General features: G+C 36.0%; 8 protein-coding genes, 1 long non-coding RNA gene and 1 pseudogene across 11 annotated transcripts; 4 read left to right on the top strand and 6 right to left on the bottom strand.

Annotated features, from left to right (window-relative positions):
- Positions 1 to 16442: 16442 nt before the first annotated feature.
- Positions 16443 to 58830, top strand: LOC121725657 (homeotic protein proboscipedia-like). Its single transcript, XM_042112690.1, has 3 exons — positions 16443 to 16923; positions 56565 to 56707; positions 57230 to 58830. Exons 1-3 carry the CDS (start codon positions 16443 to 16445, stop codon positions 58604 to 58606), a joined length of 2001 nt encoding a protein of 666 aa, XP_041968624.1. The 3' UTR covers positions 58607 to 58830.
- A 3558-nt stretch (positions 58831 to 62388) lies between these two features.
- On the bottom strand, positions 62389 to 63587 carry LOC121725662 (probable prefoldin subunit 5). The gene is made up of 3 exons (XM_042112697.1): positions 63363 to 63587; positions 62994 to 63203; positions 62389 to 62718 (listed from the first exon to the last, which is right to left on the bottom strand). The coding sequence occupies exons 1-3, from the start codon at positions 63462 to 63464 to the stop codon at positions 62545 to 62547; spliced, it is 486 nt and encodes a 161-aa protein (XP_041968631.1). The 5' UTR covers positions 63465 to 63587; the 3' UTR covers positions 62389 to 62544.
- Positions 63588 to 65038: 1451 nt separating this feature from the next.
- Positions 65039 to 70899, top strand: LOC121725661 (glutaredoxin-3). The gene is made up of 5 exons (XM_042112696.1): positions 65039 to 65084; positions 65188 to 65276; positions 65458 to 65626; positions 69609 to 69880; positions 70659 to 70899. Exons 2-5 carry the CDS (start codon positions 65227 to 65229, stop codon positions 70834 to 70836), a joined length of 669 nt encoding a protein of 222 aa, XP_041968630.1. The 5' UTR covers positions 65039 to 65084; positions 65188 to 65226; the 3' UTR covers positions 70837 to 70899.
- A 1346-nt stretch (positions 70900 to 72245) lies between these two features.
- On the bottom strand, positions 72246 to 74685 carry LOC121725664 (annotated as a pseudogene).
- An 8118-nt stretch (positions 74686 to 82803) lies between these two features.
- Positions 82804 to 85138, top strand: LOC121725659 (golgin-45). 3 transcript variants are annotated; one of them, XM_042112694.1, is made up of 6 exons: positions 82804 to 82908; positions 83054 to 83547; positions 83768 to 83905; positions 83986 to 84047; positions 84265 to 84649; positions 84898 to 85138. In XM_042112694.1, exons 2-6 carry the CDS (start codon positions 83056 to 83058, stop codon positions 85039 to 85041), a joined length of 1221 nt encoding a protein of 406 aa, XP_041968628.1. In that variant the 5' UTR covers positions 82804 to 82908; positions 83054 to 83055; the 3' UTR covers positions 85042 to 85138. The 3 variants fall into 3 exon arrangements, with proteins under 3 accessions (XP_041968628.1, XP_041968626.1, XP_041968627.1); XM_042112692.1 differs by having other exon boundaries at positions 82904 to 82974; XM_042112693.1 differs by lacking the exon at positions 82804 to 82908 and adding an exon at positions 82922 to 82979.
- Positions 85139 to 89390: 4252 nt separating this feature from the next.
- LOC121725660 (protein CREG1) lies at positions 89391 to 93988 on the bottom strand. The gene is made up of 6 exons (XM_042112695.1): positions 93856 to 93988; positions 92410 to 92605; positions 91187 to 91341; positions 90976 to 91095; positions 90662 to 90743; positions 89391 to 89585 (listed from the first exon to the last, which is right to left on the bottom strand). Exons 2-6 carry the CDS (start codon positions 92600 to 92602, stop codon positions 89437 to 89439), a joined length of 699 nt encoding a protein of 232 aa, XP_041968629.1. The 5' UTR covers positions 92603 to 92605; positions 93856 to 93988; the 3' UTR covers positions 89391 to 89436.
- Positions 93989 to 98462: 4474 nt separating this feature from the next.
- LOC121725658 (cleavage stimulation factor subunit 2 tau variant) lies at positions 98463 to 113479 on the bottom strand. The gene is made up of 10 exons (XM_042112691.1): positions 113322 to 113479; positions 112965 to 113233; positions 112612 to 112737; positions 112152 to 112259; positions 111646 to 111733; positions 109671 to 109727; positions 103937 to 104189; positions 102323 to 102423; positions 99417 to 99499; positions 98463 to 98662 (listed from the first exon to the last, which is right to left on the bottom strand). The coding sequence occupies exons 1-10, from the start codon at positions 113383 to 113385 to the stop codon at positions 98540 to 98542; spliced, it is 1272 nt and encodes a 423-aa protein (XP_041968625.1). The 5' UTR covers positions 113386 to 113479; the 3' UTR covers positions 98463 to 98539.
- A 5330-nt stretch (positions 113480 to 118809) lies between these two features.
- On the bottom strand, positions 118810 to 130311 carry LOC121725300. Its single transcript, XR_006035359.1, has 3 exons — positions 130249 to 130311; positions 129875 to 129880; positions 118810 to 118822 (listed from the first exon to the last, which is right to left on the bottom strand). It is a non-coding gene; the product is annotated as an uncharacterized LOC121725300 (long non-coding RNA).
- LOC121725298 (ras-related C3 botulinum toxin substrate 1) lies at positions 121128 to 128228 on the top strand. The gene is made up of 6 exons (XM_042112189.1): positions 121128 to 121278; positions 121384 to 121509; positions 121665 to 121814; positions 122032 to 122114; positions 122430 to 122590; positions 127092 to 128228. The coding sequence occupies exons 2-6, from the start codon at positions 121394 to 121396 to the stop codon at positions 127167 to 127169; spliced, it is 588 nt and encodes a 195-aa protein (XP_041968123.1). The 5' UTR covers positions 121128 to 121278; positions 121384 to 121393; the 3' UTR covers positions 127170 to 128228.
- A 3750-nt stretch (positions 130312 to 134061) lies between the features above and the next one.
- On the bottom strand, positions 134062 to 136134 carry LOC121725307 (leucine-rich repeat protein soc-2 homolog). Its single transcript, XM_042112197.1, has one exon. The coding sequence runs from the start codon at positions 135848 to 135850 to the stop codon at positions 134147 to 134149; it is 1704 nt and encodes a 567-aa protein (XP_041968131.1). The 5' UTR covers positions 135851 to 136134; the 3' UTR covers positions 134062 to 134146.
- Positions 136135 to 140427: the final 4293 nt, after the last annotated feature.

Genomic DNA, 140427 nt, shown 5'->3' on the forward strand with positions numbered 1-140427 from the left:
GTCTCTAGGACTCAGCAACTTGAGTTTACACGGCAAGAGCAAAACAAAGACTAACCACAACACAAAAAGCTTTCTCAACATAAGGAAAATCCAAAAAATCAGGAGTGATGTTATCAGACAGAAAACAAAGGTAACAGATGCCCTTAAACAAGCCTTAAAGCTCAAGTGGCAATGGGCAGGACACATTTCGAGATACACAGACAACAGGTGGACAATCAACACAACAACATGGAAAGGGCCAATAGGCAAAAGAAGACTAGGAAGACCAAAAAGACGTTGGATTGACGATTTAACGGACATGACAGGAAAGGACTGGCAAGAAATTGGCAAGGACAGAAGTGGATGGAAGGAACTGGAGGAGGCCTTTACCCGAGAAGGGGTCCATAATCCATATCCAACCCAGCTAACTAACCCGTTACTAACACGATAATAAGTAAATTATAATAACTGACAAGTACTAAAAATTAAGAATCACAAAATGTAAACCAAGGGTATGGAAATAAAGGCTTTTTTTTATATATATTTATTATCATAAAAATCATTAAGAATTTTTAACAAAGATCCAAAGATAAATTTTCAGGAAGGCCGCATATTCTAGGAAAATATAATAATTGAGCCAGCGTAAAATAAGTTTGGGAAACACTGATGTAGAGTAAGAGATCCTTTTTATGCTAACACTGAAAACTTTAATATCATTAAATAATATCCATGAATCTTTTTAATTAAAAGATTTGCGTTAACTTAAACTTTTTTTTAGTCTTTTATCGTCTTATTTTTTTAAAACAAAAGGATACGAAACACCTCTACAAAAATCTTTACCAAATAAAAAACTGATCGTAATTCCATCAGACGATCTGTTCGATCGTCGTAAAATCGTCTTGGTGGAGTAATTAAGAGAGCCACCGCGACCTAGAGCCCTTGACCGTCCGCCCTAATGAGCGCGCCCGACAATACTATATTTTTTTAAGATCAATATTCCGTTCAATTCAATGTGACTTTGTGTCGTTTTTTCTGCAGTTTGGTGAACGAAAGGATGTAGAGTCAGCAAAAATTGTATATTTTGGATATCGAAAAAAATAAAAGTCTTTATCCTGGATACATTTGAAAATTATGTCACAAGTTTGAGTTAGCACTTCATAATCAATCTGCAGGTTATAAGATTTTCTATGAGTAAGTTTCCACCTGCCTATTACCTAGTTCGACGTAAAATGAGTCCGATGATATTCTCGGAAATAAATACGGTTCTAACGGTAGGATGGCTCGCTATATTCTCTTCTGAGAAACTGCGCCGTAGTAAATTTTATACTTTTTGCTTTGCCCGCGACGCAAGTGGATTGGAACAATTTTTGCTTAGCAACACTGGATTTTATTTGCATATTGCTTTGATATATTGGATTGCTATATCAATGCACATCATGGAATTTATTTTAATATTCCTGGATATCAAATTGTGTAATTTTGTATATGCTCTACTAATGTGGAGTCAGCGTCATCATTTAAAATATGTTTATTATTGACAGTAAAATAGAGTAAATCAACTACCTGAGCTGTGTAGAGAATTGTGTTTATGTTAATTTAGCTTATTCAATCATTTTTTCGTCAATAGAAAGAAGAAGGCAATCACCGTTCTAAATCGTAATTCAATTACCAAAATTGTAATAAAATATCGCTCAAGAAACCTGATTCTAAAATCAGAATTCGTGTTAGGTAAAAACTAAAAAGTTTCGACGTTAAAATCAATATAAGGTATAATTATTTCCTCCACCATATTGTGTCATTGCATTTCTCATGCAATGTCCCGTGTTCGAAACAAAATAAAACAAGAGGAGGAAAATACCGACGAGCCGGCTACTAAACTTTTTTACTTTATTTCAGCGTGACTCGTGCAACACTAACAAAAGGTACTATGTCGCTACCGACGCTAAACTTAAATCCGCCGTACATAAAAGGCTTAACTTTCTGAAAACAGGTTCACTTTAAAGACATTTTGTTTTTCAATATAGAAGCGCCAACACAAACGCTCCGCCTACACTTCATTTAAAATAGAACTCTTGCGTGACAAACGCCGGTAAAATGAAATTATATGCTAAAGAGTTAAACTTTATTCGCAGGCGGTAGAGCACAATATTCCACGATAGTTTATATTTCATAAGGTGGGATGCCCCGTAAACGCCATTGGCCCAATGGCGGGACGCGAACGAGCGAACAGCACGAGAGTAAGCGAGACGGAAACACCAGTGGACAGCGCTGCGTTCTCTGCGACAGATACGTCAAACTTTTCAGAATATTTCCCCAATTTTCCAGCATTCCTGGAAAAATGTAGAGCCAGTCGATAGAAAAATCGAAATAAAACAATTCTCTCGGATATAAAAAATAAAACATTATAAATATTGGATAAGAGGAGGACAGAAAATAAATTTTGTATCGGTAATGTAGAGCAAGATAAAATTAAACGCCTGAGAAGTGAAGCAGTACTATGAACTCTATCGCCATTGCGTAGAGGTCAAAATTATTCTGCAATTCGAAGGGGGATAAGACGTTTTGCTTTGGATATGTTATATAGAAATGGGCATGGCGGCAATCGAGCAGTGACGATTCGTTTAGCAGACAGTTGACAGTCGCCACGCCATGCTGACATAGCGACAGAAACACTGTAACAAGTATCTATTGATAATTTTTTGCTGACTCTCTCGCTCTGTTTTAGGTGTAAGTAAGACAGTGATCGTTTAATTATGGACAAAATTAACGAATATCAGTGAAAAAGTGAAGTGAAGTGAAAAGTTAACGACTCATGTGTTTTGCTGACTGATCGTGTTTTGTTTTAAAGTGATTATTTACGTAAGTTTGCAAATTCATTACGAATAATAATAATTATTAATTTTAAAGTATATTTAGAGAATAGAATGATTAAAGAAATATGTGGTTCCTCAACTAATTGCCAAGATAAGTAAGTATAGATATTATATATAAGTATAGATAGCCTATTTCCTAGGTACTTACCGACTGCTGTTTCTTTTATTAATATTTTACCTATTTGTTATTGAACAAATAGGTGAAATTAAGCTTAGTTACAATTGTGTAACTAAGCTTAATTTCTCTACAAAGGGCTTAAGTAAATTTATATCTGTATTCAGCAATAGTATGAAAACAAATTGATGTACAAAATAAGCAATAAAGGTATGTATGACACCTATGTCATACATACCTTTATTGCTTATTTTGTGTGTGCAGCTAGTAAAAAAAATGTTGATCATTTCTCTTAATCTGGTGCTAACTGATGATGACAACGATATAATTATAAAATAGAGTCTATAGACTAGGTATATGGTTTTTTTTAAATATAACTACGCTACCTACTATTATTATAAGAATAACCAAAAGCAATTATCATTATAAAAATTCTTTATATTTTCATTTAACAAGTCTAACATTTTCTTTACTTAAATTAAAATTGTTTTGTGCACATAATATCAGCTTAATCATTATTGGATTCCTTTGACTACCCGAATGCAGTGACTACTTCTCTACCTAGTTATATGTTTAGGTATCTGACAGACTTTAGCTATCTCATAAGACGAATGTTCTTTGTAAAAAAATCCAGAGACTACCATTACCATTCCTACGAAAACTGCTTTCCACAATAAGAATTTTAACACTGGATACAGCTTCTGCTAAATAACAATTAGACAGGTGTATAATGTATATGTCAGGTACCAAAAACTATATTATTAAAGTACTCAGAGGTACCTAGTCAACATGTGGGTAGTTACACAAAACTTTGAGGAAAGAAAGCACAATAGTTTTACTTTACTTGATTTCTGAGTTTCCTTAATAGGAGTTTATCTATTGAACAGTGTTAATGTTTTGACGCTAGCCAAATCACAAGTAAATTGTTAAAGTAAACAGTATTAAAACCTCGGATACGGAGCTTCAGGAGAGCCATTTACATTACAAAATAATATTCTAAGAGAAATTGCCTATTAAAGGTTATCATTGCTGCCTTATTCTTAATTATTTTTATTTTACATTTCTATTATTAAATCTCGGTATCGAACTTATACAACCAACATTTTCATTACTATGAAAAACTCTTCTTTCTTCCCATAATTTCAACATAAATCTAGTTAGCCATATTTTTGTTGGCTTATGTAGTTTGTAGTTCAAGTTTTAAATAACAAGGCTTGTAATATTTGCGCAAAGGATTATAATATCGTATAACTAATAGTAACTCTTCATTGCATTGATATAAGAATAGCCAGGTACATTTATAAGCAAACCTTTTCCTAAAAATATTATCTAAGTAAATCCCAAAAAATATAGCGGTACTAGGTAACTTTAAGTTACAAAAACGTAGTGTGAAATATTCGTTTACAAATAGAACTAAAAATAAACTTTACTCAGGAGACAAAAATTTCTCACTTGATAATATAAATCACGGAAGCATTTACCTACATAGATTACTTTAACTGTTTTCTTTTCTTATCAACGTTAGCTTTTTAAAGAGTTATGACTATGTTTATGATACCTTATTTTGTAAGTATTATGAGGTTTATGAGTAAATCAGAATCACCCTCACATCTCAACATCTTTAAACTTGTAGTACCTTTACGGCGTTTTTATTAAACATTTTTTACCGTTTACACTTATAATATAAACTAAAATGGGTCTGTCTGTATGTATTCACGTTGAAACCTTTGAACCCAATGTTTGAACCAATTCATACCAAATAAGGTAAAGTTCTAAGTCCTAGACATAAACAGATTTTTATCCCCGCGGAATGGTCAATTCCTGTGCTATAAAGTAAATTCTGGACATATGAAGTTTGAGGCAACATCTAGTAACGTTTATAGATATTTTATTCTTTATCGGTTTTAAAAAGATTTAAATAAGGTAGAGCAACAATTATATTTTTAAGTAAAAGTTTCTTGTTACATAAATTTTCATAAATTTTATATTAGAATATTAAGAATAGAGGTTCTCACGATACTCTACATTTCCAATCAATTTTAGAATATTCAAGCGGGTTATGTAGAGGCCGAGACGGTCCCGCCTTCCGGCGCTGGGCGGCGACACGCCCATCCGTACAATCCCGTACATGCCTGCAATGTATGAAACTCACACCACTATATTGTTTCATATACTGCTTAACATAGAGCTGAAATCTGACGTCTAATAAAATGTAGAATCAAATTTTTATAATGTAACAGATAACAGCCAACAGAATGTTTCATCTACAATTCGGTTCGTAACTTCAGTAAGCTAGTATTATCTATGTATTTTATTGGCTTACTAAAGTTAGCATGAAAAGACTACCTACGAATTTCGATAGATTTAGAATGTCTAATGTTCGTCTTACCGAACATAAGACATACTAAATCTGTATGTGAAATGTAAGCCGATAACTGATAGTGCTAGGAGTAAGGTTTAGAGTTTATGCAGCAAGTTACAACTAAATCCTAAGTACTATGCATCAATAACAACAGATAATAAAATAACATACGTATATTTTATTATGAATTCATTGCATTAATATTTAGTTCTTCAAGCTCCACTTGCGACAGCCTGGGCTAAAGTTGACCCTAGATTACAAATTCGTGGTGTGTTATTTTTTTTAAACGACTGCTATTTCTTTCGTGTTTATTTATAAAAGCAAAAGATATTTTAATATAGAGTCAACTCGAAATGGCGTAAGTGAGCCTGAGACTTTTGCCTAGCTTTTGTACCCGATTTCGAGCACAGGTTACCAATATAATATCTTAGGTTAAATTTCCTTACGAGAAATTTAACCTATCCTACGGAGATGCCGTATTTTACCGTTTTGAGAGCCTTATAACTCATAATTTTAAGGCTACAAAATTATAATAAAAATGCAGCAATAATCTCAAGTATATGAACATTCCTTTTCCCGTTATTAATTTCCTATTTTTGTTTATTAAAACTAGAGATCGCCCAATGGTCGAAATTCGACCTTACGTGCAACGACATTAGGACTACTACCTTTATTTTGTCAAAAATATTGACTTCATCATAGTTTTTTTCAATTCTTGTCTCTGGGACTCAGCTGATCTCAGACTGGCCGTTTAAGCATTGTATAATAGTATCTAAAATTAAATTAAAAAAAACAATAATCCATTTTCAATTTGTCAACTTATTGTCAGCAGACTTCAACCATAAATAAAAGAGTATAATTCGTATGTATAGGCTTGTCACTCAAAAATCTGTCATTTTTCCTAGTAGTAGTGTCGTAGTGTATGTAACGTTTTATTTGTTAAAAATATATATTTGATAAAAGCATAATTTAAAAAAAAATATATAGCTCGATGCACTCCTTCACCATATAAACTATAACTGTGCGAAATTTCATGCACCTACGTTTCCCCATTTTTCGGCAATTTTGAACCAAGATAAGTAAAAAAGACAGGATTTTGGTGCGATCTCGGCGACGCGGCAAATTGACCATACGGTCGTCGTTTGCTCGGGGGATGACCTTAAGAAGATAATAATAATATTATTATTATGTTGCTATCCAAAATCAGGTCGGATTTTCAAGAAACAGGAAAGTTTTAGCGTTAAAAATACTTTTAAGTTATGTTCAGGCAAAAAATACCTGCTAAGATCGTTTTGCAGAGTACATAATATTATAATATTATATAAATACTTTCAATCAGAACGTTGAAAGAAGGTCGATACTCGATAATATTACAAATCATAATTCTTAAAATTTTCATATAAAATACTCTTTCCACTTAATGTTAAAATTGTATGTACATTTAATAGAATACTAACTCATTGTTATCTACTAAAATATTTTTGTACCATAGATAAAAATATTTTAGTCTACATTTAGAATCGGGTCTCAAGTCTCGCTAGTGGACTTGGAACTGCTGTCCAGAACTCTATATTTTTAATTTTTATATCAATTTGCCTTGAAGTAACCAGTCATTTAATTTAGGTGATAAAATAATTGTACCTTCGTAGTACCATCGAAAAAATGTATTCATAGGCAGATGGCGGACCTACGTCGTTTGGTCGGGCTATATCACATCAATATTAGCCATGATCTGTCGCTATGAAATAACCCGACCAAATTACGTAGATAGCCTGTGAACCTTCTCTGATACTACATCATAGGACCCTCCGGCGATCCATCACGAATCACGCCGCCGCCGCTTGTACCGCCGACGTTTACGACCCGAGTCATGGCCCGCACCTTCCGCTCACATATTTGTCATGTGTACCAGCTTATCAAATTTATTACTTTATAAAAGAATGTACCAACTATTTTAAGCGTAGCTTAAGAGAGATCGCAGACGGCACACTTTTTGTGTGATCGAGTCTGCGGCGCACATAAAATCTGCATGGCGCGCGCGGCCATGCCGACTGTTGATGCAATGGGCACTACTATTCCCAACAAGAGTTTGGAATAGTGAGTGCCCTTACAACTCCTTTGTGAGTGGCATAAATAGTGACTTTCAAAAAGTGATCGCAGCATGTCTGCCGTTTTGGTATCATAAAATATTATTGTTTAAGTATCAAAATTAAAGTGCAGACATTTATTTCGGTTCCTACTATCTACACTTTGTATTATAAAGCGGAATAGTTTTTCAGTTTGAACGCGCTAATATTGGGCCGATTTTTATGTATTTTGGCACAGGCGTAAAATCTGCATGGCGCGCGCGGCCATGCCGACTGTATGTGCGCCGCAGACTCGGTCACACAAAAAGTGTGCCGTCTGTGATCTCCGTGATCTGTGATCTGTGTAAAGGTATGAGGACAAACGGGGCGCTGTGTTGCGGGCTGCAATCACTATTTATTTAAAATTAAATTTGAAGACTGAAGCATATATACTAACATAGCCTGTTACCATAATAATAATTAATCAGCTTCAAAAGTTAACAGCCGTTTTGAAAATTAAAGATTTACTTTTTGCTTTAAACTGTTAAAGTTATTCAAAACGTACTAAACATTATCATTTATCAAAGTACTCAATAGAGCCATTAAGTAGGTTATCTACAAAAAATAACCAAATTAATTGTAATTCAAGATTTACTCGTACTACGTAACGTTTGGCTGCTCGCAGTTTAATAGAAATCGATACCTCATACAACCTATTAAAAGAAGTGACACCGACAAAAATAATGTTTCATAATCCCTTTGAAGAGCTGACAAGTGCGTTCTAAGTTCATCAAACCAAAAGAAAACCGCTATCTTCTACAAAAAAAGTGTACTATCAACGTATTATAGAAAAGCCTTTTGTAGGCGATTACGCTTTTATTAGATAAACCTATGATTAAAATTTATATAAAAAGTTATAGGGACCTACGTTTTCCCTTATTTATGTGATAAATTATAATAACATCGCAAGTTTTTGCACCTGGCAAAACATAGATTAGAAAGTTAATTGTAATGCATAAATACAAGTTGCTACGATGACTGCAAGATAATTTCTAATGGAGTTTCCACCGCGGCAGATCTAAACATTTAATCAACAGATAACTATAACCTTTCTTCGCGAGCCTTAATAGCTGGCGTTTTCTTGGGAAAATTGTTACTCCTATTCGATATGAAAAAATAGTTAATTAATATTTTCTGTCAGGTGAAAATAGATGTTAATGGCACTGGCGAGACTTTCAGGCGATTCTAGAAAGACTATAAATACCTTTTTGTGAGGTTTTGTGATAGGTGTTCATAGTCTAAGCGAGTGTTCGGTGGACCTACAGTAAAGTCGCAAACTCCATATTAATGCCAGGTATACTGTTTCATCTGCAGGTTGATGTAATGGGCATTCCCTATTCCCAACGAGGGTTCCTGCGCGGCTCCACCGACCAAGACACAATAGAATTTCTTTTGTGTCTCGACTCTCGGTTACCGGTGACCGTATGGGGCTTGATGAATTAATAAAGAATTTCCCGGGAACCGTACATTTTCCCGTAGAAAATATCCTATGTCTTTCCAGTTTCCTCGTAGTCTATATTCTACTCGTATACCTGTGCCAAATTACATAAAAATCGGCCCAATATTTAATGAGATTAGCGCGTTCAAACTGAAAAACTATTCCGCTTTATAACACAAGTGTAAATAGTAGGTAGGAACCGAAATAAATGTCTGCCATTTAATTTTGATACACAAAACCATAATATTTTATGATACCAAAACGGCAGACATACTGCGATTACTTTTTGAAAGTCACTATTTATGCCACTCACAAAGGAGTTGTAAGGGCACTCACTATTCCAAACTCTCGTTGGGAATAGTGAGTGCCCATTGCATCAACGGCAGATAAAATTAACAGTACCTATACCTGGCATTAATATGGAGTTTGCTACTTTGTTGTAAGTCTGCCGAACACTAGCTCTCAGTCTACTATCTATTCAGAAAAGTTGTTGATTGGTTAACTCGTGAGCTCCTGTTAAAACGTTTGGAAACCGCGAATAATTTTATATAAAGTTGGTTATGATGAAATCTCCTAAATCAAAATCGTATGTATGATTTAAAAGACTTACTCTACCTAATTTTGTTGAGATAAGTATTACGTACACAATATTCTTGACAAAACTGTTTAGAGAAGATGCTGCAACTTGAGACCAGGTAGTAAAGCACAGAACAAAAAACTAATGACTGCGGTTTGCAATTTCAAATCAGTACACTTATATAAGGTTTTTGTTGGATGTTATTGTTGAATATTATTAAGGTCACGCACAGACTGGTCGACAACAGTGAGTAATGTATTAATGAATGTCACGATCTCTTCTACATCTAATATATAAAATTCTCGTGTCACAATGTTAGATAGCGTACTCCTCCGAAACGGCTTTACTGATTTTAACCAAATTTTATATGCATATTCAGTGGGTCTGAGAATCGGCTACTGGGTACTTTTTATATTGATAAGTGCATTTGTTGAATAAATAATAGTAAATTATTACAACTCGAGACTGACGGCGACCATTGTTTGTGCGATGGGATAGCGATGGACGTTGCCATGGTAACATACTTATTTAGTCACTTCAAATAAAATAATACGGGCGAAATACTTTATATGGCAAAGAAACGGGCTAGCTAGTAATATGTATAATGTAGTTTGTAAGGCAACAAAAGATTACATGAGTTGGTTGTTGACCCAATTAGGTATACCTCTACCAGGGACCATACATTTTTCCGGGATAAAAAGTATCCTAGGTCCTTTTCCCGGGGAATTTCAGGAAAACGGTTCAGTGGTTTTGGACGTGAAGAAGTAACAGACAAACAGACACACTTTGGCATTTATAATATTTAGTATGGATGGGCGACATACAGACATCTATAACCAAAAAGGGGAACATCTTAGGACGATCGACGAAGGGATGGAAACTCAGGGCACCTAGAAAGAAAAAAGTAAGAACCTCTGTAGATGCTGATTAAGTTGTGGTATACCTCAAAATTTTTTCATTCTCATAGACGTGCCATGAACACAAATAGTTTGCGGAACATTGATCTAGAATTCATTATCCACTTACCTAATATTATAATATCTAAAATTAATAAGAACTTTAACCTTGCACAAGTTAGAAGCATTTTGGATTTTATATTGTAATCTCAAACGTTTTTGTTTTTAAATAGTCCAGACTACGAATAATAAAATATTATTTTGAGTCCAGACTATAATTACCGTTCCTTGAACTTATAATGACGTCAATGGTTATACTCATAAAAAGAAAACATGTATGTTCTGCCACAGCAAATTCATATCGACTGATGTTCGATACCATACAAATCTATCGCTTGGAATATAGAGCTAAGCTAATAAGGCCCGTATTAATAAACCGCTCTCACGTTCCTACTCAATACCAATCTTGGCTGATACGCTCTCAGCTTAGGATGAGTCTTAAGATGTTAAGAGGGTCTTCAGGCATTTGTTTGATTATTGATATATTTATGACGTGTAGCACTTAGGTAAGTTTAGGTCTGACCACACTTAAGAAACAACTTCTCAAGTAGCAGTTTGATAGCGCAATTGAGCGAGTGTCCTTTATTATAAAAACTGCCCACAATGATATGAATAAGGTGTGTTCTATTGATTCAACAGCTTTGTCCACACTGTGTCTTTTTCTGTTCGTCAAGGGCATGCGTTATAGCGCAGTCAACAGCTAACGTGAGGCATGCCCGCAACGCATGCCCTCTGACCGTATCCAAAAAATAAAAATGACAATGTTGGCGTTGCGTTCGTTGACGCATTAAATTATTGAATGCGCCAAAACGAAAGTTGAATGAAAGAAGATGACGTAAAATTGAAGACGAAAGCGCATAGTGTGGACATAGCTATTCAGCATCTCAAGAATGATCTGAAGCATAATCTCAGCGGTGACATGCACCCAGGCATGTGTTACTTACTTACTTACACTCAAGTGTTACTTAAATTGTAGCGACATAATTCATGTATCTAAGTTGACGTCTGACCTTAGTAAGCATTAGATTGCCTATTACATAAACTGTCAACACATAATGTACTGTAATATAGTAAGTGCTATAAAGTATGACTCACGTCATTTTTGTGAATATCACTATTCACACGTCTTTTATTCTGGGCCTAACCTTTTAGCTATTTATTAGCGCGATCTATAATTTCAATGATGTATTTTCACATAAGGCATCACTACCGATACGTAATTTAGAGACCATATAATAATATTAAGGTCATTTGCGAAGCCTAATGCTAAAATGGGCCTGTTAATTTATAATGATAGAAAACTCAACTTTATAAATCAGATCTTCTCTATTTATTTCAAAAAAATGAAATGGGTTTTTTAGTAAAAACTAACCACTACTTTTTACTAAAAAAATCCATCGCATACTTTTTGCTTGCAGAATATTACTCCTGGAAAAATATTTTTGTATGTGTTCGGCAATTTCTGTAAAAACGAGGGTGAACGTCACGTGATGCAAACTTAGGCTACTGACCAGTGACCAGTGACCACAGGGAGCGCATTGTTTAAAGAAGGTTGGCAAGTCACCATAATAATATTTATGCCTCGCTACGCTTACGCTTATTGTGCTGAATAATAAAAAAATGTTTATTAAATCCAACAACCAATGTAACAAATGACACTTTGCCTTAGGTATAACTCATGAAGATACAATATTAATAAGTCAACAATAGGGATGATGACAAGGTCAAAGATTAGCGAATTTTGTTTTGTGTTGTGTCTTTCAATTACCGATAAGAAAAAAAAATAGTCATCATACCTATTAAAGAGAAGCTCTGCAATTTTAATTCCGAACCTGTAGAAATTAGAATATTTTTATAATTATTATTTCTATCATGTATTTAGCCCAGTAGAGTTAGATTTTTTTGAAATTAATTATAGCCAGAAATCTTTTTTTAGCTATATTTATCTACTTTTTTTTTTTTTTTAAGAAAATGATAAGAATCAAATTTGTCGCAAATTTGATTCTCTATAACTTTGGTTCTCATAATTTTTATTTTAAAATCAATATTTACGGAAATTACTGCAAAAAACAAGTCAAAGTATAATTTCGCCTGTTGTATCTGTATCGCGATTATTATCAAATGCAGAAAAACATGGCATAAAAATTGTAAATTTTCTACATTTTTGATTCTTGTGAATTTTTTCAGTAATAAATATTGAAGTCCCTTTTTTGGCACTAACGCTGGGGTACACCTCGAGGCGCCTTTCTTTTACGTGGTATCCCCAGTTATAGGTCTCAGTAGCGCCTTCTTCATTATCATCGAATAACTCTGGAAGTTCGACAAAACGAGAGTCACCACCATAGTTTTGACAAATAATAGAAACTTTTAAGCCCGCTTTGTAACATTCGCACATTCTTTTACAATTTTCCTTGCATTTACGATTACTACATATAATGATTCAGGTGTAGGTTGTGCCGTAGTTGTCATAGGGTCATGATGATCAGAAATATTCAGTTTTAACCAGTCGCTTGGGTTCCGGTACATTTACAATAGGCGTAGGAGCTTAGATATTGATTTCCGAAAAAAATCATAAGAATTAAATGTGTGGGAAATTTAATGATCTATCATTTACAATTTTGTTTCTACAATTATTTGCGATTAATTTGATAATAATTGAGATACAGGTGAAATTGCACTTTGACTTGTTTCTTGCGCTTATATCCGTAAATATCGATTTTACAATGAAATTTATAGGAATTAAAGTTGTAGAAAATTAAATTCAGGACAAATTTGGTCCTTATCATTTTTGTAAAAAAATAAAGGAGATATGGCTAAAAAAAGATTTGACCTTCAAACCAATTATGGTGACTAACCACTAGTTGGATTTGGTCGAGTTTTTGAATTTAAGCTATTTATGACCCCCCCTCCTAAACATTGCTTGCCAATCTCCTTTCCTTTTGACATTTTGTCGCATACACAAGTGTGTGTAGCTTTAACTACAACATTGATGTGTTGTATTAATATACAGCTGGATTCCTTGACGTTCAATTGTTCTTGTGATATAAGTTATTACTGTAATCACTGTTCCGAGGAACGGTTTATGAGTTAATAACGTAATAAGGACATAGTCTGAGATTCCTTGCTGGGCAAGGTCCTCACTAGCCCACTCTATCTATGTATTATAATCATCTATCTATCTATAATCTAATCGCGTAATAAGCATGTCCACTGATTTGATTCTAAGAGTTTTTTGACAGAAGCTTATTTCTTCAATAGCGTTGTTGATTGGTGAATTGTTTGACATTTAGACCCAATTTTACCAACGTCTGTTATAGTTAATGGTTTGTTAAAATGTCATGTCTTCTCTTTCATTAGTATGAACAACGAAATAGGTAACGAGATACTAATTCGAGCATTATACTTTTATAGAGGTTTATGAAATTGGACCTTAGGCAAGTAAAAGCGTTAGTGAAAATATTAGCGTGATTTTTCTTGCCAAGAAGAAAGTTGTCTCCGCTGATTTCTTTAATTATTTTTTCATCTTATAATATGCTGTTTACATATTATCATCACTTCAACTTACCTGGAGAAAGTATGTAGGTAAGTTAAAAAAAACTTTGTTCTACAGTCTACACCCATAGAAAATATCTATTTACACTTACTAAAAGGTATATGCGGAGTACGGTGGGCGTTCGCCGGACGCACGCCATTCTATTCCTCGAAGAGGAAATCGTTATGGCCGGCAAATTGGGCCCTAACCACTGGTTACTCCGCTCCCGACACGCAGATGTACTTATTTACTTTTTTACTGGATTGTACCTTATGTATGGTTAAAAAAGTTTTCATCACTTGAGGAGGATGGGCGAAATTGCACTGGGATTTTTTCAATGCATGTGCACATTATTTTGTGTTTTGTTTTCGTTTTCCCGCCTACCTCACAAAAATTGCAAATACCATTTATTTTCCAATTCATACCAACCAATCCCTTTCGTCAATAAAGATTTCGCGAATTAAATTACGAAAAAGCCTCAGCATTTGAGTGACACGTCGTTCTCAAAATAGCACCATAAACAAATTCATAAGTAGGCTATGTTCTCCATTTTATGCGTTTTTAAATCGGCTCCCCTTGAGACGCATCCGGGGTAAGCGGTATGAACCCCAGTCCCCACACCGCCACGCGAGGGAAAGGATGCCGGCTTTGACAAAATTTAAATTATCACAACCATTAGGAAAACGTGACGAATATTATATTCTTTCCAACTCGAGCACTGATGACGTTCGCTCTGAATTTCCAAATGTAAACACATCTAAGAATTTGAAAATTAAAAAACAAAATAAAAAATCGGTTTTCTAAGAAATCCTTTTTAAAACTCCTTAAAACACCTAAAGAATATTGGCTTTAGAACCGAATGCAAGTATGCAGATGATTGAAATTAAATCATTTTATTGCATTAGTGGCAGTAGCAGTTCCAAACTAATTTGTCTGATGTTCATAAAAATATTACGTAAAGTGACCTTCACAGCGATTGACGTTTGATCAACGCAGCCCGACCGACAGTCTTGACACAAATAAGCCTTTATTACGCAATATTTACTTATGACTTGTTCAATATTTAAAGAATCCTTTAGAGTTTTGAGGATCTTAACAAATAAGTAGAAGAATAGAGAAATTCAATAAAAGTTAAAAAATAAAAAATGTATAGTCGAAATAAATAAACATAAAATCAAAAACGTACACGAATATCCTTGTTACATCGTAAGGAAATTACATTTCATTGTCCATTCACATACGGAAAACGCAAAAAGAATTTTAATTCGACGTCGAGCAACCCACACACATTAAAATAGGTTTAACCGCCAGCCGCTCCACTTGGAAAATAAAATAAAACAAAAAAAGGCGCGATCACGCCATACCTCCCCGGCGCGCCGCAAATTCCGACGGAAAAAATCGTATTTCGTACGTGGTTTGAATTTTAATTGACATTCAATGGTGAAAGCATCCGTTGCAGGGAACACATTACCCGCTTAAGGGTTACAGGCCAAATCGGGAAATTCCCGAAATATTACTGACAACTGTTGTCTGGTTGCATCAGTATTCTTATTCAGTTTAATGCAAGTATTTTATTTGTATCTAAGGCCAGCCACATATTTTAAACCAATACGCAATAGGTTTAATTAGTCATAAGCTGCGTCATAAGACATCAGTCCTTCCAACGGTAAAAGTACCTACATCAAACAATCTACAACTCACTTGGTCGTAACTCGGAAGCCTTACGCTTACGACCAACTTAATATTCAGAAAGCTATGTATTTATTAAGCTTATATTTTAAAGGACTACAAAATATCGTATGCTATGAATTATGATATAACCTCGATACCAACAAAACGTTTGAATATTTAAAATTTTAATTTGATACGAAACATTTGAATCTCCATCGCAACAATGGAGTCGTAATGTCGTTTTTATTCGGCGGTGTTCATGACAATTTTAATAACTTTATTGTTGGGCCGTTACGTGTTCCAGTCCATGATGGCCGCTAAATTACAATAAACAATTTTGTGCGTTCATTATCCGGACTCATCACGGCTTAAATTATTCGACGCAGAGCCGCGGTAATGTCGAACGGCCTCGAATAATTGAGGAATAACCACGAGACGGCCTCCTACAATTAATTTCGCCACTCTATTTGATGCTATTAGGAGGGTCTATTGTTACATCTTTACAAATGACTACAATTTAATAAAACTAGACTGATAAAGAACGTTCAAAATTAGTTGTTAAAGGCGCTCATGAATTTTGATTATCTTTAAATGTTACTGGAGTTAAAATATGTGATATTTGAAATTTGAAATATCCAATCCGAAATTAAAACTAATTTTACTGTTTCAGATTCTACCATGTCGCAGAATACACGCCACATCAATAAACTTTCCGAAACACATTTATGAAACGAACCGATCAAGATGCTAAAGAACGGCCGAGACACCGAGCGTCCGCATAAATGATCTCGTCGTGATAGCACACCGGCAGCGATGCAAGAGATATGCAACACCGCTGCGCTGCCGCTCGACAGTAATCCTTTGGTCCGTAAGATAAAATGCGAAGATTTTCCCGTCAGGGGTAAGCAGCCCGCGAGACTTGGCATGGGGGTCCGCGATGATATGGAGGAGGAATTCGCGGTGAAGTCGAGGAATACGCCGCCGATGGGGCCCGCGCCGGGGCAGGAGCACCCGCGGATGGAGCACGGCGGGAACGGGTTCTGGCTGGCGGCGGTGACGGCGACGGGGGCGCCGCACATGCTGGAGACGTGTACGGAGACCGGCTTCATCAACAGCCAGCCCTCGATGGCGGAGTTCATGACCGCGCTGCCTCAACTAGGTGCCGGGGAACTGAGCCCGCAGCACACGCCACCCGGCTACGCCCCCGACCTGCCTTCCCCGGGGGGCGGCCTCAATGTCCCCGAGTATCCCTGGATGAAGGAGAAGAAAACGACCAGAAAGAGCAGTCAGCAAGGTAGGCAATTGTATTTTTTTCATTTAAGTTTTATTTTTTGTAGGTCTTCCTCGCCATATGTCACATGATACATCTCGATGCCATTATAAACGTGATCGGGGTATTTCCTGAATCATTACTGATATTAAAATTCCAATCGATGGAGTCACGTGCGATCTATGTATTTAAATTAATTCCCATACAACGCAGACGTATTGCAGGTAGCATCGCATAAACCAGGTAGCTAACCTCTGTTACCTAACGTCCTAACGCCGACTAAACGTCCATCTCAAGCAAAATCATCATTACAGCTTTCAACAGCAGCAAATGGCCATTCAACCATTGTGTTCTGGTTCACGGTCCCGAAGCTTCTTTAATGAACATCAAATTACTTAAAATATTGAATTGTATGGCGCGACGACGTCTCTGTCTGTAACTGTGTGGAGTGTGGGAGTTGTATTATACGAGGCAGCCACCCGCTGTATAACGGAACTCGACATGCACTATAAGCACAAATTATAAGTGAGAACATTTGAGAACATATTGTTTACCGGCCGGCGACCACTCTAGGAGTGGCCAAAAAGTGGAACGGAAGCCGAACATTCTGTCGGTAATATTATAGCAGCTGCTGATTTGGCTGTTTCTAGCCGTTTTCCGTAAATTATCGTACTAGAGAACACCTAGTATTGACCATTTTAGGAAGCCAAGTATTCTATTCTGTATTATTATATCAGCTACTGATTTGACTGTCAGTAAATTATTATTGTAGAGAATACTTCTGATATTATTTAAGTACGCCAAATAAAAACGACAAATTGTTTTTGCATTAGCCGACGCAAGCGCATATCAAGGGCGACTGCTAAAAAAGCTTTATTTGGTGATATTAAAAAGCGATCCGTTTCTTCAATGTTACAATTAGGTATACAATGTCATTGAGCTGGAATTTGTCAGGAGAACAAACGGAACAAAGTGGATGATCCATCATCATAACGTGAGAATCCGGCCTCACCTGGACCCGCTATAGGCGGAGATTTTTAGGGTTCCCTTGATATAGAGCAAATTCGTATTGTTTATTTTTATAGGATAAAAAATAGTACTTTGTAGTGTTTATTGTGATTATCGTCACATCAGTAAACATAAAATTTAAGCTTGGTAGTAATGCGGAAAATCATAGAACTCGCTACTGCAAATTTTAGTCTTTTTATTATTTAATATTTACTTCTATTATTAACCATTACTATTTAATATTTAAATGTTTAATATTTTTTGTATGCTTTACTTTTCTGGTAAACATACTTCCTATGTTTCTAGTCCTAAAAGTGTAAACTCAAACAGTTCTTTTAGCTGTTTTCTTCTCTCTCTCTTCGCTTTATAATTATGTATGTCTGCGAAATAATAGCTAGGTATCTGTTTCAACATTTTGAGGAGAAAAGTAAATCCAAACGGCTCTTTAAAACTTAAAGGGCCAAAAACTTATCCGTCGGCAAAACATGAGAAGACCATTCAACATGATGTAATGTTTATTGGTTCAGATTCTTATGGAAGATAAGTTCGATCATTACACATGTCACTTTTCTGTTATTTACATCATTTGTTTGAATAAAGAATCTGAAAATATTAACTTCAATCAATGGACTAAGAAGCCAATTAAGAAACAATTAACAATATTCAGAGATGACCGCGTTTAAAGTTGTGAGAACTAGAGAGAAGAAGAGAGTAGTATTACTAATATTAAGTTTAACTTTTCTTAGAGAAAAAAACTTTTGGTCTAAAGGGCATAAAAATCTTCGTATTATTAACAAAAAACAACGAAAAGGCAAAACTTAACCTCAAGATAAGTATAGAAAATATAATACCCTTAGCCACATGAAATAGTCGGTGTAAAAACAAAATACAAACTATAAATTATTGGTAAAATTAAGTCAATTCTTCACGCATAAATCAAGTTATTAAAAATATTTATAAATATGATGAATATTGGCGCGAGACTGAACTGAAGAGACCAACAGTAGCCGCCCCCCGCGTCGCGCTGCAGGAGGCAACACATTACGCCTGTAGCTACGTCTCTACGAAAGTGATCCTTATTTTATCGAAATAAAGGTCCTATCGAAGGTAAAGTATCTCAGGACGGTGAGCCTTTATACTGCAGTCTGCAGGTATTCGCGAACAGGTTAATGTGTTCAAGATATGGGTCATTGTATAATTTTGCATTGATTTCAAAATAGGAATAAGGTAGAAGTTAGAACACCTAGTCCTACTTCTTATTTATATGGTAAATGAAATACTGTACATACAAAATGTGACAGGTATAACAGAAATAATGTTATCAATTAAATTATAAAACATCGATTGATTTTATATTAGGTTGTCGTCATTAGAATTTTGACGTTTATTTACGGATAAAAAAGTATTCTTAACCAGTAATTAGACATTCGACGGTTTTATTTCTAGAATCATCCCAACAACCGGCGAAACAAACTGTATTTTTATCCGGGCGTAAGATAGGGATTCGCACAGCAACCCGGCGGGGGTAATCCATCACTGTCACCGCTATCGAGCGATGCACGCCGGCGCTATGCAGCGAACTTACATATTGGATTTACCAAGTTTCGACTGATCCTCGTTACTGTTTCCCTGGTAGTTGTTACATTGGTATAGTTTTAGTACTGAGAAGCGGAATAAAGTTTTTCTGATAGGCGACGATGTCAGTCAAAATCGCTTTTTATTCGATTCTCAAGCGGTCAATTCGTAGTAAGGTTTAATTCTACTCTGCAGTGATTTTTGAACTGTTAACGTTAAGGCTTGGGAGTTTAATGTTGGTCAAAAATAACGTAAAGATGTCTCTATTTTAGAAGTAGAGAAAGAGATTGTAAAGACCCACATACATTTTTTCTGTATTTCTACAAAACATGTGCGTCCACGCACTATCCGACGTCGTAATGAGTGTAATAGTCATTAGCAACAATTAAGAAAATATCTACTTTAAAATCAAAATTCAAAGATCACATCGAGCACATTAAGTCCACATTAAAAACGATGTACAATTAAGTAAATAGATAATATCGAGCAAGGTAAATTAGAGTAGAATCTGGTATCCTGTAGATAGGTATCGAGGGACACGAAACAAATCGTTCCCGGTACCACGCCTCCGGTCCTATCTTGAGAATCGAAATTAAAATGGACGCCCCGACACAATCGATCATTCCGATTCTTTAATACAATGCCGTGTTATTTTTGCACTGTCTCAATTTGTGAGAGTGACGTGTGATACGGGATCAATTTATAAGGTTTATTTCGATTAAAATGATGGATAAAAACGGACATGTAATTTCGTGTGCAGCTGCCGATTGCTCTTTATAATAACCTCCGTACGTGTAATTTTATATTGTGACCATATTTATACGGGCAGTCTAGGGCTTTTTTATGGAGTCAAGAATAAAAAGTAGAATTTTTGTTTAAAAAGAGCTACTAAATATTGATCGCAAAATTATTTGGCACCACCAAAAGTTAATCAATCTTAGTTTTTTAAACACTTAGTAGGTATATTTATTTTAAAAAAATTGGATGGATATAGCCATGCAAGCTCGGCCTACTTCAGAGGAGTCCGTTTCAGGAAATTTCTAATATTGTTAGCACGCAAATTTGAATATATTTGATGATACCAAATTTTGTGTTTTGCGGTCTTTGGTACTACGACCTCAGCTGTAAACCTTCAAAGGGAAAACACTTAAAACCTCAATTCAAATCTTGAATTACATAGAAAGCAACCTCAAAACAGCTCATCTTTTGTGGAAATTGATGCAATTTAGTATGGAATAAATATCAATGTTATAAAATCGCGTGTCACCGGCTTCTCTGTGGCTAAACAACTGAAACGTTTCTCATAACTCGAACACATTACAACTAATGATGATAGCTTGGGAATCATGTCAGTTTACATTAAAACTTTATGAAATGCGACGGTATTAGCATTCGCTTGTTTACCGGCTACAATTTTATTTAGAACATTATTTTTGTCCCTAATAATAGATCGGATTTCATAAAAGTGACTATTTCAAGCGAAATGAGATGTTTTTGGACATATTAAGCATTAATACTTCGATCAGTTTCCAGGAAATGCTATTGTATTCTATTGTTGTCGCGATCACCGGTGCTCTTATGGGGCTTGAAGAATTAAAAAAGTTTTTATAGTTTTTGCTTACTAAACTAATTTGCGCCGCTTGCTCTGTATGTTTTAACAGCAGTTTTAATACTACTACCGTATTTTTTGCCATAAAATCGCAAGTGGCCCATTGTAGTCGAGTATGCAAAATCATTGTGCAAAATTTCATGCGGTCCACCGTCCAACTTTTAATTTCTATGGGTGCAATAAATCTATTTGCGGTCAAATGGTACCGAATAATGTTTGCACTTTCGTTTTCACAATCACAAAGATAACAGGTACATTTTTTTGTTAGCGCCTCGTGGAGCAATAAATCTTGAGGTCGGTTCTCTTTGATTTATGTGAAAAATGATGGTAAATTGGAGGTTAGGCCGGCGGCCGGGGCGGGCGAGTCTCGCTGGCCCGACGTACAGTCCACAGCCATTTCACCTCGAAGTGTCTATGAGATTGGGTCTTATGATGTGGAAATAAGAGTTACTTTAGAGGCAAATAATTCCGAACGGCCCGTAAGTGTCTCCCACCAATTACGCGACGCTGAACGCTGTCAGCAATTTTCGAAATTGCTTTAAACTCCAGGTTTGAGGCGAATGACGATAAAATAATAAGCTACACAAAAAGTATGAAATTACTAGATAAAGGCTCTAAGTTACACTAATAATACGTTGTTAGCGCTATTTACATGCACAAGGATATAGGCAAATTATTCCTAAGATTACTAAATTGTTATTGTTCATTATGTGCTGTGGTGTATGTATTTAAAAACTGGTATTATAATATATTATTTGTACTATGGTCTATAACTATTACATAGTTGCAACTGGCAGTTAATTTGAGCAAAAATCATCCAAACAGAAATTTAAAAGTAAGTGGCGAAATAATTTATGTAAGTACTACACGTAAACCAACCAAATCTCTTCTAGATTTTACCATTATAAGGTATCTCTTGTAAATGAGGTCACTTACAAGACCTATTGATCATAATGACCTCATTATTTTATGTTCCAATTTTTGTTAAAAAGTTCCAATTTTTGTTATAGGTAAGTAAGGCAAACAAAATAAATTATGTTTTATTACGGTCACAATGGTGTTGGTGTCATCGCCTTTACATTTGTCTGTGTGTTGTTACGCTTGTATGTGTAATATATCCACGTGTAGGTGTAAACGCTTGTATAGAATTTCTATGCGTGGGTGTATATGTGTGTATGTGTGTAATCACAGTTATTCATTGGCTGTCAATACACCGGGATATGATTTACGCGTGTAACACTTTCGCCCGTGCGCCCCAATAAATCAATGCCCTTTGTCGCCCTAAACTACCTGACCGCCCTTTACCTATTGACCATTGCTAATTATATTTATTGTATAAATTACTATTATTTTAATCTTATTTAAATGATTTATTGATTCATATAGAATATCCTCAATAGGTACAACGACAGCGATTTGTAGACTTACCGCCATAAAAGATTCATATTATATTCGCAAAACGCAGTACACTACTTAAACATAATTTGGAAAAACACGTAGATCTACGGCGTACGACTGGAAATCTGATTAATAATATTTTTATACGTACATATATGTATTGGAATTTGGCAGCGAGATACAAAAATGTATTTCATAATAATTTGTTTCACGCCGCGCCGGTATTACCTTTATAAAACACTTGTTATACTTACTGTGTAAAATTTATAAATTATAATGCTCCAAGCTGCAATATAGAATCGGGGTCCTAATATTCTCGATTTTGACCTCTATGATATAAAAACTATAGGTAGCTAAGAAACAAACATAATCCGACACGATAAATCACGTCGGGGCGCCGGCATCGAACTTTGTCGGTACCTCGTCCGATTTTTACAGCAATTAGAGACAGTTACCTGCCGATCCGTACTAATCCTATTATACACGTTCTCATTTATTTTGCCTCCAACAGGACCTTTATTGCAATGGCATAAGGACTACTTTGGTTTCGAGGTAGAGCCCAAACGAACAGAGAGCAAGCTGGGCGGTCATGAGTTTCACTCATTACTTTTAAATTACGAATGAAAGTATTCTCTTATAATCCTGTATTAGTAGTATTATCCCTTTATGTTCTTTGTATTTCAGCACCTTTTAGGAGCAAAGGTTTTAGTAGCAGTTAGCACCGATATTATCAACCGATACAAGTAGTGTGTTTGTTCCAATCCAAGATTACATAAGCCATATTTTCTAAACCTTAACCTCCTTACTAATAAACGCTGTATAAGCTTTGAATAGTTATTTAAATTATATTAAAAATGTCACTAGTGTGACAGGAACAAAACACTGTATAACTATTCAAAGCTTATACAACGTTTATTAGTAAGGGGGTTGGTCATTAAACTTATTACGCTGAAAGTTCCATGATTGTGCCAGCTGTCTATGTCCAATATAAACCTATACAAACTTGTAACTGCCTTTATTTGTCCATCATAACCAAGTGGGACTAACCTAACGTAATCCAACGTAGACCACGTAACATTGTAAAACAATATTATTCACATAATCAGCACAACATTTCAATACATCACAAACAATATTTCAATTAGCACACATAAATCACAAGAAACATATTCAATGTAACCACTAAAACCCATTATTTAGTGGAACACCCACCCCACAAGATGTTGTAAACTGATTTATCATATCAGGAGAGTTCTAAACATCAGTAAACCCTCCTATCATCGCCACTGGAACATTCTCCAAACATCAACTACGTATTTCGTGTACAAAATTTCAGCTCTGTTTTATTAACCATGCGCACACCATTCGCGGCCATCTGGCGCTGATGTTAGGGACGGTATCTGCATGCACGATGAGTGTGCGAAGAAGATCGTCTGAGACAAGGGTGCGATGTATCGTAGTGTCCGGTTTCCGGATTAAGCTCGTTATGATGTACACTTGATGTTGGTATCAATATTTGGTTATGGTTGAAAAGACGGACTACGAAATATTATTACAGATATATGTTATTATTATCAATTTAATTTAAAATAATTCGAAATAATAGGTTAAGTGGGTATTAAAAATTCAATATTTTATTCACCGAATACAATTTCCAAGGTAAAAAATCTTTCTGTTTTTTTTTTTTTTTTTTTATGAAATGAGGGGGCAAACGAGCAAACGGGTCACCTGATGGAAAGCAACTTCCGTCGCCCATGGACACTCGCAGCATCAGAAGAGCTGCAGGTGCGTTGCCGGCCTTTTAAGAGGGAATAGGGTAATAGGGTAGGGTAGGGATGGGAAGGGAAGGGAATAGGGGAGAGTAGGGAAGGGATTAGGGTAGGGGATTGGGCCTCCGGTAAACTCACTCACTCGGCGAAACACAGCGCAAGCGCTGTTTCACGCCGGTTTTCTGTGAGAACGTGGTACTTCTCCGGTCGAGCCGGCCCATTCGTGCCGAAGCATGGCTCTCCCACGTGTGAGCGAGCCATGCTTCGGCACGAATGTGAAAGTACTACAAAACAAATGTGTTTCAAAATATTTCAGCATCAAAACGAATGATAAATTAGTTGACATGAAGAAACCACAGAGCATATTAAGTTATAAATCAAAGTACATCAAGGCCGTAGTTATTAATAACTTGAATTAAACAATAAATTTAGGAGCTAATCGCGCCGCTCGGCCGCAAAACCGCTCGCTGAGTCAACATTTATAGAGACAAATTGTTGCACCACTAACAGGGCTACGATGTATTAATCTTGCTACGACGCTACGCCGTAGACACCCCTCTACGCCCACGCGACACTTAACGCTTACGCAAAAATGACTTTGTCTTGGCCGGATTTTTAACGTCTCTTATGTTATACCGATGTTTGCCGGTTTGCAATAATTATGGTAGTAATTAGTCAAGAAATTTCATAATTTTTAACACTATATGATTTGTCTTGTGGTTCGTACCATAATTAAAATAAAACTTTCAGGCTAACGTTCCAAATTAAGAATACAATATCTCACAATGAAATTTAAAAAATTGTGTGTGCTGAAATATTTCATTATAAATTCAGCGATTAAAATCAGAAAGCATTAAAATAAATAATGTATTGTGGATAATTTAAAAGGTAACTTATTTATAACTAATTTTGGTTTCCTCTAACCCCACTGCATATACATTATACATTATACAGTAATATAATATATGTACGTGGTAATGTCACACATTTGCTTGACTAGAAATAGTTAATAGCAGCAATTGGGTACATTACTTTAATGTTAACACTATTATAACATTACTTTTATGGTATAAACGTATATCACTATAAACCACGCACACGCGTTTATTTACTTTATTGCTTAATTTACATAAAATAGCATTTATTTACTATTTGTAGCTTAACGTTTCAAAATTGATGAAAAGATATAAACAAAAAGTTGCATTTTAATAGGAATAAATCGATTGTTATTAAATGTAACCTACATTTAATAACCTAAACAATTTAAAACTAGAACTTATGCCGATTGATCGATTAAATAAAAAAATAAGTTACAAAGGGATTTTAGGCCGCTGCTTGCTTCGCATTATTTCCCTACAACCGCAATAAACGTATCACGACATACTCATAAATACATATTCTTTAATCTGGCGTTATCACGTCTAAGAGTGATAGGATAGTTTTCTCCCCATTTCCCCGTGACGTACGCGACACGACTGCATCTGTCATTAGTCACCGTCACGGGGGCAACACGGGGGCCGCGGGGGCCACACGGACCGCGGGGGCATAAACAACTACATTTCTCCGGGGGCCAACATTTATATTATGTCCGACAAATGACCCCGCGCTGTATTTTAAGGTCAACACCGTTTGACGTAATGTTTCACTGAAAGCTTTTAAGGAAAGGAAGGGTCGGCTGCGTATTAGAGATTTTACAAAGACTTAGGTAAGTTTTATATCGTCCATAATAAGTAGACCACCGCCTAATATGATATGTACTATCAGAGAAGTTGATTCCTAGGCAGATGGGTCGGGGACCTACGCGGCTACGTAGTTTGGTCGCGTTACGTCAAACCCAGACAACAGATCACAATTAACATTGGATTGACATGATCCGACCAAATAACGATGGTCTGTCAACTGCCAAGGAATCAATTTCCTTAATAGTAACATGTTAATTACATTATAAAATAGTCAAATTTAAAGCAAAAATATTTAAACTATCGATACATGCTTGTACGTTAGGGCAGCATTTTTCATAGAAAACAACATACTGCATAAAAAAGCCTACAGCTATCACAAAACCTTCCTTGCATACGACATTATTAATATTTTTCGTATATACGTGTAGGCAGGGACCATTTGTCCGTCAAGGAGGGTGTTAATTGTCTGAGATCGCTAATGAAACTCGCCGCTGTCATCATGCTGAGCTCTACCATTCAGGGAACGAGGCTTTCTCAGAACATAGTTATACTTGTACTTTTATACCATGGGCGTAGCTTTAAGTGTTGATTTTTTGGGGTTTATTGAGTATTTCCGTTGAAAATTAGAGAATTAACGTTCTACAATAATTTATTAATAATTGCTTACGCAAACAGTGTAACATCTTCCTGCTTTTCCTGAACTCAAAATCCTTAGCCATCTAAATAGGCTTCAGGCCTTCAGCGTGAAGAGGTATAAAGATACTACATATTATTGTATGGATGGAGGAAGTACGGTTGTTTATTACAGAAGTTGCAGTGGTGGGAATGACATTGGCCCACCATTAACCACCAAGTTGATGAGCCAATGCCAGTTAAAAAGAATGGATATTCAAAAGCAATGAACCCAGAAAATTAGGATATATGGAAACCAACAAAGAACAGTTATTTTCACGGGAAATAACTTTCGGGGAAATCAAACTTGGAATTACAGCACATGGCGCAGCAGGTGCGAATAATACGGCAGGTGTCGCGAACGGATGTTTTCAGATGTCTACGAGTCTGATGTTGAGGCATCGCGGAGCCCTGCACTTACCCCAGTCTGGATTAAAGTATTTATATATTCAAAAAGTATTTATTACATTAAATTATTGAAAATATTTTAATATTTATATACTTTTAAAATAATAAATATTTTAATCGTGTCCATTTTAAAAGCTTTTATTTAACTTGCTCTGTATGTATGTTCGGGTGAAATTTTGGAACTCAATTTTGAAGTAGATATATTTAACCGATCGAGCTAAAATTTAGCATGCACGTTTAGTTTGGATGACAATGCATGATATTGTATGTGGCATCACTCTAAATCCAATATGGCCGACCATCCAAGATGACGAAATAGTTATTTTCTATGCAGTTCTACAATATGGATATTAAATGAAAGGACTTTTTGAGAGTAACTCAAAAACTAATGTAATGTCATACTACATCCAATATTATGGCGGCTCATCCAAGATAAAGGTATAGTTATTTTTAATGCACTTCAGCAATATGGGTATCAAATGAAAGGGCTTATTAAGAGTAACTCGGAAACGAATGTAATGTCATTCTACATCCAATATGGCGTCTCATTCAAGATAGGGGAATATAGTTATTTTTAATGCACTTCTGCAATATGGGTATCAAATGAAAGGGCTCATTGAGAGTAATTCTGAAACGAATGTAATGTCGTATCGTGTCGTGTCGTATCGTGTCGTGTCGTGTCATGTCGTTGATTCCGGTCATTTTGTCATTCAATCCGGTGTTAAGTGATATTTAATTTTTTAGTCGTAAAATTAAGTGCGATTTCTAAAGACTTCAATTAAGTTAATCAGATTTTAACAAATTCTTGAAACAAAACAAGCTACAATCAAGCAGACTTAAGAAATCTAGTCAGAGATTTAACTAAAAAACAAAAAATAAATTTTAAGCAAAAAACTTTTTGAAAAAAAGCTTTTATTTACTCTGAAAAGATGAAAATAAATTTCCCCTTAAAAATTTTAACTATTATGTTATAACTTCAATATATTATACAATTTGCATTATAATAAAAGCTTGTCGCATCTGTTGGCACTTACCAGAACTTTATTATTTACAAATCACGCGACAAGCTTTTATTATCATGCATACATATACATACATTAGGACTACTACCTATATTTTGTAAAAAATATTGACTTCATCATAGTTTTTTTCAATTCTTGTCTCTGGGACTCAGCTGATCTCAGACTGGCCGTTTAAGCATTGTCTAATAGTATCTAAAATTAAATTAAAAAAAACAATAAGTAATCCATTTTCAATTTGTTAATTTGTTGTCAACAGACTTCAACCATAAATAAAAGAGTATAATTCGTATCTATAGGCTTGTCACTCAAAAATCTGTCATTTTTCCTAGTAGTAGTGTCGTTGTGTGTGTAACGTTTTATTTGTTAAAAATATATATGATAAAAGCATCATTTTAAAATAATATTAACTCGATGCACTCCTTCACCATATAAACTATAACTGTGCGAAATTTCATGCACCTACGTTTCCCCATTTTTCGTAAAAAGGGTTACAAAGTTTTTCTCTCACGTATTAATATATAGATTAGGCAGATGGCGGACCTACGTAAATTGTTCGCGTTGTGTCAAACCTCTCCGACAGATCACAGCTAACACATAAAGTTAATATACCTAGCGGAATAGAGAAACAAAGGCCTGAGCAAGAGATGTCACTATCAGTAACACTGCGTGGTAAAAAGAGACGTGTGATACATGACAGCAGCACTATTTTTTTGACGTCCAGTCGGCACGTGCCGCACGTTGACAATTTAATCTCATAGAATTCATGTTCAATCATGCTTGTGTAAGTGTATATGTACACATATTTTTCACAGAGATGAAAACTAATTTTGGTTTCGTTTGACAGCTCGAGATTGTTGCTCTATTCCGCTAGGTATATTAACTTTATGAGCTAACATTGAAATGACATAATCCGACCAATTGACGTAGGTCCGTGAACTGCCTATGAATCAATTTCTTCGATGGTACATGAAAATCCTAAAAACAGTTCCTTCTTTAAACTATATTCTGTCTAAACTCCTTGCATAAATTTTTATCAAAAGTTTAATAAGATTATAGAGAGCGTAGTACAAGTTGTGAAACATCAATTTCCTGCGAGATTCTTGCGCCCTATCGGCGCTGGGATCGGCGGGCTGTCGGTCGGCGGGCTTTCATTAGCCTCTTAGCGAATTAACACCCTTCAGCAGTGACAGAATCGCCATACGACCGATTTATTACATAGAGAATAAAGCATTTCAAGGCAAGCGTGAGCAATGGTAAAGAACTGAAACTGAATTGTTTTATAGGTAAAAACGCATTAACAATAAATTTATTGATGTATATTTAAAATGTAAAAGGAAGGTGAGCATCAAATGGTTTTAGGTAAAAATTAAAACATTAAAAACTTAAAAGTATTAATATTATATTCTAAATAGAGAGTATATCAACTGACAAGTCAAAATGGGCTAGCCTGATTTGGCTGACATGCTTTACCATGTATCTATATCATTAAATATTACTTGCCATTTTTTTTAATATACTAAATACGTAAGTACTACTATCAAAATCACTAACTATACAATGTAACTAACTTCCTAAAATTCAACACCGCAGCAAAGAAAATCTACCCCCAATAGAGCAGTTCTACCCCAGACATAAACGCAGGACCCAATAAATTCGATGAGTTAAAAAATCGCGTCGTTACCATAATAGAACGACGCTCGTCTCGATCGATCGCATCACTCCGAACTAATTTGATTTTAGCATATTAAGGGGGCTAGATGTAAGGAGCGCGTCTTGTCCCACCCCGCGGTAATAACGAAAATGATGTAAGGTGTGCCCTTAATATCCATCACGTCCCCGTATTTGCTTATCTATTGTAACACGGAAGTGTAAGAACCGCCAGGGTTATCGACACTTGTGTTTACACTTTGGACTATTAATTTTTATACACTCGGAAGAAGACGTTGGAAATACGACACAGAATATCTTAGGCCTAGTTTTAACAGAAAGCACTGCCCTAGTAGACAAGTGGCAAGCGATTATCGTAAACGCTAACAAAATGTATGCGATTTGACATAAGTCATTGCTTCGCTAGCGAATACTAATGTCAAATCCCATACATTTTGTGGCGTTGGCATTGGCGATTACTATAATCGATTGCCGCTTGTCTAGGCCCTCAGAGGGCCTAGACAAGCGGCTGATATTTTTAATTAATCGTAATAAACACAAAAATATTCCATCAAATCATTTTGAAATTACGTCAATAAGAGATTAACTCGAAGTTTAAAATACCAATGAATATTAAAAGTTTAAAAACATAAAAGCCATTACTTAAACATTTTTATCAGATCCAGTAACCCAACAAAGGCGAGATTAGTCTTCTGTAACAAACTCATTTAACTTTACGAATTTCCTTTTGCAGAATTCCTCAATAATATTTCGCCACTTCGATTTTATTGCCTTCCGTTGTCGTCCGCTCGCGATACATTTATTTTATTCAGAATTTAAGGATTAATACGCCCCGTTTGTCTTCGGTGATATTTCTTCATAATCTGCTGGATTTTCAGCTACTGAACCAAATTAATGGACCCGAAACAAAAGAACACAATTTTTATCTCATTAAAATAGTCTTAAAAATTAAGTTCGTAGTTTTACCTGTCAGAAATATTCAATTAATGAAGCATATTAAGCATACACATTTCTGAGAAATATTGTAATTAGAAAAAGTTGTAGTAACTCAATTTAACATTCGTTATTAAAAAAACTTGCGTTAACTCAAATTAACAAGCCTTAACAAAGCTGACATACATACCTAGCCAATTTTTTTCCTTTCATATAAACCCCAAATACTACTTAAAAAATCCCAAGATTTTAAGAGAGAAGCAAACGCAGGAAATGTAGAGTCGGAGGGTAGATACGAACGTCTCAGCTCTCAATCGGAAGGCGCGGTACATAAATAAGGCGCAATGAAGGTATTCCCTTATCTCGGAGGATTGTCACCGGATTTTCACTGTTTACCTTTCAATGTGAGCTCTCCGAGTGACGAGCGTTAAAAGCTTACGAGTACATTTTCCGCTTTGGGAGCTATTCTTGATACTTGATGTTAAACATTAACGCGTCTGTTGTGACAAAAAGTTACGTACTTATATGAAAACTCTATGCTACAATATAGTAGGCCTATTATATAATAGCTTTTATATTGTTTTTGAATATTAGATGATTTTACTGTCAGAAAAATTGTTTTATTGTCATGTGAAGGACCTATGTTGTCAAGTTTAGGACTCAGTACTTAAGGACTGGTAGAGTCCTACCACATTGTATGGATTCGCCATATAAGTATGAATTAATTTCTCTGATGTACTACATATTTTTGATAGATCTGTGTACCAAGAAGTTAGTTTCTGGTTATTAGCTGATATGACCAAAAAGTAACTAGTAACATAATTTTATTTGAATTTTAAAGTTTACATCTCTTCATTGTATTGTATACTCGCATCAATATTTTATCTATTTCAATGTTTTAACTGATAAGCAAACATAATATCCAAACAACACTAAAATGGAAACATTTATCGTACCCCGTATTTAATTTATTTAATGCGGTATGGCTGTGTATTGAACCGCTAACAATTCGTAATCGCTTAATACCCCGGATTTTATCTGTGGCAATACTGACTTGAGACGAATTATTATTGTCCCTCAACGCACTCTCATTGCACAATCAATTCTATGATCACGAATTCAAACACAGTTATAGGGAAAACGTGAAAATTGTACTATTTAATCTGTTAAGTTAAGAATTCGTTTATCGCGCGAGAACCGTGTATTTCTTTGGGATATAAAGTATCCTATGTCCTTTCCCGGGACTCAAAGTATCTCCATACCAAATTTCAGCAAAATCGGTTTAGCTGTTTGGGCGTTTCAGACAAACAAACAAACACACTTTCGCATTTTAATATTAAGTATGGTATTAATAAGGTACCTAGAATATAATAAATCGTGATGAATGCGTCAACTCTCTATACAGTTGATACAGTAAATCTATTTCTTCTAAAGACTTTAAAGTGGATCACAATTTATGTTTTAAACTAGTTCCATGTTCTCTACCTCTAGACAATTTGCATACTGAACAGACGGCTTAGGTTTTCAAAGTTGTTTGAATTGAGTTTTGGGGTAGGCAAGTCGCTACACAAAAGTATACATTACTATAGTATTCCTTAATAGATAAAAAATTACATTTTGAAAAACCTATCGATAAGTTTTTTAAGCCAGGTTTGTAATAGAAAAATCTAAAGTGGAACTTTCACGATATTGAACTAGTAGGTACAGTCCAATATTTTTTCAGTTTTATTTAATATTTACACAATTTATTTTTATTGCTTCACATAAAAGTAATAACAAATCATTATCACACTGCAATAAGCTTCGAGCATTTTAAATTTTATCCCCCCGATAATAATAGGAATACTGAAGTTTTATTTAAGTATCGAAACAAATAAAATGTAACGATACAAAGTAAGCCGAGTCAATAATGAGCTCATTTCGTTATCAGTTGACCATTACCGAAAATCGAATGGTACATTACGCGGAGTCCGATACTCCGACCCAGTATAAAACCTCTTATCTAGACGAACGAGATCTTCGGTTGCAATATTTACTTTAAAAAAGTAATAAATTCTGGCCATTTACAAAAATAAAAACGCTCCGTCTCTTATCGTCTTCGATTTTTAAATAACGGCGCGCCATCGGGAGCTCACTCGAACACGGTTTTTGTCCTCTGCTCCCCTTTTTTCCGGGGAAAAAAATTCTTTTTCGGCAATTTAGAGGCGAGCAGATAATAAAAGGGCTCTAAATACTTCGATCTCGCCCTAATGAAAACTTCCAAATTTCTCATTTCAGTATCAATAAACTTATATTCATAAATATAACGTCTTTTATGGTATCCGACCGAATTGTACTCGTCGAGTGCTTACGACGAACGTAACATTGTTTATTTTGACTTTTTAGCAACAATATTATGTTTTATATGCGATATGTATATAATCTTAAAAAATCAAAGTTTTGAAACGTACAAAAAATTACATAATTTTCCACTCGTAAGTAACTTCGATGGAATTAAACCCCAGAGTTTTTCATGGTTTTCAAATTTTAACGTTTTTTATTAATTATGTAGATCATAATATTTAAGAATGAATTTTAATTTAATCCCACATACGATAATAGGGTTATGTTAGCCAGCACTTGACCTAATTCTACGAGCTGGGAGCAAATCGAGAATCGATATGGCAACGACCCCTCTACGGTAGCGCCGACTCACGCGCTCGATGCCTCGTGCTTGTCCTAGAGCTTGCATTCCTAGTTAAATTAAAAAATATTAAATATTAAAGTACATATTTATAGTCTAGAAGAAATATAGCTAATAACAACTTGTGTTCTTGCGCCTACTTTTGACTTTAGACAGTTCGTTTAGATAAGAAAGTGCGTGAATTTGTTTTTCTTTTTTTTTCTAATTTTCTTTTCGAAAGTTTAGGTTTGTAAAGTTCGATCGGTGACTTGAGGCAGAAAACTTCATATAAAAAGTCAAAAGTATGAATTTTTGTGCTTCGTAATTTGATTATTCGACTGAACATTAATGAAAAGAGTCTGCAAGTAAAACTAAAATATTGACGTGTTTTAGTCACACAATGGAGTTTTTCAGTCCGGTTGTTCCCCCGGGCACGTGGCCAGTAATTACTCAGCTGGGACGATCTAAGAGTCTTCAAACAGAGACGATATTGAACTAAAACAAATAATATACAATTGATGTTATAGATATTATGTTGAGTAAATTGTAGCTTTTTAGAAATGTTCAGTTTTTGTTTGGAAATTGGGTGGACATAGAAAATTGTATTGACGTCAACACCATTAATTGCTCTAGGTAGAGTCTAGAGTCTAGACAATAGAATTGAATCGAAATAGGAATCAATATAACAGGCAGAAAATAATCTTGAATTTAGAAGTATATTCGACAAGAAGTCACACGCTGACTTAAACTTAATCCAACATACGGCAGAATTTGCACAACTTCGCCATATTGAGATTGTTGAAATTCGGGAATTATTTACAAGCCGCACCGCGTGTCCTGTGAGCCCGGGATACGTATTTGAATTCCTGTATGAAGTAGAAATACGGCTTTATACGAGTAAAATCATACTTTCTCCACGGCCGCGGGGGGCGCTCTAATGACCGCGCGGGGAGAGGCACCGCTATACCACCGCTATACCTACACCTACCCGCCGCCGACCACACTTTATATTGCGTTTAGCGAGCTGCCTACTCACACTCTTGTAATAACACACAGACAAGCTCCCACTTTTTACATTTCAACATGCACTATTTTCTTTTGGGAGAACACGTTTTGATGCTCCTTTTGATATGAAATATGAAACGAACAGTTATGAGGTTGAAAAATGTAACTTTGTGCTTTTTTTCGTGTTTACAGTTTTGGCCCACTGCACGATGTCGATTACTTTTAAATGATAGTACACAATTGAATTGAAATGAAGTAGGAATACGACTTTTAGAGTATAGAGAATGCTTTATTCTTTCGTTTATGCAAAGCATTTTCATAGCAAAGAACATTAGTAATATAAGTAACCTGTATTAGAACCTGTGATTCCAAAATGTTTACTTTTCAGTTGGGACTCCATTTTTTTTAAATAAAGAGCCACACCAAGCCGAAATCTGCCGAATTGAAACGACGCGCGACGTTAGACGAATGTTAGGTGATTTTCGTTTCGGAATTTCTTGATTCGGTCGGCGCGCTCAAAACCTGCGATAAAAGCTATGCAATTTATACAGTGTGTAACAAAAATAAGTTATAATACTTTAGGGTGTGTACGTGTTCCTTGTAGAGAGTTCGCTGTGAAAGTAGCAGCGCTGAAAGACGATTTTTTTTTCACTTTTGTATGGGCAAGGGCCCGAGTGTCACGAGTTTCCCCATACAAAAGTGTAAAAAAAAACTCTCTACAAGGAACACGTACACACCCTAAAGTATTATCACTTATTTTTGTTACACCCTGTATAGATTAAAAATTGTAAAAGTTCAAAAAACGCCGTAGCTTATAGGTATAGCCATTCAGAGCTAGGTATAGCTACTACGACAAATTAAAAAACTAAACCAGTGTTATATGGTAGAAACTAATTGAATTGTTTCACTTAAGACCAATTAAATGGAACCCGGCCGGATTAACGCAAGTCACGGGCGGGGTATGCATATGTGAGGGCAAAAGTCGATGCTCAAGAAAACTGCTGACTCACCAACCCCGTGTCAAATCTCAATAGACACTGGTGTTTTGCACATGTAACATCATTATCATCGCTCTGTGCCGTCAGCATGTTATTTTAGGTATGTTCGATGAGTAGAAAACGCAAACTCCTTACTATTTAATATATTTACACAGCCTAACGCCTCCGTGGTCCAGTGGTTAAGAGCGTGGCTCTTGACTTGGAAGTCGTGGGTTCGATTCCTGCGTTGGAAACATGTTATTTCCAAGTTTGCTTAGGATAGTGCGGGCTGATCACCTGATTGTCTGACAAGTAAGATGATCCATGCTTCGCATGGGCATGTAAAATGTCGGTCCTGCGCCTGATCTCTCGCTAGTCGTGTCGGTCTTCCGTCACACGGGGTTATGAGAGTACTCGTAAAGGAATAGAGAGTGCTCTTGTGTACGGCGCATGCACTTGGGCACTATACCTCCTGCGTACCTGGCCTGGTTTCAATGAAACCGGCCGCCGTCACCGAAACCAGTTTGGGGGTATTATTTACACAGCGATAACAAGGTCGGCTTGTCTTTTTCTGGCACATTACAAAATTCATTTGATAGACAACGATTGAGGACCTTGAAGCTTGAAGCTGCGTAAATATACCAAGTGTAACAAGACATAGTGATAATACTATAGGGTATGTAATGTGTATATTGTGTCCCATATTATATAGAGTGCCATGTGAAAGTAGCAGCGCTGAAAAAGCATTTTTTGTGGTTTGTATGAGCAAGAGGCCCAGCGTCATGGTTTTGTGCATTGAAAAGATGAAAAAAATCTCTCTTTCAGCGTTACCACTTTCACATGGCACTTTATATATAGAACTCAAACAGGCCCTAAAGTATTATCACACCACATTTTGTTACACCCTGTACATTTTTTCCTTCAAATTACCTTATTAACTCAATAAGGTAGTTTGAAATAATTTATGTATACTTACCCACATAATAACAAAAATAGAGGGTGGTTATCGAAGTGTGTGAGAAAACTCGTCTATACTAAGGCACGAAATGTAATTGTGTGCAGCACATAATATAGACCTGGTAATAAAATAGTAAAAACTCAAAATGGTAGATGCAACAGTACGATAAATATGGTGTATTCGTTCGCACGGACACCCAGTTATTATGTGGGAGGGAAGATTGGTGGACGGTGTACACCTCATATTAGTGCGCCTCAGGCGTGCACTTGGACGTAAATAGTGAGTTTTAGTACCTTGTCACTGTAAATTCCAGATTACACCTATTGAGTAGTGGCTATTAATATCGTACATACATGTGGTCGGCCGAGGGCACTATCTCGCCACTCTACTCACTAGGTGTAATCAGGCCTTAAGACAATATAGCTCCAGGGACGGGTTAATGCGATAGCACTGTGTATTTATGTTGGGAGTCTGTTAGGTTATAGTTTAAACCATAGATAAAGTATTATATATAGGAGATATAGGTGGAGTCAGGCCGGGCGCACACTAACGGCCAGGTCGAAAGTATGGTTTGGCCGCTGGCCCCCGTGCGGCCAGGTACGCGTGGTCTATGGCGGTTTCATACTAAGGTATCTATCTCGATGGCCGTCGCGACCTGGCCGCTGCGGCCATCGAAAAGTATGGTGTGGCCGCAGGTCGCGTTGCGGCCAGGTGCGCGTCGTCTATGGCGGTTTCATACTCAAGTATCTATCTCGATGGCCGCCGCACAGACGTAAAAAAAGTACGGACGTAACCTTCTCTAATCACGAGTGAAGCCTAGTTATGGCCGCCCGTGTAGGACGTGTGCGTGATATGAGGGTTGCCATATAAATCATAAATTTCCCTACTTTTAAATTTTGTAAACTCAGACAAGTTAAATGTATTTTTTATACTTAAACATATTTTTATGTTTTTTTCGCTTCAGAAATTCTTCAAAAATTTATGACACTATAGATAGAAAAGAAAACACATATTACGTACAGCGAAGTATATTATTTACATAACATTATTAGTAATAATGATTATGTACAAACGTTTACAATAATAAAATTATTACTAGCTATTTGACCGAGCTTTGCTCGGTATTCAATAAAACACGAATAAAATGACATTTTCTAAAAATAATTCCTAGCTAGACAGATTTATCGCCCCCGAAACCTATATAAGAAACCTGTATACGAAAAGATATAAGATACTTAAGTCCCGTAACCCGTTTCATCAAACAATCAAGTAATGTTAAATAAATAATGGCTTGTTAAATCAGTTAACGGCCTGTTAGAGCTATCGAGAGTTCTACCATGCGCTAACTTCAAATCAAATCACCTAACATGGTGTTAAATTTATTCCTGGTCTAGAGGTCCATTCAATATTTTCATTCCTACTAGGTCTCAATGACGCTCGGGTGACTACACCAATAGCACCTTCCCTCCCCTACTACTGAAGGAAATCTAAGACAACAATTTTATCTATGGACGCTTCACACCACGTCAGTCTGACCCCGTGATATGTACCTGAAGGACTTGTGTTACGGGTACCAGACAACGGAAATATATTTAATACTGTTATACTATACATATATTTAAGATTTTTATTATATGATACACATATTTAATACACACCCATGACCCAGGAACTTTGAAAACTGTGTTCCGTCGGCAGGATTCGAACCCGCGACCCCCGGCTTGAGCCACCGACAGCCCACCCACTGAGCCACAGAGGTCGTCAAACAACAGTTATATCCACTTTTGTAAATTAAGAAATTAATAGGGGTGTAGACTATTTTTAGAAAATATATTTATTTTACAGATGTACCATCAAGGAAGTTGATTCCTATGCAACTGACAGACCAACGTTATTTGGTCGAATACTTATGTCAATTCAATGTTAATTGTGATCTGTCGGCTGGGTTTGACGTAACGCAACCAAACTACTTATGTCCCCGATTTGCATAGGAATCAACTTCTCTGATAGTACATAAGTATTTTGTTACACCTAAAAATATGTATAAAAAATAAATACACTCTTATTTCAATAAAAAAAAATCACTTATTAAATAAAAAACTATTATAAAGTTATTAAGTAAAATATGTCCATTTTCGGTAATTCTATAAGTAATACAAACTCTCAAAAAACAATAATTTGTATTAGATTTCGTTTACTGTCTACACCCCTATTATTGTATTCCTGCCTTATTACTGGTCAATAGTATGCTAAATACTTACATGACACTAATAAAAGACAATAAAATTAATTATTTGATTATTTAAAAATAATTTAAAATTTTCCCCGGTTTGGGGAAAATTTCCCCACTTTGTTATAGACATTACTGACCTGTTGAAGTTGAATTAATATTTACATTATTTTATCAAAATACTTTAAAAATATGTTATCTTACCTATGAAATATTATTCCTTGATGTTTTTTGTGTAAGGTTGTATTGTTCTTGCACCATTTTACTACACAAGATGGCATATTTATTTTTATTTATGAATGACAAAGATGTGTCACCGCGATGCAGTCTAATTGCGTAATGGCGGTACGATCGGCTTATTACAGTGCTAGTGTTTGTGCAAGATGTGTACATATGATCGCCTGGGCTTATTAAGGGTGCTTCACTCATTTCTTAATGGCGATCCGTCCGTATTTTTTTTACGTCCGTGGGCCGCCGCGGCCAGGCCCCGGCAGCCATCGAAAGTATGGTGTGGCCGCTTGTTAGCGTGCGGCCAGGTGCGCGTTGTCTATGGCGATTTTATACTAAGTTATCTATCTCGATGGCCGCCGCGGCCTGGCCGCTAGTGCGCGCCCGGGCAGCCGGTCATCGCGTGGCCATTTTGAAAAGAAAGTCATTTAGTTCATGATATCGATAAACTATAGTTCAAGTAATGCGCATCCCTAATCACACGTAAAAACCTATGCAAAGTTTGTAGCCAAATTATTACTTGATTTGACATTTTTATCATTAATGCCTTATGTAGCATGATAAAGGGATTATTAAACTTATAAATTATCTATTTAGCTTACAAAAATACCGACTGAAAAGCCCAAAAAACGTTGTTCAAAACTTACGTATTTAATGTCAAAACCACGTGTTTGAGGCATTTTTTGGCCGTTCTTATGGTTTATTATTTAACAGAACCTCAAAACTTAACAATATCTAGCATAAAATGTTCACTAAAAAGTAAAAAACTTTATTAACACTTTTATTACATGAAATATGCAGACCGACTCCTTTGCTATGACCGAGTAGGTCCGACCTAACTTGACACGCTTTTCACGCTTATACACCGATATAAGGCTCTCTCCACTAGTCTATCTCAATGGTTTAAACATTAATTTTAGATTTCTTTTAAGAATTTAAGTCAAAGTTTTGCCCAAAGGGTCGTTATGACGAATCATGTAAGCCATGTCTCCTGAGACGAGTTAATGGGATAGCACTAAGTATATATTTTATGTGTGATATATACGTCGGTTTGTTAATAGTTTAAACTACTTATATTTAATTCCTTCAAAGTTTTAAGAATTTTAACTACTTATTTTGACCAGAGGGTCGTAATTATGAGTCGTGTAACGTAGCCCAGAAAATAGATTTTTGATTTTAAAACATTATAATTTACATACACCCAAATTGTTATTGGAATAACGCATCATCCATCAGGCACTTCGCCGTCATAGGGGTGAGCATCACGATAGAGCGAGACGCATATAGGACTTTCGAGTGGGGTAGAAAAGAACGGCACGAGAAATTCAAGAATTTGCATAATCTGCTCGGGTACTTTATCATAGAACCACGTGTCAGTGACTAGTGCAGTCACGGATTACGTAGGCCGAATTAAATCGCCCATCTCGGAAGACTTGCAATTTTTTATACTTTTTTTAAAGTGAAGTTTTTAGAGACACTAACATGATAGTTTCAAATCCACATTTTCCACAGAAAAAAAGTACTTATACTCACGTAATGTTTACTGATATAATATGGTTCATAAAAAAGTTTAAGCGTGTATTACAACGTCCATATCACAACATCAAAAGCGTAACCGAATAAAAACTAGCTAATGATTAGATGAGATCCGGCTCGGAACCTGGGCACGGGCATAATAGCATTACTTATATATGATAAATATTACAGCCTGCCGGGGTCGACCAAAAAACGCTTAACTTGTCCCAGTACAAAAGGAAAAAGCCAGCGTCTTCCGTTCGGCCGGAGCCAAAGAAAAAATCTTCGCGAGGGATCCGTGCTACCATTTATCATATTCCATATTCATTTATTCGTCAAGTCCTGGATTCATTTATTCGTCATGTCTTGATTTCGTCTCATTTATTATTAAAAATGAACTGTCCGTAGCAGAGAATACGACGCGACCACTGATCCAATCTTAGAATAATTTCACGCCGAATTTGTACAACGGATGGAACAGGAAACGTATTAAGTAATTAATATTTTCTCCGATTCTCATAAAACAATTCAAAGATCTCGATTGGCGAAATATTGGGCTCTAATTTACCAATTTGTAGCAGTAATTCATATCGTCTAAATGGTAAAAAAAATATTCGTTAGGCAAGTTACAAACTACAACTCAGAGAATGCGTGTTTGGTAAAAATATACTGGTTTGTTCATACAGTAATTTCAATGAAAAGTAATTTCCATTGAAATATTTTTGTCATGAAGCAATTGAAACAAGTTGATCAGCAAGTCAGCGGGGGCAGTTATCTGGATCTCACCCTCGACCGGGCCTGACCCGGGGATGATTGATCGCGGGTGGACACTCGTATCGGGAACCCGGCCGTTCTGTTAAGCATCTCTTAGACCTGTACGATTTGCAGGATAAAATAGTTGAAGCCAGTTATAGGCACTGTTTTAAAAATCATCCCTTACAGAAAGAGGACGGACTAGGAAGAGTGCTAAGCTCCAAAAGGAAATGATGAGAATGAAGTAATTAGCAACTGTTGAATCAGACTTTCCACTCATCGGTTACTTGTAAGGCTGCTGAGCACATATCTGTGAAGAATAATTAAATATAAAAAATATTTATAGACTCCAAAATTCTCGATCTTAACCCTATGTGGAAAAACTTTAGTTTAAACATATTATTTTCATAAATAATCTTTGCTAACATTTACTGTAGACGTGATTGAGCTAATAACAAAACTGGAGGACATGAAAATCAATAAGAAGAATACTTTCTCTTTCATCGACAATAATTCAAGGTTAGCGTCGTAACTCATAACATCATGGGGGTCGAATGTGATCCATTTGTACGCAATCTCGACAATAAAACGTCAGTCTTTGTGTCGGCTGTCGGTAGGTCGTAACTCCGTTTCGCAAACATAACAAATGAGCGCACATTACCACTGGCCGAGCATCACACCTAAATGTGCCCAAATGTAGTCGCGGCTTTATTAATTGTGCACACATAACTTGTGTAGGTAAAGGTACCAAAATAGAATTAAATGAAGTATAAAAAATTGTGAAGGTTTTTAATGAATACCATAAAACTTGACAATGATTTAAACTAAGTAGGTATAGGTACATTTTAATTACTTTAGAAAGAGAATAAAAAATGTTGTTAAGAAATTATATGGTGACAAAGTTAACGTAATCTAATAACCTTATAATGACGTTAATAGAGACAAAACTAGCATTCAAGTGAACACAAACAAAACCAATGTCTCTAAGAATGGAGCCCTGGAGCCCCAAAAAAGTTGATATCGTAACACATGATAGGCAGCTAGGACCCGCCCCGGGCCAGACGGGAACAAATGACCCCGACGCATCATAATAAATAAAACAATTTGTTGTTAATTAGATTTCGTGAATTTAATTTTCATGTCAGTAATTGGTCGGTGGCCACAAAGCTATCGGTGATGGATTATCGAACGGCGCCTTACTATTTACCTTGCGTTTCGCCTTAATTAGACGGTTCGGAAGTTGGCTTATTGCCTCAACTTCCAACCTATTACAAATATAGATTTCATTTGATACGCTCCATGTTTTGTACGTGGGAGAACATTAAGTGTATAATGAGATATCCATTTGTAGACTTACGTTTTGGTTATTACTGTCAATAAGTAAAATAAGTTTCACTCATGTTTTTATTAAGCCCAAATGCTGACAATAAATTATATTATGCCACAGTAGGGTTCCTATGCTTATTATTTCCATGAAAAACGAAATATAAAGCTATCATTTCCGAAAGAAGAACATAAAGGACTTTGCATTTTAATCCAATAGCGAAAAATAAATCAACAACAAAAACAAAAGAAGAATCGAAAAACGCTTGCTTTTATATACGGGATACAAACGCGAGCGTAAAGTTTAAAAACGTTGAAAAAATCTTGGAAAGTCACGGACGCTTAACTTTCTTCCCCTGTTTTATTTTCCCTCGCAATACGGCGCCTCTCCTTACTCCCGCGCTAATATATTCAACTGTCTCTTTTTATTTAACTGATAAGTTACTTTTTAAAGTGCAGGAAAATCGAAGTCATTCACTGGGCAAAATTAAAAGCTGGCACTCGCAGACACAAGTCATAAAAAGGAAATATGGTGAACGTTAATCTTGTTAACGTTGTTTATTTTCCTTTTCCGTAATAATTTTCTAGTTATTTATGTCAAAAGTCTGCGGATGTAAATAAAGCGTAAACTTAAAAGGGTCATTGAATACATGCAATCTCAAAAGAATTTAAATGGCAAACAATGTTTCTATAATCTCATCTTATGTAGAACACCATAATCTCTTTATGCTGTGATTATAACGATAGATATATACAGATAACAACCAACAATGGGTTCCACATGCTTACTTATTTCAAATTACTTGTCGCTTACAAACATTTTTATTGCAATCGTTAGATATAGTTCAGTGATCAGCAGTACCAAAAGCATCACTGAAGGTAAAACTAAACTTGATACTTGAAGAGAATTTGTAACGATCAGTACTGAAAGTTATAGCAAGTTACGCAAAAACCGACGAAACAAAACCATCCAGTGTTCTCCGCGACCCGCCTGATATTGATATGAGTGACTTGCACTTACCGCCCTTTGAATAACGTTGATGTTATGGACAACTACCCCCACCCTACCCTGTTTGCCGAACAAACACTGTCCTTAAATATTATATCCAGTCACGTCGTAATCTGACTTGTGAATAACATTACAATCTTATTTGACGAGACTATTGACTTGTAAGAAACATTATAATAACCGCTGTAAAGCTGGAAAATGCCATTTCAAGCATTATTTTGCTACTGAAATAATAGAGGTTTTAGTCAAAGCTGTAACAAAATATTTCGACTTTAGCTCCAATAACCTTTTAAAGTAAGTTTCAGTACCTACAAATTACTAAAAAAATATATGTCATCTTCCCCAAAATCTCCAAACTTAAATCTAAACACGTTAGTGTCGCGTCATATTAATCTAGAAGATAATGACCAAAATTCACCATGGTCAGTTCGGGAGGCCATCAAAATACGTTTTGATGGCATAACTTAAGCGATTAATATAAACTTGTGTTGCTTCATTAAGGACAATGCAATGATGTATAGTGTCCAGGCCGTTACATGCAAGTGTCACCGATGGAGTCCGGAACTTCGCCCCTGAATATTCCTCTCAGCTCTGTTTATGGACAACTATTTCGGCCCTGTTTTGCGGCTTCGCAAACTTTCACATGGCAGTATTTTTGGCGATACAAACTTTGTTATTGAGTTTTGAATAGTTCTTGTCGCACGTCCGGTGTTTCAGAGAGTCGAGTGTCTTTGAATTGATATTCAAAAGGAATTGTCCGTTCTTGGACAGTTTGTAAAGTATGAAGAATTATTTAATTTACCAAAATGACTATATGTATATAAAAACAAATGAATCCTCCAAAACATCTAAAATTTTCCACACAATTTGAAGAGCAAACAAATCAATCACACATTTAAAGCACATTTAAATGCGACAAACTGTACAAATTACGATACATATTATGACGTCTGTCAAAATATTGTACATGTAAATATATACAATTGTATCACATGTAGCTATGACACATGTTTCGGTCTGTCGTCCGCATCACTCGTCACCACGTCCGAGGCGACAACAACGACGGATACGCTGTTTTTAGTCGCTTTATAAACAATTTGTGAGACACATGTTGATGACAATGAAAAAATATATCATTTGGTGATTAGTAAATTAAATTTTAAATGCTTATAAAAGTTTTGCTAATCATCTATATCATTCACGGAGAACAATAAATGCAATGTTTCTTACAAACAACTAACGAATATCCTCATATGGTTATCATCCATTTGAGGATATTCGTTTGTTGTTTTGCTTTACTTTAACTGTTTTGGTCACGTTTTGGTTATAAGAAGAGACAGAACGTTTAAGGTCCTAATTCTTAAATATCTGATCTAGACTCTAGTCTCCATTTCGGAAGCTTCGACTGACTCAGCACTTTTAAATCTCGAAGACAAAAGAGCGACTAAGAATAGATAAGACGTTGCATATTTCCGTAGACTTCCGTCGGCCGACAGTGGTCGGGTTGTCTTTTATGTCCGCCGCTGAATGGGCTAATGACGCGAGCTGCGCGGGCGCATATAATGTCTAACGGTCGACCTCATTCATCAGAACTGTCAGCGACATCTATTGACAGTTGACTCGAATGTCACGCCCGCTACTTTTTCTTTACTCGGAGAAACGGCTGAATTTAGAAATAATAGTTTAGATAAACGTTGAAAGTATTTTGGCCTTTCCGTTTTGGGAACGGTGGTTTTCGTGTCAGAAAATTCTGTTTGTATTTCCTCTTAAGTTGATGGTGAAGTTCATAGAAATATGCCACCTTCTACTAAACTATTTTCTTCTTCGATGAATTGAGGATCTATGCTCGTTCTGAACGTCAACTTTAGCTCAACTTTGTAGATTTTATAATAACTTGAATACAACATAATAAAAGGGTTCTTGAAAACTAGAATCATAGTAAATGTTTGATGGGGAAGTAACTGCCGAGAATTTTCGTAAAACCACATAAAAAAGCGAGAGGCTTTGTATTTTCGTAACTAAAATGTATGATTATTCATCATCCGAGCTGACCCTTGTCGGCGAGTCGCTACAATAGTTAGTGATAAGAATGTTAAAGAAAAATAAACCATTACAATACCATCAGTCACTGCGGCTACCCGCGGTGGGCAGGTCAGCGAAGAAAAAACTCCACAATTCGAGCCGAATTCGAATGACGAATGATTCATTTATGAAAATGAAATGACAGAATGAATAGACGAAGAAAAGAATAAAAATAAACGCGGCTACCGGCTACCGCTTTGTGCCACGTGCTGATACGTCGGCCGCGGCCATTGTGGTGCACCGTGAGAACCGTAATTAACCGATACAGACTCATAGACAATGGAGCAAAAAGCGGATTACGATTTTTTGTTACGGTCTAATCCGCGGAGATTCAACTCTGGCGGTCAGATAAAACGAAACAAACATACTATTCTTGGTTCTTAGGATCGATAAAATCCTAAACAGAATTTGAAAACCACCATGCGGGTTTCTTACGCCTGATCTTCCGAACCGGTGAGGTGGTAGGCATCGTAGACCTTTCAGAAAGAATTAAAAGTTATATTGTAACCAAATTCCGAAAAAAACATCTCATTCACTTTAAAAAATGTAGCATAAAAAGTAAAAGTAAACAAATAAATTTTGCGTTTGACATTTGGTATTGACCTTATCTTCCAGAACAGCAATTATTCCCCCGACTTAGTGGACCCGAAATACTGAGAAAGAACGCGCAATGAAATTAAAAATATGTCTTAAGGGTAATTAGCTTTAACTTTTACAGTAAGTGCCCTATCAGCTCGGCGCGGCTCCCTCGTTTCAATTGTGGGGAACAACCAGCTTTTCAGTTAGAGAATTTTATGAACTCGTTCGGGAGTTTTGCGAGATTACTCTAAGTCTTTGTTTTTATTGAGTAAAATTATTATCTTATGATTATGTTTTCGTATATTTTGCTCTTAATTTTTGTGTTATTTTTTTCGCATTTCTTTCTATCATGTGATGTTAGTTATATTAAACTCTTCCAGACTCTACGTTCTTAATCACGCGATTAACAATTGTATATAACAAAAACAATGTGACTTCCTACTAAAGTTACAAATTGTACTCACTAAAGAGGGGTGTAACACCTAAGCGAATTTTGAAACATAGAGCAGTAACGAATTAATAAGCGGACAAACAAAGGTTGAAATTAAGTAAAAGTTCCTAAAGCGCACTCTGTTTCGTATTGACGGAGTGTTTAACAATAAATTTCCATTTATAAAGCCACAAGCAGGGGGGAGGCTGGAGGGGGAGCAGCTTCCGATGCTTTTTTCCTTCATTTCCTTGACGCCGCGTGGCTAGGGGCTGCCCCGACAGAATTAAAACGTTCACCGTCTTTATACACATAATTACATTTAAAAATCATGTCTACAATTTACGTACAATAAGAAAATACGCTACAGATGTTTGTCGTTATTTATAATTCCTTATTTTTGATTGAAGTTATGCACGGTTTTGGGGTTTCTTTATAGAAGTGGCTACACTAGTTTTAAAATGGTTTTACTAATCAACGGCGTCAGGGCCCCCGCTACCATATGTGCAATGTGTGCAATGCACACGGGCGCCAAATCGCCATCTTTAGGGGCGCCAAAATCAAGGACCCAAAAAAATTGCCTAAAGGGGCGCCAAAATCCTTTTTTTGCACACAGGCGCCAGTAGCCCTTACGAGGGCCCTGAACGGCGTTATTGAATAGATAAACTCTATCAAACAATATCTAGAAAAAGCCTGCGGGTTCTTGTTTATGGATATACAGACCAATTTTTTTTTAAGTGAACATACCTACTATTGGTAGAAACTAATCAACGGGTAGGGTTTTCTATTCAATGTAGAACAAAACTTTCTTACCACCATTTTGTAAGGTCTTGTTTAACAAGTATGTAAGGTCTTACGCATAAAATGTGTGTTGAAGAAAAATAATAGCCATTTGATGCTAAGCAAGAGGACCCAAAAATATCGGCGGGATAATAATTAAAAGAAGCGATAATGTCCCCGACGCGGTGAAAAACGACCACGCCATCCTTTTTATTTGATAAATAAAATTTATATCCCTTTTCTTTGCGGTTTGAACTTTGTATTAGTACTTTGAATCTATAAATGATCCATATTGAGGATTTGATTGTTACACATAAAGTTACTTTAATATAAACGAGCATATTATTTTCAACCAATATAAAAATATAGTTTTTACAATTAAAAATAAATGACGGCTGATATTAACCACCTGCTTTTTGTGCACGCAAATATAAATTAACCATAAATGGATAAAACTTGATGTAGACCTGTAGGCTGTATCGTACAGCAACCATACATCTTTCTTGGATCATACTATGTCATATTTCGAGACTCAAAGTCTAAATTGTGTGATGTGAGACTCCAGAGATTTAAGAGCGCACCTGACCCTAACCTACATACTTAAACCTAGATCTCAAAATCTGTAAGGTCTAGAAAACTGATTTTTTGACACAACTAACTTCAGTTCATGAAGAATAAATGCTCAAGACGAAAACACGATTACTGAAAAAATGCTCGATAGTTTCTTTTTTACAAAAAACCTTGTTTTAGACACATTTTTGCTTGGATCTTCGAAGTTTGCTGACTTTTCTTTAATATTTTTTTAATATCTAAAAAGGCATTGATAAAACCTAAATTTGCTCAAAACACTTTTTTCATAATCATTATACTTCGTTTTTTATTCAAGTAAAACTAACTATGCGATGATTCCGCGCCGTCCTTTTTCACCTGGCATATGAAAGACGGGCGTGAGTGTGAAGAGAGAAGGACGATGTTTGATTTTTGGAGTTAGGAACGCTCTTCAGCATCAAGGGCTAACAGACAGACGTACACTTTAACAATATTACTATCAATTTCACGTTGTTCGAGATTAATTTTTATTACTAAAACTTTACATACACGATATTAGTATAAATTTTCTTCGACTTGTATTTTTTAATTACTAAAACTTTAAAAATCACTTTAATGATGCGTATCTTGGTCCCCGCAACTATTAACCTTCTCTCCCCCTGCTCCTCTATCGGACGGTTTTACAGCGCACTAAATATTCTCCCGGCGACAATTGCGATTATGAAAAGTGCACCGTTATTTATATCCCGGGTTTATTTTTTGTCGCCCCTTTCAAGGGCAATTAAATACCGCCAGTCTTGAACGTTTTGCATATTCCAAAGAGGTCCAAAACCCTCGTCTACCCTCTTGTTTTATCAATGATAGAGTGTTTTTATCATTGATCAAATGACTTAAAAATATCGCTGGTAGCAACTTACTCGTACTATAAAAACGGGGTATCTCAAACCAAAGACAGGAGCAAGAGGAGCAGGAGAACATTGAGAAATCTAACATGACTTGTTTTGTGGTTTGAACCACTAGAATTATTATGCCAAACCAGAACGTAGGCCAAATATAATAATAGGAGCTAAAAAGTGTAAACTTAAATCGACAAAACATCTATATTACCTTACCTATAAAACACATCATTAAATAACATTAACTAATTAAGTGAAATAATTTGCTAAATGGAAAAGTGAAACTAAAAGATTAGCGAAATTTCCTCGCGGAATCGAACCGGGTTCCCCCGGGGCTGGCTGTCAAACTCTTCCCAACTCACGCCGGCTGTGACAAGTTTTACCAACCTTCTGTGTCACCCAAATGGATCCGGGATACCTCTCATTACAAACTTTAACATTAATAAATTAATGTTCCATAACAAAATAACGTAGAGTTATTATTAGTGTTTCTGTATTTTGGATTTAGCAATTTCTATCATGAAACGCTTAGACTCTAGAAATTATATGTTTTTACTTGCTTAGTAAATATGGGTCACAGCTTTAGAGGTTGCTCTTATTTAATAAAATGTTTAATAGACAATCAGTGTTTCGTCTTGAAAGAACAGTATAACTAATTCAACGTCCGTAATCTAATAAAATATCTTCTTTCGAGTGACATCAATAATTTGCTAATCAGCCATTGAAACATTGTTGCCAACATTAGCACTTGTTTCAAACTTACTTTTTAACGCTACATCCAATCATATTCCATACCATAGACTTAATATACAGTGTGTAACAAAAATAAGTGATAATACTTTAGGGCGTGTATGTGTTCCTTGTAGAGAGTTCACTGTAAAAGTAGCAGCGCTGAAAGACGAAATTATTTTTTCACTTTTGTATGGGCAAGGGCCCGAGCGTCACGAGTTTCCCCATACAAAAGTGAAAAAAAATTTTGGTCTTTCAGCGCTGCTACTTTCACAGTGAACTCTCTACAAGGAACACGTACACACCCTAAAGTATTATCACTTATTTTTGTTACACCCTGTATATTATAGGTTTATGTTCCATACTAATATTATAAATGCAAAAGTGTACTCCGTCTGTCTGTTACTTCTCACGCCCAAACCGCTAAACGATTTTCTGAAATTTAGGTTTAGGTTTTAAGACATTTATTCTCATAAGAATTTACATAAATTCACTTACATGAGAAAGACAATAAAGTAAAGAAATACAAACACTGTAGTAAACAGTAGAGTCAACATTACAAATTACATCGAGCGAGCTTAGAAGATAGGTTACAATCTTAAGTTAAAATTATAAAATTAACAATACATAGACGTAATTTTATATGTATGACGTATTGATATGGGGATACTTTGAGCCCCGAGAAAGGACATAATTATTAATTTTATTATCTAATGCATTTTATTCTGAAAAAATGTACGGTTCTTCTTCTTCGGCTTCTTACAAAAACACTGCTTCTTATAAAACACACGAAATTTCTAGTAATTCATTTTTTTAAAGCGACTTATCAGGTAACACTGTTGCAAACATAGAAATAGATAGCGCCCCTCGGTTCCCCGCGAAATTGAACCGCCTCGGATCTGTCTCCCGTAATCCGGTTATAATTGATGCGACAATGTCAGGAGATACAGCTAATCGGAAAAATACAAATCCATGATCATGATCGATGGAACTGTGTCAGATAACGGAAACCCTCTGCAGATTTGTTTCAAGACGTTCATTTTGAACTTAACCGCCGAATTAGTAAAACGGTTTATTCTCTGTGGTCTTAACGATGAAAAAGAGTACAGAACTTAAGAGAAATTTCCTATTCTCTAAAATTCTGTAATCTATATCTTATATATTATATAAAACTCAAAGGTGACTGATTGACATAGTGATCAACGCACAGCCTAAACCACTGGACGGATTGAGCTGAAATTTGGCATGCAGGTAGATGTTATGACGTAGGCATCCGCTACGAAAGGATTTTGATAAATTCCAACCCCAAGGGGTTCAAATAGGGGATGAAAGTTTGTATATAATAATACTTCTTAACGCGAGCGAAGCCGCGGGCAAAACCTCGTATAAATATAAATTAATTTTTAATTTTGTTAGTGTCACTAAACCGCGAGAATAGCTAAACCGATTTGGCTAATTTAAACCTTGAAATATTCGTAAAAGTTCAAGGAAGGTTTATCGGGTCATCTCGTAGATCAATAACATTAATAATTTAATATTATTCATAGCATTATGCTTTATAAGTTTTTGTATTTAAAACTGCAACAATTTTCCCGAATCTAAATATAGCGTTACATAGTGGTAGCTTAGTGATAGGTAGCCGCGTAATTTTTGTCTGATCTAATATTGTCTAAATACTTTAAACAAATCAATTTTATTATTAACTAAAGCATGCGTATAACCTCCAAAGAATGCAAACGGCACGATATTATGTTCTTAATATTTCACCACCCCTTCTCTACATATTAATCAATGTGCCATTTACATTCTTAATAAATTCTACATCTGCTCTTGAGTACACGTCCTAACTCCTTCAGTTATTTTAAATGTTATGTAATGTTTATGTTAAAAGAAAAATATTTTAATATTTTTGTTGTGTACCAAGTTGACGCGTATTTTTGTGTAAACTGCCGTTGAATCCCCTTAACGGCATTGTTACGACACAAAATCGCGGAAAAATTTACTTTTTCGCGTCTGAAATATTGAATCTTTACATTTATGCCTTTCACACCTCATAACGTAATAATTCTTACGCACTCCCCTACCGACTTTCTGTTGCAGTCCTCCATACACGCGGAATAAATGTTTCATACTCAATCAACGAGTCAGGAAAACAACTCTACACGGCATTTTTGTATTAGAATATTGAATTATTACGTATTTACCAGTTAAATAATTACTGCGTTTTTTTTTAAATTTTGTTTCCTGTTTATGTTCTATTAAGTTACCTAACAAGTTAACAATGGATAACAGTTAAGTTATAGTCTGTCAAGAAAGTGAAGAAATTAAAAAGTGGCAACATCGTAGTGTCGTCCCTTTCAAATCAATCTAAGAAAAAAGGGATGACACTACGATGTTGCCACTTTTTAATTTCTTCACTTTCTTGACAGACTATATCTAGCGTACCTTTCATAACTACCTTGAATAAAACAGACATGTTTTGTTACACGTAAAGTGTGAAATATCCCAAACAGCAGAAGCAAGAAAGAAAATACTACTTCCTCTCCTAGCCGCCCGCAGTGTACTCTCCTCTTTTTCTAATGTTCGAATTTCTAACAGTTCACGTATCCTGAAGCGAGCTACATTTTGTACTCAACCCAAAAATGCACATCGCTGCCAAAGAGGCACTTGAAAAATCAATTTAAGGCAACATATTCACCCCACCGTGAGGGATGCTAACACCTAATGCGACCGCAGCAGTTAGGGATCGATGTAATGGCATCAACCGCCAACTGCCCACCGCATTAATCCTTTACCGTCTCTTGATTAATTATTGGAACTTGCTAAAGGTCCCGTCTCTGACAATTCGCTATTATAGAAACGGACGTTAAATTTCTGAACTTAGGTATCCTTTTCCTTAGCTTTCTTGATATTATTATGTTCTAAATATAAATTACAAGCGAATTAATCCTCAAGAATTTATTAAAATGTGTTCCAATTTTACACACACACACTACTACACCTGTACACTACTTTAACTGGAAAATATTTTGAAGCATGAAGATTCGATAGAAAAAAGTACATATTATCACAATAGTCGAATTGAGAAACCTCCTCCTTTTTGAAAATCGGTTAAAAAGTCATTAATTGTTGTTATTCCACGATTTCTTGACAGTTTTAATAACAAAGCAATTTCTCCGACACACGTCTCTACAATTGTTATAGCTTAAATTTAGATACACCGAAAATACCCTGGATGTTCGCCAGAGGTGACAAAAATAAACGCCCAGGTAGCCACATAATTCAATATGAGGGTACAACGATATTATCAAATTAAGTGCGGATACGGCGACTGTTGACTTGAGGGATGTAAGTGACCCTTAATCCGTAGTAAATCTTCCACCGGGCCGCCTGGGCCCCGAGTGGGCACACGAGGGTTAAACATACTACTAACACCATTTATTACCAACTTGTTGTACGGAACAATGGATTTGTTGGAACAAGCCCTACATCGCTTGTTCCGAAGACCTTTTTATGCGCTCTCAAATTGTTTTACTTTGCGGTTTGCGCTAATATTAACTGTTTCAAGATTAATCAACCAACGCTTTGTTACTCAACCTGTACTTATAGATTATTAAGACAGTACAAAACTTAAATACCGTACAAACCTTGCAGTACTTACCTATTGGTATATGCTTAACTTTGCTGAGCTTAACTTACCTATTGGTAATGCAGGTAACCAAACATTGTAATAATATTATGTACTTTAGTGTCTTCGAACAAATAGGTACTAGCTGTAGATTTACAACTTACCACCCTAACGGCCGTTCCCAATATTTGATCTATCTCTGGTTTTGCCCTACTGGAGATAGGAATAGCTCACATTAGACATTAGAGACATATATTTTATGTCAATTATGAGCTATTCCTATCGCTAGTAGGGCAAAACCAGAGATAGATCAAATATTGGGAACGGCCGTTAAAGGCATGATGAAAATCAATTTACAGCGCCGGTGAATCGTCGGATCGCACACAATACTTACGTGTCAATGTTAACATATTCTGCTGACTCTAGGATTCTGCACTTTTTGTGTTTAAATATTTTAGGGCTATATCTAACCTAACCTAACCGCTGCAATCAGAAAGATTTAATGATTATCAACTTTACGTTATGTTTGATTTTGACAAAATGTATAGATACCTAGAGTTTACAATATCAAAATTATACTTGAATTTAAGAAATCTTTAATATCTGAGCGCAGCCATACAGATTCTAAAAACACTGCAAGAGTTTTCCTATCTTGTGGTTTCCCTCGTTTTTTCTGCGCAATATATCAAATAAGCAAAATAATAGTTGCGGCATTAAAGATAGCGGCGCAGTGGTGCGTACGAAAGCGTCCTGATAATGGCAACATTATACGCGGCACCTCTCGAGAATAATCGAGCCCCAGGCCCTAGCAAAAACTGCATCCTCGCTGGACAGTCGCAGAGAAAATGCCTTTTATTTTGTATGTTTAACCGACATACAAAAGGGGAGTTATGTTTTATTAAGAAATAAAGATGGTAATTCCCGAATTAATTGAGTCTGAGAGTTTTTCTTACATTAGGAGATATTATAATGATTAATGTTAAAGCGTACCCCAAGTTTAGTTCACCAAGGACTACCAATGATTGCCAAATCAATCATTGGTAGTCCTTGGTGAACTAAATAAAGGCAGCTAGCTGCAGCACCTAATACATCTGATTAAAAAAGCTACAAAATACTACAAATATCACGTTATGGATTTATTTATGGATATTATTATTATTATATGGATCCCATGAAACGTGACAGTTTGACCATAGTTTGACGGTCTCTTTTAAGTAGGTAGATAATAACATAAATAAAACTAAGAAACAAATCATTTTTTCGGTATGTTAGACAAAAGAGTTAAGGTCAATGTGTCGAAGTCCGGCATACTTTTCTCGAATTAAAGTTTAACATACTTTATTCACTTGAGATTCGCTTTTTAAAGTAACTTGTGTCATTGGAAATTATAGGCTATATATTAATTAGACCTATAATGATCTAAAAATAATCTTAGTTGCCGTATTTTTTTACTTACGTGGTATTTTTTTAAATTAATTTTATATCATTTTAAGGCAAGTCCGGCATATCGTAAGTTTAAGTGGTTGCAAAAATTTTCATTAAAATTATAGTGCATTTTTTGAAAAATTAAACACTAAGTATAAACTTAAATGTTTATTACAACAAAATTATATTAATGAGTGCCGGTAAAATCAACAACTTTGCTTCATCATCATTTATGAGATGAGACATTTTTCAACATACTCCCCTACTTAATTTTGATTTGATTATTGTTATTGATATGTCTACTTAGTACCTATTTTTTTTATTCCTTCATATTATATATAGTTGCTTAATATTTAGTTGCTTAAAATAACTTTTTAGTTTACGTGGCAGATTGGGGCCATGCACGCGAAAGTTACGCGTTTTTACCATTATTTTCGCCGCTCAATTAAAATTATAAGGGTTGTTGGTCCGGGACTACCGGGAGGTAGGATTTTTTATGAAAATTTCCTGCTCTTTAGGGATCTTTTTTCAAATTTTGTTTATCTCAAATAATTTTTGGTTTTTGGAATATTAAAAAACCAAACCCTTCTTTTTTGCTTAGTAGTTTATAACTTTTGCAATTTTTATCAGCCCCTCTTGTATGCTCTTTTCGTGCAGTAAAATTTGGGCAATGCTATGATTTAGTAGTCCATAGTTTAAACGCAAATTAACAATAAAGACATGTATATTTGAAAAGGTTGACAATATCTGATTCGAGGCAAGGCCGTCATATGACGGCCTTTCCTTATGAAAACTAGACGGACTTCCCAATTATTGCAATTTTAGGTTAGACACATGTTGCAGGTGATAATAACGAAATTAAAGCGATATTAACGAATCGAACACCAGTAATAAGTAAAAGGATCACTAAATTACTTATGTAATCCAAGAAACTCCAAAAACTCCTTCGTATTCCCACTTTTTCTTTATTTTTTGGCAGAGACTTACACTCCGATTGCGAGTACAAAACGGAAAAAAAATTTAAGATCATTTTTTTCGTAACAGGTAGTTAGTAGCGACATGTCTGTTTCTTAGATCAAACTAACTTTGCAATATTGTTTTACCCACTGAGCCATATGAAACTAGTCGCTCAGATATGGAAGTTATTGCCGCTAGACGGACTTACCTCCCAGACGGACTTCGACACATTGACCTTAGTTTTTTTTAAACGATTTTCTTTCAAGCTTATTAGTAGCACTCTGTAATAGCACTTTAGTCTCGTGTTATACTTGGGCAGTCGGGTTGGGCGTCCCTTATTATTCTAATGCTGACCACAACTTATCGGGTTTCAACTCCACTTAACCCGATAATGAAGGTATGTTGTATTAATTACCTACCTTAAAGTTTAACCTAAATAGAAACTTCGAAATACCTACGTCCTAAACATATCGTTTGTACAGTACTCTATGACCTATGTAATAGAGCCTGAACAAAAGAATGAAATAAATACACTATGAATTTATTTACTTGGGGAGTGCAACCGAGCGGAAACCAACTTTGATAATGTTTGATTGACAGCTGGCCTTGCCCAATAGGAGCGTAGGAACCTGACGAGCCACGTCAATCATCCACCCAGCAACAATAAACAAACAATCGGCGGGGGCATTATAACCTCTATTTGATTAAGGGCAAGAACTATATCGCATGCCCTTGGTCGTATGCGAATAGCACGAGCCCCGCACGGAATCGTCACGCGAACGCGATGGCCCCATTATTCGCCTCCCCATTGTAATTTGAATTTCGAATACGAATTCGTATTTGAAATAAGTAAAAAAGAACTATTTCGACACAATGGCGTCAAGGGCGGTGCTCTGACATGCGATCAAGTTATTATATTAAAGGAAAGCTCACCCACGAGCTCACCCCGTTATTTAGCTACCAAGAATAATGCTACATTAAAACTGAAGTCTCATATTTTCATGAATACATTTAAATAATGCTCTTCAAACTTTTAAAGTTATTTTACATCAAAGAGCAGATAAATAATAATATATTAAGGTTTTAGATGTGATATGCTATTAAGATTATTTTTGTAAAATAACTAGAAATTATTAAATTAAATATATAAATTAAGATAGTATAAAACTAGCGAATAAAGCAAAATAATAACTTGGAATTTCTTTTCAGAAAATGGGCTACCGAGGCGGCTGCGAACTGCCTACACAAATACTCAACTATTGGAACTAGAAAAAGAATTTCACTTCAACAAATATTTGTGCAGACCAAGAAGGATCGAGATAGCTGCATCTCTTGATCTGACAGAGAGACAGGTATCTAAGTTGTTTCTTAACAATAATGCTTATTTAAACATAAAAAAATAATTAACCATTAAAAATAAATTACAATTAAGAAAACTTAACCTCTTTTGTACAGTTTATAAATCTTACCAATTAGAGCCTGTCCACACGGCGCGTTGCGTCAGCGTTGCGTCGAAGCAGCGCTGCCGTTGCATTGTTTTACATACAAATAACCAAGGTGTTCACACGGCGCGCTGCGTCATGCGGCGCATGTGTCGTCGCAACGCACACATGACGAACAGCAGTCTCGGGGGCTGCTGTCTGTCATGTGTGCGTTGCGCGCTGCTGTCACGACGCATCACGCAGCGCGCCGTGTGAGCACCTTGGTTACTTACTTATTTGTATGTAAAACTACGCAACGGTAGCGCTGCGTTGACGCAACGGTAGCGCTGCGTTGACGCAACGCGCCGTGTGGACAGGCTCTTACTCTGACTCCGTTACTCGTTAGTGGGTAGTATCTAAAAGATTACCTACTGATAATTTTTCATTTCGCAGGTAAAAGTATGGTTCCAAAACAGGCGTATGAAACACAAGAGACAAACTCTGAGCAAAAGTGAAGACGGAGACGACAAGGACTCGACCACATCCGAGGGTGGCAAGTCCAAGACGGGACTCGACAAATTCCTCGACGACGATGGTCCTCTTTCCGGAAAGAAGAGTTGCCAAGGCTGCGAATTACCACCAGGTGCACTGTGTTCCCCCGCAGAGGATCTCCCCGAGCTGGCTTCACGGACCAGAAACAATAACACACCCAGCGCCACCAATAATAATAGTTTTGCTAGTGACGGCGCCTCCAGTGTTGCATCCTCATCGTCCCTCGACAAGTTGGCCGAGGAAGACTCCCGGGAAGGACCTCCGTCGGTGAATCCCATCACAGCAGCCACCAGAAACATTGCGAAAAGAATAAAGCAGGAGGCACGGAAGCGCTCTCCTTCTCTAGACGCTACCGGATGTAAAGTGTCACCGTCGTCTTCCAAAGACGGCTTAATCGGAGTTCCTAATTTAACCGACGGTAAATTTTCTTCCGTCAACTTGACGAGATCCTCGACCCCGGGAACGCCGTCGAGTATGCACCCGAGCCCACTCGGCCACTACCCGCGGCCGTCTCCTCCTCAAGTCGGCCCGCATCCTCAGGCAGTTCCGAACGCTATGCCCCCGTACGTGATAAGAGGCAATGCGCCGCCGGGACAATTTGCCGGTCAACCTGATTTCCGAATGGATGCGAAACAGTTCGGTGGCAAACTCGCCCCGTATCCCCAGGGCGGCAGGCAGTACGACGGGTACGGGCCTCTACCGAACAACGATTCTCACGCTTTCAATAGAAATCAGCACGCGAGGCCGCAGGACGGTTCACCCGCGAGGCCCACCAACGGCATCGGACCGAGACAGGCTTATCCGCACGAGATGTATCAAAACTACGGCTACGCAAATTACAGCAAGGAGCAGCTCGCATACGGTCACCCCGGGTACGATCAGTCGCAGGGCTACCCCGGCGACCATATGGCGTACCCCAACAGCCACTACGGCTATAATTACCACGAGGGCGGCCAACACGAGCACGCGAACAGTTATTTTGGCACCGAGGGTCAGAAGAATCCGCACGGCAACGATTACAGCAAGGCTTTCTATGATTCTACTGGCTTCAATCAGCAGGGCGCCCAGGCGGCGGGGTACGTGCCGGGGGAGACGCAGGGAGCTCCGGGAGATCCCTACAACGGCGTTCCGGAGTGCGGCGAGTACGGATCCTATCAGCAGTTCTACGAGGCCACCCACGCGACACCTACCGCCGGCGATAACTCCAACGGCTCCTCCGAGTTCCACTTCCTGAGCAATCTAGCCAACGAATACGGCCCGGAGTACTACACTATTTGAGATAAGGACTTCGCCGAACAGGCGTGTGATCTATTCGTGTAACCGGTCGAGGTTGCTGTATATATTTCGTAAATGTGGTTATGGTGTTGACGGGAAACCGAGTTGCCTAAGGCTTCTGATTTCACTATACCTATGGTATATTTCTCTTTGTACCTATCTACTACTTATGCTAGGATACGATGTACTCAATACTGTTGTAATTAATTGTAAATAACGCAAGTCTCTTCTAGATAATAATTTCGGTACTATATTATTTAAAGTAATTTATATTTATTAGATATCATCGCCGTTTCGATTGTTTAATAAATATGAATGTAAATAAAATAAGGTTAAATAAAACGCTATTATGACACTTATAAATAATAAAATTAATTACTAAGTAATAATTTTATCTACTATTATTATCAATCTCATTATGGTCATTTTGTTATCCTCTCAACTCCATAGTTCCTATCCTGACTTGGTACAGAAATATATTATGACAAAATAATATGGCACGGTCCCTGAATATAGCAATTCAGCCATTTATCTACGGTTTCTTATCTTTCTCACACAATATGTCGTTTCCACAAGTAGGAGCGCATTGGACATATTTTCTCATGAGTAAAAGAAAAATGTAGCGATAGGCCGAATTTCCGCGTGTTCGGTGACCGGGCTTTAATATTATTGTGTTTTTTTATTGAGTTACTACTCAATTAAAAAAAACACAATATGATCCGAAAATAAAATCGTGCAAAAACTTACATTATTCAAGGCTTCAAAGTACTGAAATGAAATTAACATGCACGTCATAATTCAAAACATAATATTAGTATATAAGTAGGCTAACTGTATATGAATATACTGTAACAAAGACAATGCGTTTTGAAGTACCTTCATAATAATTATATCATTTAATTGTAATTAATCAACTGTAAGTGTACATAAACATAGTTTTGTTAAAACATTGTGTAAAAAACATGTTACAATAATCTTCTGATAGTCTGAGTTAGAATGGTTTGATGCAAATTAAGAATTTAATGTTTATACACAGACAGAATCGTTTTTCCTGACCCAAATTAGATAAATTGTTTACATGATTAAGGAATAGCTGTTGCCTTATTTAGTTTGTATTGTTTTGTGACTAAAAGACATTGTAGATAGTAGTAAAGTTATTAGTTCGATAAGCATCTATATTGTAGATATCAGTGCTATCCTTTTTGGCCTATTGAAATAAATAAATTGGTGTCACATATCTTTGATTTTATTTTTAACTAGATGACGCCCGCAAGTCCGTTGAGCCAAAATTCGTCGCGACGGAACCGTACATTTTCCCGAAATGAAAAGTATCCTTAAATGTCCTTTCCCAGGATTCAAAGTATCTCCATGCCAATTTTCAGAAAAATCGGTTCAGTGGTTTGGGCGTGAAGAGGTAACCGATAGATAGGCAGACAGATAGACAGACACAATTTCGCATTTATAATATTATGTAGGTATGGAAGTATGGTTTAAGTTACTAGATATATAGCCCGCGACTTTGAAAGCACAAATTAATAATAATCAAATATCATTTTCCACCACCTTGTTATTGCTGAATTTCATCAAAATCAATCAAGTAATTTAATAAGATATTTAATGCGAAAACTTTCAAATCTTTCTTCCTAATCAGCTGGTAATGAAGAACAATGACAGGCATTAAGTTTTGAAAGATAATAATAATATTATGTATACGAGTATGTTACGCTCAAAGACCGAAAACGCTCAGTGAGCGAAAAAATGGCTCACAACGCGTTGTGGTCATAGTGAAACGGCCACGACGCGAAATTTGCGTCGTGGCCCTAGTGAAAACGGCCACGACGCGTTCTGGTAATCACAGAAATACCACATAGTGAAATTCGTGTCGTGGCTGACGTGCTATTCGACCACAACGAGTTGTGGTAATCGAGAAAAGCCATGACGCGTTCTGAGCATTTAAAAACAGCCACGACGCGAATCCGTGTTGTGGCCCTAATGAAAACGGTCACGACGCTTTCTGAAAACGGGTTAGTTACTCAGGAGTAATTTTATAGCGCCCAAGTGTATGCGCAATACACAAGAGCACTCTGGTTTCAAAGAAACTAGGCCAGTTAAGCAGGAGTAATTTTATAGTGCCCAAGTGTGTGCGCAATACATAAGAGCACTCTGGTTTCAACGAAACCAGGCCAGTTACGCAGGAGTAATTTTATAGTAGATACGTGGGAGAGCCATGCTTCGGCACGAATGGGCCGGCTCGACCGGATAAATACCACGTTCTCACAGAAAACCGGCGTGAAACAGCGCTTGCGCTGTGTTTCGCCGAGTGAGTGAGTTTACCGGAGGCCCAATCCCTATTCCCTTCCCTACCCTCCCCTATTACCCTATTCCCTCTTAAAAGCTGCCTGCAGCTCTTCTGATCCTGCGAGTGTCCATGGGCGACGGAAGTTTCTTTCCATCAGGTGACCCGTTTGCTCGTTTGCCATCTTATTTCATAAAAAAATATCGTGCCTAAGTGTGTGCGCAATGCACAAGAGCACGTTACGCAGGAGTAATTTTAAAGTACCCAAGTATGTGCGCAAGAGCACTCTGGTTTCAATGAAACCAGGCCAGTTAAGCAGAAGTAATTTTATAGTGCCCAAGTGTGTGCGCAATACACAAGAGCACTCTGGTTTCAACGAAACCAGGCCAGTTACGCAGGAGTAATTTTATAGTGCCCAAGTGTGTGCGCAATACACAAGAGCACTCTGGTTCCAATGAAATTAGGCCAGTTACGCAGGAGTAATTTTATAGTGCCCAAGTGTGTGTGCAATACACAATAGCACGTTACGCAGGAGTAATTTTAGCTCTATAAAATTACTCCTGCGTAAGACGGCCTGGTTTCAGAACGCGTCGTGGCCGTTTTCATTAGGGCCACAACACGAATTCGCGTCTTAGCTGTTTTTAAATGCTCAGAACTCGTCATGGTTTTACTCGATTACCACAACGCGTTGTGGTCGAATAGCACGTCAGCCACGACACGAATTTCGCTTTGTGGTATTTCTGTGATTACCAGAACGCGTCGTGGCCGTTTTCACTAGGGCTGCGACGCGAATTTCGCGTCGTGGCCGTTTCACTATTACCACATCGCGTTGTGAGCCATTTTTTCGCTCACTGAGCGTTTTCGGTCTTTGAGCGTAACATATACATACATAAATAGTAAAGAGGTAGAGTATCTCATTAAACATTTTTAAGTTGTTAAAATTTTTATTATTTAAATAATTTAAAATTACTGGCATACAAAGTAAAATAATTTTATAATACCTTTTAATTTGAGAACCAAAATTTCAGTAATTAGTAAAGCAATGTATATGTTACCGTTAGAATGCAGAATATGTCACCTAGGTAATCTGCAAATTTCCTGATACAATCTGTTAAAGTGTGAAATTAAGAAAAAAAGCTTATATTCGCACTTTATCTAGTTCGTTTGCATTCTCTGCCTTTGTAAAAGTCCTAAAAACTTTGACTTAAGCTTGTCAACCAACCAGTAAAGACTGTTGTTTTGATTGGTTTTCTTCTAGTTGATATGATCGGTTATGTTTCTTAATTAAAATTTAATAATTTGTTCCTTTGTGTATGTTCAAAATATTAAATTAAATTATTCTCTACAACTAAATAACATGTTTTATTCAAACAAGAACCTATTTTATGAAATTTAATGAGAATAGAATAAACTTTTTGCACTTTAACTGACTCGCCCAGATAATCTGCAGAATACCTTGTTTATCTGCAGTCTAACTGGTTTACGCACATTAACAGTAACTTATACATTTCCACAGTTGATTGTAACAAAATACAATAAATGCACAAACAAAATCAGAGTATTCAAAACTGCCATACACATTGTATATAAAATGCATCAAATGTTGAGATAAATAGTAGTCTTTGATATTAAAGAAATATTTCCGTTATGATGTTGCCGCTGCCTGTGCCTGTGTCTGCGCCTTTACTTTCATTTCCATCATCATACAAATGGCATCTCTTACCTTAGACTTTTCTATACCCATAGCCTGTATTTTTTCCATTTGTTCAGTAACAAACTGTACTTTTCTTTTAAAATAGTCTTTGGCACCTTCTATGTCCTGCAATTGACAGTACAATGTAATGTTTAGTTTCATAAATAAATATTTACTTACAAAAACTGTTGTTACAATAATAATTGTGAGTTGATTCATTAAGATCAAAGTTCAAACTAATTTAAAAATGCAAAGCAAGCAGTAATAATATGAAAAAGGAAATGCAATTAATTTGGTTTACTTATTTCACCATTTTAAGCACACACAGAATTTGGACTTGTGTGTTGTGTGTTAAAAATAAATTAAAATTAAAATCAATGAATAAGAAGTTTAAAACTCACTTTCTGTGCGTAATATCCTGTACCTATATCAATAATAACATTATCTGTGTCTGCTATGGTACCGGGAACATACATAGAGCCGGTGAGTGGTACTAGAATAGTCTTTCCTTTTGTGCTTGGAGTAATTTTTTCTACACTCTCCCCAGATTCCACGAACTTTTGCTGCGCTATTTTTAAAGTTTGTAATGAATCTTGGAACACGTTTAATTCCTGGAAACAAAGAAATACAATTAGTTAACAGAAAATGTAATGATATAATTGACAAGTATAAACTGTAGAGAAAAATTTATTAATACACTTGTTTAACAAGTAAAATATTAAATATAAACGTTTTCATACTGTAAAATCATAATTAAACCATAAACTTACTTGATCTAGCTGTTGTTTCAACTGAGCCAACTGCTGAATACTAAGCTTTGATAAATCTATTTGTTGCATACCAGGTGCTGGAGCTGACGAAACAGTGGCCATGGTGTTGTAAAAGACGTGTTTTCGTATTTAATAAATTAAGTTACGTCCTATAATCTTTTTAAAAGCAAAAGGCTTATTTTTCAACGTTATAACCTCAAAACTTCAATACACAGATTTGAGACAGATGACAACAAATGACATATCGATTGACAAGTGAGAAGTGACAACTGAGAAATGTCAGGGATTTTTTTTTCATAATACAATGGCGCTCGGCTTTTATATATTTAAAGTCGTTTTTCCAGATGATCGTCAAGTTGAAAGTCTAGTCATAAACCTAGTATATATTAAGTCTATGAGTCTAGTAACAGTCTAAAAAAGTAGTCAGTAAAGTCAACGAGTCAAGTCAGTTGTTTTAGTAAAGTGGTAGACCCGTTTACTAAAACTTTCGATGGAGTTTTGGAGGGAACACAAAATGGCACGTTTCTGAAGTTGCCAACACTTGTGCATGACATCGAATATTTAATGGTTAATATTCTACCAACATTATACATTAAAAACCGAAATAACACAATTTTAGGAAAATAATACAAAAACACGTCGGTCACACCTTCGTATCCCCGGCAAAACTCCGTCGTTTCCGTCAAATCGAGTTACCAGCTGTCATTTGTTTGTGAAATGTCATTGTTTTTTATGATTTGTCATCAGTGTTGCCAACTTAGTGGAATTTCCACTAGATCTGGTGGTTTAGACGTACCTTTCGGCAGGAAAAATTTGGTTTTAGTGGCCAGTGGATTTCTTAGTGGATTAGATTATTTAAGTGTATCTTCGACGTTAAACCACTAGTTTTTTTTAATTATGTTTCTAACCCTTGAAGACGCGCACTGGAAACTTAATTCTATTATTATTATCTTTATTCGTTTTGCTGCATTCTAACGCTGATAAATTAGAGCGATTATTTAGCATGATGAATGTTGTCAAGACTTAACAGAGAAACCGGATGAAGTTTGATCGCCTTTCTTTCGTGCAAGGTTAGCACGCGAAGGCAAATGCTGTAATAACAACTTAATACCTATAACAAAAATTAGAACTAAAGAAATTAATTCTTCACAAACTGAACAAGTAAATGACAATGATTCCTCTAAAGACGTTCATCTTTACTCTTTAGTTAAGTACCTATCTTATACATCGGTACATAGGTAACTAAAGTTTTCCTTTTTGTAGTAACAAAAATAATTATTTCATAATAATAATGACGTTGTTGTTGTATTATTTTCAAATTATATTCAGATATGTTGTTGTTGTCTTTACGTTATGGTTTGAACTTTGAGAGGCCATTTAGGTTTTAGCGGTTTCTGGTGGTTTACGCTGCTGAATTTGGGTTAGTAAAAAAAAAGTTGGCATCACTGTTTGTCATTGTCAAGTGTCGGCTGTCTCAAGTCGCAGTCCTTTATGTAGCGAAGGTCTGGTGAAGTACACGTCTTGTTACTTCACCAGACCTTCGCTACATAGAGCAAAGTCCTTTAAGCCACTCTGACATTGGCAACTCACCGAGGCGGCCATTTTTAAAAGAAGAAGAAGAAGCCACTCTGACATTGGCAACTCACCGAGGCGGCCATTTTTAAAAGAAGAAGAAGAACTCGCAACGAATTGCAAAGATAGATCGGTTGTGGAATTTTTAAGGTAATTTTAATTGTTTATCTATCTATTGTTGTTACTTACTTTTAAATTGTTATCATTTTTATTCTATACTCCAATCTTTACTATGTCTTTCTAACTCTTACAGAGACGTGTCTTAACTCTGTACTCAATATAACCTAAAGAGATGTCGGTGAACGTTTTGCAAACAATCGATGATTTTACGAATTTTGTAAGGTAAAATAACTATTATAATAGTATAAACATTTAATAACGATTGACATATACTTTATAATTGTAGAAGTTGTACTTATTTTTGTTACAATATAGGATAATTATTATTTTACCACAGCAGTTGGTCGTGAGAAAAATATAAATCAAATAACTTTATAATTTAAATATAATTATAACGTTTCAGGTCACATGAATTAAGTGTAGTGCACTTTTCAGCTGATTGGGCTGAACAATGTGCTCAAGTTACTGATGTTTTAAAGGAATTACAAAAGTTACCTGAAATTCAAAAAAGTGGAACAAAATTTTCAGTATGTGATGCTGAAAAACTTTCAGAAATCTCATTGAAACACAAGGTATTTTATACAATTTGAAGTATAACATAAAACATGTAAATAGTATTATATTCTTATGAGTACATTTTAGCAGTAGGTTAAAGGTTAAATTAAAGTCAACATTATTTATCTTATGATAACAAGTTTTCCGTAATTATAACATGTTCTTTACTATATTAAATTAAATGACATTTAATTTGTTGGCTTACCATAAATCTGAGACACCAACCATTAACCTTATAGATGGAAATCAAAAACCTAATGAACTCAAGACCATAACGGAAACACTTGTAGTATTGATGAACCAAATGCTGGCAATGACCCAAACGTTAACCGAGCTAATTTCAAAAATGTCATCGCATTCACTACACTAAAACTAGGTGTTTGGAATGCCAATGGCTTGTCAAACCACTCAGAAGAGTTAAAAATATTTCTCATAATTCACCAAATTGATGCCTTATTAATATCAGAAACCCACTTTACATCCAAAAGCTATTTCAGAATACCAGGCTATAAACTACACAACTCAAACCACCCTGATAACAAGGCACACGGGGGATCGGCCATTCTCATAAGATCGAACATTAAGCATCACGCACTACAAAATTACAGCAAAAACTACATACAAGCAACAAATATCGTCATAACAGACAGGATCAGTGACATAACGTTACCTGCGCTCTACTGCCCACTGAGATTCTCTATAAAACAAGCGGATTTTAAGGACTATTTTCAAACCCTTGGAAATAGATTTATCGCAGGCGGCGACTACAACGCGAAACATACGTTCTGGGGCTCCAGACTCATTCTACCTAGAGGCCGAGAGCTCCTAAAGTACATTGAAATGAGCAACATGAACATAATATCAACAGGTCAACCGACATACTGGCCCACAGCTTCGGCGACGGCTTCAATAATTATCTCGCTGGTCTGGATGCTACAGCTTCTTCAGACTATTCTCTATGGAAGGCTACCAGGAAACTAAAAAGACCTGTTAGTGTTTCTCATCCAATAAGAAAACCTGATAGTACCTGGGCACGAACAGACAAAGAAAAAGCTCAAAACTTCTCGGAACATCTCTCAACAGTCTTCACTCCTCATCCATATGAAGGTTCCCCCGAAGATGAAGCAGAAATCACCAACCACCTAAATAGTTGCACCAGCCAAGATGAAATACCTATAAAATTCACAAAGGCTGAAGTTACCCGAATCATAAAACAATCGGACCCAAAAAAATCGCCAGGATATGACCTTATTACAAACCGAATACTAAAAGAACTACCAGAATCCGGAATAATGTTTCTTACTCACCTGTTCAATGCCATGACCAGACTGCACTTCATTCCCCAAGAATGGAAGATAGCTCAAATTGTAATGCTTTTAAAACCAGACAAAAACCCTGAAGATCCAAAATCATATAGATCCATATAGAACCATAAGCTTGCTGCCTATACCATCCAAAATATATGAAACACTTCTGCTTCAACGAATCCTACCAATATTAAAAGAAAAAGAAATTATTCCTGACCATCAATTCGGGTTTCGCAGTAAACACTCCACAATCGATCAAGTGCACAGATTAACAAAAAAGATCATGGAATCGCTAGAAGCTAAGACCTACTGTGCAAGTGCTTTCTTGGACATATCACAGGCCTTTGACCGTGTCTGGCACGAAGGATTACTTTATAAATTAAAAAATGCCCTACCAGATTACCTGTATAGAATCCTCAAATCCTTTTTGCAAAAACGCCACTTTATAGTGCAGTATGGAGAAGCATTGACTGAGCTTTGTTCCATTAATGCAGGAGTCCCACAGGGCAGCGTCCTAGGTCCAATACTTTACCTACTATTCACAGCTGATTTACCAACCTGCCACACGCTAACAACTGGAACCTTCGCCGATGATACAGCTATTCTAGCTGCACACTGTGATCCAAAAACAGCCTCACAGGTACTTCAGAAAGGACTTGATGCCATATCTCGCTGGCTTAAAAAATGGCGCATAAAAGCAAATGAAACTAAATCAGTCAATGTAACATTTACTTTAAAAAGAGGATCATGCCCTCCAGTCACATTAAATAATATCGAAGTTCCCCAGGCTGACCATGTCAAATACCTTGGCATACATCTGGACAAAAGACTGACCTGGCAAAAACACATATTTACAAAGAGAAAGCAACTCAGCCTAAAAATTAGAAAAATCTACTGGCTCATTGGCCGAAAGTCCCAACTATCCCTTGAAAACAAAATACTTTTAATATTCCATAAGCCCATATGGACGTATGGAATACAACTTTGGGGAACTGCATCTCAATCAAATATACAAATCATACAAAGATTCCAAAATAAAACCCTGCGCATAATATCCAATGCTCCCTGGTTCGTGCCAAATGAAATGTTACACCATGACTTATGTATACCCACAGTAAAACAAGAAATTGTACGCTACACCAAATCCTACAAGGAACGCATTGAACACCATCCAAATACCCTGGCACAATCATTAATGAATAATGACAATAAAGCACGACGCTTAAAGCGCAAAATACCGCAAGGTATACTACAGTAAAATATATTTCTGTTTAAAAAAGAGGATGTGACACAGGTCACATACCGAGCGCGCGCCAACAACAGCACCAACCAAAATACTGCTGAATGTCCGATACTCAGGAGACAGATTGTAGTAAACAAAGAAAAGAAAAAAAAATTGTTGGCTATAAATATAAAGTACCTGGATGACCGAGCTTTGCTCGGTATAGCAAACACTCATTGACTTAGTGTTAATTAACAACGCCATCTACTGGAATAGCTTTAGCTGTTGTTGTGTCGTTAAAGCAATTAGTGGCTCATAAAATAGTATTATTATTCGCCAATAGATGTCAGGAAGACCCATATTTTTCAGTTTATTGATTATCGATAAAACACAAATAAAAATACATTTTCTAAAAATTATTCCTAGCTAGATCAATTTATCGCCCCCGAAAGCCCCTTTACACTAAATTTCATGAAAATTTTTGGAGCCGATTCCTAGATTCCAATTATGTATACTTATATACAAGAATTGCTTGTTTAAAGATATAAGATAAGATTACTAGACGTTCCGTACAGCTTCGCTCGCGTAAATTAGATATTTCACAGACAAATTAGTCCACAAAAATAGCCTATGATCCTTCACGTAGTCTATTTCTTATGTGTGCCAAATAACAGAAAAATTACTCCAGTAGTTCGTGAGATAAGCCCTTTCAAATAATTTCCCCAGTTTTTTCCACATTTTTCTCCGTTTCTTCGCTCCTAGTAGTTTTAGTGTGATAAAATATAGCCTATAGCCTTCCTCGAAATCATCTAAAGAACATAACTGCATTCATGACTCGATACGCAATTTTTGTGTGGGTTGGTACACGGATGCTTGGCAGCGTCCAATTATTGTTATTGGGCTGTATTCTCAGGATACTTACTTAGCTGTTTTAGCTCATTATCATATTAGTTACACATTATATAAGTACATAATATAAAGGGCTTTCATAAATGTTAATTTATAATGTAAAAATTGTTCAGTACAGTGTACTTTATCAAATAAGTATGTCAATAATATAATTATTGTTTGTTGGGCTGTATTCTCAGGGTACTTACTTGGCTGCTTTAAGGTCATCTAATTTTAGTTACAATATTAGAATTAAACATATTAGTTATAGAAAGTAAAGAGCGTGAAGCCCGCCGACAAACCGCAATGTGGTTTGGCGGGTAATTAGATTAAGTTTTTTTGTGGAATTCTTCAATAAAGGATTTTATTATTATTATTATTATTATTATTATTATCGATAAATGGGCTATCTAACACAAAAAGAATATTTCAAATCGGACCAGTAGTTCCTGAGATTAGCACGTTCAAACAAACAACTCTTCCGCTTTATTTTTATAATATTAGTAATTTAGTATAGATATGCTATCAGGATTCAGGTATCAGTATAAAAGTTAGTAGTTACATGCAATAATTCTGTTTCAGGTTGAGTCAGTTCCCACAGTTATATTGTTCAAAAATGGTTCCCAAGTGGATAGAGTTGATGGAGTTGATGCTGCTCAAATCACACAAAAAGTTAAAACACACAGTTCTAAAAGCAATATTATCAGCAGCGCTACACCATCAAAAGAAAGCTTAGAAGATAGACTAAAAGCTCTTATAAATAAAAGTAATGTTATGGTCTTCATGAAGGGTACAAGAGATGCCCCTAGGTGTGGGTTCAGTAAGACACTTATTCAGATTCTCAATGGTGTAGGGTAAGTTTTGTTTTTATAACCACACTAGCAACCCGCCCGGCTTCGCATCGGGTATAAAATATATAGCCACTGAAAAAATGATTAAAATAGATTCGAAATCTCGTAGGGTTCAGCCTACATTTGCAATGAAAGCGAAAAAAAATGTAATAATTTACATCACATTAGAAACCCCAACAATAACAGTATTTCTCCACTGTTTAATGAATGTTATTATACCTATAACCTTCCTCTTGAATCACCCTATCTATTAAAGAAAACCGCTCACGTATGAAAGGTTCTGTACTGATACAGAGCAAAAATAGGCTAAAAATTGTGTTTTTTGTATGGCCCCCCTTAAATTTTTATTTTATTTTAATATTATTATTAAATATTTAAGTACACATATAACAAAAAATGTGTGAAAGTGCTAACCTGTTGCCAATTTGCCATTATTAATATAGAGCGAAAAAGGCCGAAAAATCACCTTTGTTGTATGGGAGCCCCTCTTAAATATTAATTGTTTTCAGTATTTGTTGTTATAGCGGCAACAGATACACACAATCTGTGAAAATTTCAGAAGTCTAGCTATAGCGGTTCTTGAGATACAGCTTGGAGACAGACAGACGGACAGACAATGAAGTCTTAGTAATAGGGTCCCGTTTTTACCCTTTGGGTACGGAACTCTAATAAAAACAATAAAAATAATCCCCAGAACATAAAATGTTAATCACTGTATATTATGTTTTAGCACCTTTTAGATATATTGTAGTGTGCATAAATTATATCTTAACATTTTCAGAGTACAATATGAAACTTTCGACATTTTGACTGATGAAGAAGTGCGCCAGGGATTGAAAGTATATTCAGACTGGCCGACCTATCCGCAAGTATATGTAAAAGGAGAACTTGTCGGTGGATTAGACATAATAAAGGAATTGCAAGCCTCCGGAGACTTACAATCTACACTGAATGCCTAAAGTTATGCTTTACTTTATGTTGTAGTATATTTTTTATTAAATTAATTGGGTTTTGAAATAAGATCTCTTTTTTATGTTTTACTTTCGTAACATTAAACTTAACTTTTTAAATTCTTACAACTGAATTCTTTAGAATATACATTTTGTACCAATATAATTACTACTTTAATAATAAGTAATAACATAATATTTTAATCAGTTGTACTTAGTGATAATTAGGTAAGTTTGATTTTATCTGATATTTTAATGTGAACAATACAGACAATATGACATTTAATTATAAAAGATTGTGTTAGAGCGCTTACAGACAAACGGCACGTGTCGACAGCACGCGTCGGCGGCAGTCGACGGCAGCCGTCGACAGTTAATCACGCTTGCAGTTGTGACGTACCCCGTAAAGGTAAGCGTCCACAGGTCGGTATCGTCCGCAACGGACGTTTCGCATCACACGGATATTTTTTTTACAGTTAAGTCCACTGTATCGGCAGCGTACGGATTACCTACTAGCCAGTATGTACTATCAGAGAAGTTGATTCCTATGCAAATCGGGGACCTAAGTAGTTTGGTTCCGTTACGTCAAACCCAGCTGACAGATCACAAAATTCACAATTAACATTGAATTGACATATTCGACCAAATAACGTTGGTCTGTCAATTGCATAGGAATCAACTTCGTCGATGGTACTATGTTTATCTTCAAATTAGTTCAAACAAAGTGCCTAAGTCAAAATTTCTGTTTCCGACTTTTCCATCCACATTGAGCATTCATTTACTAGGGTAGTCGGTAATCCGTACGCTACCGATTCAGCGGACGTACTTTGAAAACATATCCGTTTGATGCGAGACGTCCATTGCGTATGATACCGACCCATGGACCTTTAGGCGGTACGTCACAACTGGGGGCCTAGTGCCTACCACCACCTCTACTAAGCGACACCGTTTGACAGATAAGCAATATTACTTTAACGTCAAGCTAGGGATCTTAAAAAGTGAGTACGGTAATGCTATTGTTACGGTACATGGTATACGGACACGTGGTCTATCCAAGTGATCAATAGTGAGTGAACCAGTGAAACCTGCGACTTGGCTACGACCTAGGACAGTGATAGTGCTTAGTGATTGGACCTAGTGATTTGTGTTTGGACTTAGTGCTAAGTGTTGTGACCTAGTGTTTAATGCAGTGTTAATAAAGTCTTCAAGAGAGTCACCAGGTCTTTCTCTCCAAATCCTCGAACCCTAGCACGTAACACTATTATAATCTTACAACAAAGGATTCTGGAAACATGAAAGTTTAAGGAAAGGTCGTGATAGGCCCCCTGCAAGCGCCATAAACAGCTGTCAACGGCTGCCGTTGACTGCCTTCGATACGTGCCGTCGACTGCCGCCGACACGTGCCGTTCGTCTGTAAGAAGCCTGAGAATTGTTTGATAATTTAAAATTTTAGAATGTCTGTAACTAAGTGTAATGTGATTTTATACACTTTTATAAGCTTTATGACTACATCATCATTCATCATCATCATGCATACTTAATATAATTTTATTTGAATGTCCTTAACAAATAGCTAATACAAGTTATCCCAAAGCGGGTATTGCCATAACGCCCATAACAAAACCAAGCAACCAAATGACCATAGTGTGTAATGGTGCTGAACTGCAAGCGGTGGGCCCGAATCCCACGCACGCCGCATACGCCAGTACATGCGGGATATGCGTCTGCTCGTATAGACCGCCGAATAGCGCGGCGTGCGGGCCCAGCGCGAAGACCGGTGCGTCGTCCGCCCCGTGCGTCTCCGAGCCGCGCGGTACCTCCGCATGCGACCGCCACGCCAACGTACCTGCATTAGTAAGTACAATGTTTATTACTCTGATTGATTAAAAACTAAGAAAACGTAACTCCCATTATTCAACCGTTTTGAATTATGTTCCTTTTCGCACACTAAAATATAGCTATTGCTATTGCAACGAAACGCTTACACTCACGAAACAAAGCCGTTGACATTATAATTGTCACTTCTATATTTACACAAAATTGTGTACCAAATACATGCATAAATTATGCATGTATTCGGGTCACATTTTGTAGACTCGTGGACTTTGACACAGTTCGTTGCTTATTGCCCATTAAAATTGTCCTAGGTTACGTCAATATAGGTACTAAAGACTTACGATAGTTTGTATCCTGCGTGACGTCTAATCGTTGGCCGTTAACCTGATCCCTCTGTCCGGGTCCGTTGGTGTACGAGATGGTCATGTAGGGCACGCCGTCGGTGTCGACCGAGCCGGATGGGCCGAGGATGTCGTTCCCTCGCAACGAGTAGCCGTTAAAGGCCATCACGTGGGCGTGGTCCGCGGTCACAGCCACCAGGGTGTCCTCTGTGACGAGTTCGGTAGCGCGCGCGACGGCTTCGCTAAATTCAATCGTCTCGTCCAACGCCAGCTCCACTTGATTGGTGTGGTGGGCGTGGTCGATGCGACCCCCTTCGACGAACAGGAAGTACCCGTTGTCGTTGCGGCTCAGCATTCTTATCGCCACTTCCGTGAGCTCCGCCAATGTCGGTTCCATCTCGGGATCTCCTACCAGGTGGTACGGTATGTGGGTCCCCTCGAATAAGCCTAGAATATACTCCGGAAGGGATTCGTTTGCCGCTAATAGCTGTTTGCGATTCCAGACGTACTCGTGGGTCACGTTCTGCGCCTCTTTTTCGGCGCACCACTCCCGAATGAGGTCCCGGCCGTCCGTGCGCAAGCCGGCAGTACCCTCTTCGTCGATCTCCGTCGTGGATCGGAACTCCCGCCGGCCGCCTCCCAGAATGACCTTGAAACGTTTACCGGGCTCGTGGTGCACGAGCTGATGAGCGATGTCGGGACATTTGGTGATGTCGACGTTTGCAGTTTTCACGTCTGCGTCGTTCTCCCAGCCGCGGTTGGCGGAGCGAGCGTACGCCCCCGCCGGCGATGCGTGCGGCAGCGTGCGTCACGCGAGTCGATGTCACAATACCTGCGAGAATAAGTCGCGTTATGTTATATTGGGTTTGTCAACATACATGGTAAATAAGATCTATTGTGATTTACCGATGTCTCGACCACTTTCCAGCATCCACGAAGCTATGGAAGTCAGATGCGTGTCTAGGTCCTGGGCTGCGGAACAATCGTGGCGGGGCACGGCGGCCGTCACACCGAGTGTACCGTAGTTGTTCTTCACGCCGCACAAATACGCCGTCGCCGTGCACGCGGAATCCGGAATTTGCGCGTTGACGCAGTAAGTCTGGAAATTCCAAGATAAAATAAATGGCACCTATGTAGCCGAAACATACGCATTACGCACCAACTAGTTCATTAACTATACCTACTTACCTAATTTGAAAATGTCTGTATTGATACCTAGTTAATACAACTTGCCTTTGCCAATCCGACAGCTGGAAAAGATTCAAATGAGAGTTGCGCCTCTTCCCCGGTCTCGTTTCGTCGCTGACCGAGAAGAGCTCGCGCAGCCGCTAGCGTCGGCACCGACATGCCGTCCCCGCGAAACAAAATAACGTTCCGAGCCCATCTACCCGGCTCCTCGGGTTTAACGTATTGGAGTCGCTTTTTGATCGCCTCATGAGCCTCCTTGTACCAAAACTCGGCAGTGCGCTCATCGTTGAATCTTGCTGGCAGCTTTCGAAGTATATTTACGTTTAATTCCGGATGGTATTCATCTTCAGCGTACGTTAAGGCTACACTCACGAGGAGCCAGACAGAACGATACACATGCATCGTACGCCTTGGCCGTGGCCCGTATCTTTTACTTTTCGTTCAATGACAATCCAGTTTATATCTTCAGTAATATTAATGTACTTAATCCCATTATCGCATTAAGAGGATACACCATGGGCTAGAGAAATTAAAAAAAAGTACGTGTAATATCTATAGCTGTCTCCCTTACCTTAAGCCTATACCGCAGAACGCGAAAGAGACAACTGCAGAAAATCCAGAAAATCAACAATTCGTTGTCCCCTGATTCCTTCTCCAAAACTTAACCGATTTAAGTAATTTTTTCATTAAAGATTAAAGAAATACTTGAGCTGTGTTGTGTGTAGTCAAATCTGTTTTATGGATGTTTGAACACAGCGGAAAATCTGGCCATTTTTTTGGGTTTTTGAACGTTCATATCTTATTTAATAATTAAATTATGAAAAAAAAAGAAAACATAGGGACATTGTATTAGTGGCCGTAGATATTCAGGAAAAAATTATAACTCTACTAGCATTATCCAGGGAGGAAACAGGGGAAAACGTTTGTATGGAAAAAGGGCGGTGTGGACTCCTCTTAATAGTCTAGACATTAGATGTCAATACATGATAATTGATAAGTGATAAAAATATATTTTTTATTTATATCTATAGTCTATCATCAATGGTTATTACCTATTTTATTTTATTCGGTATATTATGTAGGTAAGTATACCTAATTCATAACGTGATCATCGTAAAGATATCCTACTTTTATGTCTGGTCTCTACTACTACCTACTCAACTACTACTTATAGACTTACTATACGTATATAGAGCCTTTGGCAGCTATATACGTATAGTATATAGCTGCCAAAGGCTCGCTCGGCCGTGACGTGTTACGTCTTTCCGATACAGCGCGAGGCTGCTTACACACGCCGCAGCGGCAGCGGCGGTGCCGCTCTATTACTCATCCTTGTATTTCTATTTGCCCTTACATTACACACGACGGCGATACCGTGCCGCTGCCGCTGCGGCGCTTGTGTAAGGGCCCATAGAAATACAAGGATGAGTATTGCAGCGGCGTATGTGTAAACAGCCTTAGGCTGCAGAGTTCAGCCTCAAAATGAGCGGGCAGCAGGGCGGGAGCGGCGCGTTCCATTGTATAGATAGAGGCCTTAGTGTGGTCTCGCCATTAAAGTATAATACTTTAGGAGTGTCCGGCAATTGAAGACGAAATTCCTAGAGTTATCCCGAAGAAAATAAGATAAAAGAATCAGCTTTATACTTAGGTAACGAAACATAGGTCAACCATTAGCATGTTTGATTATACCTCCATAACTTTTAACTAACAGCAACCCAAACCCCATAGTTGGTTGTCGTTCTTATCTTTGAGCGCTTACAGACCAACGGCACGTGTTGGCGGCAGTCGACGGCAGCCGTCGACAGTTTATCATACTTGCAGTTGTGACGTACCGCGTAAAGGTAAGCGTCCAGTCGGTATTGTACGCAACGGACGTTTCGCATCAAACGCCGTCTGTCTTCAGCTCTTTGTATGATTTTTATATTTGAGTCACAACTCGCAGGCTGATCCCCAGAGTTAGACTCCGTACATCCATATAGGTTTTAAGATGGCTTTGTAGACAATAATTTTGTTCTCAAGTGATAACTTACTATTTCTACTAAGCATTTAATGTAGATCTCGGAATCTTGTATTTAATTCGATTCTTTTGGCTTGTATGTGGTTTCTCCACTTCAATCGACGTGTATACGATATGTGCATACGCATATATGTGCATAGTTGTTGTTGTGACTGGTGGACAATTTTCTCTTCTAAGAGTAAATGTGATGTGCACTGATTTTTGATTGCTTGCTTTAATTCTCCAATTTTTTTAACCAATTTTCTACCTTGTACATTTTTGTAATGTATTAGATGCTTCGTCTCTATCTTTATTTGTAGCTAATATGGCTGTATCGTCGGCAAAATCTGTGGTCGGCAAACTTTGCCCCGGTGACATCGGGAATCTGAGGTTTAGTTATAGGTGAATTAAAACTTTTTAATCGGGACTTAACGCGACTTTTTCAAGTAGTAATGCTACTACGAATACATACTTTTTCTCGACGTTTCGGCCGTGTTGCAACGGCCGTGGTCACGAGGGGTCACGTCAAAGTTTTAATTATAATGCAACGCGAAAGTTTAAAATGTTAAGTTATAGGTGTTTATCAAGTACAGATATGGCCCGAGGACTGATCCTTGAGGGACGCCTGCATTAATCTCATGGATAGATGACGTGCAGTCTCCATCCCTAACTTGGAAGAGCCGTGTGGTCAAGTAAGATTTAAGTAACAGGTAGTATATATGTGGTAGTTTGGTCTTTATTTAATACAGTAGCCCCTCGTGCCACACTTTATCAAAGGCCTACTGTATGTCTAGAAAGGCTGCTGAGCAATGTTCCTTTCTCTCCAAGGATGTTCAGCGGGGCTAAAATAGTTGCTTTGGAGAATCATATAATTAATCATAATATGATTAATTTTTAAACTCAACTTTGCGTGCAATTAATATAGTGATTCACTTAGATTAATGATTGGTCCCGCGAGCGGCGCTCGCGCGAATTAAATACTCAGTCGAGGTTTTGACTTAAAAAAAAAAAATTAGACCAACAGAGTTCTTACTACTAATTTAACAATCGAAAGAATCCCTTAACTAACTTAAGTCTACGTTTTTATATAACTAAAGTGCTGATGATGTGTTTGTCAGCTGTTCCACTTAGGAAGAGCTGACAAAGCTGATCTGGGCAGGGCTGCCACTCCTCCCCCCCCTAGAGAAAAATTATCCGAAGACGTAGAAACAGAGGAAGACGGCTTCGGAGAATTTTTTGTGCTAAAAAGATCTAAAAATTTATTTCTGAAAAACAACATAAGGAACATAACTAAACAAACTAAGGAACATAAATAAAACATAAATTTTTAGATCTTTTTAGCCCAAAAAATTCTCCGAATATACAAATAATTATCAAAATAGTTAATATACATAAAACCGTTGTCCAAATTCTTAAGTCACTATTAACACTATTATTTTCACTAATATATTTTACTTTCATATTTTGCACTAACTGTTTAACACTATCAAAATCAACTCCACGAACATCAAGCGAGGTATCTGGAGCTGGAACCTCCAACTGCACCTCCGGTAGTTGAACCGTGACGTCTGGCAGGCTACTGGATGTGGTGTTGGACACTTGCCCAACATAAGTATCGCCAATTGTTGTCTCGCAGTCAGGATCAGTGGCCAATATAAAAGTACCTTGCAACTTCGTCTTAGTTATTTGGTCTTTACAATTTTCTGTTATGATTATTTCCTTCATACTGAACAGAAGCCATTGGTTTGCAGCAATTCTATAAGTTCTACTGTTTTCTAAAATGATCTGGTGTGACTGGCAACTTGAAAAGTTATTTTTCAGTAGCATAATTTGTTCTATACAAGTTTCTTTGTATTGTGCCTCTTTGTCAGCGTCGCAAAGGAACATGTTGCTGTCTAATTCTTCACATGGACTTACTAGAGACCGATAGAGTGACTTATTCACAATAAGGTATGGAAATTCAGGAAAAATAATGGTAGTGCTTTTAGAAAGGAAATTATGTATAGGAATATGAATTATTTTATAGTATGTATAAGTGTTTCTATCTACTAATGGTACTTCTAAAATGAACACTAATCTATGCTGGTGAATATACGATTTTAAAATTATTGATCGGTCTAGGGCTGGCAAAGTATCATAGTTTGCTGGGTAAATTAATCGAGCATGTTTTTCGACATTTAATAAAATAGACAATAGTTCCGTCGAATTAATAATAGACTGATGGAGAGTATACAATTTACTATGATTGTATACTCTATAAGCGATTGATGTTTCTATTTCCATGATTATGCTGTAAATAGTGCGAAAATTATTTAGCAATTGATACAAATTATTCATCACTGAAATAAAGTTAAATAACGTAGTTTGATTCTTATGCAAAGATTGAATTTCAGTTGTTTAGCGTTAATTTGTTTAACATTAAAATCTTCAAGCTTCATCAAAAACAATTTTTATTCCTTTTTTCAAACATAACGTCATAGGCCTAGTAATCTTAGCAAATCCTTAATAAACTTTCTATAATAACCTATAAGACCAAGAAAACTTTTAATTTCAGTTCTAGTTTTTGGAAGGGGATATTTTAAGATAGCATCTATTTTATCAGTATTCGGCTTTAATCCTTCATTAGTTATCGTATGTCCCAAGTATAATACTTCCTTACGCAGGAAATGGGATTTATCTAACTGCACTTTAAGATTAGTCTGTCTAAATCTATCGAAAACTAGTTTTAATTTCTCTACATGCTCCTTTAAGCTAGTTGAAAATATAACAACATCATCAATATAAACTAAACAATGGATTCCTTGTAAACCTCTAAGAACATTATCCATTGCTCGTTGAAAAGTGGCAGTCGCTGTTTTTAATCCGAACGGCATTCTATTAAATTCATTCCTCATTTTTAGTCGGAATGCTATGTTTTACATCATTAGCAAAAGTTAAAGGAATATTTTCACAATAAAAAATGTCTTTATATGACTTGCAAAGATCATAAATAGCTTTCTTTTCTTCCGTATTCATATGATCGAGTTTAAGACGTTTTAAATTTTCCGTCAATAAATGTTCAGTATTATCTCTATCCCGGGTATAATTTACGTTACATTGCGAATTTACATGTACCTAAATTACTATCATAGGGCTGCACGATAAAGGGGCTAGTAATAGTTAAAATCATTTTTTGTGCCGTGCAGTTCTGTATAACAGTATATGCGAAACCATCTACACAGTTAACTAATGCCGTGGGCATCCTATCTCCTTCGCCAAATTGTTTATATTCTAAAATAGCTTCTCCATTTTGAATACTAGTGTTTTGAATTTAACTCTTAATTCTGAACGCGACGGCAACTCATACGTAAATCTAAATGGCGGTGAATAAACTATTGGTATACAAGTATTAGGCATTTTTAATAATTTATTTTTCATATCAATATTCGCTTCAATCTGATTTAACAAATCGCTACCTAATAGTCCATCGTAACGACTATCAACACTGTAAACGTAAAACTTATGACACTGTGGACTTTGGAAAATTTCTGGTAATTGAATAAAAATGACTTGATCGTGTTTACTCGCAGCGTGAGTACTAACTACTTCGAACGGTTCTGTTTTTAAAAATTCCTTAAAATATTTATATGCAACCTCTGGGCTAATAAAAGACCGGGAACTACCAGTGTCTATCATAAAAATGGAATTTAACTCTGGAACTTCTATGTACGGTAACGAATGAATACCTACTATTAGAATTTACATTTATCTTTTCTCGTCCCTTGAGGCTCGCTTGTGAAAATTTTCAACACTATCCATCGACTGGGATTGATGATGATTATTATTAAACATATTATTTTGTCCAAGTTCATAGTTATCGTGGTAATTATTATTTGTGCAGTTAATACGCCTTGAATTAGCAGTTCGCATTGTTACATCGGTGTTTGACCCCGAGTTAGGAATGTGCTGAAACTGCGGATGCATTGTTGTCGCCTGATGAGACGACTATCGCATTTGGCCGCAGCACCGGCGTAAACCGGCAAGTGGAAAAAGGAAGCCCCAGCGCCGGTGTCGGGCCGACTAGTCGAAAAACGCCCTTTCTTCGTGTGTTCAAGCTCCGAAGATTTTCCAAAATACAATTTTGTTACAAAGCGAAAACAGTGTGGACTGTGGAGTATTTTTCCGTCACCAAACGCTATGAGAGTCCACGTGAGAAACATTCAGCTCTGATTTCCCACAGGTCGTGCGCGGTATATTTTTACATAATATTGTACACTGTATGACTCAAGAAACGTATGACTATACATAATTATTATATAATTAATGCCTTTTTGCTTGATTTTGTCACTGACCTCTATAGGGACCGTGCAGAGCGATGACACTGCCACTAGTGACGAATAGCCGAAACTTTTACGAAAATTTTATTGACAAGCTCAAGTGACAAGTCAAGCTACGGAAAATTAAATGATTTCTTGAGAAATTTGAGTATTTTCAAGCATTGTTGTATTCCCGGATGTTCTAATACATAAGAAAAATAAAGGCAAATCGAACGATCTAAAATTTTACTATTTTCCTGCCAAAAGGATTCACATGCCATGGCTTATTGAAAAACGAAATGGATAAAAGCCGGTAAAACATACGTAAGTACTTAAAAAGTTCCATGAATGTTATGTGTAGACTCGTAAAAACACTGAATTTTGTAGATTATAACCGCAAATTCATTTAGATGAACACAATATGAACCTAACCTATAACCGTTGCTTCTTTCAGTAAACATCCAAACTGGCTTCCAAGTTCCATCTAAATTTTACATACCTATGCACCGCTCATTTAATTGGCCAAGATCGGAAAATCCTGTACACCCGGCATATAATATACCTACCTAAAATTTTTCCTGGAGAAGAAGATAAAAAAACTCTTTAAGAATTTCAAAGACATCAACTAGAATGCAACAAGTTGCATCAAAAGTAAGGATAATTTGGAGAAGTCCTGCCAGGAATTCAACACAGAGGCACAGAATATAATATAATAGTACTCCGTAATAGTGTTTATCTTGAACCATCTTCAACAAGATTCTTGTCAAAGTGTTGGTTCTCAATAGGATGATTCTTCAAGTAGGAAAACTATTAATAGTGCAGTCTTTGTGTGTTATTTAAAGAATACTTATATAGTGTTTGCACTGATGAGGTACACTAATTAAAAATAGTGACAGACAGTTGTAAAGATGGTATCGAGCGAATCGCAGAAGGTTGATGAAATAAAAGCATTTATTTTAGTGAACTTGTTTTATTTTATTAATCCACAAGCAGTTTCAGTAATTAGGTATTGTAAGTATTTTTGCATCTTCATTATTTTATTGCAATATTTATCAAGTTTTTACTTTCTATGCTGATGGATGCTACTAATTACTTTTTCAGATGTTTTTTTAGATAACTAGATAAGCTTTAAACATTTTTATTCACGCTTTCGTTCTTTGTTTACGGTTAGAAACCATCCATACTCAATATTATAAATGCGAAAGTTTAGACGTCTATTAGCACTTCACGCCCAAACAGCTGAAACAATTTTGCTGAAATTTGGCATGGATTTACTTTGAGCCCCGAGAAAGGACATAGGATACTTTTTATTCCGGGAAAATGTACGGTTCTCGCGCGATAAATGATTTTTGGCGCAACGGAGTTGCAGGCGTCATCTAGTCTTTTACTTTAATCCTTCGATCGCGGATTCTTGGAAATCTGTTGTTGTTCTCGCGGCCGCATGTGGCAACTTGGGAGTGTAAGTATTAAATCATTTTATAGTCTAAAACATATAAAAAACACTTTTAAACTAGCCGGGGTCAAAGAGAATGCGAAGCCAAAGTCACTCACAAGTTACATCTTTTACTCGCATTGTGTCGCTGCTGTCGAATTACGACGCCCTCTATAGTTTCTGCACGGTCCCTATAATACACTGGACAGGCGATCGCTATCAATAATATATTCCTATTTGAAAGTCGCCATATTGGCGCTGATTGCTATGTGAATGCAGTAGTGAGTGTACTTGGAACTACTATTTTGCAAATGGCGGTTGTCATTTTCTATACAAATTAGTTCACAGTACGCTCACCGCGTCGCTTCAAATCGGCATAAGAAACAGCTGTCATTTTGTACGGCATAAGTCATAACCTGTCCAGTGTATTATAGAGATCAGTGGATTTGGTACATACAGATCAAGGATGCTAATCTGCTGATGATTTACATTTAATATTTACTAATAAAAGAACATTATGTCAAAGTTAAGCGACATTAGGAGTTTTGTCGGGAATGTGAAAGAGTGATGTTGTGTTTTTGTATTATTTTCCTAAAATTGTGTTAATGGGATTTTTAATGTGTAATATTGGTAGGATATTAACCATTAGATATTCGTTATCGTGCACAAGTGTAGGAAAGTGATGCAATATCCAGAAACGAGCGAGCAACAATACTGTTTTCCCGCCATTTATTATACTTGACACCGGCCATAGCCGAAGTGCCATAATAATAAAAAAAAGTGACATTTACAATTTGACATTGACTGTTGACAAAGACAAATGTCAAATTTACCTTTTACAATTTACCTGCGTCTTGGTATTTGGTATTTTGCAAATAAATTGATTTAATTTAAAATATTTTAAATAATTCAATACAATAACCTCACAATAACTAGAATAATATAGAATCTTAATTAAATTTGAATTATTATATTGTCACATTCTTAAAAAAGGTTTAAAAACTATTCATTTAAAGTTATCAATCTAACATAAAATGGATTTGTTATCCTTTGATCTAAGTAAAGTATTTATCTTTTCATAATGCTTACGTATGCTGTGTTTCTTGCGATTGCTCATTCAAATGTCATTTCATTGCAGAAATGTTTACTAAAGCTAGAACTGCTGGAGATGGAATGGAATCTAATGAATGTGTTACCGAAAGTTCGGAACGATATAAACAAGTCATTAAGAAAGACCAAAAGAGAGAGGTTTCACTAACTGGTCGCCTTGTACAAGTTTTTCCTACGAAATTCATAAGTTCAGAGAGAACAAGCTCACAGATATATTCAAAAACCCCTAAGTTTGTTCCCTATGAACCTTATCCTGGTGCTGTTAAACCCATAATGGGTAAAACCCGTCCAAGAAACAAGAAATCAAGGAATAACATGGATATTAACAAACTCATCAGTCAAATGTCACAAATGAACACTGATATGACTGAATATAAACCAAGGAGTAAGTCCAACAAGGAAAATAAAGAAAACCTTTATGATGGTAAGAAATCAGACAGTGAAAACCAAATGCAAATTAGGCTTGATGAGCTACATAAAGAAAATGAATCACTAAAGGAGCAATTAAAACAACAAGTCCAGGTAATGTTTGATACCTATGTGGTTCATTCTTTTAAAGATACATAATTATATACAATATAAAAAATTGGCAGTTTCTATTGTCGCTACATATTTTGTTGGAAATACATCACCATTTTAATTTCATTGATGTCAGATAATTTAAATTTCTTCTATCATTTAGAAGCAAAGCAAACTTAAGTTTGTAAATAAAGTGTCTTGAAATTAAAATTGATGTTTCTAGGTAAACAAGGAACTTAAAACAATGTTAGTGGCATCAATGGGTGAAGATCTAGAAGTACAAGTCCAGTCTCTTAATGAGGATAAGAAACATTTAGCTGATGCCCTGCTCAACTCCTCCCAACATCTATCTACTCATCAGGTATATTTTATAATATTTTTTGTCTCATGATTATTCACATTCATTTAGGTTTCTTATTAAATATTAACTTTTATTTTTAGGAACAAACTGAATGGCTAGCTGGACAGTGCGAGGTGTGGAGAAGTAAATTTTTAGCTAGCAGGTAAGCTATTTCATCACATCAAATGAAATATTGGAAATCAATGAATACTGGAAGAGCAAATTTTTTTCTTTTTATGTAATTTCATATTGAGTCTTTATTAAAGTTCATAGTCGTCCCTGTTAAGAAGACAAATATTGGGGTGGTCCCAGTCAAAGAAAAGGTTAGGAAGGAAACCCTGCACTACACCATTATCTTATAAACATATTTTACGTTTCAGTTTAATGATAGAAGAATTAGCTTCGTGTAAAAAAATATTAAATGAGAAGACTTTGAAATTGGAACAGGCTATCAAACAATTACTTGATGAGCGGTGTAGAGTTAGGGAGATGACTACATGCACATACAAAAACCTATACCGCCTTCATGACAACTGGCTGGAGAGTATAGCCATAGCTGAGTATATGGGAGCAAATAAAGTTTCCCCTAGACCGATTGGTAACCTTAACTTTAATACTTCAATACCACATTCGGCGAATATATTGGATATAGCATCAGTAAATTTAAAGTTATCTGAGAATATATCTAGCTCAGTTGAAAAACAAGATGTTGGGCATTTGGACGGACTAGTGACAACTACAGAAGCCGAAAAATTTGCAGAAGAGGTATGTTATGAACTTATTTCGCTTTGTTAAGATTATGTAAAGTAGATTCTTATATTGTATAGTATATTATACAAAAAAAAATAAGAGACAAAAAAATGCTAAAAGGAGTTGTGACCTTCATTTTGATAAATACTGTAACTGCTTTATTAAGTTTCCAAATTCCAAATAATATTTTATGGTAGTACAATTTTACTTGGAAAACTTAAGTTCCCAAAAACCATTTCGAGTCATATTTAATGTTATTTCAGGCAATGGCAATGCCAGTAGACGTGAAGAAAGTGAACGAAGATCCTGTTAACGCATTGGTGCATCACGCTTATAACAACAGCTCCAATGTTACGCCACCAGTAGCATCCTGCGCTCATTGTAATGGAAAAGTCCAATTACTGTAAATAATAATAATTATTATATGTACTATCAGAGAAATAGATTCATAGGCAGATGATGGACCTTTCGTAGTTTGGTTGAGCTATGTCAAACCCAGCGGAATAGAAAAACAAAGGCCTGAGCAAGAGAGATGTCACTATGGTGGTAAAAAGAGACGTGTGATACATGACAGGAGCACTCTTTTTTTTTGCCTCACGTTGACAATTTAATCTCATAGAAATCATGTTCAATCATGCTTGTGTAAGTGTATACGTATTACGTACACATATTTTTACACACAGATGAAACCAATTTCGGTTTCGTTTGACAGCTCGAGATTGTTGCTCTATTCTGCTAGGTATATTAACTTTATGCTATCAACAGATCACGACTTATCTTGAATTGACATTATTTGACCAAACGACGTAGGTCCGTCAACTGCCTATAAATCTATTTCTTTGGTGGTATTTTTAATACGGCTTTGATAGGGATTTTATACAGAAAATAATAAATTGGTATGGTCTTTATAAACTTAAAGAATAAATCATAGAGTACTAAAAGTTTATCATATTTATAAATCTTATAACTCACACAATACTGCCAAATGTTGGGTTAAATATTTAAATCTGAATTTAACAATACATCCTATATTACAAAGCACAAAATTTGTAGATAAATAAAACTTTAAAGTAATAATGGTGCTTATTTCGATCTGTATGTTAAATATTTGTATTATAAGAATAATAATAATAATTATTACTTGTATCTTTTCTCGAAAGCAATATATTTTAGGATGGCGAATTTGCTTTTTTTACACACTTCATAATATAATATTGTAGGATAGGCATTAGGCATATTTAAACACAATATATTTTGCTTAGATAAACTTTTCCTTTATATTGCTTTCAAGAAAAAAAGCTTATCAAAGCAATATACTTTTCCTACAGTTTAAATATAAAGTGTGTAAAAATAGCAAATTCGAAATCCTAATGCTGCGTTTCTATGATTGCCAAGGCTTAACCAGCGTCCACAACTACAACCGTGTAAAGAGAGTATCTGGCTTGGCTTGCGTGAGCTTGTGGACGCCGCGCTTGTATCAGTTTTTGGACACAGAAGGGCGCTTGCGGCAAACGCGCGCGACGCTTTCAGAAAGGTAAAACGTAATAGCCGACACAAGTTCGGTGTCCGCCATGCTTGGATGTACGTAATACACTGACGCATTCACAAGCGTGTAAACGAGTTCCAAATGGCAAGCGAGATTTGTGGACGCTTGTGCCTTGTGGGTGCTTGCCAAGCCTTGGCAAACATAGAAACGCAGCATAAAATGTTTGGGTTGTAATTTGTATGATAGATACATATTATTATAAATACTACGGGCCTGTTTCACCACTTCCTGATAAGGCTATCCACCAATTAACTTGACAGATCAAGTATGGAGAATCTGTCAAAAAAGTAAATAGCCTATTAGGCACTTTATCAGAAAGTGGTGAAACAGGCCCTTAATATGGATAATGTATTAATGAATTAATATTTAAAACCTATTTCTTTCTATTTTATTTCGTTGTTATCTATATCTATACTAATATTATAAATGCGAAAGTATCTCTGTCTGTCTGTCTGTCTGTCTCGCTTTCACGCCAAAACTACTGAACCGATTGTAATAAAATTTTGTATACAGATAATCTAAAGCCTGAGAAAGGACATAGGCTACTTTTTTACTGGAAAAGGGGGTTGTAAGGGGGTGAAAATGTGTAAATTTGGTCAAATTAAGTTAGTTCCAAAAACTCAAAATAGATGGCGCCAAGAGTCCCCTAGATCGCGCTATTGCTTGCTCATGCGTATTTCTATAAGAGGTGGTACCATGTTATGCTAGACATTTCGATTCTTTCGATTGTTGTACACGTTCTATACTAATATTATAAATGCGAAAGTATCTCTGTCTGTCTGTCTGTCTCGCTTTCACGCCAAAACTACTGAACCGATTGTAATGAAATTTTGTACACAGATAGTCTAAGGCCTGAGAAAGGACATAGGCTACTTTTTAACTGGAAAAGCGGGTTGTAAGGGGGTGAAAATGCGTAAATTTGGTCAAATTAAGTTAGTTCCAAAAACTCAAAATAGATGGCACCAAGAGTCCCCTAGATCGCGCTATTGCTTGCTCATGCGTATTTCTATAAGAGGTGGTACCATGTTAAGTCCGATTTTCGATTCTTTCGATTGTTATACACGTTATTACCTAAGAACTCACCTACCAACTTAGATGTCAAATTCAAAAACAACAGCGCCAAAACTACTGAACCGTTTGTAATGAAATTTTGTACACAGATAGTCTAAAGCCTGAGAAAGGACATAGGCTACTTCTTACTGGAAAAAGGGGTTGTAAGGGGGTGTTTATGTGTAAATTTGTTCAAATTAAGTTAGTTCCAAAAACTGGAACAGATGGCGCCAAGAGTCGCCTAGATCGCGCTATCGCTTGCTCATATGTATTTCTATAAGAGGTGGTACCATGTTGAGTTAATATTTCGATTCATTCGATTGTTTACATGTTATTAAATAACTTACGTACCAACATAGAAATCAGAAACAATTTCCTACCAATAATAAATACTAAATAGTTTATGGCCTATGGGTATTGGCTATTGGGCAAAGCTAAAGTTGTGTAATGCATTATGCAGCTAAGTTGTGTAAAGCTAAATAAGCTTTAAAAGGTATAAAAAAGTTTAATTAAAAAAAATCCTATTATGTGCACACTACACGGCTGTTTTGGGTATTTTGATTTAAGGGGTACCAGGGTTTTAAAAAGCTTTTGACACCAATTTTATTGACACCGCGCGCTATAAACTGAAGTCCACGCGAACGAAGTCGCGGGCAACAGCTAGTTGTATATAAATTTTACGAACATATTAGGTATATTAAATTAATCTCCTCTTGCGATTTTTTTTATTTTTTATTATTTCTGTAACTAATAAAAAGCGTTGAAACGCTATATTCATAAAATAAGCATTATGAATAAGTTGGGTGCAACTCTGGTGCAACTTACTTATTATTGTACCATCGAAGAAATAGTAATAGTAATATCTATGGACGCTTCACACCACGTCAGTCTGGCCCCGTGGTAAGTACCTGAAGGACTTGTGTTACGGGTACCAGACAACGGAAATATATTTAATACTTTTATACTATACATATATTTAAGATTTTTATTACATGATACACATATTTAATACACATCCAGACCCGGGAACATTAAAAACCTTTTGTTCCTTCGGCGGGATTCGAACCCGCGACCCCCGGCTTGAGCTACCAACAGCCCACCAACTGAGCCACAGAGGTCGTCAAATTTATTCATAGGCAGTTGATGGACCACCTCATTTGGTCCGGCTTAAGCTTTATGGGCTTAAGTCAATTCAATGTGAGTTGCCGGCCGGAAACACCGAGTGTGAACCAATCAGTGAGGCCCATTCACGGATGGACTGCACGGCAGTCCTGCCGTGAATGGGCCTCCTTAAGGTGACCAAATTACTTAAAGATAGCATTCGAATCAAGACGACCGCGACGAGAGACCACGACTCGAGACTGCGACCGGCAACCGGTCGCGGGGCGACAGCTATATACCTACGAATCTACGCGACCGAGTCGTGCGACCCATACGAAACTCGTAAAAATTTCGTCTTCGTGCGAAGAAAACGCATACATCTCGTGTCACGTGTGTCTAAAAATTGTCGTGGCGACAATTCCACTTCCTTTGAAGTGTATGAACAGAGCCTTAAGGCATCCATTACACGGTAGGTTTTGGTGTCAGTTTTACCACATTCCCGCTCATTGCACGCGTTTTACGCGCGAGTAAGGAAACGCGTGTAGGGTTAAATGTAGCTCTAGTATCTCGAGTACGCGCGTTTACGCGCGTGTGACTGATGGATAACCTACCGTGTAAGTGCGTGACAGACGGTTGCATGAAGTTGATTGACGAAAATCTGGATATTTTGCTTTATGCAACCATCACTCATTAGTCACAAATTTTGAGTGAGTGTTGTCACATCTGACAAAATAGGAAAAAAATTAGAAACGTATACCTGATTTTTTTTACTTTGACTGACAAAAAACTGAAGAGAATTGAGTGACCGTCTAATACCAATTACCATTCGTCAGTCCATCAGTCAAACATAATTCATGATTGACGGAATTGACTGTCGCTTGAGCGTGTAATGGATGCCTAACGATTTTCGAAATAAAGGCGCGGTCTTTTCAAAAATGATGATGTTGCAGAATTTACAAATTACAAGAAGCTAAGAGGTGCACTTAGGTATCTTCAGAACTAGTAATTATTTTATGGAAAATAAAACGGCCTTTAAGTAACAAAATATATTCCTCATTTTACATTTTTATACATTTAAATCTAAGCATATTTTTTGTTAAATGTGTTACCGCAGTGTAACCCCAAGGCTTGTAACATCCATCGTCGTATAGTTGTAGGCCAAATAATCCTTCACCGGAACATACTTGGCTCCCCCAAACCAATCCACCATCGCGATTTGGGCTATTTTCAACTTAGCGACGAACCAGTCGTGGTCTGAAATTATATTGACCTTATGACATTGTTTATCATTTGCATGTACTTACATAACAAAGCAAAAATCGGCGTTTATCATCAAACCTAGATATTATAGAATAAAGAATCAAACATGATGCAACAAATACGATAAAAATTATCAAGATTGTTGCAATAAATCAATAATTATTTTATTATTAAATACTTTTAATAATAAAATATTTTACTCTAAAAGTACAGTCAGCTACATATTCTTAGAAATATTCTCGTAAATTTTTTTTAAATCGATTTTCAAACGGCGAAGTAATCGTTGAACATAAATGTTCATCGATTACTTTGCCGTTTTTTCTTTTGTCTTCACCTTCTCCTTTTTTGGAAGTCGGTTAAAATTTCGCACCACGAGCTTCGAGGTGTTGTCAAAAATGTTGCGGAAAAATGGCGGGCTATTTCTTCGTAATCGGCTTCGCACTCACTTTTTTGTTTCTATGTATCGAGATTCGAGTGTTAAAGTACTACTTAAATTAATTTGTAATTAATACAATGCACCTGTTCCTTATATGTTGCATTAATAATTGTTGATGTCTCTTATTACTTTACGACAAAATCTTGAATACCAATGCAACAGCTGGCTGTCTAGACTTATTAATCTACCTATGTTTGTAGAATTGTAGATGCAAACAATTATCGACGTCGATATTACTAATCCAATTTATCTTTTAGAAAAAGATAAATGAGATTTTATTTTTATCTAAGTATGTAATTTGTTAGAGCTGTGAAATTCGAGAGATAAAATACTAGAAATTCAAAGTTACAGAAAAATGCATACCTATAGTTACCTATATTTCACTTTTTAGGTGTTCAAAAGTACGTTTTCGTGTTTGTGCTTTGTGATACGTAAGTAGATTTTACTGAGTTCAGACTTCAGGGATACTACGTGGTTTGACGGATAATAAGGATTTCCTTATTATTATTAACATCTAAAGCGATATATCAGCTGTTTTTATTACCTACTTTAGAAACGAGAAGGAATATACCTATTACCTACTCGATAAAAGACAGGTCCTTACTTTTATGGTGGATTAGGATAAGAAACAAACCTGGTGGATAGTTAGCCATGTCTGGGTGCCTTTCAAACAAAGCTCCTTTCGCGAAATTATACTCCGGCGTTCCTTCCTTGATCTGTAAATAAACGGGTCGTTAGATAAGAAAGGTCTCTGTTAAAGTTTTAAGAACAAAAGCGACTTATAAATTATCTTTTGTTTGGGTAAACCTTATCAGTATTTAGATGATAAAGCGGACGTGATGATTTGAACGTATTGGCATTATCTGCTTAAAATGTTAAGTAATTGCAAATCTACACAATATATTATTAGGTCACGGTTAACAAAAGTATTGAACAAAAAATGTATACCTTCTTCATCTTGCCCGAAAGCATGAGTCTAGTGCATCTAGGGTCTTCCGGGTCCCAATTCTGAGTATCGCAGTATCTAGTCTCTTCCAATGAAACGAGAACTGTGGCGCGGCTGTTTTTCTGTAAAAAACCCAAGTGGAAAATGATTTATCAGCATAACTAGATGACTTATAAGAATTTAATATCATAAAGTATTAAATTATACATTTACCGTCAAATCACGAGCAGTGAAGTCCAGAGGTGACATGTAGAAGTATGGAACACCAGTAGAATTTGCTAGTGAGCCATCAACAATAGATTTAACATTTGAAAACGGGAATCCCTCGATCGCTGGTAGCGTGGATATCGTAGCGATAGAAGCCCATGCTGCAAAATTAAATACCTAAATAAATATAGCTTACCTTATGCATAAAGCGATAATCTATAGTAATATTATAATTCTGCAGTTTGTTTGTTTGTTTGAACGCGCTAATCTCAGGAACTACTGGTCCGATTTTAAAAATTCTTTTACTGTTAGATAGCCCATTTATCGAGGAAGGCTATAGGCTATATTTTATCACGCTAAGAGTAATAGGAGCGAAGAAATGGAGGAAAAAATGGGGGAAAAATAATTTGAAAGGGCTTATTTGAACGCGATAATCTCAGGAACTACTGGTCCGATTAGAAAAATTATTTCAGTGTTAGATAGCCCATTTATCAAAAAAGGCTATAGGCTATATTTTATCACGCTCAAACTTATAGGAGCTAAGAAATAGAGGAAAATGTGGAAAAAATGTGGGAAATTAATAATTATATGAAAGGGCTTATTTGAACGCGCTAATCTCAGGAACTACTGGTCCGATTTGAAAAATTATTTCAATGTTAGATAGCCCATTTATCGAGGAAGGCTATAGGCTGTATTTTATTACGCCATGACTAATAAGAGCGAATAAATAGAGGAAAATGTGGAAAAAACGGGGGGAAATTATTTGAAAGGGCTTATTATCTTAAGAACTACTAGAGCAAATTTTATGTTATTTGGCAAACATGAAGAATAGACCACGTGAAGGGACATAGGCTATTTTTTTTGCGGAAAAATGTACGGTTGCGTGAAATTCTTAAATTACGCAATCGAAGCCGCGCGGAATATCTATATATTATAATAAAATCGTAGGAAAGTCAATTCTGTACATTGAATATTTTTGTTCAATAAATAATACTTGGGATGTGATCTACTTTGCTAACGCGGACGAAGTCGCGGGCAACAGCTAGTGTTTTAAATATTAACAATAATTCAATTTTTGGTAAAATTTACCTAAGTAGAAGATTTTTTCCTTATAAGGTACATATTCTTGAGTTTTACCTTTAAGGTAACATAAAGGTCGTACAAAATACCGACAGACATATTTTGTGCCCTTAAACAGCCCTGAACTTCAAAAGAATTCAATGACTTACCAGAGTTGTGCAGCACATATCTTGCCATCTGAACTAACTTAGTGTGATCAGGTGGAGCGGGGGCATTTGTAGCAATCTCATTCGTCTTCAGCTGTTCATATTGTCTGTGATGGCTGCTCCGGCGCTCATCGTGCCATTTGCACTCGCCGTACAAGTTGAGCAGACTCAACGATAGTATTAGCACCTTCCACATGGCCTGGTAGGAAATAATAATTATTTATTTTTGAATGAAACATATTACAATTTAGAGTTAAAACTATCAACAATGCTAAAATACAATTCTAAGTGTCTAGCACGTGAATAGGTAATTTGTATGATCGTTTACGTCTGGTTACATCTTAAATTATCTCAATCACTTACAGACTTCATTTCCGAGGAATAAACTTTCAGAGGAATCGCTAAGAAGTGAGAACTCATACATTGGTTATAACTTATAAAATAACCAGAAAAGTTATACCTACCATGTTATACCTACATTAATTATTATTGAGTCTAAGTAGGAATCAAAATGACCCTTGACCCTCCTGGCCAGGCCCAGACAGGTAATTCTGTATCGTCTCGTATCGTCGGTGTATATCATATTATACTCGACTTCCCCAAATAATGTAACTAGTACATAAGGGGTTAGAATAATAATTATATTATGTTATAACTTGTACATAGGTAGGTTAAGCGTGTCTTTATCTTATCCCCTTTGACCTAACCCATTTGGCTTAGTCAATAAGATACTTAATACAAATTATAATATCTAATAATAATTAATATTATACATTGTAAGACCACTATATACGTCCACTCATACATTGGAAGATTTTCGTAAGTATACTGAGTTTACAGTAATAGATGGTATGAGTCGACTTCAAATGTTGTGTTTGCCAAAACACGTATTAGGCTGTTAGCCAGAAGTGAGTTCAGGAAAATACACAAATAACTCTACCTAAAATATCCATAGAAGCTAAAATACTTGAATTGTAAAACAACATTTTACCAAGTATGAACCATAGAGGTGGGCAAATGGGCTGACAGATCGCCTTATGGTAAGCGGGAAAGATGCGTAGCTCCTGTATCTATTTTTTATTTAATTTAGAAGTTTTAAATTGAAGATAGATTAATAGTTTGAGATCTATGACAAATCAATAAAATAGACTTAGCATAATATGAATCATAGGAAATTAAGCATTAGATCTCTTATTATTCAATAAGTTACATACAAAAATAAACCGGATTAAGCGCTTTCGTATACAATAAGAAATAATTATTATGGCACTTGATATTATTATACAACGTAGTACTGAGTACGTGCTAACTATGCAAAAAATATTCAGCTTATTTCAGTTTTTATAAATATTTATTTATTTTATTGTAAATAAATTACTGACTCTACAATATTTATGCAATAAAATTAAGATTATTATCTACTTCAAAAACGAAGTACGGTTTGCTTACCTGCTCAAATATATGGAGCACTTTTAAAAAATAAAAATTCGACACAAAATTTTTAAACGCACTGTACTTCCACGGTCCACCCGGTCCACCGCAACAAGTCGCAAATGCGAAACAAAAACTGCGAAATCACAGGAAGTCTCACGAGCTTGCTCACGAGTGACGTCAAATGTCAAATAAATGTCAGGCAAGAGACGACAGATGTTTCACCACAGAATAAAAATATATTATACGGGCGACAAACCACGGCAAGAAACAAAGGAAAATTACTAATAACAATAAGGTAGAACCTAAGTTCACTAGTCAGTAGTCACTACTTTGGACACTGAAAGTTAATAATTAGTGAATCAGAAATCATTCGTTAATTGAGTGGTTAGAGGCGAATGCCGATGCACGTACACGCAATACTTATTATCATCGGTTTTGCTTCAAAACTATCGCGTACTTGACCTACTTGTAACCTGTTAGTTGTTACATATACTTTTATTTCATTGGTTTTTCGTAAGTGTTAATATAACATGATAATATTCATAAAATCATAAATCATTTAAATAAGTAATAACTTTAATGCTGCGGCCGCACATGCGTAGTGCTTCGTGAATCGTGCTTGAGACGATACCATTGGACGATGTGTGTGTGACGAAGCGACGATAGACGCATGAGCGGCCGCGACTGCTAGCACATATAGGACGGAGAAGCAAGTTGAGGTAGGTACCTAAGATTCACTGCAAGCGCTTGCGCTGTTTCGTTTTTCGAGTGAGTGAGTTTACCGGAGGCCCAATCCCCTACCCTATTCCCTTCCCTTCCCTCCCCTACCCTATTACCCTGTTCCCTCTTAAAAGGCCGACAACGCACCTGCAGCTCTTCTGATGCTGCACTGCAAGTGTCCATGGGCGACGGAAGTTGCTTTCCGTGACCCGTTTGCTCGTTTACCCCCTTATTTCATTTAAAAAAAATTCAATCTAACCGCTATAAATCGCGAACAAAAAGAGCAAATTAACAAAAAGTTTCGGCGCGGCGCAAATAAAAAGTAACATTTCCGACCTTCGTTATGATGTCGATTGATGTAACCGGCATCTAAGTAGCATTGGAACTTACTCGGTCAAGAGTCAAGTTTATCATATCTGCACGTAATAATATCGCACCTACGGTGCTATAACGTCACTTATGTATCTAACGTATTTTTTCAGGAGAAGCGTTTGAAAATTGAACATCCTATTAAATTGTATAGTATTACTCGACTAAAAAAATAAGTTGATAATATCTAAAATAAACTATTAAACCTTACTTTAACATAAAAGCAAACATTTCACTGTTTACTGTTATGAAGATATAAACGTCTAAAAATTACAACCCTCGCAGAAGTGACGTTATGGGTCTAGAAAATAATTTATCGGTCAATTATGTCAAAGCAAATAAAACACGTCATCATGCATTTCTAAAAATATTTATTCAAATAACAAAAAAAAGTAACAAAATTTCTGAATTCTAAATAGTAACTTTTATACTAATCAGACTTTTTAATGGCAGATTATCTTCTTACTATCTAAACTTGAACAATCGTCCCCATTCCAAATTAACCAGGGGGTTAATTTGGAATTGGGAATCGTTCAACATCTTCGTAATTGCAATTATCCATAGAACTTAACTATTGATTAATCTATGAATCACAGTCATTGTACCCTTATTTAAATATAATTAATAAATGAATCAACAGTAGGTATCACATACCAATTACTTCACTTATCCTAGACCTACTAAAAATAACTGTTTACTTTAAACTTAGAATCACAGGCTTGGTAAAGCTTAAGGTAAAATACAAAAATTAAATTAAATCATTATAAAAACTTTCATAGTATCTTGGCACAAGATTAGCTTCCAATAATTGCAATAAATCACGCTTTTTACGTTCTGAAATTGGTATTTTGTTGTTGTAAGCTTGCTTCAATGTAATTTCGTCTATTTTTCGATTGCCTCTATTGCCGCGTAATTTTTTGGGTTGAAGAATAGCTTTTGCTTCCTCCCAATTATCCGTTTTGTATGTGGTTCGATAATGGTAATTTTCAGAATTTTTGCTAAATTTAATACTTTTGATATCACCGGTCTTGATAACACGATCATTGACATTTTTCGCCATATTAAAGTTTATGTTCTCTTCAAGTGCTTTCAAATCGAAGAAATCGTTAAAGTTCATTTCGTTTACTACAAACGGTTTGCCAGTTTTTTTGGCCCCACGGATAAGGGAAATGTATTGATCGGGTACATAAATACATCCAGCATTTTTGGCTCTAGTCACAGATTTTTCTATTACAGAGTGAGCTGCATCACCTTCGTTCTGCGTGTGGCCTCGAATCAAAAAGTTGTGTTGAATGGAGTTAATATTTAAGCGAGTCACTGCATAGTAGTACATAGCAAAAACAAATCTATTTTTTTGCTGACCACAGCAATTGTCAGAGTAAATAATGACATCGCAGCCTGGTTTTTCGAATGCAATCTGTTCTAAGTATTTATACACACACGACCCTATTTCAATGGCTCCTCTATTGGCCAACCCTTCGTGCCAAAAATAACAGGTGGTTTCTTGCTTGTTTGCATTAGATATAGTTAAATTATAACAATTCAGTCTTGATTTGTAGTAAAAAGAGCTTGATTTGCCAACAGGGCATGGTAACACCGCTTGTAAGTCATAGGTGAAAACAATTGTGTTGTTATTAGGTTCATGACATCTTTTCATATCCCTTTCTTTCTCAAGTCTACTTAAGCTTTTTTCTTCTTGATGCAGTTTGAAACTATCACGTAATTTATTTTTTTCTTCTTCAGAGGCATTTTCGTATGCTTCACACTCATCGCACCGATCTTTTTTAGGTTTAAAAAATCCAATGTTAAAATCTTGGTTGAAAATTCGTGAGTAAGCGTCGTAGTTCACAATAGGCTTGTTCTGTTGTTTCTGACTTTCTGAATAATTTCTATGTAGTTCTGCCACTGTCAAACCCCCATCAATAAATTGTCTGCTAGTACTAGCCCTGAGATAGTGACTCTCAATCCTTGGAATTGATTCGATATGATCCTTTACTGCTTGTATAACTTCAGGTCCCAAGGTACATTGTTTTCCGTGTTTTCCTCGTTGATCAGGTGGAATGAAACCATCATTCTGAGCTCTGCCGTCGATAACAGTCCGTATAACCCGTTGTGTGATACCCAAAGTGTTAATGAGAAAAGTTTTACAGACGCGGATTTCTTTATTCTCATTCAGCAAGTAAAATGCGTTGTTTGCTTTTCTGTCATACCTTTTGTCAGTCTTTATGCGGCGGTAAGCACATTTTAGTGGTCTTGTACAGGTGTTTAAAAAACCCCGTTGCCTCTCTAAACTCTCCAACTTCCAGTAAGACTCAAAGATTTCCGTCCTTTTTTGTTCAGTAAATTTAGCAGCACAGGACAACCGACATTTAGTTGTACATGTAGGTCCTATTGTTTTACTTTGATTTAGTTTTTTGGTTTTTATTGAGATATACGTTTTTCCAGAGTTTTTCAATCGCTTAGCAACATTTTTTTTCCAGTTCGTTGGATTACGCGTACGCTTTTTGCCTCTCGGTTTAGTTATCGTTTCCGCTGGTTGGTTATACTCGTGAACTAGACTCTCATTATTAGAATTATTGTTTTCTGCAGGAGAATCACTGGAACTGCTACTAGAGCTACTGGAGCTACTGGATGAAGACGATCTTGAACGAGGGCCAGGCCTGTATTCATCTCCTGAATCAGTGCCGGAGAAATCGCCTGTTTGAAAGTCGATACCCTCTTGTTCATACGATTTATTAGTCGCAAATAAAATAGATGGAGAGGTACCGTGGTTCTCGAAGGTAGTGTCATGCTGCTCTGGAGTAGTTATTGTTGGGTCTTCTAGGTTGGATGGTGATACTGGACATTCGGAATTTGTAATAGACAATGCATTTTCTGTTTCTGAATAAGGTAACATTGTAAAATTGGCTAAATTTTGAACTTCAATCGAGTTTTTGTTGCCATCAGAAAGTGCAAGTAGCACTAGGTGTTTGCCGCGTTGGTTCATTCTAAAAAAAAATACAAAATAATGATAATAAATAGGTGCTCAATAAAAAAATATGATAACGATAAATTATTGACTGATTTTTTTATATCAAAAACAATAATCCTACTATACTGGAGCAATATCGTCACAAGTGTAAATATAACGTTAAACTTTACACCATGAAACACAAATATTGGGGAAACAACGTCATTACTTCACTACCTCACTACACAAGTGTCGTTATTGCTCCAAAAACATAAAAAATAATTGTCACAATTACCTTAGTAACGTTGTAGCTCCAGAAGACAACTACTCGTGCGGGGGGCCGCGCGCAACTGAACGATGAAACGTTGTTTCTCCCAGTGCCGTCCAGATTCGCGCCAAAACCGTAACGACACTAATGCCCTCACGTGGACAGTTTGCGTACTACACAAATGACAATAACGCACCAAGTAAAGCGGTGGATTTGGAGTATTTTCTCATAATCAGTTAAGTTTTGAAAAAAATTGCATAAGTGACATTATTGCACCGTAGGTGCGATATGTTATGTAAATAAGACAGCTATGTATGTTATCTATATTTAATTATCAATTATCATATTTTCATATACATTTTAATATACTGTTTTAGTTGTAGTAATAGAAATTAACGCTGTTGAGTGCTCTTAGCGATTTGCTCTTTGAGCATAAGTATACTGGCTCTTTGCTCCGGAGGCAGCAGAGCAATTTGTTCGTCCGACAACTGCAGTACTTGCATAATAAGCGCGGCCTGCAAACAAAAATTAATGATTTTTACTTCTCTGTAAAGCTGCGTATCTACTAGATCAGAGTCGGAGCGTACGCAGCGTACGGATCTGTTGCTTTGTATTGATTTCTATGGTATTGCGTCCACTGGATTTTCTGCGCCTGAGGGCTGAGACCGGTATTAATGCCGATGACGTCATCCGCTGCAGTGAACGCGTCATTCGGATTCCCAAGGTTTCAAGTTCTGACGTGTTTACGACGACGCGACGGCTACACCTAAATACTTATTCACGATTAAGGGCGATTATTTTAATTACTTTAGTGGAAAAATAATATGAAGAACTTTACAATCTAAAACATCAATATTATTATAACAACACCAACTGAGGAGAGACAATATTTGAGATGAAATTGGGCATATAATGAATGAAAGTGGTTCTGATAAAATACGGCGAATTACAACAATATCCTCGTCACTATCCTCCATAATGTAAATGCACGTTAACAGGCTATGACGGACTAAGAATAACTAAATTGCCGATGCTGAATGCGATTGCAGTGGACGCACCGGCATTTCGTAAATGACGACGTTCCGTCTTTTCTGTACGCTCCGATTCCGATCCAGTGGACGCGCAGCTTAAAGCAATACATTAGTATGTGATTATTAAAAAATATGCATGAAACTTGTTTTTTCGTCTGCAAAAACTATTTTTAAAGCATATTTATTTCACCATGTATATTTTCTGCTTTTAAGACCAAATTCGATTTAAAAGTCTTACCTTTTCTTGGTCTGACGCTCCTGATGGAATTCCTTGGATAGTCCTTGCTTGAGCAGCATTCGGCATGCCAGGAGGCATTTGTTCTGTGGTAAAAAGAATTATAATTACATAATACTAGCGGCCCGCCCCGGCTTCGCACGGGTGGACATTGATTTTTAATCTTTATTTCTTAGTCAATCTTTATGTTAAGCAGAACATAAAAATGGTTTACACTATTTAGCCTGTAACTACTATATTATAATTATTATACACATTTTTATTGTAATTTTTTTATATTTTAAGTGTTATGTTTGATTATTTTATCCTTACCTACAGAAGATACTATTATTTATACTATTTTGCAATTTCTAAATGTATTTTTTTTGTTTAAAGTATTTTATGTTTTTTTTTGTAGTTGTATGCTTTATTATTTTATGCTTACCTACATCTTAAATGCATAAAAGATTCCATTAAAATTGGGTTAAAGCTTTCCTGTAAACGATATTTGATGTTGTTTTATTTTGTGGCAGCAAAATAAATTGATTATCAGCAGCTCCAACTCGGGATAGGCCAACGTATAGTTGACCATGAGTAAAACATTATTTTCGTAGATCGATACCTACTAATTTCGCCATAACATTAAAACCAAACGTCCAATTTTAATCATTCAAAGACCAAATATTATCTACATTAACTGTACTTAGTAATGAAATAATTTATTTTGATAAGAATTAATGCCATGAGTAAAATAAAGGCATTTAAATGTAGTCCAAAAACATTTCAAGATTTTTTAATAAAAAAATGGTTATTGTGCCTCACTCAACATAGATAGGTGTAGTGTGTCGCGGACTTTTTTGTAGATATTTAAAAGATCTACAATTACTTAGAACATTTTATGGTTCTATATTTTATAGTTTAGGCAGCGTACGCGAAAAAAGTAACATTTCTGGTTGATTTTTTACACCTTGCGTCCGAAAATCCCAAATATCTTACGGAACCCTATTTTTTTCCAAAATAAAATTTAGCCTATGTTCAGCAGAATTAATGTAGGATTCCAATGGTAAAAGAATCTTTCAAATCGGTCCAGTAGTTTCGAAGCCTATTCAAGACAAACAAACAATCAAATCATTCCTCTTTATAATAGTAGTGTAGATATATAGAAGCCTTTACAAATGCTGACATAGTCAAGTCCTACTTACTAGGAGTCGGTCTGCATATTTCATGTAATAAAAGTGTTAATAAAGGTTTTTAGTGAACATTTAATGCTAGATATTGTTGAGTTTTGTGGTTCCGCTAAATAATAAACCATAAGAATGGCCAAAGAATGCCTCAAACACGTGGATTTAACATTAAATACGTAAGTTTTAAACAACGTTTTTTGGGCTTTTCGGTCGTTATTTTTGTAAGCAAAAAAGATAATTTATAAGTTTATTAATCCCTTATTCGTGCTATATAAGGCATTAGTGCTAAAAATGTCACATCAATTAATAATTTGGCTATAAAAATTGCATAGCTTTTTACGTGTGTTTACGGATTCTTATCACTTGAACTATAGTTAATCGATGTCATAATCGACAAAAAGAAATATTCAAGAAAATAAACGCACACTACTTGTATGAAAATAAGCACAAAATGGCCACGCGATGGGCTAAGACTACATCTATACTATAATACTTTATCTATGCGACTAAGACCCAGTTTCATCAAGCAATGTTAAATAAATAATGGCTTATTAGATCAGTTAATGGCCTGTTAGAGCTATCGAGCGTTCCACCATGCCCTAACGTTGGTGAAATTGGGGCTAAATCACCTAACACGGTGTTAAATTTAATTCCTGCTATGGAGGTCCGTTAAATATTTAACAGGCTGTTATCATCTTCTTTTTATTTATGGCTCCTTTGTGAATCGCCAATGTCAGAGTGCGTTGGAGTAGACTCTGCCTTAAAAGTTGGTTTAATGAACAAACAAGGGTATGTACGGTGAATTTATGATAATGTACGGTGTAACAGGCTGTTATATGAGTCAAAATAACAACTTTCAAAGACAATAATATGCAATATCAATAAAAGAATCTGTTTTGACTTTTGAGTCTTTCCGCCATGTTTCCGCTACGTCCTTATTATTAATTATTTTCATAGTTATGAATAATTATTTATTTTCACTTTGCCAAAAATTCAGCCTTCGGATTTTCCTTGACATTGCAAGTATACTAACTTGTATCACAATTACCAAACCGAAATATGTAAATAAAAGTTTGTATTATAATTCATGTTTTCAGCTTTGACAGATAATAATTATTAACCTGGTAAATTAAGAAGAACTATTATAGCGTAACAAATGTATGCGATCAGTGATATTTTAATTTGGTCGCATTATCTACTATTATACTACTATGGAAGAAAGTGACACATTGCAGCAAACATGTCGTATTAATTTTTTTTAAATTTTAACAAGAATGAACGAAATGATAGTTGTTCACTCGTTGTTCACTTAACATTGCATTTACTAATCCGCTGTTAAATTTTTACTGTGGGACATAAGTATTTTAACAGTCTGTTTAATTTTCCAAGGTCCGTAAGTAATGCCTTGTTACGTTTTAACAAACAGAGGTTGGTGAAATTGGGTCTAACACTGAATTGACATAACCCGACCAATTGACGTAGGTCTGTCAACTGCTTATGAATCAATTTCTTTGATGGTACTTGACAATTGACATGTCAAGAAATAAGGTAAGAAATCCATCCATCCCAGGCCCATTGTTAATCATGTACTTAAAATATAACTTTTTAAACGTTAACTGAATTAATTGGTGCCATATTAAAAGTTCATCAACTACCAATATGTAGAATGTGGTCGTAGTATTATTGCGTCGCTCTGCTTTGTTCATTGTAGTGTAGTCATATTTTATGTAAAAATAAATTACTTACGTTGTGGCGGTTTAGGCTGGTTCCTGGGGTCGTTTGATCTCACGCGCGGGTCTTGGCTGAACGACTGCATGTTCGCCAGGCGCGGATCACGCGGAAACGACCTGCATATAAATACATACAATAAACACACATACACGCACACATGTACGCACGTACGCACGCACACATAAAGACATAAATCTTAAAACAATCCTTTGACAATAGGCTAATTGACCTATATTCAATTTCATTGAACAAATACATATTTCTAGTAGAACTTGGCCTAGAAAACCGTATTTCACCCTTATAATCAAATAAAAGCTTATGATTGATAAATAAAGTCGATTTGAAAATATAATTTTATGAAAATAGGATTTGTACTGACAAAAAAGCTTTTGCGGTACTTCCGAATTGGATGTAACGTCATCTCATTCCTAATTTAATATCTTTTATTTATCGGCTCGTTATATGTAAGTTTATTTGTACATAAATAATAAAAATAAGCCTAGATAGTTTTGTAAAATATATTTTCTTGAATAATTCAAATGAAACATCAGTTTTATAAATTATCTCCATTTATTGTAGACGGGAAATGAAATGGCCAAATTTTTTCTCCAAAAGTTTTCAACATTAGAAATGATTTCTAATTTCTTATTTGATTCTTTTATAATTTTTGGGCACTTTTAGACGCGTCCATTTAACATATAAAAAATGTTCAATAAAGAGAGCTTAAAATACAAAACGTATGACGTCACACTATGGCGGACAGTGTTTTCGGCGCCATTTATAAGGCATATTTTTCAATTGACATTTTTATGGGTTTCTATTGTGTAAAATATTAGTTTTTTTTTTTTGTAATAATGAATGATTATTAAGCGATTAGCATGAAGAAAAAAATTTGGTCAAGTAGCCTATTACTATACATGCTATGAATGTAAAAAAATTGTAATGAGTGAGATTAACAATTAAAAAAAAATAATATATCTATGGACGCTTCACACCACGTCAGTCTGGTCCCGTGCTAAGTACCTGAAGGACTTGTGTTACAGGTACCAGACAACAGAAATAAATTAAAAATGTAATGAAGAGAATATGAAGAGGACAATAATAAAATTATTTAAATGCATAAACAAAGAATAAGTTACAATGCATGTGTAACTTACGGTTCCCTTGTTTCCAATGTTAAAGGAGTTCTTGAAACAAATTTAACTCAACGTTAGGAAGCAAATCGAACAATAGAGATATCCATAAATTTTATTCAGGTTAAAAGGGTGTTATAACTATGTATTATACGAACACACTTTGCTCATATTGTCTTGTCACCACAATAACTAACTCATATTTCTGTATAATATAGGAGCCACAAATAAACTTAATGAGCAGATGCATAATAATATGTTTATTTGCTTATTGTTTGTGTGCTAAGACCCTTTGCGCTCTATCGTAGGTGACCTCTATCAAGTGGTATCAGAGAAGTTGATTCATAGGCAAATAACGGGCCTACGTAATTTGGTAGCGTTACGTCAAATCCAGCTATTAGATCACGATTCACGACTAATATTCAATTGACATATCCCGACCAACTGACGTAGGTCCGTCAACTGCCTCTAAATCTATTTCTTCTGTGGTACTCACCCGTCTTGCTGCGGCGGCGGCACGGGATGCGGCGCGGGCACCGGCGGCAGACTGCGCATATCCTGATCAAGCAGCGGTGCCCCACGAAGATCCACGTCCATTCCCATGCCTTGCATATTCTGCATCTGCATGTTTTGCATAGGTGGCATATTTTGCATTGGCATATTTTGCATCGGCATATTCTGCATCGGCGGCATATTCTGCATCGGTGGCATATTCTGCATCGGCGGCATGTTTTGCATGGGCGGACGGGCTGTTGAATAAAAAACATAATAATATATGAATGGGCATAATGCAAATGCTGCGAGGTTAAATCAAAGGGAGTGCCTCCGCTGCCGGCGCCGTTTTCCGAAGTTTGCCGAAGTCACGCGATATTTGCCGAATAGGTTTCCGGCGCCTATTCGGCAAACATCGCTTGTCAAATGACAGAATAATGAACAAAAATATCAGTCTTAGGAGTGTGAAAAGTACCAATAATAAGGTATGAGTAAGACCTTGTGAGGATGCATATTTTAATGGTAGTGATGATGATGATGATTAATGTGATCTGCATAGTAGCATATAAGTACCTTTGTTTCTTTAAACAACGCTGAAACTCTCAAACATGTATAAGGAGTCCGAAGTTCTGTTCAGCACCTTCGGAACCGTGGTATACTGTGTTGCAAAATATAACTTTTTGGTAGCATTAGATCAAAATGCATCACAAAAAACTAAAATATCCACAGCCGAACATATAACCTCCACCTTTGGAAGTCGGTTAAAAAGTCCAATATTTGAGGTTATACATAATATGTAGATTCTTTTTAAAATTTGTTTACTGGCACTGGAACCCAGCATTTTACGCATTTTCACAGGTAATATATCTCGGCTGCCGGCAGTAAACTTACCGCCGGTTACCATTACTGATATTTTTGGGAGCCGGCGCCGGCAGCGGAGGCACTACTAAAATAGTAAATAGTCAAACGGAATGAATACATTAATGTAAAGAGATAAAAATATTTAAATTAGAAATTATTTTTGTCTTTGTCAAACGGAACGCGATCGCGTCAGTTACTTACGAAAATCAAATACTCAAATAATTGGTGCTTTTTCTCCTAAAACTTTAAAAAATAGTGTTTATTTGCATAAATAACACGTAAATAATTGTGATCAATAAGAATTACACAAAAAAACATTGGTTTTAAAGTGCAACTCGGAAGTGAATAGTGACTAACCTCAAAATCTTGTGAAAACTTGATAATCATAATTAAAAAACTAAACAAATAGTGCTCTTTCGCTATGTATACCGTTAAGAAATACGAAAACGGTTAAAATTATACGAAATTGCAGTCACAATGGGGAACGAAAAACAGTTTTCCTCCGAAACGCCGAAACAACAATCAAACAAACCTTTAGTGCAACAAGTGTTTCATAAAGCACTATTTAACAATGCTCGACCTCGAAGTAATTCAGATAGCGAACCCCTACGACCGGCGGTACAAGAGACCGCTACGGAACAAGCCATACCCCAACCATCAAATTCATGCGTAATTAGTCAGGTCCCTTGGCAAAAAGTTCCAGACAGCAATAACAAAAGAAACCGCTCGCCTGAGCACATTCTAAGTGTCAACAAATTACCAAAAAGGCATGAAGCCAGACAACAAACGTTCAATAACAACAGACAGAACATAGATTCCTCAGATGTAATTCAAACTAACAATAGCTTTTCATTGCTCAACTGTGATGAATTATGTGAAAACAGTATTAATGCATCGGACGAAACAAACAAAAAACCAAAAAAAGTCTCAAAGCCACCGCCAATAGTATTATATGGCATATTGAATCTACAAGATCTTACTGATTTCTTAAATGAAGTGGTGCAAAAAGATAATTACACCTTTAAGATACTTTCAAAAGATCAACTTATAATCTCAAGCAAGTCAGTCGAAACCTATAAAAATTTAATCTCACATATTAGGAATAAGGGCCTAGTAGGACATACTTTTACTAGAAAAGAAGAACGATGCCAGAAAATAGTAATTAAAAACCTACATCACACTACCCCCACAGAAGCGATAAGAGAAGCAATAGAAGTAACCGGTAACAAGGTGAGAGGTGAGATTGTCAATGCCCGTAAACCAGGTACAAAAGAACCATTTAATGTTTTCTTTGTAAATCTTGAGCCACATGAGAATAATAAATTTGTCAAAAATATTGAATACATTTTTCATCAGAGAGTCAAGATAGAGGACCCTAGAAAAAGCAAAACTGTTGTGCAGTGTACAAGATGCCAACAATATGGCCACACCAAAAATAATTGTCTGAGGCCATATAGGTGTGTCAAATGTGCGGGCCCACATCGCACTACAGATTGTGGCAAAGATAAAAATACCCCAGCCACTTGTGTACTTTGTGAAGGCAGTCACCCAGCAAATTACAAAGGATGCCAAGTGTATCAGGAGATCCAAGCTAGAAAAAATAAACAACATTTAATACATAATAAGCAGCGTAACAGCACGGGTCCGTCGAACGCATCCAATATGCAATCAAACACAATTTCTAAACCAAACACTGTGTCTTCAGATACATCCAGTAGTCGACCAACTATATTTAATCAGCCTGTTGAATGCACAGAACAAACGCAACTACAAACAAGCGTGCCCTTATATAATGAAATTGTACGGGGCCAGGTAAAAGACTTACATCCTCCAATAAATAGTGAAAAAAGTTCACAGCCAAACCTTTCCTATCAAAACAGACAGGAAAAAAATAAAGGTGGTGATAGAGACTACCTGACCCAAATAAACAACTGTTTGCTAGAAACTATCAACAAACAAGCAGAAAAGCTAGACTTACTCATCCAGCAAATGGGAACACTTATTAACCTTATAACAATGCTTATAAATAAGTCAAAATGACAAGTTTAAGGGTAGCAGCGTGGAATATTAATGGTTTGACTCCCAATAAAGATGAATTAAAAATTTTCATGGAAATTAATAAAATTGATATAATGCTTGTATCTGAAACACACTTAAATAATAGAAAAACTTTCAAACTAAACAACTACTGTGTTTACTGTACAAACCACCCAGATGGCACCTCGCATGGTGGTACTGCTGTCTTAATAAAGAACAACTTGAAGCATTACATACATAGTGAATTTCAAGAAGATTATCTACAAGCTACTACTATCACAGTCCAAGATAAAGAAGGATCGCTCAATGTAAGTGCAGTCTATGCTCCGCCAAGATTTACAATTACAGAAGATATGTTTAAATCCTACTTTAGAACACTTGGAAACAAATATATATGTGGTGGAGATTGGAATAGCAAACACACACACTGGGGTTCCAGATTAATAACGACCAGGGGTCGTGAGCTAAAGAAGTGTCTAGATTCTCTGAAATTATCAACACTATCTACAGGAGAGCCTACCTATTGGCCTACAGACACAAATAAGGTACCAGACCTTTTGGACTTCTTTGTAATTAAAGGCTTATCTAATAGTTATTTTGATATAGAAAATTGTGTCGATACAACATCTGATCATACCCCAATTATAGCAAATATTAGTTCAACAGTCATATACAGGCAGCAAGATACAACATTATACAATAAAAAAACAGATTGGACTGCATTCCGTGAAATTTTAGAATCAGAAATAAATCTCAAAATCAGACTTAAAACCATAAAAGACATTGACAATGCTACATTCATTATCACTAACAAAATACAAGAAGCTGCATGGCGCTCTACGCCTACCGTCAAAACGACAGATAAGGGATTAAATATACCACTTCAGATTCGAGAGACAATCATGAAAAAAAGGAGACTCAGAAGACAATATCAACTTTATAGAAAGTCTGCAGACAAAAGGCAATGGAACAGGGTTGCTCGAGAACTTAAAGAAATGATAAAAGAGCATGAGAATTTTACATTTCAGCAACAGCTGTCCTCGCTCTCTGCAACAAAGCAGGATAACTATTCCCTGTGGAAAATAACAAAAAAATTTAGAAGACCACAACAATCAGTTCCACCGCTTAAAACACAAGCAGGAAACTGGGCAAGGAAACCAATTGATAAAGCTGAATGCTTTGCTGAACACCTAAGCAAAGTATTCGAATCAAATACCTCAAGTATGATGGAGTTTGAGGAAGAAGTAAACAATGTAGTAAATAGTGACCAACAGCTGTCATTACCAATCAAATCTGTAACTCCCAAAGAATTGGCAGCCGAAATAAAAAGACTAGGAAGAAGAAAAGCCCCTGGATTTGACATGATAACGGGTGAAGTATTAAAAAATTTACCAAGAAAAGCAGTAGTATTCTTAACAATACTTTTCAATGCTATATTAAGATTGCATTACTTTCCAAAATTATGGAAAATATCTCTGATTACCATGCTACCTAAGCCAGGAAAACCACCTACTGATCCTAGCTCCTATCGACCAATAAGTTTGCTGCCAGTTATTTCAAAACTATTTGAAAAGCTTTTACTTAGAAGGCTTAAACCAATTTTGGATGAAGAAAATATAATTCCTGACCACCAATTTGGGTTTAGACAGCATCACTCAACAGTAGAGCAAATCCATCGTGTAGTAAGAAAAATAAGACAGTCCTTGGAGAAAAAAGAGTACTGTGCTGCTGTATTCCTTGATATACAACAAGCTTTTGATAGAGTCTGGCACAAAGGCCTTCTATTCAAAATAAAAAACAAGTTACCTAACTCTTACTATATGTTATTCAAATCCTATCTTGAAGACAGAAAATTCCAAGTTAAATTTGACGACGAAGTATCAAAACTGTATGATATCAAGGCCTCCGTACCACAGGGCTCGGTCCTCGGCCCAATACTGTATTCTATTTTTACAGCAGACTTGCCCAGTAGCAGAAATGTAGTCACAGCAACATATGCTGATGACACTGCCTGCCTTGCTAGTGATGAAAATTCGACCATAGCATCACAAAAACTGCAGGAACACCTAAACAAAATAGATAAGTGGCTTGAGCAGTGGAGGATTAAGCCAAGTGTTAATAAATCTGTGCAAATCACTTTTACACTGCGAAAAGGTGACTGTCCACCAGTCACTCTACGAGGAGAAAAATTACGGCCAGAAAACAGTGTGAAATACTTAGGGATGCACATTGATAGAAGACTAACCTGGGCTACACATATTAAAACAAAGAGGCAACAGGCAGATCTGGAGTTTAGAAAACTGTACTGGCTTATTGGACGACAATCACCTCTGACATTAGACAATAAACTTCTTGTATACAAAGCTATCATCAAGCCAATATGGACATATGGTATCCAACTGTGGGGCACCGCAAGCAAAAGTAATCTGGCCATATTACAACGTTTTCAGAATAAATGTCTGAAAACAATAGCCAATGCACCTTGGTTCATAACAAACACTGAGATACATGAATATTTAAATATTACCACCATAAACGAAGAGGTATCTAAATATATACAAACATACAAGAAAAGATTAGAAAATCACACCAATGAACTTGCTAGGGACCTGCTAAGGGATCACGACATAAGAAGACTGAAACGTCTGCATATACTAGAACAAAGAGAATGAATAATCGTTCTAAAGTAATGAAAGAGGTGAGTGTTCAGTGGAACACCTCTCATAAAAGTGACTGCCAATGAACACACCATCTGATAATGGCTAGTGAAAGCCGATAGCAGATAATAGAGAAAAAAAAAAAAATTAGAAATTATAATATTGTTGTTTCCTTTGACTTACCTCCATACTGGTTTGGTGGAGGGTTGTTCATATGTGGAGGTGGTACAGGTTGTTGCACTGAAATAAAAAAAAAGTCACACAACTACTTCAGCACTTACTTAGCTACTAATTTGATTTTTGAAAGGAAGGTGTCAGAATCCAAATAACTTTATATTTGGCTTAGTCTTTAACTTTTGGTTATTTACTCTTAAAGATTTTTATCTGAAAGAGGACTCTGGAGCCCTGACATCACTGTAACATAAAAAGGGCATTAATAATACAGGGTGCAATTTAACCTTCCTGCCAAATTTGGATATATTGATCTTTGTTAAAAATAAAAATACACGTATTTCTTCTTTAATAATCACTCAGTACTAAAATTTTGAGAAATAGCCTCTGAAAGTTATCCTACCAAACACCACAAAATACGGACACATGCGCGGCCGGGCCCCGCCCCGCCCTTCCATTAACATTCTAGCAGTGACGGATTAAGACTACTTGATGCCCTAAGCAATCCATGCCTGTGGGCCACCTATCCGTATCTAAAATCAAAATAATTTTTATTCAGAGTATTTTTTTTTACAAAAATCTTTCCGAACGTCGTAACTTAAAGGTGCCTACCACCGGTTTGGGGACTAACCCGGCGAGAAAAACCGGCGTAAGAAACTCGCACGGGGCCATCTTTCTCAACTAGAATCGGTCTTTGAACCTTTACTCCTCTGGTGCCCCCTCAGACGTGATGCCCTAGGCAATTGCTTAATTTGATTAAGGGCTAATCCGATTCTTGTTATTATATAGTCTTGTTCGCAACTTATGATAAAGTTGCGAATTCTCCTTTCATACTTTGACGGGCTTACGACCGTCAAATGTAAAGGACGTAGACAGGTATGTTTAGAATAAAATTAATTGATACACATGAATAAAATTAATTGATACAAAAGAATGAAAAATTACAACTTTTTAATTACGATAAATTAACACTTTAGAAATTTATAATAAATTTAAACCACATCCTTTGCATTTAGCCGTATTTAAAAAATTCAATCAACTTATGTACCTACACAGTACAACTAATAATTAGAAATCAAAACAACCCACCTCTAAATCTTATTTACTTCCATCTTGTCTACACTTAACTTAGTTCAAACTGCAATCCGTTTTGCTCTAAGTAGAGTCTAACGCGTTTTGCACATCGTCTTTAAGACTTTAAAAGTTTGTTAACACAGAATACAAATTTTTGTTAAGCACAACTTTGTCACTTTTAACCTCGTCAGAGGCATGTCTTTAAGGCTGGCTAGGCGTGTGCAGGTCTTGCGAAGTGCGAACTGTCCATAATCCGAGTCTTTGATTGTTTCGCGATTCAGATTCAGGTTGCAGCTGCTGCATTCGAGAATCATCAATCAGCTGTTACGAAGACAAGGAAGGCTTTCTTGCTCGTACAGTCTCTGGGTTCCGCGTAAACTTTCGCCACTCAAAATGTAGCACCTCCACCTATGCCTCCACATTTCAAAACACTTGATCGTGGTTAAGGTACATTGTAACAGACACTAATAAAGCGCGAGGGCCGGGGGGGCCGTGACAAACAAAATAATTATGTGTTAGCTATACTAAACGTGTGGTACTAAACGGTCGCCGGTGACCGGCGGGCCTCCCGCATCCCACCCCGCGCGTTACCCCCGCTTTACCCCTACGCATAACCGGTCTTTCGACTGGATGTGTTCGGCGCGCTGTGCGACGTACTAGCGGTAATCGTAAATATTATGAACTTATGAAGTGACCATTGTGCATCAATTTTTTCGGAATAAAATATGTTATTGTAAAAAAATTAACACCCTATTTTTATTGGTTTAATGGACTCACCTAATGATACCCAAGCCCCAAAAAAAATTTGGCAGGTAGGTTTAATTGCACCCTGTATAATAGTAATGTGAAGTGATAACTTCACATTACTCCTGTCCAACCAAGTCCTACTGGGGGTGGCTATAAAAGTATTTACCTGCTTGTGGATTGTAGCTAGCTGGCGGAGGAGGTTTGTCACCTGGCTGGAGTACGGGTGGCACCGGGTTGCTAGGGTGAAGCATTGTCTGGAAAATTAGAAAATTATAATCATGTAGAGACTTGTGTTTGTATGTATGTATCCCTTAAATATTTATAAATTTAGATTTTATTATTAATTAATAAAGTACAAATATAATTAAGCATTTTGTGAATATATCAAGTGCCTGTATGTTGCCATTACTGATTACAAGCATAAAAGGCCAAAAAAAATCAAATTAGTTGTATGGGAGCCCCCCTATATTTTGTTTTTAGTATTTGTTGTTATAGCTGCCACAGAAATATATAATCTGTGAAAATTCAGAAGTCTATCTGTAGCGGTTCTTGAGATACAGCCTGGAGACAGACGGACAGACAGAACAACATCGACAGACATCGAAGTCTCGGTAATAACGGGTATGGAAAACTTAAAATTGCATCAAAAACATTCATCAGCAAAGAACTTACAACTGCTGTGGCTGGATCTACAATTCTCATTATTACTTGGGCTTGCAGTAGAGCATAAGCTAGTTGTGGATTTTGCAGCAACATGTTCCTTGCTTCTGTTGGGTTGTTCTGAAATTAAAACAAATGTTTCTTCAAGTGTGGCATCAGAGAGCAATTTTATTTTATGCTATATACCTATGTTAGTTTGATTCTGCCAGAATAGTCAAGTTGAAAAATTTTGGGAAACTGCATTAAAACATTATTTATTTTATTATAAAAATAAAGTAAAAGTTGACTGGACAGACTGTTTCATTTATTTAAACAGTTATAGAATAATAATTTTGTAGTCAATTTTTTTATTCAATTTTAAAGCAGATAAAACATCGCAACATAATAATAGTTTAATATCACATATTTATCACTCAATAACAAATACTAAAAAACTTTTTATAAATTATTAGTCATGCATCAATTTAGTTACCTGAATACAAAGTTTCATTTGTTTCATGAGTTCAAACATCTGTTCCGGAGGGAGTGTGGCCACCGCCTTGCTAATAGCTTCAGGAGCTTTCTCTGGCTCAACAGGCTCACCATATGGATTCTCAATCTAAAATATCATAGGAATAATTTTAATATAAACTTGTGTGATCCATAATTACATCCAAACTACAAAACGCAAAAGTGTTTTAGTTTCTCTCTCTGTCTGTCTTATAACTCTCAGTTAAACCGCTGAACATTAGAATAAGTTGTACTATGTATCCCTTGTTGTAAATGTAAGGTTCCCACACTATATGTATCTAGATTTAGCATATTTTACATCTGACAAAAGTTTACCTGAGGGCCTTGCATTAATGCTTGCATTTCCATTCTTGATTTCTCAGTACAAGCATTATCTACTCTCAGAGAACGACCACCAATTTCATATCCATTGAGATTTCTCATAGCGCTAAGGGCCGTTTCCTGATCTTTATACTCACAAAATCCATAACCTTTCGGCTTGCCCGTTTCTCTATCAAATACAAGTTTAAAAGATAGCACAGGGCCTACTTCGCTGAATATATCTTTTAGCTTTTCTTCGGTGGCTTCGTAAGGAATATTACCCACTAAAACATTTAAAAATATTAGTGCAAAATATGCGTATTTTTGTTTTATGCCATGTTGTTATGGTCCTAATAATGCTATAGAACTTACCAAAGACAGATCTCATGGACTTATCCATGATACTCTGCTCTTCTTTTTCTTTGCTTTTGTCCATTTTTATTAGTTTTTGGGACTAATTATTTATTATGTATGAATATAAACTAATTTTAGTAATACCGGCGTACAAGTTACGTTACAACACAACACTGCAAACATAAAACCAAAGAGAATATAATCACCACAGACTACTAAGGGATACTACGTATCAAGAAGTTTACCTACGTATTTAATCACTACGCATGAAACAAGTTTTTTTTATTTTATTTGTCAATGTCAATAAATGTCAATGTCAACTTAAGATTTTCTTCTTAAGGCACTTCGGCTATATAACCATGGCCAGTGTCGAGTAGGCATAAAATATATGGCGGAAAAACAATAATATTAAAGAATACAATTTTCAGCATCGTTTTTCTATATTGTCAGGTCTAAAGTCTAGTCAAAGTCTAAGTAAAAGTCAATACATACAGTTAAGAAGTCAAGTCAGTCGATTCAGTAAAAACGTGGTAGACGCTTTACTGAAACTTTCGATGGAGTTTTGGAGGGAACACAAAATAGCATGTTTCTGGATATTGCATCACTTTCCTACACTTGTGCACAATAATGAATATCTGATGGGTAATATCCTACCAATATTACACATTAAAAATCCATCTAACACAATTTTAGGAAAATAATACAAAAACATCACTCTTTCACATTTCCAGCAAAACACCAAGATTTTTTTTTCCTTAAGCGCTTATTCCACTTGTCCTATTTAGAAGTCCTAGCTAGGCTCCTACATAGAAAACTAATTAGTTTGCTTCTTATTCCACTTGTCCTAATTTAGTGACTAAATCAGTTGTCATATTGTTTAGACGTCTTCTTAATGGCTCCAGTTCTATCAAAGCAACAAAAAATTGGTCTTCTCATAGGCCTAGCTGTTGGCTCAATGAAAATAAAAATAAATAAAAGGTGAAAAAGATGGTTGAAAAAATTTTTGCTCCACGTAACATGAACTTTCTGAACTACTTGGAACCAGCAGACTTAAGAAATTACCTACGAAAGGATTCCAGATCTTATAACATACTTATTAATTAATATAAATTGACTTTAATACAGATTCAGCAGTTCCCACTACAGATAAAAGGTTGAAAGCATCTGGCAACACTGATTTAGTTATTCAGGAGCCACATTTTTTTCCGATTTAGGATCCTAGCTTTCTAAATGTTATTAAACTTGATTAAATTTTTTAGGATCTTAGCTAGGACTTTCTAAATAGGACAAGTGGAATAAGCGCTTTAGTGTATGGAGATTGGAGTGTAGATGGAGGAGAGCTATCTCTGTATGTAAAAAGTGTCCACTGAAATGCGTTAAATTAGGGTGGCGCTACAGTAGCAACAGGGTAAATTTTAAATCATTGAGCAGCTTTTATTTCAGCTATTTTAGGTTATATTTTTCAAAATATATTGGTAGACCCAGTAATTCTGTGACTCGTGTAGTAACCTAACTTCAATTTATATTTTGTCACCAACGGCTACATTCATTCCATACCCTTTGCTGCAGCTAGTGCCACTCTTGGAGGATTTTTCAACTGTTATTTACTGCGTACAGCTGGACACTTTTTCAAATCCCCCATATAAGATAGTTCTCCTCCATCTACCCTCCATACCTTAGTGCCGTAGTTACACTGACCTCCATTAAATACAATTATAAAAAAAGTACCTATAAAAAATATATACCTATAGTCTGTCAAGAAAGTAAAAAAATTAAATAGTGGCAACATCGTAGTGTCATCCCTGTCAAATCAATCTCAGAAGAAAGGGATGACACTACGATGTTGCCACTTTTTAATTTCTTCACTTTCTTGACAGACTGTACTCATTGAGGTCATTGACTTTTATAAGTGGACTCGGCTTAATGGTCTCTACCAAATCAAAATACTGTGGCCGGTCCGCCATTTTATGTTCCGGTTCTCCGAGGTACATAAACTGTCAAAGTGTCGTATTATAGGGATGTCGAAATTGAAAGAAAATATCGATATATCGATACATCGATATTTGAAAAAATATCAATATCGGTCTCGATATATCGCGAAAAAAATAGGCACTTGAAATGTTCACAAAATACTCAGTTGTATACATACTTTAATAATAATAATAATTGATGGTAAAATTAAAATAAACTGTAAACACTTCGTGCGCGAGTACAACTAGTATTTGTACGATTTTTTGGTTATTTTTGCCCGATATCAATAATGACAACTTAAATAATAATTAATAAACTTAAAATAAATTAAATAGTTTTATTAAAATTAAGGAGGTTCCTATATAAAAAAAAAACTATATTTGCCTATTTTGTCTCTATGTACTTTATTACATAGAGACAAAATAGGAAAAAATGATATTTTTTTATATAATATAAAAAAAAAACATTTTTGATATCAATATAATATATAATATAACAGGACGCTCACATAAAACATGTTAGTTTATCGATGTCCTCGACAAATATCAACCGAGTGTCTAGTGATGCTATAGACCGCCATGTTTAGTTCTTGGCAATATGGCGCCGGCCACACTTTTTTGTAGTTATGTCGCCTCCATCTGTTTCCTTATTCATTGATTGAGGTCTAGAGTCTGGCCAACGAAAGCTGAACCAAGCATTTATTTTGACTGGCAACACTATTCTGCCAGTCGATGGTTTGCGGTTGCACGATTTCATGATCTTGATACTTGGTCATAATTATTATTTTATACTCATATGATCTTTTAATTTTTCATACTAGACATATTATTTATTTTAATAAATGGTATTTTTATTGAAAATCTTCACGAAGATTCGGATGAGAAACAGAAAGTTTCCACCATACCATTTACCACCACACGATACCAATTACGCGTAAAAAAGTAGCGTCAGTGGTGCATAGAGTTCGAGAAAGCCGGAATAGTGTCCTGAAGATGATAGCGGAGAGAATTGACTCTGCAGACTGCACTCCTTCGCAGACTCACTGAGCTACATGTCAGGGTAGCAAGATAAGCTGCATTATAATTGTTATTATAATTAGATTGTAACAAAACATTCCTTAATATGGACTTTTTTGTCTGATAATAAATTATTTTTATTTTTATTGTGACCTACTTACCCATCGAATATTCTATTCTCTCGTTTATACCGATTAGACATAAAAACACAAATAAAACACAATTATTTTACGTGCACTTTTTCCACTATATTCATTTATTATTATTACAAATTTTAGCTAAAAACACGACCGGTTTAGAAACACTAGGGATGATTACATGGTCAAAGATTACCGAATTTTGTTATTAAAATAAAGAAACCACGGTAAAAAATAAGTGTTCCCAAAATTTCAGCTTGATAGCATTTGTATTTTTTTTGCTATGCGCCTTCAAAGTCGGATGTTCAAGTCAATTTTTTTTTTCAATTAAATTTCTTAATATTTGTATACAATTCGATAACTTATGCAATTAAAAGCAACTTTTGTTATGAAACCACTTTCATAAACGCAATATTTTATATACCTGTCGAACAAAGTTGTCTCCTGATACGTACAAACTACGAAAGATTGACGTCATACTTTCGTAGCACTTTGTATGGAGCGTTTCGGGCAGGTCTTTTTTATTAGATATTTGAATTGTCATATCTTGGTGAATTTTTAAGCTATCAGAGTCATTCTTTCAACGATGTTTCTATTTTTTAAGGGTCTTTCAATAACCGATAAGGAAAAAATAGTCATCAATTATATTTTCTAAGTCAGTATAGGCTATATTATGTTAGACTTTTCTTTAATAGGTGCATAATTTTTTGCACATTAGAGTAATACAATATCTAGCATCAGCAGAAAACGATCTAAATCTTTTTTTCCTACTACATTATGTGATACCATATAAATAATTTTTAAATTTGCCGCGGTTCGCTTGGTTCAGCTTTCGCTAGCCAGACTCTATTAGCCATAGACTTAATAAGGTTTATGCTATTAGCCGTGTTCGTCTTATTTTTTCGCAGTTTGGCAGCTGACTGTCAACTTCATAATTGAGTGTCATGTTCAATACAATCCTAACAATTTCTGTCAGAACTGTTAGGATTAGGATGTTATAAAATGAAACGAACACGGCTATAGACTGGAGAGAGCCTTATATATCTGTGTATAATGTCAAAAGCGTGTAATGTTATGTCCTACTTAGTAGGACATAACAAAGGAGTCGGTCTGCATTTTTCATGTAATAAAAGTGTTAATAAAGGTTTTTAGTGAACATTTATTGCTAGATATGGTTGAGTTGTGTGGTTCCTCTAAATAATAAACCATAAGAATGGCCAAAGAATGCCTCAAACACGTGGATTTAACATTAAATATGTAAGTTTTGAACAACGTTTTTTGGGCTTTTCAATCGGTAGTTTTGTAAGCTAAAAAGATAATAATTTATAAGTTTATTAATTCCTTATTCGTGCTGTACAAGGCATTAGTGCTAAAAACGTCAAATAAATTAATTTGGCTATAAAAATTGCATAGCTTTTTTCGTGTGTTTACGGATTCTTCTCACTTGAACTAAATATAGTCATAGCTGGGCATTAACTCGTTAATCCGTTAATCGTTAATTAACGAAGTTAATATTTTGATTAACGGATTAACTTTTAAGGATGTATTTATGGTTAAATTTCGTAGTACATCCAATTAAATTATGAAAGTACTAAATATTTAAAAAATTGGACACCCAGACACTTATTATTAAATGTAATGATTATTTATAATAGATTTTTAAGGAATTATTCGATATTTAATAATTATTGAAAAAAATTGAGATGTAATTTGACCACCGCTATTAAATTATAAACATAATGGTCGTCATGGCAATGTTCGTTTCGCATGCGCAAAGTTAAAAACTAGTGTCAGTGCTAGTGACATGTACCAAAATTTGACTGAAGTTGATTTAATTTCTATAATTGCACATGCGCGAAAGCTGCACATGCGCATTGAAAATGACAGAAACATGTCTAATCTAACAGCTGTATCGCCATTACTTTTCGAAAGAAAGTTATGGCGATACAGCTGTTTCGCTAATTTGCTGTTCGAAAATCGCAAATCGTACAAAGAAACTGATAGCAGTTTTTTAGGAGTTTCAATTTGTTGCAAAGTTCCCAATTCTGACGAATTCTCAAAAATTGTAATACTTCCGGCACGTTTACGTATGATACGTGGAAATTTTAAAATGAATTATTTCACTTATAGTTTGTGCGTTCTAAGATGATTTTTCTAAGAAGGTTTTTTTTACAAGAAAACAAAAAAATCAATTGTAATAAATTATATTCCATCTACAAAAACAAATGTTTCCTATAATTGTAAATGAATAAAAATGAAAAGATGCTAAATGCTTACTTATTAATAAAAATTATAAATATTAACTGTGAAATAGGAGTATAAAATTATTGTTACGAAAACATTTGAAAAATGTCATATATATGCATGGGACGGAACGTATGTCAATAGAGATTGACTCTGTTGAATCGAAACCAAATCGATAAAAAAGGGCGGCCATCTTAAATCGCCGGCACCACTGAAATGTCAGTACGAAATCGATAATTTCGATTGCAATTCCTTTACGAAGTGATTCGATATTTTTAAATAATCGATTAATTTTTGTTAGGTAACTTCCTTACTATTGTCAATTATAATGTGTCACGCATATAATCATAAAACGCACAAACTATAAGTTGTCGGTAAGGTATTGATTTTTTGGTATCAATCGATGCAGGATGTTTTATTCTACTACATATTTCGAATTTAGGACAAAATATTTGAATTTGTAAATGTTATATACATCCTTAAGTTAACTTTTAAAAATATTAACGGACTCGTTAACTTCCGTTAATAAGCAGAAGTCCGTTAATCGTTAATCCGATGCCTACTATTTACCGCACGGCACCGCGGTGCGGCGCGAAAACAGGTTCAGACTTCAGACAGTTAATATGAAACGACAAGTGCCGGGCGGGCGGACAGCGCGGCGCCGCGGCACGGCAGCAGCGAAACAAAAACAATACTAAATACATTTTCAGGCGCATGCGAGTAAGAAGAGATTTTTTTCGTTTTACCATTTCATTACTCAGCGCCGGTGCTTATAGAGAGAGTGATTTGTTTATTGTTATTATAAATCATTTGCATGTTGATAAAGAAGAGTGCAGTATAATTTAGTTAGGTAGAATACAATAATTATAGAAGTATTTTGTTTTGTTCCTAACGTGTTAACTTCCAAAACCTTAAACCAACAGGTTTTGTATGTACACTAAAGCAGTGATTTAAGTTACAACAAGGCCATATTACACATATTAACAGATTAACGATTAACGTTAACTTGCGTTAATTTGTCCGAAATGTAACACTTTAACGATTAACGAAGGTAACATTTTTTTTAACGGATTATCGATTAACGAAGTTAACTATTTCATTAACGGTGCCCAGCTATGAGTATAGTTAATCGATATCATGACTTTCTTTCATCATAATGTGCTTCGAAATAATCGACAAATAGAAATATTATAGAAATGGAAATATTAAAAATACTTATTCGCGATGAATGAGGACATTTTAATTACTTTAGTTCAAAAATATGAAGAACTTTACAATCTAAAACTTCAACATTGTCATAACCAACTGAGATTGTAGAGGTTTTAGAATAAAGTAAAGTTAAAAAAAAAAAATAGTTGTCATGACTTTCTTGACAAACTATATCTTCGACCATTATTTGACTGTTTTATATATATTTTTTAAGATTTCAGGATGTTTTGACTGAGTATTCGTATTTACATTTATTTTTTTCATAACTTTTTGAGGATTGTATTATAATTTATTTTAGATTCTATTTAAATATCTGTTTGTTATTAATTATAGTAATAAACCATGATTTTTTTCTATTTAAAAATATTTCCACGCCCTAGAGGCAGAAATTGTGAACTATAAAAATAATAATAATAAGAACATTGTAACCAATTTCATGGAAATAAAGACTTACTTACTTACTTACTTAAAAAACTTTTTTCGACTTATATGAATGTACCCAAAAAATCTTTTTTCATCTTCAAATTAATCAGGATATTTATTAGAAGAGCATTTCTGCTTCATTTTTGAGCTTATATTATGAAACCATATCTTTCATTTCCTCCTATTTCTCTTTTCCTCTTCTGATAAAATACAGCTAATTACAAGAACATCCTCGCACTACTCGTATCATCCTCCATAATGCAAATGCACGCAGGCTCTGACGGACTAAGAATAACTAATTACTAAATTGCCGATGCGGAATCCGAATGCAGTGAACGCACCCCATCGGCATTTCATAAATGACGACGCTCTGTACGCTCCGATTCCGATCCAGTGGACGCGCAGCTTTAACAACACGAAACTGTACGAACTGCGAAGACCATAAAGTTAATATACCTAGCGGAATAGAGAAACAAAGGCCTGAGCAAGAGAGATGTCACTATCAGTAACACTGCGTGGTAAAAAGAGACGTGTGATACATGACAGTAGCACTCTTTTTTGACGTCCAGTCGCCACGTGCCGCACGATGACAATTTAACCTCATGGAAATCATGTTCAATCATGCTTGTGTAAGTGTATACGTACACATATTTTTACACACAGATGAAACCAATTTCGGTTTCGTTTGACAGCTCAAGGTTGTTGCTCTATTCCGCTAGATATATTAACTTTATGACGAAGACAAAGTATTACTTTGTCAAGTAAAGAAAATGGCAACACTGAACACATCGTCATACGTCATACCTAATCTGTGACATCGTCTTTATCTTTCAAGTTTTAGTGCATTTTTTTGGAATTTGGGATGATAAAAACACAGTAAAATTGTGATTTCTTGATAAAAATCTAAAAGATTTATCAAACTTCCAGAATTTATAAATTGAAAGTGATTCTTTACTCCAGGAAATACTCGAAGAGGTATGATCTGTGTATATTTTATCGTGGGCTTCATTTTTAGTTTTTCGTGACTCATAGGTTGGGCTATTTATTTATGATTATTATTTAATTGTTGTCTAATTCTAGATAATTTAAGATGTCAGCAGGAAGACCTATCAAGTGTGTTGTGGTGGGAGACGGTACCGTTGGCAAAACTTGTATGTTAATATCGTATACAACCGATAGTTTTCCGGGAGAATATGTTCCAACTGTGTAAGTAAATCCTCAATAAATCGCCTTTTTTTACTTTCACATCTTATTATGTATGATATCTTTCTGTAAACGTAAAAAAATATGTGTAACCTTTAGTTTCGATAGCTTTCCTATTCCAATAAGATACTTGTTATGATTGGTAATACTTTTTACAGCTTTGACAATTATTCGGCTCCTATGGTTGTGGACGGTGTGGCAGTGTCCCTAGGCCTCTGGGATACTGCGGGACAAGAGGACTACGACAGACTGAGACCACTTAGTTACCCACAGACAGATGTCTTCCTGATATGTTTTAGTGTAACAAGGTATGACTAGACAACTAACACAATAAATAAATAAAATACAAAGTAATTAATAATATATATATTTACCCTGTGAACATGCTACAGAACCTTACCATCTTCATCTCATATTTTGTGTTACAATATTGGATTACTTGGATTACTTGTCGACTGTGTTTCTAAATATTTTGTTAGTATATATCAATTGATAACAATAAGTAAATTTTTATTATATTTTTAGTCCATCTTCTTATGAGAATGTCACATCAAAATGGTATCCTGAAATAAAACACCACTGTCCTGATGCGCCAATAATTTTGGTTGGTAAGTAGAACTATTATTTTACCTACACTTTTGTATGTTAAAAAATGTTATCCTATAAATGCTTGCTTTTTGTTTCCCTTTACTTGAATCTTTTAAATAGAAATCCATCTATATTATATATATGTATGTGCTGTAATGCTAAGTGTTCTCATTTGAAAGACAGGGTGTAATAACCCTTTGTATTTTGCAATGTCTTTTAAGAATTTGATTACATAACTCTTATTACTTCTTTGAATACACACAATAAAACTGTTGATTCATTTTTAACAATTGTGAGAAAACATGTTAACCTTCATATAACATTTGTGATTGTAGGTACAAAAATAGATTTACGAGATGATCGTGAAACTCTCAGCTTGCTATCTGAACAAGGAATGTCTCCCTTAAAAAGAGAACAAGGACAGAAGTTAGCAAATAAAATACGAGCCGTAAAGTATATGGAGTGTTCTGCTTTGACACAGCGTGGGTTGAAACAGGTGAGTAACAAGAATAAATTATATATTATTTTAAAAAGTTTATGGCTGTACTGCTATAAAACTTTACATAGTATGATCAAGGTTTTAATTTACCTCTAACCAATTCTAGCAATCTTGCAAGTTGTTATTGTAGTTTGAGATCAAATTTTTTTTCATAAAGCAGCTGTGTAAACTCTTTTACTTGAAAATAATTTATGTCGGCAATACCATTAGAAATGTGAAGGAATATTATTGTAAAATTTCATCTTAGTAGTTTTAACACATCTAATAAATCCATCCTTCTTTGCAAACTTTCACAAATTTCAAAAACAATCCAGTTGAAATACGTTTAGATTCTGCCACTGCTCCTCGCGCCGCCGGCAATGTTGCGCTGAATACTTCTGCAGAAGTAACGACGCGAGTAAGCGTTTACTCTCAGGCCGGTATAAATAGTTTATAGTTAATAGTTCGGTTCGGCTCTATGATTAGTCCAAATTTAGACAGCCAACCAATCACAGAGCCTGAACCGTGTCTTGAGACCGAGATGCATCTTGAGTACTGACTATTTATACCGGCCAGTCCTCTTCATACTTGCTGCATCAGGCAGTAGCAGCAGCATGACGTGTGGCAGCGGGAGTAACTGTTTAATTCTCGCGCTGCCCACTTCCTTGCCCGACAGGGCCGAATCTAAATGGCACATTAGAGTTAAATTGTTCATTGAACTATTGCTTCTTCTCTCTTTGTGAGAAACGGCCCATTAGAGTTAGAATCGTTCATTGACCTATTGCTTCTTGTCTCATTGATATTATTATGCACTCAAACATATTTGTACCATAACACACACATTATGCGAGCTGGATACCAATATTTTCGTGCGAATATGAAAGACAACAGCTATTCTCCGTTTGTCTTTGCTTTGATCTACGAAATATGGCATAGTTTCGTAAACATAATGTGTGTACATTATTATAATATTTTACTCGGCTTTGTGTTTGAACAGACTCTTCACTTTATATTACTTTTTTATTTGATCTGAGGCTTTAAAATGATTTAACACATTAAAATTTAGTGTCTTATATAATTTTAAAGCCCAATCTACTACATTAGACTGTTATGCAATTATGATATAACACTAATGATAAAATTGTTGGAAGTTTCGTTAATTTTTTTTTTTTCACTTTTGAGTACTGCTGCTTGGCGATCTGTGTTTCACAATCAGCCATTTTTGTGGAGGGTAGTTGAGGTTTTTTGGATTTGAGAGCAGAGAAAGCTTAGTAGATGCTTTTACTCCTATGATGGATCGATTTTGTAGTTATTGGTCAAATCCAAGGTTTAGTGTTGGTACACTATGTCTTCCCAATCTGGACTCTGGAGTGAGTGACACTTCCTGTGCCAGCAAGTCTTGATGCCAGTGTGTTGGTGTGTTTGGCTATTCTTTCTTGATAGGTTTTGCTGTGTTTTGGATCTCTTCCTTAACCATGCTCATTCCAAGGTCTTTGTAAACAAGCTTGTTAGAAAGATAGTATGGTATTTTTAGCATTGTTCTTAGTGCTTTACTTTGGAAACATTCTAGTATCTCAATGTTACTGTTGCTGGCAGTACTCCATAACTGGATACCATATGTCCAGATGGGTTTAAGGATGGCCTTGTAAATTGATATTTTGCATTCTGATGAGAGACTTGCTTTTGGACCTGTGAGCCAGTACATAGATCTAAGTTTTGTGTCAAGTTGTTTCCTTTTCGTTCAAATATGTTCTCTCCAAGTACTCCAAGCCTGCGATCCAAATGCATGCCCAGGTATTTTGCATCATCAGCCTGAACAATATCTTTGTTGTGTAATTTTATCGGAGGACATGTATGTTTTCCTCAGAGTGAATGTTACGTGGACCGACTTGTCCTGATTTGCCTGAATACGCCAGTCATCGAGCCAGGTTTCTACTTGACTGACGTGTGCTTGTAATTTGGCTGATGCTATTGTAGGATTTTCATCCACGGAGAGGAAGGCTGTGTCGTCAGCATATGTTGCCGTTGTTGTGTCATCACTAATTGACAGGTCTGCAGTGAAGATGAGATAAAGCACTGGACCAAGTATGCTTCCTTGCGGGACTCCTGACAAAATTTCGCATAATGCCGAGGTTTCATCGCCGATTTTAACATCAAAACATCTTCCATTTAGGTACGACTTGAGTATGAGAAAAAAGCAAGCAGCAAGAGGTAATAACTTTTTTTAGTTTAAATAGGAGCCCCTCGTGCCACACTTTGTCGAATTTCTGACTGATGTCTAGAAAGACAGTAGAGCAATACTTTTTACTTTCTAACGAATGGCTTATGGCGTCTGTGAGTCGGTGAATCTGTTCTATTGTTCCATGTTGTTGCCTGAATCCGAACTGGTGGTTAGGGATTACATGAGGTAAGTGTTGAAGCATCCGGTTTAGCAGGATTTTTTCCATTAATTTGCCCAGTAAAGGTAAAAGACTTATCGGTCTATATGACTTTACTTTATGTAATGGTTTGCCAGGTTTTGGGATCATAATGATCTGGGCAATTTTCCATTGAGCAGGGAAGAACTCGAGTCGAAAGCAGGCGTTAATTATTGCAGTAATGAAGATAACACCTTTTTTAGGCAGTTGTTTCAGCAATTTTGCATCTACCTGGTCGAAACCCGGCGCTTTGCCAACTTTTAACCTTGAGATTTCTTTGCAAATTTCTCTTGGGCTTGCACTTTTAATTGGTGGACACATTTGAAGTGGTGAATCAAGATATTCTTGGACTAGTTGATCATGGGCTGGGTTTGTACATGGTAATGGCTTAAAAACTGATGCAAGATGTTCCTTGTAGACTTGTGCCTTAGCGGAGTTGGTCCTTGCCCAGTTACCAGATGGATCTTTAATCGGTGGAATGTGAGCTGTAGGCCTTTTCAGCCTTTTAGTGATCTTCCAAAGTGAATAGTTAGTGTCCTTGTAAGGTGTTAGGTTGGCTAGCTGATTTTGCAAGTGGTCATCTTCCGCGTGTGAAAGTTTCGTTCATTGAATGACATATTCAAAATTCTTTCTCGTGTCATGGACACATGGACCATCCGTTCTTATGCTGTCTTGTAGTTTAATAATTTATGTAATACACATTGTATTATGTCATTAGTTAGAAATATTAATGGCCTAAGCGGCACCTACTGTTATAGTTGTATAGTTAGTTAGGTCTTAATACCTTGATCGTGGAATCGCAGACAAAATAGATTTTCAATTGTTATGCGACAGCTGGGTGCCCCTTTGGGATTGATGGGTTAAGAGGATACAACAGGGGCTAGAGAAATGAAAAAAAAGTACGTGTAATATCTATAGCTGTCTCCCTTACCTCAAGCCTATACCGCAGAACGCGATCGAGACAACTGCAGAAAATCCAGAAAATCAACGATTCGTTGTCCCCTGATTCCTTCTCCAAAACTTAACCGATTTAAGTACTTTTTTCATTAAATATTAAAAAAAGGCTTGAGCTGTGTTCCTATGTTTTGCTTTTTTTGTATAATCTAGCCAAATCTGTTTTCTGGACGTTTGAACACAGCGGAAAATCTGGCCATTTTTTTTGGGTTTTTGAACGTTCATATCTTATTTAATAATTAAATTATGAAAAAAAAGAAAACATAGGGACATTGTATTAGTGGCCGCTGATATTCAGGAAAAAAATTATAACTCTACTAGCATTATCCAGGGAGGAAACAGGGGACAACGTTTGTATGGAAAAAAGGGCGGTGTGGAATCCTCTTAATATACCTTTATACACACTTGTTAGTAATAAAGCCATGATGGATTACCTTGATTGCTACTATGACTGTAAAGAGTATAGTTTGCATGATCGACGTCTATAATGGGCAATAATAGACGAATATCTAGTTGCATTCTCTAATTTATCATGTTTGTTATCACTTATATTGGTCCATCATAGCATTCACATAGGTATATCTATATATTAATACGTGAGCCAAAAACTTTGTATCCCTTTTTACGAAAAATGGGGAAACGTAGGTGAATGAAATTTTGCACAGTTATAGTTTATATGGTGAAGGAGTGCATCGAGCTAATATTATTTTCAAATTATGCTTTTATCATACATTTTTTTAACAAATAAAACATTACACACACACAAGGAAAAATGACAGATTTTTGAGTGACAAGACCTATACATACGAATTATACTCTTTTATTTATGGTTGAAGTCTGTTGACAGCAAGGTGACAAATTGAAAATGGATTATAGTTTTTTTTAATTGAATCTTAGATGCTATTAGACAATGCTTACACAGCCAGTCTGAGATCAGCTGAGTCCCAGAGACAAGAGTTGAAAAAAATATGATAAAGTCAATATTTTTTTACAAAATATAGGTAGTCCTAATGTCGTTGAAACTAAGGTCGAATTTCGACCATTGGGCGATCTCTAGTATTATGCAATATGCATATTGAAATTGGTCTGACACATTTGCTTTTGCTAGAGTCTGAGGTGTATTAAAATATATGTTTTATATTTTTCAGGTGTTTGATGAAGCCGTTCGCGCCGTACTGAGACCGGAGCCGCAAAAGAGACATCAGAGGAAATGTTTGATCATGTAAATATAGCACATACTGAGAAAATGTGGCAAAATATTAATTTATTGTATTGCATTTAGATGTATGCAAGAATCTCAGTGACAGTAATAATATGTTTCTACGCCAATTCTACTTTTGGATGTCATGACACATTTTATGTTGGGTATTTTGGAGATCAATGCTGAACGTGTACATTTCGATCTTATAACTATAATTATAAGGTCTAAAAGGCACTAGGTTTATTTGCGTCCGTACCTACTTTCATATTGTGCCATAATTTGCAAATTGTGATAAGTCTCGTGTTGATCAATAGCATCACAATAAATAATTTATACTTTGCTACATAATACCTATGTGTAAAAAAATGTAACAAAAATACCAAAGATTTATACATAGTTTTAAGTTTTCATTTAGTCCTCGTTAGGCTGAACAAAATGGTTGGAAACAAATTGTTACTGTTAGTCGCGTCTAGATGATATTATTTTTATAATATTACGAACCTCAATAACTCAAAGTTTTGGAATAAATATTATAATGTAACGCGAACGTTAAGGACTGACGATAGATACTAGTGTTTATGAACTAATTTTTTTTTTCAATTATATTTGTACTGATAGGCATTTACAATGTAACAGCATTTTAACAATATTAGATCTAACGGAAAGAATAATCTGTGGACTGAAATATTATTAAAGATCAAACAATTTTAGATTTGAAAACAAAATATTATGATAGTAACTTAACATTTATAGCAGCTATTATCTTTTAGAAAATGAATACATATTTGATAAGTAAAAAAAATTTGATCTTTAAAAAAATATCACACATCCAAGTATTTCCCAACTATGTAAATGTCTTGAGAACTTGATTGTATGTAGATTTTTGAGTCAGAAAAGGATGTAGTTAGTAAAGCCTCAATATTGGCAACTTGTATAATACATTAACCTTCATATCCCCGGGGGGTAAATAGTTGGTACAAAATGGGTTGTAAGTTCTGAGATCCATCTTCTTAGCGACCTAGAAGCGCAACCAGCTTGTAAGAGCGCTTACAGACGAACGGCACGTGTCGGCGGCAGTCAACGGCAGTCGGCGGCAGTCGACGGCAGCCGTCGACAGTTTATCACGCTTGCAGTTGTGACGTACCGAGTAAAAGTAAGCGTCCACAGGTCGGTATCGTACGCAACGGACGTATCGCATCAAACGGATATTTTTTTTACAGTACGTCCACTGTATCGGCAGCGTACTGATTACCGACTAGCCACTATGTTTATCTTCAAATTAGTCCAAAGTTCCTAAGTCAAAATTTCTGCTTTCGACTTTCCATCCACACCACCCTTTTGAGCATTCATTTACTAGGCTAGTCGGTAATACAGACGCTGCCGATTCAACGGACGTACTGTGAAAAAATTATCCGTTTGATGCGAGACGTCCATTGCGTACGATACCGACCTGTGGAGGCTTACCTTTAGGCGGTACGTCACAATTGGGGGCCTACCATCACCTATACTAAGTTTGACAGATAAGCAATATTACTTTAACTTCAAGCTAGCGATCTTAAGGGAGATCGCTAAAAATCTCCCTAAAAAAGTTGATATTTCACAACGGATTTAACAATGTTTTGCATTTTTTACTGGTTTTTAGTAAAAAAAAGTGAGTACGGTAATGTTATTGTAATCTTACAATAAAGTATTCTGGAAACATGATAGTTTTAGGAAAGGTCGTGGTAGGCCCCTTGCAAGCGTCATAAATTTAATTATTTAACTGCTCCAAAACTTAAGGCGAGACCGCACTAACTCTGTTCCATAGAACTGACATTTTGCTAACGTGAAATGCCGTTCGTTTTAAAGCGGTGGCCTTCACTCCAACAAGCACGGACAGTAACGCGCAGGGTTATTATGTATCTTGCGACAACAACGCGACTGCTGTCCGCTGTCAATAAAAAATGTATAGAAAATTTCTGATTAACACCATAATATATTGTACAGTACCTGTCAAACTCCTGTTCCATTGCTTTCGCAAGATATTTAATCACCATGCGGATGCTGCATTAAGGTGGATGACTACACTGCAGCGATCATGCGAAGCGACACTTCACGTTTCATAATACTATAATTTCGTGTCCTTCCACTGCTGCGTGGTGCGCGATATCATACGATTTCATGGAAATAATAATTGGGCATGTCGTGTCGCGTCGCTCAGCTGCAGTGTAGTTACGCATAGTGCTGCCTCACCTTAAATGTTACAGCAGCCTTGTGGTTTTATGAAATTGACCTTAAGTTGGCTGGTTTGCCCGTCGCGATTGCTTAGATCCGGAAATGTTAGCTTGTATGATTTGTGTAACGATGTTATAACCTGAATATCATATTGTACTCAGGTTTTACAAACTATTGAGTCATCTAGGTGTTTATTTCTTATACCGATCATTATTGCGCATAGTATTTTTATATAACGCTTTTTTGAAGCTTTTGAAGGTATTCCAATTTGTGGTTGATTTAAATTGCAAAGAATAGTCGATTAAGTTTCTTTTAAGTATTTCTATTTAATATATTATTATAAAATATATACACAAAATAAATTATTCTTGTGTGTTTCGGATGATTTTTATGTATAATTAGTTATTGCGACTTTCATTAGTATTTTTGTTACTTGGTAAGGAATTCTAAAAGTGATGCTATGATGTCTTTTTTGCTTGCTATGATTATGATCAATTTAGTGTTAATAGTTAAAACTGAAAGCTACGTTTATGCTTTTGTTTATACAGCTATATTTTATACTTGTGTAGTTTGTAATTATGTTTCCGAATCATATATTATACCAAAGTATAAATTATGGACAATATAAATATAAAACAGTGAGCCTTTAGCTTTTGTTACCTATATAGCTTTTTATCGCATACATTATAATTACATGTTATATTACAGAGCGCTGTATTCGTAATTGAATAATAAACTATAGAAAATAAACCAAAATTAAGCATCCCATGCTGATAAATTGTAATTTTGAAGTAATATTTCATTATGCATACAAAATATTTTATATTTACCTTATTGTTAGTACTTGTGTACAGTACAGTGAAAATGTAATATATAGCTTGACCATAAACTGGGAAACTAAAATTTTACCGTACAAAATTGTTGCCATACTTAAGCATTTTTCGTCAAAAATGCTAGATAAGGACCTAACCCCCTTACCCTACTAAGGTAGTAGCTTGACAGCTACTACCTTAGTAGGGTAGGGGGCTAGGTCCTTATCTAGCGCCCTCATTTTTGTCAGCCCATTATGGTCAAGCTGTAGTCTACTATAAACTTAATAACACTGGTTTAATCTAGCTTAGAGGGATACCCTATAAAACTCTACAAATTCAGTGTAGAGAATGATCTTATCAATTTGTATATTATATTATAGTAATAAAGCCAGAAATGTAGCAACGAATTTGACCCCATGGCATCACTGGTTTATATAGCTATTAAGGTCGAAATATTTTTATATGTGAAATAGCTTAAAAATGACAATGCATTTAGTGTGATTGAATACTGCATCGATATTACTCTCGAATACATAGACTGCTTTAAGTTACAGGTGACGCTTCGAAGTTTATGTATATAACTTTATTTATATAAAAAGGAATGCGCAATTTATTTAATAAAATCTTATTGTAATACTGCACTTTATAAATTATTGAATTTACAAACGTATTTTACTTGTATACTCTTTATTAGCGGACCAGCGATTGCCAACCGCACCGCGCCGCGCGGTGTCAGTTCAAAATTATTAGAAACTACCTGCATAATCGCTTTTGTAACGAAACAGCTGTTTTCAGTAGATGATAGTACCATCTACTGAAAACAGCTGTTTTGTTGTTACATTTCTTGATTTCTGTCCTTGGAGATAGATGAAGTTGAAAATATACGTTGAAACACTGGAAACATATTTTATGTTTATAAACAGGTGAAACATTTTGTTTATGAAAAAAAAAACACTATAATTAAACTTTTTAATCGGGACTTAACGCGACTTATTTAAGTAGTAATGCTACTACGAGTACATACTTTTTCTCGACGTTTCGGCCGTGTTGCAACGGCCGTGGTCACGAGGGGACTGCAGGAGCGCGACGTCTTCGTTTGCACCGGGCGGTCGGTTCTACGACTACCCTCGAGTTTATAATATATAAATAACGAATAAAAAACACTATTTTATTAACACATTTATTTCACTTCTGGCTTAACATCAATTATTATAAACTAAATTAAGCAATTTTGAATTTTAGTCCATTCTAATGTGGGGTACATTTAATACATTTATGGATATTAAGAGAAACATTTTAATTAAAATATAGCTGCAGCTGAATTTTGAGGAAATGTTTAATCTAAAAGTTCAGGCCATGGCTAAACAATTATTTTTTATTATAAATTTAATTCTGGAGTGGGCTTAACATCTCCATTAAAACACTATGCCAAGAACATAAAGGTTACTGGAAGAATTTCTAAAATAGTAAACAAAAATAAGAGACAATAAAACATAATATAATATCATATCAAAAATCATCAAGATATTTTATTATTTAAAATTCATTTAATTTCGAAAAATGTTGCCCATTGTATTAACTGAGTCATGATTTCATGAAACATTATAGAACAGTGTTTTACAAACTTTTTTATGATGCGACCTGGAATGATAAAATATTTCGCGATCCCTTAGCTTTTTAATCATGTTGTATGTATGTTTATAAATATGTATATCCTTTTGTTAAAATTCTCCTACTCATATAAATATCTTAATTCTTTTTTTTCTGAAATACACAGTCCTCTCAACCTCTTGCGACCCCCCAGGATTCGAGACCCATAGGTTGAAAAACACTGTAGAATATTTAATAAACAATAGGCATTGTCTGATGTACTGGCTAATGTCTCTGATGCCCAAATTGAAGAAGTACCTAATGACTAGTAGTACTATTTTATTATATTTTATGGACTCCTGCACTGGAACTTAGAAGTTTAGTGATAAGCGCATAATTTAATTATTATAAAAAGTAGTTCATAAAAAATAGGCTTACCTAAAGAAAATTATTATGGCTACATAATCCTAAGAATTTAAGAAAAAATCAAATTAAATCTATAATATGTCCTCTCCTTTCATGTTTGGGCCAATAATTAGCATTAATTTAAATACAGCTTTAATTTAATACTATTTTAAATGCAACATTGATCAGATAACAAATACGGCTGCACATTTCAAAACCTAGCATCTTGCCCAATTCCCCACAGTAATTGCACTAACATCTTGTTAACATGTCATTTGTGTTTTCAGAACCTCTTTTAGTAGCTATGAAACTTAAACCATCAAAGATCTAGATTTTAAAATGGTACAACCAAGTACTTATATCTACCTATCTACAATAACCTTATTGGCTTGAAGAAAATTATTATAACATGTATAGAAGCAGAGTGTCATGGGATTGTATCCCATGGAAAGAAAAAGGCCTATAGGCATCTATTTCCTCTTAAAGGGCATTAAGCTGGGTCCAGAGTTCAGACGAGTGTAACGTGTATCGTAATTCACCGTGTAATGTAACACGAATTCTACGTGTGGACGGCACTACGAGCATAACATGTAACGCTCGGGGTTTATCCATCGGCTGTCGGGCTCGTTTGGACAATTCGCTTTGAGTTCATGTTCCGTCCACACTAAAATTACACGTAATCTTACATTACACGTTACACTTGTCTGGACCCGGCTTAAGAAACAAAGACAGATATAACATAACTATGTTGCTCTTTGTTTTATACATTGAAAAATTCATATGACAGACAGAGCCAGCAACAGGGATAAGTTAGTCCTTTCAATTGATGTTTACTAATAAGGCAGAGGGCGCAATTAGTAGGTAACTTTTTCATATTCAGATATTATTTTCTTCACTAAGACAAATATTATTTTTTATAATGTCAAACACTGCCTCACAAGTAGGGATTTTTGTTGCAAGTTTTTACAGATTATATAAAAATAATATCTGAGCAAAATTAGGCTTTTCAAGATATGATTAGTCTTAGCAACTACAAGTATACAAATACATGTTATCTGTACACCTAAACATACAGAATAACACTAAAATATTATATAATATAATAACATGCAATACTGCCTAACACATTGAGATCCTTGTAGTATTTAAAATAACAATAATTAAAAATAGGATTGTATCCCATGGAGGTTTAACCCGTTCTACAAGTCTCAGTTAAAAATGTAATAAATAGAATTGATTACAAATTGAACAATTTTTCATGATTTAACTATAGAAAAATAGAGAGCCACAACCCGCAAGATAAGCCAACTGTTAAATTACTCTTACATATTTTATAACTTTTGTATATTTTGGCAACTGTTGATTAAATAATAATATGAGTGTTTATAAAACAAGAATAAGATAATAATTTAATGTCACAATTATTTTCTGTTACACAACATGCTGCATTTTGACTCTCCATGATGTTGAAGTTAATACATAAACCGTTATGCCAATGTGCACACATACATGGACAGTTCTTATGGCGTGACAGCAGCATATGAAATGGATGATAGGTAGTATGGTGTTATACTATGGATAGTGGATACACCTAACAATATGTTATACATACTTATTAGTCAATCAAGATAATCATAACTGCCAAAACTGAAGCATATCTATTATCCGTGCATAATTTCTGCACTAAGCTTTGCCTGTCCTGCAGGTCACTAAAATTCTGCATACAAATCGTCTATAGCATTATTTACAGTACTTTTGAAGTGACGTGTAATAAAATTTCTTAACAAGTGACACCTTGAGATTCCTTATAGAACTTCAATGCATATTCTTCAAAATAAACGGAAGACAGAAGGTAAAAAATGTTATATATTAGAAAATGTCTAATATTATTTCTGCAATAATATGTTCTAAGCACGATAGCAGTTTAAAGACCAGATTAGAACTCATTTCCAGTCATGGTGTGATAATCATTTTCCTCATATCACATAGCTCTATAAGGGCCTTGTGTTTTCAAGTACTGAATTACTAGTGAGGGTCCAGAAGACACCACTTCAGGCGGGAGTGACGTCAGGGGACAATTTTCTATGCTCATTATTTGTAAGCTGACACATAAAGCCAGCTCAAAAGGTAAATTACACAGATTGGGGTTGTCATTTAGATACAAGGATTCAAGATTCTCTAATGTACCTATCTCCTCCGGTAGGTATTGTAAATTGTTTTCTCCCACGCTTAAAAATGTCAAGTTTATTAAATGACCGATGGAGCGTGGCAGAGATGTTAGCTGATTAGATTGAACTATAAGCTTCTTTAACTCCTGCAAAAATCCAATTTCACTGGGAAGGAATTCTAATCTATTTTCTTCCAAATCCAGTACCCTCAATTTTCTTAGATTTCCAATACTAGGTGGTATACGCTTCAAGAGATTATTAGATAGGATCAGAACCTCCAAATTTTCTAGGCTTTGAATATCATCTGGTAATTTAGTCAGCTGATTTGTGCCCAAGTTCAGCTCGACCATATTCAACCATGTGCCAATATCGAGAGGCAAGGAGGTCAGTAAATTTTCTTTCATATTTAGTTTTGTCAAATTCTTTGCTCTCGAAAATATTCCATATGGGATCTTGTCAATTTGGTTGTGCTCCAAGTTTATTGAAGAGACGCTTGTGAATTGTGCTGGTCCTCCGCAAGGGTAACTCATAAAGGAGTTGCGAGACAGTGTGATGCTCGTCAATTCTGTTAGGCTGGACAGTAGACCGTCGGGCAGCTGGGATATAGAATTACCCTCCACATTGAACTCATCCATGTGCTTGCAATTGCTGAGAGTGGAAGGTATAGAAGTGAGCCTGTTGTATCTCAGCCCAATACGAGTTAACGAGTGAAGATTGCCAATTGTTTCTGGTATGTCTAGCAGATCATTGTGCTGTAAATCTAGCGTCGACAAATTAACACAATTGCCAATTTCATGGGGTAAATGCTCAAGGTGATTGTGAGATACATCAAAGGTGACTAAGTTAATTAGTTTCCCGATCCCAGAAGACAGCTCCTTTATTTTATTTTCTCTCAAACTTAGCATTGTGAGATTAGTTAGATTCGCTATGCCGTCTCCGACTACTCTGATTCTATTAAAACGTAGAAATAAAGTTGTTAGAGATGTTAACTTATACACCACATCAGGTATATCACTCAACTTATTATGTCGCAAGTCTAACACTTTCAGGCATTTGATGTTTGCAAGAGAATCCGGGAGGCTCGTCAGAGAGTTCTCGTTTAAAGCTAAAGTTTGAAGATTCGTCAAACAACCGAATTCTGCCGGTAGGGCTACTAACTTGTTTCCGTATAAATAAAATTCCACAAGGTGGGTCAAATCTCGGACGTTTGGAGGGAGTGAAGTGATGGAAGATTTACTTAAATCTAGTCTTTTGACACCTTCGTCTCTACACCTTGTGAATTCTTTAATAACATCTAGGTCGGCTTGGATCGGTTTATTCTTCTTTGCCGTTGGTTTCGGTTTATTTGATTCTGGGTGTTTCACCGTTACGACTTTTGGCCGGGCACCCTCGGTGTTGGTCAGAGAAGCTGCAGATAACTTTTTTTCCCTCATACCGTGATATTTTTCTCTCGGGCTTACGGTACCGATAGAGTCTAGCGCTTCAGAATTATCTCGTGAAGAATTGTCGAGATTCATTACGTTCAATTTTCAAATGGTTAAGGTAATTAATACTTTATTAAGCTTTTATCTTTTAAATTCACACTCTCATCGACATCATTATTTCATATCACACTTCAACGAAAACAATCAATAACTATATTTTCAACAACGATTAGATATTTACAATAACACTGAAGTCTGAACTCTGAACACACATATACGTCTTATAAAACTGTTTTACGAGCAAGACTCACTATTTACGTAAGGCATAATTTCTATGAAATTAATAATTATTTAGTATTAAATTTTTCCTTCGCAATGTATTTTTAATTCATGAGAAAGAGTTGAAGATTATAGAGTATAGACAATAGAGCACTGACAGTAGACAATTGAATGCACAGATAAAAAATAAAACGAAAAATATTCGATGATGTTCCACAATCCACAGAATACAAATTACTCACGGAGATAGAGTCTGGCTAGCGAAAGATGAGACTGGCTTTTTATTCCAAAACTGATTATGGTAACACTGTCATTAACGTCAGTGTCACCTATAGCATCTGTTGTTTATGTGTCAAAGGGTTTTATTTAAGATCAATTAACATAATATTATTGTCCATATATGATAGAAATGTAAACACTAAAATACTATCTAAAATATACAGATATATTATATATACAAACTTTAAATATAAAACTATAAAAAGAAAAACTTGCCCAAGTCGTCCCCATCTGGCAGAGTGCCCAGCAAGCTGACAGCATTGCCACGTTGGATGGCAATTGCTATCCGCTGTGCCAGGTAGCTCCCAGCTCTGGGGTCTCGGGTCGCTTCAACAAGCTTCTTAGATATTCCTCTAAAAAGCTTATGTGCCCCCGGACCCCATGCGCCTAGAGTTTCCACCCCAAACGGTTCAAATATAAGATCTCCGCTGAGGTTCTCATATTTGCGCCGCTTGAGGTTCTCTGCTTGGTTTGCGGCTGCGCCCGCACAGCTCGAGGTGCTCTGAATATGGGACGAGGCGAGTGTGTCGACACAAGTAGCGTCCCACACAAGGGCCCGACCCACATTCCAGGGCACCAGGGTCATTCCATCGGGTCTCTTGCCATCGTCGCGCGCCAAACCGGAGGGCTCCAGTATCGCTGGCACGCCGGCAGTGACAAGAGCCCGACGAATGAGGTCATTCAGGTTGTGATGCCGTGAAAAGCGTCCGGCACTTCGCGAGCAGCACAACCCGTGGTGACCATAGCTGTCAACGCGCGCGCCGCAAACACACTGATGGGGGACGACATGGGGGACACCAAGACGCAGGGCAGTGGCAAGACGGAATGTATTACGGTCCAGCAATGTTCCTGTGTTTTTAGATGGCAGTGCCTGCAGCCAAGCTCCCGACTCCCACCTCTCCACGGCCAAAAGTCGAGCCCGTTCTACGGCGCTGGTAGACGTGTTAAACAGTTTATTACGCACCAGTTCGCAGATGGGCTCGTCCCAGAGCCTTTGGGAAGATGTGTTCTTGGGAACCTCGCTGCCGGCACTAGCAATGTCCCAGGCATCCTTGGCCTCGTCCGCAAAGGGAATGACGAATGGGCAAGATGAGGGCTCTAAGATTTTGGCTATTACTGCGCGATTTGCGTGGACCGAGGACAAGAACGCCGGTAAAGCTGTGTCCGATGTTTTTCGTATTCCCAGGCCACCGAACCTTACTGGTAGTGTAGCTTGGGTCCAGGAACGTTCATCAAATTTTATGTTTAAAATTGTGGAAAGCGTATGCTTTAGGGTGTCATCTAAGCTATGGAGAAGTTCTGGGAACTTCCAGAGCTGACAACACCGCAAAGCATACGTAAATTTTGGAACGAATAAACAATATCGAATCAGAGTAAATGCCATGTGACTGTTAATTTGGAGAAGACGATCTAAACTTTCACTAAAATTCCGTGTTTTTTCATTTATATAGTCCGGAAAAGAATCGGCTAGAACAGGTGAACCCAAGAGAAAAAGTGCACTCTTCTCAATCACTGATAATTCTGGGGCGACGGCCTTGAAACTGGATATTATCTCATCTCTATCCCCACAATCATCAGGGACAAAAAGTTCACACTTCCCCAGGTTCAAATCTAGGCCTATAATTTTGAATTCGCGAATCAGAGTCTGAAAATCCGAAAGAACTGTAGATGCGTCGCTGGCAAGGGTCCCGTCATCTAGATACCACACGTTGAATTTGGAATTTAGGAGTTCGATGACCGGGTGAATAGCTAGACTGTGTCAAAGTGAAAAATATTTCGGTGGTTTACGTGATTTTCTAATTTAAACATGACGAAAACTTTGAAAAGAGATTTGCGAAGACTGCTTTTAGCTATGATTAGTAAATACGAACAAAAAAGAAGTGAAAAGGATGCAATTTTTAAACAAAAACAAGCTTGTTTACATGAAATATCCCAGTGCATTGGTAAGTACAGGTAAAAGATTTTGATACTTTCAATTACAATTAATTAAAATCAATATTATTTATCGTGTAATTGAATTTATTGTTTTGCAGGTAACATGAATGATGCAAAGGATTCAGTTGTGCAAGTTAAAATATCAAGCATAAATAAAATATGAGATATTATGTTCCAAGAAGAGTGTTTAAAGACAAAATCAGTTCCCTGATGAGATTTCTTCGTAGACCGGTAAGACCATTAATACTTTATCTATGGGTAAGACCCTAACGTTACAAAAAAAAATATACCTGAAAGCAACCTTGATAATGAATGCTAACTTTATTTATGAACATATTTTCAGATGTCAGTGTTTGTACCCTAAAAAGGATTTAAAAAGAAGGCCACATAAATAAAAGCGTGTGGTTACGGGAGTTTGGCTGGGAGGTGTTAATGCATCCGCTGTATAGTCCTGACCATGCACCTTCAGATTTCCACCTGTTTCAATCGCTGCAGGATTCCTTAGGTAGTGTCAGGTTGATATCACAAGAGGACTGCCAAAACCACTTGTCGCAGTTTTTTCATCAGAGGCCCCAAAATTTTTATAGCAATGGGATCGTGTCCCTACCAACAAGATGGCAAAAAACAAAATGACACTTATATATTTTAGTCAATTGTAAATAAACTATAAAAAAAACCTTTCGAATGTTTACATAAAATGCGAAAAAAAATCCGCAACCTTTGATTTTCTGTGTTGTTTTTTCATCTCCCCTTAATCCTTGGTTTTTAATCAACTTGCACGGGAGGGTTATTAGTTTCAGGCATGAACAAGTATGTATTAAATAAATATATTTGAGTATAATTAATACAATCTATGATGCTTGGGAGTAATAATATAATATAGGAAATTATTTAACATTTAAATTAAATTATATTTAAACTTAGAAACAGTAGTTTCAATTTAGTTTAAGAAAATTAAGATAATTGTTTGGTTAAATTATATTTTTTAATATATTTCATGATGTACGGTAAGTATTAAAGAAGAAGTTTTAATACTCCGACAAAAACATGCAAGAGTTTTCGTCAAAAACAAAACACAATGAAATGTATTACAAAATAAAATTTAAGTAAACAACAACAATAAACTTATTCTTGAAATGAGTTATCCAAACTGAGTTATTTGAATTTGCCGCCTTTTTCCAGTCTCATCTTTCGCTAGCCAGACTCTATATTAAATAGGGTGTAAACTTCTTGTATATAATATTGTGTTTGTCATTCTGTGAACTTCTGTGTCTGTGCATTGAGATAAAAGCCGTGTTCATAGACTTATAATATATACGACGTTTATGGGGGTAAATCATAGACTTATAATATAAATAGGTTTATGGCCGTGTTCGTTTCATTTTTTCGCAGTTTGGCAGCTGACTGTCAACTTTATAATTGAGTGTCATGTTCAATAAAATCTTAACAATTTCTGTCAGAATTAGGATGAACATGACACTCAATTATGGAGTTGACAGTCAGCTGCCAAACTGCGAAAAAATGAAACGAACACGGCTAATTTGTGCCGGGCACAGAATACCTCCATGGTGCCGGCCACCGGGCTTTCAAAATAGAAGTAAAAAAAACTGGCCAAGTGCGAGTTGGATTCGCCCTTGAAGGGTTCCGCAGCAGCAATAAGGTGTATTTTTATGAAATTAAGAGGTTTATTATAATTTATGACGTACAAAAAAACTACTGGCTAGATCTCGTTCGAACCAATTTTCGTTGGTGGTTTTTGTAGTAATGTTAAATGTACATCATAATACATTTTCAGACTTATCATGCCCCTACTTTAGAAGTTAGAGGGGGGGGGGCACATTTTACCACTTTGGAAGAGTCTCTTTCGCAAACTATTCAGGTTAGAAAAATAATGATTTTAGAAATTTTGAAGACCTATCTATAGATACCCCACACCTACGAATAATAAAAACTACCCCACACACATGATAGGTTACCGTTAGATGAAAAAAAATTGTTTGTGGTTCAGTTGTATCTATGGAGACCCCTAAAATATTTAATATTTTTTCCATTTTTGTATCAAAATCTTAAAGCGGTTCACAGACTATTAAATACATCTACTTACCAAGTTTCAATAGTTTAAGAGCATTTCTCATAAAATTTGCCACTGCTTTTCAAAATTTATCAAAATAGAAAAA

This window comes from Aricia agestis, chromosome 3, assembly GCF_905147365.1.
Source record: "Aricia agestis chromosome 3, ilAriAges1.1, whole genome shotgun sequence".
Lineage (NCBI taxonomy): Eukaryota > Metazoa > Arthropoda > Insecta > Lepidoptera > Lycaenidae > Aricia > Aricia agestis.

Bases quoted from the DNA above. Each gene is read 5' to 3' on its own strand.
- LOC121725657 (XM_042112690.1), top strand. From the start codon at position 16,443: ATGCAAGAGATATGCAACACCGCTGCGCTGCCGCTCGACAGTAATCCT. The intron at 16,924-56,564 runs GTAGGCAATTGT...ATTTCTTTTCAG, and splicing joins CAGAAAGAGCAGTCAGCAAG to AAAATGGGCTACCGAGGCGG. The intron at 56,708-57,229 runs GTATCTAAGTTG...TTCATTTCGCAG, and splicing joins TTGATCTGACAGAGAGACAG to GTAAAAGTATGGTTCCAAAA.
- LOC121725662 (XM_042112697.1), bottom strand. From the start codon at position 63,464: ATGGCCACTGTTTCGTCAGCTCCAGCACCTGGTATGCAACAAATAGAT. The intron at 63,204-63,362 runs GTAAGTTTATGG...CTTTGTTTCCAG, and splicing joins TGAAACAACAGCTAGATCAA to GAATTAAACGTGTTCCAAGA. The intron at 62,719-62,993 runs GTGAGTTTTAAA...TGTCAATTGCAG, and splicing joins CAGGATATTACGCACAGAAA to GACATAGAAGGTGCCAAAGA.
- LOC121725661 (XM_042112696.1), top strand. From the start codon at position 65,227: ATGTCGGTGAACGTTTTGCAAACAATCGATGATTTTACGAATTTTGTA. The intron at 65,627-69,608 runs GTATTTTATACA...ATTCTGTTTCAG, and splicing joins AAATCTCATTGAAACACAAG to GTTGAGTCAGTTCCCACAGT. The intron at 69,881-70,658 runs GTAAGTTTTGTT...TAACATTTTCAG, and splicing joins CAGATTCTCAATGGTGTAGG to AGTACAATATGAAACTTTCG.
- LOC121725659 (XM_042112692.1), top strand. From the start codon at position 82,950: ATGGATTTGTTATCCTTTGATCTAA. The intron at 82,975-83,053 runs GTAAAGTATTTA...ATTTCATTGCAG, and splicing joins TTTGTTATCCTTTGATCTAA to AAATGTTTACTAAAGCTAGA. The intron at 83,548-83,767 runs GTAATGTTTGAT...TGATGTTTCTAG, and splicing joins AATTAAAACAACAAGTCCAG to GTAAACAAGGAACTTAAAAC.
- LOC121725660 (XM_042112695.1), bottom strand. From the start codon at position 92,602: ATGTGGAAGGTGCTAATACTATCGTTGAGTCTGCTCAACTTGTACGGC. The intron at 90,744-90,975 runs GTATACATTTTT...GTTTATTTACAG, and splicing joins TTTCGGGCAAGATGAAGAAG to ATCAAGGAAGGAACGCCGGA. The intron at 89,586-90,661 runs GTTTGTTTCTTA...ATATAATTTCAG, and splicing joins CATGGCTAACTATCCACCAG to ACCACGACTGGTTCGTCGCT.
- LOC121725658 (XM_042112691.1), bottom strand. From the start codon at position 113,385: ATGGACAAAAGCAAAGAAAAAGAAGAGCAGAGTATCATGGATAAGTCC. The intron at 112,260-112,611 runs GTAACTAAATTG...TTTTAATTTCAG, and splicing joins AAATGAAACTTTGTATTCAG to AACAACCCAACAGAAGCAAG. The intron at 98,663-99,416 runs GTAAGACTTTTA...TTTTGTTTGCAG, and splicing joins GAGCGTCAGACCAAGAAAAG to GCCGCGCTTATTATGCAAGT.
- LOC121725298 (XM_042112189.1), top strand. From the start codon at position 121,394: ATGTCAGCAGGAAGACCTATCAAGTGTGTTGTGGTGGGAGACGGTACC. The intron at 122,115-122,429 runs GTAAGTAGAACT...TTGTGATTGTAG, and splicing joins TGCGCCAATAATTTTGGTTG to GTACAAAAATAGATTTACGA. The intron at 122,591-127,091 runs GTGAGTAACAAG...TATATTTTTCAG, and splicing joins CACAGCGTGGGTTGAAACAG to GTGTTTGATGAAGCCGTTCG.
- LOC121725307 (XM_042112197.1), bottom strand. From the start codon at position 135,850: ATGAATCTCGACAATTCTTCACGAGATAATTCTGAAGCGCTAGACTCT.